The sequence below is a fragment of the Heptranchias perlo genome, chromosome 7 (assembly GCF_035084215.1).
Source record: "Heptranchias perlo isolate sHepPer1 chromosome 7, sHepPer1.hap1, whole genome shotgun sequence".
Lineage (NCBI taxonomy): Eukaryota > Metazoa > Chordata > Chondrichthyes > Hexanchiformes > Hexanchidae > Heptranchias > Heptranchias perlo.
Window position 1 is genome coordinate 39,329,663 of NC_090331.1, and position 144,179 is coordinate 39,473,841.

Genomic DNA, 144,179 nt, shown 5'->3' on the forward strand with positions numbered 1-144,179 from the left:
TAACCAATAACAACTAAGTACTTATCACAATGTTCAAATCAAATGTAGTGTAAGTTATTTTATCTATTGCCTCCCAAATGAATGCTGGCAGTTTCAATTGGCTTGGTGCTTGTATTTTGTTTCAGATATGTGACATTTAACCTACCACTCCTACTAAGTGATTTCTTGGTGAGAAGGGTAAGTATAGTGGCTGTCTACTGGGGTTCACTGACAGCTTGCTGATATTCTGGTGGCCTAAAACCTCTTAGAGCTGTGCATTGGGAGGTCATGCATGCCAGCCAGCATATTGTGGTTTACTTCATACGCAGTTTCCAATTCTAATTGAAATAAATAATAAATGATAACCACGTTATGACCAGAAATATAACTCAGTTTTTACATAACATTAACAATTTAGAGACGGCTCCAAAAACTGGGAAGAAAATTGTCCAACATAGAAGTGTAGCTACATTTAGCGCTGTCAATTGCAAAATAATTAAATTTGGGTGGAAAACATGACAACGTTTTCCAGCAGGCCTATTTGCACAAGCGGAGGGAAATTCAAGTTTATTATCGGTGTTCATATATCGTAGTGGGGCTAACTTCTGTGTTTAAAAGAGAAATTGTTACCACAGAACAATCTTAGATACTAATTTGTGAAAGAGTACAATCGTACTGTTCGTTTTCTTGGAATAGTGAAGGTGGAACTTTTACATTTTGTCCCTCACTTGAGTCGAGATGGCTGGGTCCGTGTGGAGGAGGCGGATAAGGGAGGAGCTGAATTTCCTTAAAAGGCTTTCCTCTTAGCATCCACAGAAAGCTTTGAGCATAGCTGTTTGGTGCCGTAGCTTCGATTTCACAACATTATAAACGAAAAACCTCAAAATATATTTTTTTTTCCGTGGAGGCACTCAACATGGGAGATGAAAGTCAAGAGATGCAGGAAAACTACGACGAGGTAAGGAGACCATTGCTGTTTTAAACACACTCCCAACATTTGCATCTGATAAAACGATACTACATTATACCTCTATATTTAATAGTGGTACTGCATTAAAATCCATGAAATAGAAGTTTACGGAGAAAAACTTATTCTATTGGCGCAGAATTGAACACTTTCACAACTGTTAATCACACTTCAGAGAAAAATAAATTTCAAGCAGTGAGTAAAATATAAAGCGTTAATTGTTATTCAACAGCAGAATTAAAATGCCACAATGTTCGCCTTGCTCTTTTTCTGGAAAGTCTGTAATTTTGGGTTGTTTGTGGTTGATTAAAAAGTGAATAAAGGGTGTATAGGAACGGAAATTAATGGATTTCACCTTTTTGTTATTGATGAATTTTGCGCACCGACTTTTTATAGATGGTCGACGTTGAAGATAAAAAAGCATTGGTTTTCAACGAGAACACAGCGGAAGGGGAGAAAAGCAATCTTTCATCAGCGAGCTTCAATGTAATAAACTCTATCATAGGCTCTGGAATCATTGGTAAACACACTTTCTATTTATTTTACTCCTACAATAATTAAAATCCATTCACCCAACCAGCCAACAGCGAGCCTAGAGTCAATCATCGGCGCTAGAGTTTCCGTTTGATGCTCAGCAACACAATGCCTCAGAAATTCCAAAATCAATAATTTAAAGCTTGTTTTTAAAAATCTAAATGCTATCAAGTGAAGGGTTGAAAACCTTTCAGTAGATTGATGCGAAGAGACAGAATGAGACGTCACGTGATTCTGTATGTAAGAGATCGAAAAAAGATTAACACCAAGCACCTATTGGCATAGAATGAAGAATATTCAGTAAGTCAGTAATTTAGCCATATCTTCCCAATATAAACAATGAAGGTCGACAGGAAAATAACATTTTATAGCATCTAACAGCACAGGAGGAGGCCATTTAGCCCATGGTGCGTTGCTGCTCTTTAAAAGAGCTATTCAATTAATTCCACTCCCCTGCTCTTTCTCCATCCCCCTGCAATTTTTCCTTTTCAAGTATATATCCAATTCCCTTTTGAAAATTACTATTGAATCTGCTTCCATCACTTTCAGACAGTGCATTCCAGATCATAACAACTCATTGCATAAAAATGTTTTCTCATCTCCCTCTTGATTCTTTTGCCAATTACCTTAAATCTGTGTCCTCAAATTATCAACTTTCCTGCCAGTTGAAACAATTTCTCCCTATCTACTCTATCAAAACTTCATAATTTTGAACACCTCTATTAAATCTCCCCTTAACATTCTCTGCTCTAAAGGGAACAATCCTAGCTTCTCTAGTCTCTGTATAACTGAAGTCACTCATCCCTGGCACCAATCTAGTAAATCTATTATGCACCCTCTCCAAAGCCTTCACATCCTTCCTATAGTGTGGTGACCAGAATTGGACACAATTCTCCAGCTGAGGACTAACCAGTGATTTATAAAGATTTAGCATAACTTATTTTGCTTTTGTACTTTTATGCCTATTTATAAAGCCCAGGACCCTGCATGCTTTTTTAACAGACTTATTAACTTGTCCTGCCACCTTCAAAGATTTGTGTATGTAAACCCCCTTTTCTCTTTTCCTGCACCCCCTTTCAAATTGTTCCATTTATTTGTGTTGCCTCTCTTCATCCTTCCAAAATGCATCACTTCACACTTCTCCGCATTAAATTTCATCTGCCATGTGTCCGCCCATTTCACCAGTCAGTCTACGTCCTCCTGAAATCTGCTACTATCTTCCACACTGTTTACTACATTTCCAAGTTTTGTGTCACCTGTAAACTTGGAAATTTTGCCTCCTATTCCCAAGACCAGGTCATTAATATGTCAAAAAGAGCAAATGTCCTAATACTGCCCCCTAGGGGACACCACTGTATATTTGCCTCCATTTTTGGTGGAAAACTAAATTTGAATTATCAGTTTGATAGTTGCTTTCAAGGTATAAAATCTAATTATTCTATTTTTATTGTCCAAATTATATGCTGTTGAGAATCCTTCATCAATTCATAAGATTTAAATCTCGTTTTTATTCACAATTCAGTTCTGAAAACCCTATAATTAGGCTCTAATATGCTATATAGGTTAATTTTTTTCACGTTCCTTGTCGGGAAGTGCCAGGCAGTAGATCCAGAACAAATATTGATACCAGGTGTATCTTTTAGACTTTCTGACAGCAAGATTTAAAAAAAAATTATTTTCAGGATATGGGTGTCACTGGCAAGGCTGGTATTTTACTGCCGATCCCTAGTTGCCCATAAGAAGGTGGTTGTGGACAAGGTTCCCTTTAATTTTTTTAGGCCAAGTGTGGATTGAGTTTGGGTTTGTGCACTGATATAAAGGCTGTGTGTGCCACCATAAAAAAAATCACAACTTTAAATAGAACATTTTTTATTCAGGGTAAATAACAAACAGAACAAATGCACAAAATAATGGATAATTATAACAATTTAATGTTATATTGGCTGATAAATTTATATAATTTATGCAATGGGTTTAAGTTGCATTAAAATTGAGCAGATCATAATTTTTAATAAAATATCTGTGGGAACGATTCCAATCAGCTTAATGACTCTGATTCACCCAGCAATAAATTATGTGCAATCAGAATTTTTAAATTGAGTCAGAAATACAAACAGCTGTCAAGTCAGTCAGTGTGAATTTGGGGATAGGGAACTGTTTAATTAAAGCTCTCCCCTCTCCCTGCCCATTGAATCCTCAGCACAGTTTTAAAAAATTATTGCATTCCAATTGTACATCTTGCAGGTCTCATTAGTTTTGGCTGCCTCTATGTATGGACCCCTCATCTCTGGTTGGGTGGAGGTGCCTGGTCTCTGGGTGGATAGGTCCGGTCTGTGATTGGCCACTGACAAAAGCAACGGTTTCAATTTTACTTCCTGGTCTGGTTTCCGCACAGTCAACCAGCTGCTCACTGACCTCAGTTCCTAGCGACATGATAAACAATGCGGCGGCTGGGGCCGGAGCTGCGGGATCAGACACTCAGACCTCTGGACACTCCCCATCACCAGAGGCAGAGCAGCCCGCCTGGGGCTGGAGCACTGGGGACCAGGGAGGCAGAGCTGGAGAAGGGCCTGGGGTCCGGGCACTAGTCAGTGTGAGAGAGGGGCTGAGAGCACTAGTATGCTGCGTGGATGGAATGTTTAAGAGCATGTCCCACAACAGACTGCTCTGTGGCCGCACAAACGTGCAGCTTAGAGGGAACAGTGGTTGTGGGCCGCCTTCTTGAACCTCTGCTGTCCATGTGGTGAAGGTGCTCCCACAATGCAGTTAGGTAGGGAGTTTCAGGATTTTGACCCAGCGATATTGAAGGAATGGCGATATAGGGCCAAGTCGGGAAGGTGTGTGACTTGGAGAGGAACTTGGAGGTGATGGTGTTCCCATGCACCTGCTGCCTTTGCCCTTCTAGGCGGGTTTGGGAAGTGCAGCCGAAGAAGCATGTCGGTGGTGGAGGGAGTGGATGTTTAAGCTGGTGGATGGGGTGCCAATCAAGCGGGCTGCTTTGCCCTGGATGGTGTCAAGCTTTTAGAGTGTTGCAGCTGCATTCATCCAGGCAAGTGAAGATGCATTTCATCACACTCCTGACTTGTGCCTTGTAGGTAGTAAAGAGGCTTTGCGGAGTAAGGATATGAGCCACTCGCCACCAAATACCCAGTCTCTGACCTGATCTGGTAGCCAAGAGATTTATGTGGCTGGTTCAGTTGAATTTCTGGTCAATGGTGACCCTTAGAATGTTAATGGTGGAGGATTCAGCAATGGTAATGCCATTGAATGTCGAGGGGAGGTTGTTAGGCTCTCTCTTGTTGGAGATGGTCATCACCTGGCAGTTGTGTAGCGCGAATGGTACTTGCCAGTTATCAGCTGAAACCTGTATGTTGGTCAGGTCTTGTTGCATTCGGGCATGGACTGCTTCATTAGATGAAGAATTTTGAATGTAAATCATCAGCGAGCACCCCACCTCTGACCTTATGATGGAGGGGAGATCATTGATGAAGCAGCTAATGACAGTTGGGCCTAGGATGCTGCCCAAGGAAATCCTGGAGCTGAGATGATTGGTCTCCAACAGCCACTACCATCTTCCTTTGTGCCAGGTATGACTCCAACTACAGGAGAGTTTTCCCCCAATCCTCACTGACTTAAGTTTTACTAGGGCTCCTTGGTGCCTCACTCGATGGAATACTGCCAAAGACAGTTACTCTCCTCTTACCTCTGGAATTCAGCTCTTGTGTCCATGTTTGGACCAAAGCCACAATGAGGTCTGGAGCTGAGTGGTCCTGGTGGAACCCAAACTGAGCATTGGTGACTTGGTTATTGGCGAGTAAGTACCACTTGATAGCACTGGTGACGACTACTTCCATCTTTGCTGATGACTGAGAGTAGGCTGATAGGGCGGTCAGTAGCTGGGTTGGATTTGTCCTGCTTTCGGTGGCCAGGACTTACCTGGGCAGCTTTCTACATTGTCTGGTAGATGCCAATGTTGTGGCTATCAAGAAAGATCATCCACTCGGCACTTCTGGCTGAAGATGGTTGAGAATGCTTCAGCCTTGTCTTTTGTATTAACATGTTGAGCTACATCATCATTGAGGATGGGGATGTTCATGGAGCCTCCTCCTCCTGTTAGTTGCTTAATTGTCCTCCACCATTCGCCACTGGATGCGGCAGGACTGCATAGCATTGATCTGATCTATTGGTTGTGGGATCACTTAGCTCTGTCTATAGCAAGCTGCTTCCTAGATTGTAAATTGTACCTACACAAACTTGAGCTCTTTCTTCAGACACCTTTTATTAAGTGAAAACAAAACTGCAAGATTTCAGGAAAATAGCACATTTGAAGTTGGGTATAGATAGTAAAGGGTATTTTCTGCTCTGTGATGCTAATGTTAACAAAAAGAAGACAGGAACAAACAGGTGATCAAGACTGGTAGAAAGTGATAACAGACATCAGTTGCAGATGGCTGCTAAGCTGGCTGCCTACGATACAGATTGATTTGTATAGACACAGCCATTAGGTATTGAGTTGTCAATACACGAAGCATTTGTACACAGTATATGGGTATGTTCATGTTTGATGCCAATCACATACAACATATGATTAATATGTACAGACCAGCTGATTTGTGTATCGCTACAATCTCTGGAGGCCCAATATCCTTAAACCTCCTTCCCCTCTTCATATATTAAAGTGATCTGTGAGGGTTCACCACACATTACACTCCTGTGTGAGCTTTGCCTTAAAACATAAGAGCAGTGTGGATTGACACCGGGTGATATGAGCTCCAATACATTCTCTTTGTTGTCATGGCATATGCAATGTAATTTGCAACAGCCTCCTTTTCTCACTTATACCCGTAATTTCCTTCATTCTTCTTAACATTGCCTTCGTATGAGTGCAGTGTTTTTTTTGCACCAAACTGCAAATATTTACACTTAACTTTATCTCCATCAGTATCTTTTGCAGTACCTTTTTGCTGGTACAGTTCTATTCTTAACTTCTTGAAATAAATGTAAGGAATCTTACAACACCAGGTTATAGTCCAACTGTTTTATTTGAAATAAATTTTATTTCAAATAAAACAGTTGGACTATAACCTGGTGTTGTAAGATTCCTTACATTTGTCAACCCCAGTCCATCACCGGCATCTCCACTTCTTGAAATAACAACAACTTGCATTTATATGGGGCCTTTAACATAATAAAACATCCCAAGGCACACTCAGCTGAACAGCGGAGGAGAGGTGTTGGAGGAGAATGGTTTGGTCAACCATGTCAAAGGCTGCAGACAGGTTAAAAAGGATGAGAAGGGATAGTGCACCATGGTCACAGTCACATAGGATGTCATTTATGACTTTGATTAGGGCCATTTCAGCACTGTGACAGGGGTGGAAACCTGATTGGAGAGATTCAAACATAGAGTTGCGGGAAAGATGGGCACAGATTTTGGAGGCGACAATATGTTCAAGGACTTTGGAGAGGAAAGGGAGGTTGAACATGAGGTAGTAATTTGCAAAGACTGAGGGGTCAAGTGGGTTTTTTGAGGAGGGGGTAATGATGACAGATTTGAAAGGGAACAGTACCTGAGGACAGGCAACCATTTACGATATCAGCTAGCATGGGTTCCTGGAAGGGTCGTTAAATGGTCAGCAAGTTAGTGGGAATAGGGTCAAGAGAGCAGGAGGTGGGTCTCATAGACAGGATGAGCTCTGAGAGGGCATAAGGAGCGAATGGAGAGAAACCTATAGAAAGATATGAGTTCAGGGCTAGGGCAAGGGGGGACCTTGGCTTGGTGTACAAGATGAGAGGAGGGATGCAACAGAGGCAATTGACCGAATGGTCTCAATCTTAGTGATCGAGGTCCATGAGCTCCTTGCACTTGTTAGAGGGGGCAGGGGAGAGGGGTTTTAGGAGATGGTTGGTAGTGGAGAAAAGAAGCTGGGTGATCTTTTTGCATTCCAGGATGGTCCTGATATAGTGAGCAGTTTTGGAAGAGAAGAGTAGGGCCTGGTAGTGTTTGACGTGGTCCAGCCAAGTGATGAATGGCTAAACCAGTTATTCACCATAAACTTTCAAATCTGCATCCTTTGGACTTAAGGGAGCAGAGATGGGGTCTGTACCAAGGAGGATGACCAGGGTGGGAGAGAGCATGGGTTTTATTGGGGACAAGGGCATCAAAGGTGGAGGTGTGGGTGCGATTGAGTAGAAGGGTAGCTCCAGAAGTATTTTGGTGAATGGAGGGCCAAAGAATAGACAGTTGGGAGTTTGAAAGTGTCATTGTAAGTAACATAGACATTGAAGAGAGAAGGAAGAAACGTGTCATCTCCCACACCCTAATTTTTTTTTGTCATGCGTTATATCTGCACCGTCTTGCCCCAATTCCTGAAAGTTCCACTTGTATTCGCTCCCTCCTCACCAACTCATTTTATAGGTGATTGTGCCTCTGCTTGGCAATACTTCTTCCATCCTTCCTTGAGTTGATCCAGACTCTGACTTATTTCAATTCACCTTGTTTACTTATAATGGTTGTGAGTAAAACAAAGTCCAACAGAACCTCAATAAGGGGGAAGAGTAGCGAACCTTCCTTTCTTGCAGTGTTGCAAATCTTTCACTGGAATAGGACTGAGAGCAGATTGTTTTTAGGCCTTCTTGGCTTGGGTGCGGAATGGAAAGAGCTGAAAATTGGGGGTGAAGAGATAAATATCTAATATTTTGGGTTCTGATGAAGGGCCATAAACCTGAACTGCAGAGAGATTGCAGCATTTTCTATTTTCATTTCAAATTTCTAGCATCTGCAGTATTTTACTTTGTGTTTAAATGTATAATAACTTCCTTCCAGTGCCCCCTTCCCAAAAAGGGTGTTCAATCTTGTATTCTGACTTGCAGCCATAAATTTCTGGCTTACTCGGAAGGCTTTCCAAGTCATAATTATAGTGGATTTTCTTAAATGCGTTTGTCAGTTGTAAGCAGTCCTTCCTGCCCACTTCAGCATTCTTTTGTAAAGCACAAATGCTCTCCCACTCTGCAATGCAGGCAATTTTGTTAAGTAGATTACATAAGCAAGTTATATTGGCCACTGAGCACAGTCCCAATTTGTAAGCCAAATGAAAATAGCTCTGCAGATGCAGGTTACCCCTTTTTAATTCAATGTTGCTTAAATTGAATTATCTGTGAATATGAATTGAAAGCATGCAAAAAAAACCTCCTGTGTTATATTGTAATTGTTTAGTCCAAACTACTGAATAATTCAATTTTTTTTTCTAGCAAAAAACTACTTTGAATTAACAAACTGTAAAAACAATATTCATCCTTCGTACCGATACTAGGGCCAACTTCACACAGGGGCATAGGCGGGGGGGGGGGGGGGGGGAGGGGGTGGTGTTCACGGTGTTCAAACATCTCCTGAAATTTCCTATTTTTTTTAATTGGACCACTGCTTTTGAAAGAATGTTCCTTAGATCACTTGATAGACAGAAACAATGAATGTTCTTCCAGATCTAGTCCATTCTGCAATTTGACCAGTGAAAACCAATTAGTTGGGCTTGCGCTTCTAAATTTTCGCCGGGATATTGCAATGAATAGAAGCAAAGTCATTCATACACTAGTGACACATAACCAGTGCTTGGACTTCATGCTTTTTTTTGTACAAGACTTTTTTCTTTTCATTTGCTTTATTTCAATTGTTAGATTAATGGGAGTAATAATGTTTCTACATGAACCTTATGTGAAATAAAAACCCTTTTAAAGTAATTTTGTTTGGTCTGGCAAGCTCATATCCAAACACCCCCTGAAAAAATGTTGGAAATATTGGAATCTAAGAACCTAAGCCAAAACGTTAACCATCTTTTTTCTTTACGGATGCAAATGGACCTGTTGTGCATTTCCTTTATAAATCAGTGTTAATTGTCCCTCATTAGTCCATACCTTTCTAGTTATTCAGTAATTATATCCTTCATTATGTTTTAACAGTTTTCCTGCTGACATAAGGCTAATTGGTCGATATTTGCCTGTATTAGTCCTTCCCTTTTTTTGATACTTGTTTCCAAACAACTTTGAAAAATTATGGTTATTTCATCAATAACGTCCCTCAGTATTTGGAGCGTATACTATCTGGTCCTGGTAAGTTTTCGACTTTAAGGCCCATTAACTATTTTAATACTAAAAATTGTGTGTTTGTATTATCTCTATTCTCTGCTATTTCTGCAAGTCCTTCCTTCAGCTGCATCTGTAAGTTCAGAGGTAAAATATTTGTTAAGCATCTGTGCATTCTTTTATTCTCTACTCTTAAGAAAGCTTGTTTTGTCCTTTAATACTTCCACCTCTTCGACTATCCTCTTGTTTTATGTGTCTTTGGTATTGCATGTTATATTGACTGCCAGACTTTTCTCATACACTCAGTCCCTTCAAAAATCCCTCTTTTACTCTTCTATGCTTTTGGTATTTCTTCCTTAATTTTTCCAGATGCCCCTTTCTTAGAAGCAATCCTTTTTACTGCTGGTCAGGATGTCTTTCCATCTGTACCTTACACATCTCATACTTGCTCTGCTATTTTTTTGTCACCCTTTCCTCCTGAATTGTCTGCAGTTTTAAAAACAAAAACATCAGATAAAATAAGATAGGAAAATGTAAGCACTTTGCACAACCATCAATACTTGGCAAGGTTGGGGGAGTGCCCTTTAACTCTTAAAGCACTTGTCACTGCATTTGTGACGACTGTATGGCTGCCTAGTTTAACCAGCACACTAAGGGTTCCTAAACTACCGATCATCTGGTTTTATGCATCTGAATTATGGATTTTACCACTCTAAAATAACCAGTGAAATATATTTGTTTTTGTTTTCTTTTTCCTGATTGTAAACCTACCCCTGTTATAATCACTGAGCCAGCTATCTGGTCCCCTTCTGTTATATCAAACCCACTTTCCACATTTCCACCATATTGATCAATACCTTCTCAACAACCAATTGCTTCTTGAGCCCATTGAAACTGTTTATTTAATTTGTTTCCCTTGCTAATGTATTTCATAACTCCTATACCCTGCTGCTATAATCGGGGCCACAATCTCCAATGCAAATCTCAAGTGGGTACTATTATTACACCTCTAGGTTATGCTATCACATAATTAGATATTGGGCAGAATAGGCACACTCCTGAACACAAGGTGGTCTGACCATTTAAGGGGTGACCAGCATCGCTGTACCCGAGAGAATATCTAAGGCAGACTCAAAACTTGTAACAGTTCCCCCCCCCCCCCCCCCGCTAGTCCCTGATGTTGCCAATAAGCAACCACAGCATGCAGAAGGGGCCAGGAATTGGGGCCAGAGGTAGGGGCTGGGATTGTGGCCAGGGATTGGGATCAGGGTCCGATCCAGGGATTGGGGTCTGGGCTAGGGATCTTGGAGTCGGGAATCGTGTGTTATTTGACTAAGGGCATCACAACCAAGCCCAATCCAGTCCTCTCTCAACATCCAGACAGACATCCTCGCTGCCTGAGTGGTAATTTGGCAGGGTGGATCGCACGCACTTAATAGAACCCACCTGATTTTCATTCCACTGAAATCAGGCATTGAAGATGAAAATTGCACCCCTTGAGCTTCCAGTATGGGGTGCTAGATAGCAATCAGGAGCCAATTTTACCCTTTCTAACCTGAGGGTACTGAGGCTGATAGCTGCGACAGTAATTGGGGCAGAGAGCCAACTCAGCACAGAGCGGGGGCGGTGGGGGAGTCAAAACCTGGAGCCTCCAAGGCAACATGGCTCAGCTGCTCACTGTATTAACCACTGGAAGCATTAGAAGAGCTTTACAATTGTTTTTAGCAAAGGATCAGTCTGGATTTGAGAAGTATATATTTTTTCACAAAATTAGGAAATACTTTGAACACAAAAGTACTCCCCATAGATTGTACAACATTATCATTATTATTGTCTGTGATATGTTACGGAAATAAAGTACTTGACTTTTAAGTACTGGATTGCATAATATCTTTTAATCGGATAACATGAATGTAAATTACTTGAGAAGTAATACAGGTTATGTGATGTTTAGTTCAATTTTTTTTTTTTAAGAGTTGTAGTGGGTGATCAGCAAGAGAAAATGGATTTTGGAGTAGAATTATTCACAGTGGAGATAAATTTTGGTCTGCACTTCATCTGCTGTTCGTAACGTATTAAAGTCCAAAGTGAGATTTTTAAAAAATATACAGACTAAAACAAGAGTACATTTTAAAAAAAAAAATCAAAAACACTATTCTTAGATGCGTCCATTTACTGCTGCAGAATGAATTCACAACATTTTTCATATGTTGTCAGGACTACCTTACTCAATGAAGCAAGCTGGTTTCCCTTTAGGAATGCTGCTCCTTTTTTTGGTCGCATATGTAACAGGTAATCCAATCCATGATTTTTTTTTAAACCATTGTATTATCAACTGTATTTTGAATATATTTTAAAAGTTACCAACAGTTCAAGTTTAATACGACAAATATTCTAAGTAGATGATAAAATGTTCCATTCTGTTCATAGATTATTCTATTATACTGTTGATTAAAGGAGGGAACCTGTCTGGAACAAGCACTTATCAATCTCTGGTGAACAAAGCTTTTGGTATTACAGGTTATGTGATTCTTTCATTCCTGCAGTTTCTGTATCCTTTCATTGGTAAGAATTTAATTTCTACATAGTTTAACCACTGAACGTCTTCCAAAGCCTGTAAAGTTAACAACTGTATATATTTCCTGAAACATTCAAGTACTGAAGATTAAATAAATTAGAGAAATGTACAATTTTATTATAACATCGTTTTCTCTAACAAAAAAAGCTATAAATCAAAGTGTCTTATTAGAACAAAGCAGATTAACAGGAGTTCAAATAGAGGTGTTAAAAATTGAGAGATTTCCATAAAGTAAATCAGGAAAAATTATTTTCATGGGGAAAGTAATGAGACAGTATAAATTTAAGATCATTAACAAAAGAACAGAAGGAGTGGTTAGGAGAATTTTTTTATGCAGAAGGTTGTTATGGCATGCTGTGCCAGGAGTAGTGATAGAAGTTTTTAAAAGGAAAGTGAATAAATATTTAAGAGGAAAACTCAGTGTATTGGGAAGATGCAGGGGTACAGGAACTAAAGGGATGATTTTTTTTCAGAGAAGCAGCAGAGGCATGATGGGCTGAATGGCCTCCTTCTGCACTGTAGAATTCTATTAGGCACAAAGAGGCCCATTTGATCTATTTGAATGCTCAGATGGATGCCTCCAACTCCCTCCAAGAGGTCTGTTTTAATAAAGAATACTGCAGAAATCAGGCCAATTTCTAGCTGGCCTTATCTTTGTCATTGTTTTAAATCTAGAAACCCTGACGACAGATCAATAATTCTGCTGATTCGTCCCCTCTTTCCCTACTCTTGGTACCTGAGTAAGCCATCCAGCCGGTTGAGACTATTTCACAAACAATTAGATCATGGCTGATCTGTACCTCAAATCACCTATTCACTTTGCTCCATATTCCTTGACATCATTATCTTAAAAAAAAAATCTATTGATCTCAGCCCTGAACATTTAAATTGACCCAGCATCCAAAGCCTTTTGGGGGAGACAGTTCCAGATTTCCACTACCCTTTGTGTGAAAGAGTGTTTCCTGATTTCAATCCTGAATGGCCTACCTCTAATTTTAAGATTATGCTCCCCTGTTCCAGATTCTATCACCAGAGGGTATAGTTCTTTTGTATCTACCCTATCAAATCTCTTTATCATTTTAAACATCTCAGTTAGATCACCTCTCAATCTTCTAAACTCAAGGGAATACGAACCAAGTTTATGCAACCTGCCCTCAATTTAAGCCTTTAAGCCCTGGTATCATTCTGATGAATCTGCACTGCACCTCCTCCAAGGCTAATATATCTTTCCTGAGGTTCAATACCCAAACTGAACATAGTACTCCAGATGAGATCTGACCAAGGCCCTCTACAATTGAAGCATCACTTCCTCAGTTTTGTATTCCAACCCCTTTGAGATAAAAGCCAACATTCTAGTAACCTTTTTGATTACTTTTTATACCTGTGCATTAGCTACATCATTAAATAAATCAATTTAAAACAGAAATAGACAGTTTCCTAGAAGTAAAGGGAATTAGGGGTTACGGGGAGCGGGCAGGAAATTGGACATGAATTTAGATTTGAGGTTAGGATCAGATCAGCCATGATCATATTGAATGGCGGAGCAGGCTCGAGGGGCTGCTTGGCCTACTCCTGCTCCTATTTCTTATGTTCTTATATTAATCTGTCTACATGGATACCTATCTCCCTTTGCTCCTCCACAGCTCCTAGTCTCTCACCGTTAAGAAAATATTCCAATTTATCTTTATCCAAAGTAGGTGACCTCACGCTTCCCCATATTGAACTTCATCTGCCATAGTTTTGCCCACACATTTAGTCCGTTCATGTCCCTTTGTAGTTTCCTGCTCCCAGCTACACAATTTACTGTGCTTTCCAACTAAGTATCATCTGCAAACATGAATATAAAACTCTGTTCCTTCATCCAAGTAATCAATATATATGTTGAGGCCCCAGTACAGATCCCTGGAGAATGGCAGGATGTGAGAAGTGGCAATCATAGAATATTCCCTTTTATCCCTACTCTCTGTCTTCTCCCTCCCAACCAATTAGCAAATCACAGCTCTTTAAAAGCAAGACATTATGATACAGCTCTGACTCTGGGGAAATCATTTCACCTGGTAGTAATGATTGTCACTCACTAAATCCCCCACAAAAATCATTTGGTGACCTTAGCATCCAGCACAAAATCCATTAGAAAATCAAAGCTTCTCCTGCAATATACATGTGATCATGGGTTTGGTGAAAATGTAGCAGTTTCATCATAAATAAGAATAGTTTTGTGAAATAACTTCATTACACTTGTGTAGCTCTTAAAAATATAGGAATGTACAGCACTGGAAAAGACCATGGCAGTCCATCTGGCCAGTCCCAATATCCTGGAAATATATCCCATACTACTTCTTGTACCCCTCTAGTAAAGTTTTTCACCCGATATTTATCCAACTCTGTTGAATCAGTCCCATTGACTCTTGTAACATTGGTTCGCAGGCTGATTTTTGGGAAAACTATAAATTTAATTTGGCATTACATCTGGTCTTAACCTAAGCTTTGACTTTGCATGTAGGTACAAAGTAGAAAAAATGTAATTAATTTTTATGATTAAGATAGTGCACAAAGTTTAGCAGAGATAGAAAAGGAAGTTTCCTTTGATTATTTAAGTTTCGAAATGTACTATCATTGATCTTGTTCTGTGCTGCAGTTAAATGAATATTAATTCATTTTATAAAATGCAAAATTTAATTTTCAGCCATGGTAAGCTACAACATAATCACAGGAGATACATTAACAAAAGTGTTCCAAAGAATTCCTGGAGGTAAGTGATTGTTTTAGGATTGCTTCATGCAGTATAGTAACACTGAGTATAAGGACCAGGTTCATTCTAAAGTGAAGTGTTAAGACATGAACTGAATCAAAATAAATTTGAACTCTTGCACTTAATGCCATTAACTCTTCCCAAATAAAAAAGCTTGTAACTGCTTTTTAATTAACAAAGCACACCATTGAATAATTTAAAATATATTGAGCGTTTCTCACCTTATTTTTCAGTTCTCATCATGTGTACCATTGCACTGTCAAGAGAATAGAGAAACAGGCAACCTACTTGTAGCCCTCTACCAATGTTGCTCAGTAACCAGCTATTGGGAGGTGCATGATAGCACACAGGGTGGCTCATTTCCAGTGGGGAAACACATAGCCTCTGCCCCTCCCTCACCATGACACAGGTTACTGAAGCAGTAATGCACTGTTCATTTTTTTATAAATATGTGATTATAAATGTAAACACAAAAATAATTTTCTGTTTTAAAATGTGTGGCTGTGGTTTGAAAACAATTGTATTCAGAATTTGTGTATGTATATATTATATATGTTTTGCCCTCAGTATATTTTCGAGTGCTTGAAACAAGTGTAAATAGTACTGACTACAATAGTTCAATTACAAAAGATGTGCCAAGTTGTTTGCCTTGTTTCTTCTTTAAACTATAAACAAGTTTAAATGCTGATGTTGCCATTGTGTGCAACACAAAATGTAATTCCAAAAATAAAGAGCGCTACATCTAAAGGTTGCTGCCATGCCTCTTCACGAGATAGCTAAGTTAATGAGGAAAATAAATGATTTCCTCCAAAGTTAACTGAAGTAATGATCCTTGACTCTTGCCTTGATATTGGGAAAGACAATGATCAACAGAACATTCTTCTATCAGAAAAAAGAAAATTTGAGAGGAGACATGATCCAGATTTTTAAAATGGATAATCTGGATACAAGCAAGTTATTTTACTTGGACTCTGATTGCAGAACTGGATGACTTGGGTATAAAATTAACCACACAAGCAAGGTTTCAGATTAGAAGGAATTCCCTGCCCCCCAGAGCACCAGTTGTGTGGAATAGGCTTCTAACTAAAGCAGTTATTGCTGTGGCAATTGCACATATGATTCTTCACAGTGACTCCCCAACCTTAGCTGTGCCATGGGGGAGAGGCCAGGAATTTCTCCACCACAAAAAGGGGTTGTGGATAACAATGATTTGTGCTGCCCTTACACGACACCTGGAAGAGTGACGTAAGTCATCCTTGAAGTAGGTCCCATTACTATCCTTTCATCCACAGTATGATCGTGCTAATTGGCATAGGGATAAACAGATCAGAAAGGTGACTGCGTGGCTGAAAGAGTGGTGTGGGAAGGAGGAGTTCCATTTTATGGAACACTGGCACATGGAAGGAGCTGTATCATTGGGACAGGCTCCACCTGAACCAGGGTGGGAACAGTGTCCTCACGGAAAGGATAAATAGGGCTGTCAATAGGACTTTAAACTAGTAAGATGGGGAGGGATCTGGGGAAAATAACAAGTCTGAAGAAAAGAGAAATAGGAAATGAGAGTAAAGGTCAGACTAAGTTAAAGAATAAGGATAACATAAACAGTTAGGAAACAAATACAGTTATAGAACAAAAGTGCAAAATGACTGTTAAAAACAAAGGAAGGGGAACAGTTACTAAAAACAAATTAAATTGTCTGTACATCAAGGTTCATAGCATCCAAAACAAAACGGGGGAACTGGAAGCAATAATCCATAGCGAGGAGGTAGATGTGGTAGTTACTCAAAAATGTAATAACTGAAACATGATTACATAAGAAACAGGATTAGCAGTAAAATATTGCAGGATATAATATATTTAGAAAGGATAGGGAAGGGGGTGGGGTAGCTGTACTAATTAGAGACAACATAATGGCAATAGTAAAAAGGGACATAAGTAACATTAAGATAGAAACAGAATCCATATAGATTGAGATATAGGATAAGAAAGGATCGATCACGTTAATTCTATAGACCACCTAATAGCAGAAGGGAAGTGGAGGAAGAAATATGTAGACAGATCTATGAAATGAGTAAAAAAAACATTGAATAACAATCATGGGAGATTTCAACTACCCCCAAATGGGAGAATGGTACTAACTGTATTGCTCTTATAAAGAGCCGGCATGGGCTTGATGGGCCGAATGGCCTCCTTCTGTGCTGTAATCATTCTATGATTCTAAATAAACTGGCAAGAAGAGGTAGGGAAAGGAAAAAAGGGAATGGAGTTTTTACTGTGTGTACATGATTCCTTTCTTACCAAGTAGGTGAGAAGCCCAACGAGAGAAGAATCACTGCTCGATCTAGTAATGGGAAATGAACCAGAACAAAAAGAGAAGTAAGCATAGGGAAACATCTAGGCAATATTGATCTTAACATAATAAGGTTTAAAATAATGATTGAGCAAGACAAAGATCAAAGTAATAAATTGGTTAAAAAGCTAATTTTGAGGGGATGAGAATGGAACTAGGGCAGGTATGCTGGAAGAAAATGTTGACAGACAAAGAAATAGAACAGCAATGGGTAATATTCAAAACAGTGATCAATAGAGTTCAGGAGAAATATATCCCATGAGAAAGCAAGAACAAACTAGTCAATAATGACACACCATGGATGAATAAAGAAATAAGGGCAAAATTGAAACTAAAGAAAAAGGCATACACTTAGTATATAGACAATAAAGGAGAGGATAACAAAAGGGAATACAAGGAGGTTAGGAAAGAAGTCAAAAAACAATTATGAAAGCAAAGAGGAACTACCAAATTAAATTATCAAGGAATATAAAAAGAAATAGTAAAGTATTCTACAGACACATAAATAACTAAAAATAAAATCAGAATAGGGATAAGGCCACTAAGGGATGCACAAGATAAACTCACAGGTAACAACAGCGAAATGGCAGAAATATTGAATAGTTACTTTGCATTCGTATTTACCAGAGAGACTAACAAGGTGGCAGGACATTAGAAGAAGAGGTTGAAAAAGATATTGGGCTCTATTTTAGCACCCGCTACCGGGTGCGTTCCTGGCGGGGAGGCTCTGAAAATCGGAGAATCCCGGCCCCGAACCCGCGCACTTCCGGGTTCCCCGCTGACGCGCCGGAGTGCGCGCGCAGCCCCCGCTGGTGGGAATCCCGCAGGCAATTAAAGCCAGCGGGATGCCACTTGACAGTATTTATTTTGGTATCTCAGGTCATTAACTGACCTGATTAAGGGATTATGTGGGATTTTAGAACAAAATGGGACTGTTTCCCACACTGGGGGAAACACTCCCAGGTCAAATGGACGTGTTGCAGCTGTCAGCTTGTGGCAGCTGCAAAGGTCCATTTGACAGGTGGGGGGGGGGGGGGGGGAGACCCTCACCCATTGCAAGAGGCCACTCTGTCACTTGGGACAAAGTTTCGCCTCCACCACCCTCCTCCTGACGGTCAAAGTCACCAACCTGCACACTTACCCCGGGGTCCAGAGACATGTACCTACCTTGCGGACCCCCTCAGATGTACATCTTGCGGATGGGGGCCGCCATAGCTGCAGTCATGACCTCCTCGGAGGGCGAACAGCATCACCAGCCTTGCCGTCCACCTCTGACACGTGGAGCTCCACAACAGAGTGCTGTGACACATCCACCTGTACAGCAGGAGGGAGGGCTACCGTAGAGAGAGATGCGTCGCAGAGGGCACTACCCTCGCCACAGGGTCCACAGACCGAGGCTCAGCCTCCTGGACCTCTCTGAGCAGCAGTGCACACGGAGGCTCAGAGTCACTCGACATGTAGCCATGGACATCTGCAGCCTCTTTCATGCCGGGCTGCTCCTGGCTGGCCCGAGCACCATCTTCTTACCTGTCGCTGTCAAAGTCACCACTGCCCTCAATAACTTCTCCTCCGCATCCTTCCAGGGTGCAACCGGGGACATTGCCGATGTCTCTCAGTCGTCTGCGCAGAAGAGCCCTGCAAATACACCTACACCCACTCTGCAGTGACACAATGGGTGGCATCAGTTGTGGGTCCTCATAGTGATCCTCAGGAGCGGGCATTATTGCACAAACCAGACAGGATTCGCGAAGACATGGCAGTAGTGGTGCCAATATATGTAATGTGAGTTGTTCTGAAATTCAATATAAGTAACACCCATGACAAGCCCTCAAACACCCTTGTGCATCCCCTTCATGCTCACGACACGTTTGCCTTACGCTGCCAACTGCACATATGTGATGCATGCCCTGTGGCTGCAGCACAGGTAGTGGCAGGTTGAGTGAGGCTGGCCGTGAAAGAGATGCACGAGAGGGTGAGTATGAGATAGAGCCAAGAGATTGTATGAGGATTGGGTTGAGTGGTAGTGGCGGGTGAGTACAGGCGAGGTGAGTAGGTGCAGGTAAGATGAGGATGAGGTTTGAGTGGGTATGAGGGGTGATGTGACAGAGTAGTGTTGGCAGTGCCGAAGGAGATGTGGGGTGGGGGCAGTGCTGTGGCAGACGGAGTGTAGGGGAAAGACTACGTGTACTCACTTTGGCTGACCTACTGAGGTCATTGGAGCGCCTCCTGCACTGTATGCAGGTGGGCGATATGTTGGTGGCGCTGGTGACCTCCTCTGCCACCTCGAGCCAGGCCTTCCTGGTGGCAGAGGCAGGCCGCTTCCTCCCGCCCGCCGGGAGGAAGATCTCTGTCCTCCCCCTCCTCCTCACCCCATATATTGATACCTGGAGTGAGGCATCATTAAACTGGGAGCAGCCTTCCCCCTGGGCTGCTCCATGCTGTAATTTTTTCTATTTGTTGCAGCATCTGTCAGTGGAGGACTGCCCCTTTAAATAGAGCTCCTCCAGCTGACAGATCTTACTGCGCATGCACAGCCCGCCAGACGCGCAGATCAGCAGTGGGGAACCCGGAGGAGCAGGTAAGTGGATCCAATTAGTGGATTGCCTGCTACGATCGCGCGGGAAACTCACTAATTTCACCGGGCGCGTTACCCACGCGCCCGATAGCCCCCCACCGAGAACCCGCCGCCCTGCTAACATCAGGCCCATTAAAGAAGTTAAGATAGAAAGAGGGGAGATAATTGATAAACTAATTAAACTTAGGGAGGATAAGACCCTTTTAATATTCACGGATGGATTGCATCCGTGAATATTAAAAGAAGTTAGGGAGGAGTAGCAGAGGCATTATTACATATATATGAAAATACACTAGAAAAGGGAAAAGTGCCAGAGGACTGGTGGACAACTAATGTGATTCCTATATTTAAAAAGGAAGACAGAACAAGTCCAGGGAACAATAGACCAATTAGCTTAATGTCGGTGGTAGGAAAGATAATGGAATTTTTACTCAAAGATGTAATAAAAAGATATTTAGAGAACGAAAATATAATAAAGAATAATCAGCGTGGATTTCAGAAGGGAATTCATGCTTGACTAAACTTACTGAATTCTTTGAAAAAGTAACAGAAAGAGTAGACAAGGGTAATGCATTATATGTAATATATTTGGATTTCCAAAAGGCCTTCGATAAGGTACCGCATAGTAGACTCATGGCTAAGGTCAGAGTCAAGGGACAGGTTGCAGAACGGATAGCAAGCTGGCTACAAAACAGAAGACAGAGAATAAGAGTTAGGGGCAGCTACTCAGACTGGCAAAAGGTGAGAAGTGGTGTTCCACAGGGATCGGTGCTGGAACCATTGTTGTTCATATTTTATATTAACGATTTGGATTCGGGAATCGGAAGTACAATCTCAAAATTTGAGGAAGAAACCAAATTGGAGGGTGTAGTTATTACAAAGGAAGAATGCATCAAAATGCAAGAGGACATTAATAAACTTGCAGAATGGGCATGTAATTGGCAAATGAATTTCAGTATAGATAAGTGTGAGGTGATGCATTTTGGTAGGAGGCCACATACTGCTTGGATAATAAGAGTCTAAACAGAATAGAGGAGCAAAGGGATCTAGGGGTACAGATACATAAATCACTAAAAGTAAACTAGCAAGAAATATAAAAATGGATTGTAAGAGCTTCTACAAGTATGTAAAAAGGAAGAGAGTAGTAAAAGTAAATGTTGGTCCCTTAGAGGCTGAGACAGGAGAAATTATAATGGGGAATCAGGAAATGGCAGATGCGTTAAACAAATATTTTGTATCTGTCTTCACAGTAGAAGTCACAAAAAGCATACCAAAAATAATGGGGAATCAAGGGGTAACTGAGAGTGAGGAAGTTAAAACAAGTAGAGAAAAAGTACTGGATAAACTAATGGGACTAAAAGCTGACAAATCCCCTGGACCTGATGGCCTACATCCAAGGGTTCTAAAAGAGATGGCTACAGAGATAGTGGATGCATTGGTTATGATCTTCCAAAATTCTCCAGATTCTGGAATGGTCCCAGTGGATTGGACGGTGGCAAATGTTACCCCGCTATTCAAGAAGGGAGGGAGAGAAAAAACAGGGAACTACAGGCCAGTTGGCCTGACATCGGTTGTCGGGAAAATGCTGGAATCCATTATTAAGGAAGCGGTAACAGGGCACTTAGAAAATCATAATATGATTAGGCAGAGTCAACATGGTTTTATGAAAGGGAAATCATGTTTGACAAATTTATTAGAGTTTTTTGAGGGTGTAACAAGCAGGCCAGATAATGGAGAACCAGTGGATGTAGTATATTTGGATTTTCAAAAGGCACTTGATAAGGTGCCACATAAAAGGTTGTTACACAAGGTAAGGGCTCATGGGGCTGGGGGTAATATATTAACATGGATAGAGGATTGCTTAAAAGACAGAAAACAGAGAGTAGAGATAAACGGGTCATTCTCAGGTTGGCAGGCTGTAACTAGTGAGGTGCTGCAAGGATTGGTGCTTGGTCCTCAGCTATTTACAATCTATATTAATGACTTAGATGAAAGGACCAAGTGTAATGTATCCAAGTTTGCTGACAATACAAAGCTAGGTGGGAAAGTAAGCTGTGAGGAGGACACAAAAAGTCTGCAAAGGGATATAGACAGGTTAAGTGAGTGGGCAGGAAGGTGGGAGATAGAGTATAATGTTGGTAAATGTGAGGTTTTTCACTTTGGTGGGAAGAATAGAAAAACAGAATATTTTTTAAATGGTGAGAAAGTATTAAATGTTGGTGTTCAGATAGACTTGGGTGTCCTCGTACAAGTAACACAAAAAGTTAGTATGCAGGTACAGCAAGCAATTAGGAAGGCAAATAGCATGTTGGCCTTAATTGCAAGGGGGTTGGAGTCCAAGTGCGAGGATGTCTTTTCACTTGTGGGGGAGTCTAAAACTAGAGGTCACAAATAAATCCATAGGGCATTCAGGAGAAACTTTTTTTATCCAAGGAGTGGTCAGAATGTGGAACACGCTACCACAAGGGGTAGTTGAGGCAAATAGTATAGATGCATTTCGGGGAAGCTAGATAATCACATGGAGGAGAAAGGAATAGAGGAGTATCCTGATAGGGTCAGATGAAGTAGGGAGAGAGGAGGCTCGTGTGGAGCATAAATGCTGGTATAGACCAGTTGGGCTGAATGGCCTGATATTGTGCTGTAGTTTTGATGTAACTTGATGATCAATGGCCAAGGGAGCCCTTAAAGAGACGAGGAAAACATATAAATAAATTATATATAAAAATAATCCTTTTGTTCTAGCAATGGATCAGTTGTGGGCAAGGTTAAGGGTGACTTCCCAAAGATCATGTTACTGCAGCCAGTCTCTGTTGAGCCAAGTAACTTTCAAAGATCTTCTCAAATTTATTGTTTATACATAAAGTGGGGTATGGTTCCACATGTGGCAAAAACCCTCCAGTACCTCATCAAAGTGGCTATTCTTTGTGTGTGAGCTCAGACAGTGAACGTTGGCAGGCATTTCTGCAGCTAAGCCTAATCCTGTTACGTGCACAATTTTCAGCAGGTGATTTTTTTCTTTCCCCTTCCTTTGCCCAGGGCATCCCTGTTGCTACAAGCAGCTGAGAACCGATAACTTTACACAGACTGGAAATTAAACCTGGGACTTTTTGGCTCAATGCTACACCTGTTGCTCCCGTTAGCCACCAGCCCATCAAGGAGCTAGATAGTTGTTTCTGATCAGGTTTGCTTGTTACAGGCTATACTAATGCAAACCAGTTAGGAGCAAATTTTTATGTGGTAAAGATCTGTTTATGCTCATTATTAAAATTACATACAAGGGCCCTGAAATTCAGTGGAGTCTCTATCAGCCTTTGTCAGAATCCTGAGAGAAATAGCATAAATAGCCATTGACTCGGTTCCCTGGGGGTTTTGACAGTGTCCCAGCAGAGTAACAGTGGGAAATCAGTAGAATTTCAGGGCCAAGTAGTTTTGACTAGTGACTGGTTCTAACAGTTTTCTTCCTTAACCAAAAGTGGTATGCCTGGTAATCTGAGCCAGATAACCAACTGCTAACACTGCATTTTCCATCACATAGGGGGCACCATTTCACCACCTTTTATACTTGCATGCTGACTTCATTGTAAACAGATTCCCACTAAAAATCCTAATTTTCCAGAAAATTGGTTTGCAGAATATTGTTAGAAATGAGGACTGGGAAAAATTGGGGAATTTTGCAACCTTGCGAGATTTCCTACATTGAACCTGGTGCTAGGAGCTCACCAAAGATGGGGTGAGAAATTGCAAGAGTGATCAGACCTTAAAGGGCTGCAGCCAACATTTAAAGGATATGACCACTTAAAGGTAAGTGGCTACATATGGAAACGAACATTGTTTCAGTTTCCAAAGGCTGCAAACATATTAAATTTATTTTTCAGCCTTAACAAAGGCTGTTTTGGGTAAGAATAATTTGCCAAAACAAGGGATGCCAAAGAAATGTTGAGGCACAAAACTTTGTCTGTGCACTAGTGGTGGAGCAGCACAGCATTTGAACCCATTATAAAAAGAGAAAATGCTGGAAATACTCAGCAAGTCAGGCAGCATCTGTGGAGAAAGAAACAGAATTGGGGATGGTTGGAAGGGAGAGTCTTGGTGAATTGTAAGGAGATTTGGAATGGGAAAGAGACAGTTGAGGTAGCTTTTGGGGAAGTGATGGTTTGTTTGGTCTGCTGAAACCCCCAAAGAAATATTTCAGTATTCTCAACAAATATACATTCCATTGAGAAATAAATACTCCGCGGAAAGAGTGATTCACCCGTGGCTAACTAAAGAAGTTAAGGAGAGTATTAGATTGAAAGAAGAGGCCTATAATGTTGTCAAGAAGAGTAATAAGCCTGTGGATTGGGAGTGTTTTAGAAACCAACAAAAGACGACCAAAAAATTGATAAAAAGGGAGAAAATAGAATATGAAAGTAAACTAGCAAGAAATATAAAAATGGATTGTAAGAGCTTCTACAAGTATGTAAAAAGGAAGAGAGTAGTAAAAGTAAACGTTGCTCCCTTAGAGGCTGAGATAGGAGAAATTATAATGGGGAATCAGGAAATGACAGATGCGTTAAACAAATATTTTGTATCTGTCTTCACAGTAGAAGTCACAAAAAGCATACCAAAAATAATGGGGAATCAAGGGGTAACTGAGAGTGAGGAACTTAAAACAATTAATTCCACTAGAGAAAAAGTACTGGATAAACTAATGGGACGAAAAGCTGACAAATCCCCTGGACCTGATGGCCTACATCCAAGGGTTCTAAAAGAGGTGGCTACAGAGATAGTGGATGCATTGGTTATGATCTTCCAAAATTTTCTAGATTCTGGAACGGTCCCAGTGGATTGGAAGGTGGCAAATGTTACCCCGCTATTCAAGAAGGGAGGGAGAGAAAAAACAGGGAACTACAGGCCAGTTGGCCTGACATCAGTCGTCTGGAAAATGCTGGAATCCATTATTAAGGAAGCGGTAACCGGGCACTTAGAAAATCATAAAATGATTAGGCAGAGTCAACGTGGTTTTATGAAATGGAAATCGTGTTTGACAAATTTATTTGAGTTTTTTGAGGATGTAACTAGCAGGCTAGATAAAGGAGAACCAGTGGATGTAATATATTTGGATTTTCAAAAGGCACTCGATAAGTGCCACATAAAAGGTTGTTACACAAGGTAAGGGCTCATAGGGCTGAGGGTAATATATTAGCATGGATAGAGGATTGCTTAAATACAGAAAACAGAGTAGAGATAAACGGGTCATTCTCAGGTTGGCAGGCTGTAACTAGTGGGGTGCCGCAAGGATTGGTGCTTGGGCCTCAGCTATTTACAATCTATATTAATGATTTAGATGAAAGGACCAAGTATAACGTATCCAAGTTTGCTGACAATACAAAGCTTGGTGGGAAAGGAAGCTGTGAGGAGGACACAAAAAGTCTGCAAAGGGATATAGACAGGTTAATTGAGTGGGCAGGAAGGTGGGAGATGGAGTATAATGTTGGTAAACGTGAGGTTATTCATTTTGGTGGGAAGAACAGAAAAACAGAATATTTTTTAAATGGTGAGAAAGTATTACATTATTGGTGTTCAGAGAGACTTGGGTATCCTCGTACAAGTAACACAAAAAGTTAGTATGCAGGTACAGCAAGCAATTAGGAAGGCAAATAGCATGTTGGCCTTAATTGCAAGGGGGTTGGAGTACAAGAGTAAGGATGTGTTACTTCAATTGTACAGGGCTTTGGTGAGACCTCACCTGGAATACTGTGTGCAGTTTTGGTCTCCTTATCTAAGGAAGGATATACTTGCCTTAGAAGCGGTGAAACAAAGGTTCACTAGATTAATTGCTGTGATGAGAGGGTTGTCCTATGAAGAGAGGTTGAGTAGAATGAGCCTATACTCTGGAGTTTAGAAGAATGAGAGGTGATCTCATTGAAATAAATAAGATTCTGAGAGGGCTTGACAGGGAAGATGCTGAGAGGCTGTTTCTCCTGGCTAGACAATCTAGAACTAGGGAGCATAATCGCAGAATACGGGGTTGGCCATTCAAGACCGAGATGAGGAGGAAGTTCTTCACTCAGAGGGTTGTGAATCTTTGGAATTCTGTACCCCAGAGGGCTGTGGATGCTGAGTCATTGAATATATTCAAGGCCGAGATGGATGGGGGAATCAAGGGATATGGGGATCAGGCGGAAAAGTAGAGTTGAGGTCGAAGGTCAGCCATGATCTGATTGAATGGCGGAGCAGGTTCGAGGGGCCGTATGGCCTACCCCTGCTGCTATTTCTTATGTTCTAATGTAAGTTGTTTATCCTGTGTCTTTTTTAATCTAAATTTTAAAAATCAACTGCCAGCAAAAAAAAACTGTTTAATACTAACTATAATGCACTATTTTTCACATTAAAAAATCAAAAATTTCCAGGAAAGTATGCCCTGGACACTCACTTGTTGGCATGGGGGCAGCATTTGGAAGAACTGTGTACAGCTCTAAATTTGCTAATTACAACCCTATGTTCAGTAAGACTGAGTTTGACTTCCTTAACTGCTAATAGGCATTTTTTTGTATTACATTTTTAAAAAAAATTCTTACAGTAATAAATTATCTGCAACTGGAAGAAATACATTCTAAAGAAAAATAATGAAATATTAGGTATCAATCTTGCCTCTGAATCAGAAGATCATGAGTTCATGCCCCACTGCAGAAACTTGAGCACAATCTAGACTGACACTTCAATTCAGATGTAAGGAATCTTACAACACCTGGTTATTGTCCAACAGTTTTATTTGAAAATCACAAGCTTTCGGAGGCTTTCTCCTTCGTCAGGTGAGTGTGGGATTCCTTGAAGGTTACCGCATATATAGTCAGAGAACAATGCCTGGTGATTACAGATAATCTTTTATCCTTCAACCAACATCGCTAAAATAAATTATCTGGTCATTTATCTCATTGCTCTTTGTGGGACCTTGCTGTGTGTAATTTGTCTGCCACGTTTCCCCACATTGCAACTGAAAGTACTTCATTGGCTATAAAATGCATTAGGGTGCCCACCAATCATGAAAGGTGCTATATAAATGCAACTTCTTTCTTTCTAATAGATCGTAGTTCTCAATAAAATTAACCAAATCTTCCTTCCTTTTTAGATTTCAAAAATTGTATGGCGGTATTCATTGTAGAATCCAAACTGCTGCAAAATGCACCAAGTAAAGTGACAAAAACGTTCCTGCATTTTTAGGGCCATTTTAGAGTAGTTTTTTTTTGGAGTGGGGTGGTCAACATTTTTGCAGCTGCTGATCAGCTTTTAATGGTTTTCTAAATTGATCTGTATGACAGCAGTCACTTTTTGATGGATTAACAGACAACAAATATTCAGCAATTTTAGGTTCCAAATTAAGGTTCCACGTAAACATTTTGTGACAAATAAATACTCTTTTTTTTAAAAATGCAGTAATTCTTTTAATTAAACTTTCAAAAATGTACCAAAGTATAACATAAATTTGAAATTTTAATAAAAATTGCTAAAAAACCTCTTCTTTCGGAGCTCCATCGCCCAAAGAGCTTTCCTTAGGCCCATTGTAGATGAGTGAAAGGAACACATTGAACAATCCTACCCAAAGCTACACTTAATTTAAATCTATTATTGGGCCAGAATTTGCAGTTAAAATAACGGTGAGGCTAATGGTGCTCGCCATTATTTATGCGCAAATGGTACAACAACTTCAGGCGAGGGGCAGATGCGCGGTTAAACGCTGATATCCAAAAGTTGCTATCCAAGTTGTGCCACTCCGCCATTAACTTCACAAAAATGGCATCTCGCTTTCTGCCTCACCATTGAAATGCATTAAATGGCGTGAAGTTGCTATATTTGCACAATAGATACGAACCAAACTCGCCACAGAAAGCTAAGTCTTCAAATCTAAGTATCCTTTAACAATGTTATAAGTTTTAATTACTGCCAATGAACCTCTCTGGGACTGTAAATTAACTATTACAAGTGTGGAGCCTCATTCCTTCAGGTTTTAAATGTTGTTGGAGATTTTAAAAATGTTAAAATTTAAATTGAAACTTTTTGTTTATTTTTCCTTTCTGTCTTTTTTTTTCTCTCTCACTTAATCCAATCTTTCTTTCCCTCTCTTTATTTCTCTTTGTGTATCTGATTTGATATTGAATTCACCCACTCTAATTTACACTTCCTTCTCAGTCCTTGTGCTGTTTATGTCACAATCATTCAATCTGATTGGTTAAGGAGATACACAGTTGCTTGCCTTGTTCACTCAGGTCCCAGATGCCCTGTTTCCCTCACTGCGATGTTATCAGCTTGCACTTTCAGCAACTTGCCACGCAAAAAAATTAAAAAACCTAAACGTGCAAGGGCAAGTTTAACTAACGGCAGACACGAATAGATGAACTGGTTCAGCAAATTATGGCCCATTATATTTAGGTGAAGCCATCATCCATTTTTAGTGAGAACACTTTAGGCTGGACTAACTGGTCGGCTAGAAGATTGCCCGTGATGTAAGGGAGTTCTGTACAACTTGCTTCCAATCGATTTCATATTCCGCTCTGGCATCGCTAGCCACGATGTTTGGAAATTTTTTTCTAAAGAGCCCCATCTTTGACCACTTTAACTTCAAGATCTATGTACATTGAAGTTACCAGGTTAGAAGAAAGGTGAAAACTTGTTGCTGTCCATGTGTTGAAAAATGGTATGTTAAAGTTGGGTTTCTCCATGATATTATTCCACACAATTCAGAACGCTAGGCAAATAGTGTGTGAATGAATGCAATTTTTAGTTTCTTACGATAGGAAACTGCCTTGTAAAATTAAATTCTAACATTTGCTGTATCATCTGTTTTTTTTTTCCAGTTGGTCCTGAAAGCATATTAGCAGAGAGGCATTTTGTGATTATGATAACAACTATTCTGCTTACACTTCCATTATCCCTGTATCGCAACATTGCTAACTTAGGAAAGGTGACTATTATTTTCATTTTTATTAACTGTTGAGTGTTAAAGTTCACTGATTTTTTAATGTAAATAATCTATTCAGTGCTATAATTTGTATCTTAACCAGAAAGATACTCTACAGCCTTAATTTTAACTCCAACGGCTGAGGGGAAATCGCCTGCCCTCCACAGTGTGAGGCCTGGGAGATCTTAACCCGAAAATCTCCCGCCTGAACCTGGTGGGAAGTGCTAACTGGGTGGGAGCGGGATTTTGGGCAACAGGAGGCCACTGCCGGGGACACAAAGAAATGGCCTCAGGTAGTCAGGTAAATGGTTAGGAGGGGGGTCGGGAGGGCCGCATGGTCAGGGGAGAGGGAGAGAAGCCCGGGATAGGGGAGGTCCAAGGTTTCCTTGTGAGGCCCAGCTACTCCTCCTGGCCCACAAGTAAACAAAAACAATAAAATTAAAAATAACGTGCCTTTCTAGGCCTATTCTGACCCCGGATCCACTTGCCGTCAAGTTGGCCCGGCGGGTTACCCATGATAGCTTCTCCACACAGGCCTCGGGTTAAATTGCAGTCAGACCCCAATGATGTCATCGGAGCCCAATCTGGATATTTATAGAAGGATCCTGCTGCCTTCCAGCGGGTGTCCGGAGCAGGTTAAAATTACAACCTGTGGGAAAGCAGCGAGATCAGTGGGGGTAAGTCACTGCAGCCATTTTAACTGTCCACCCGCCCGGTTTTCGCCAGGTGGGCAGGGTTAAAATCAGCCCTTAGGTATGATAGATGAAAAAGTACTCCAGGTATTTTGATAACTGTGATTACAGAAAGAAGAATCTGTGAAAACCCCCAGTAAAATATCTCTTGTACTTTCCCTATAGCTTAATAGATATATAGTGAATAGCCAAGCCAAAAAACAAGGAAGGTACCAGGTTTGAATGTGGTCTGTGCTGACTAAATTCATCTTGGTCGAAGTGCTGATAGGAGCGCTACAGTTACTTAAAAATCCCTGGGTTTGGAGGGGCAAAATTCACAAGAGTTTCTCCCCCTTGTCACTATTCAGGACCTCTGCTGAAAGTGCATAAATGAGAACAGAATTGGGCTCACTTGTGATGTCTCCCATGATCAAATAAGTGCCTCTTTATTTGTCATTATAAAGCTAACATCTGGAGCAATATTTTGATGCAGTATTCCTCTTGAATAACCTACATTTAATTTAATTCAGTCTCCTTTTATAAATGTGTAGTGGTAACAAAGTTGTTAAATGGAATCAAATTATTGAATGAAAACACGCAGCCCTGAAAAAGCTGTAATAGCAGTCTTTGCATCATTAACATGGGGTTAAAGAAAGAATTAATCTGAAATTTTATTTTAACGTTGCATAGATTGGAAAATGTTAAGATTGGTTCTCAAAAGTAAAACTTCTGTGAATTTTTTGCAACATGTATTAGCCATTCTATGAAAGCCAGGAAATCCATTTACATCAAAGAACAGTTCAATTCGTAGAATCCTAGAATCGTTATGACACAGAAGGAGGCCGTTCGGCCCATCGAGCCCATGCCGGCTCTTTGTAAGAGCAATCCAGTTAGTCTCATTCCCCCGCTCTTTCCCCGTAGCCCTGCAATTTTTTTTCCCTTCAACTATTTATCCAGTTCCATTTTGAAAGCCACAATTGAATCTGCTTCCACCACTCTTTCAGGCAGCTTTTCCTCATGTCGCCTTTGTTTTTTTTGCCAATCACCTCAAATCTGTATCCTCTGGTTCTCAACCCTTCTGCCAATGGGAACAGTTTCTCTTTATATACTTTATATAAACCCTTAATGATTTTGAACACTTCTATCAAATCTCCTCTCAACCTTCTCTGCTCTAAGGAGAACAACCCCGGCTTCTCCAGTCTATCCACATAACTGAAGTCCCTCATCCCTGGAACCATTCCAGTAAATCTTTTCTGCACCCTGACCAAGACCTTCACATCCTTTCTAAAGTGCGGTGCCCAGAATTGGACACAATACTCCAGTTGTGGCCAAACCAATGTTTTATAAAGGATCATCATAACTTCCTTGCTTCTGTACTCTATGCCTCTATTTATAAAGCCCAGGATCCCGTATGCTTTTTTATCAACCTATACTGGCACCTTCAAAGATTTGTGCACATATACCCCCAGGTGTCTCTGTTCCTGCACCCCCTTTAGAATTGTACCATTTAGTTTATTTTGCCTCTCCTCATTCTTCCTGCCAAAATGTATCACTTCGCACTTCTCTGCATTAAATTTCATCTGCTATGTGTCCACCCATTCCACCAGCCTGTCTATGTCCTCTTGAAGTCTATTACTATCCTTCTCACTGTTTACAACACTTCCAAGATTTGTGTCATCTGCAAATTTTGAACTTGTGCCCTGTACACCCAAGTCCAAGTCATTAATAAATATCAAAAAAAGCAGTGGTCCTAGTACCAACCCCTGGGGAACACCACTCCAGTCCAAAAAACAACCATTTACCACTACTCTCTGTTTCCTGTCACTTAGCCAATTTCGTATCTGTGCTGCCACTGACCCTTTTATTCCATGGGCTTCAATTTTGCTGACAAGCCTATTATGTGTCACTTTATCAAACGCCTCTTGAAAGTCCATATACACAACATCAGCCACATTGCCCTCATCAACCCTCTGTGTTACCTCATCACAAAACTCAATCAAGTTAGTTAAACACGATTTGCCTTTAACAAATCCGTGCTGGCTTTCTTTTATTAATCCACACTTGTCCAAGTGACTATTAATTTTGTCCTGGATTATCGTTTCTAAAACTTCCCCACCACCAAGGTTAAACTGATTGGCCTGTAGTTACCAGTTTTATCCTTACACCCTTTTTTGAACAAGGGTGTAACATTTTCAATTCTCCAATCCTCTGGCACCACTCCCGTACCTAAGGAGGATTGGATGATTACGGCCAGTACCTCTGTAATTTCCACCCTTACTTCACTCAGCAATCTAGGATGCATCCCATCCGGACCGAGTAACTTATCTACTTTAAGTACAGCCAGCCTTTCTAATACCTCCTCTTTATCAATATTTAGCCCATCCAGTACCTCAACTGCCTCCCCTTTCCCTTGGTAAAGATAGATGCAAAGTACTCATTTAGTACCTCTGCCTCCTTTTTGGTCCCTAATCGGCCCCAACCCTCCTCTTACTACCCATTTACTATTTATATGCCAAAAGAAGACTTTTGGATTCCCTTTTATGTTGGCCACCAATCTATTCCCATACTCTCTCTTTGCCCCTCTTATATCCATTTTCACTTCTTTTCTGCACATGCTGTATTCAGCCTGGTTCTCGCTTGTATTATCAACCTGACATCTGTCATACACCCCTTCATTTTACTCTCTATCTCTTTCGTCATCCAGGGTGCTCTGGCTTTGGTTGCCCTACTTTTCCCCCTTGTAGGAATGTACCTAGACTGCACCCAAACCATCTCCTCTTTAAAGGCCGCCCACTGTTCGATTACAGTTTTGCCTGCCAATCTTTGATTCCAGTTTATCCCGGCCAGATCTGTTCTCAACCAACTGAAATTGGCCCTCCTCTAATTAAGTATTTTTACTCTAGCTTGCTCCTTGTCCTTTTCCATAACTAATCTAAACCTTATGATACAATGATTACTGTTTCCTAAATGTTCCCCCACTGATACGTGCTTCACTTGACCCACCTCATTCCCCAGAATCAGATTCAGCAATGCCTCCTTCCTCGTTGGGCTGGAAACATACTGATCAAGAAAGTTCTCCTGAACATACTTCAGAAATTCCCCCCCCTCTTTGCCCTTTACATTATTACTATATTCGGATAGTTGAAGTCCCTCATTGTCACTACTCTATAGTTCTCGTACCTCTCTGTAATTTCCCTGCAAATTGGCTCCTCTATATCCTTCCCACTATTTAGAGGCCTTTGGAATACACCTAGTAATGTAATGGCATCTCTACTGTTTCTTAACTCCAACCAAATAGATTTTGTCCTTGATCCCTCAAGGACATCCTCTCTCTCCAGCACTGCAATATTCTCCTCAATCAATACTGCCACCCACCTTTTTTTCCTTCCCTATCTTTCCTGAACACCTTGTATCCAGGAATATTTAGTACCCAATCCTGCCCTTTTTTGAGCCAGGTCTCTGTTATTGCCACTACATTATATTCCAATGTGGCTATATGCGCCTGCAGTTCACCAACCTTATTTACCACGGTTTGTGCGTTTACACACAAGCATTCTAACCCTATGTTAGACCTTCTCGTATTCTCTCTTAGTCTGATCCCACCTAAAACTGTACTATTTCTTACTCCAGTGCTATCTTTCTCTCCCAAACCATTGTGCACCTTGTTTCACCTTTCTAATGCTACATCCTGGTGCCCACACCCCTGCCAAATTAGTTTAAACCCTCCCCCATAGCACTAGAGAACCTCTCCACAAGTACATTGGTCCCAGCTCGTTTGAGGTGCAACCCGTCCGTCCAGAACTGGTCCCAAAGCCCCAACAATCTGAAGCCCTCCCTCCTGCACCATGTCTGTAGCTGCGCATTAACCTGCCTTATCTTCCTATTTCTGTACTCACTAGCTCGTGGCACTGGGAGCAATCCATTTAGTTCCTGCGCAGAGCTCGGTTGATAAATATGCGATGAGACATAACAGTTAAGAGTACATGTTCTACAGGAGTACAGATTGCAGACTGCTTTTTAACTTTCTCCCTAGCTCCTGAAACTCTCGTCGTAGGACCTCATCCCTTTTCTTTCCTATGTCGTTGGTACCCTCATGGACCACGACTTCTGGCTGTTCCCCTGCCTCCCACAGAATATTCTGCACCATCTTCGTGGTGTCCTTTACCAGGCACCATGCGGGACTCACATCGACGGTCACAGATACGCCTGTCTGTCCCCCTGACTATCGAATCCCCTATGACTACTGCATTTTTACACTTCACTGTACCCCCCGTGCAGTTCTTTGCCCCATGGTGCCATGCTCAGGACTCCATTCCTTGGAGGTGTCATCACCCTCACTGATATTCAATGCTGAATACTGATTTGAGAGTGGTACACACCCAAAAGATTCCTGCACTTCCTACCCTTTCAGATGGCCACCCATTTGCTATCCTGGAACATATGATCCAGGAAACCTTCAGTCTCCCTCATGCTCTGCAGTGACGCCAGCTGCCCCTCAGAAACTCTCAGCTTGAGCTCGGGCAACTGGAGGCATTTCCTGCACACGTGGCCCTCCAGGACACGTGAAGCGTCCTGAAGCTCCCACATGGCGCAAGAATTGCAGGCAATGGGCCTCAGCTGCCCGTCCATTATATTCAGAAACCTTTTTTCGAATCTCCCTTTAGATACTTGATTATTATTAATTTACTTACTGTTTACTTGCCCCGATTAACCTATCCTTTTATTTCGGTTCTCTCAGAGCTCCTTCTCTCCGTTCACTGTCCTTTCCCCCTCTTCACCTAATTCCCACTCTCACCAAATTCTTAAGTTCCCACTCGGTTCACAATCCACTCCATTCACAATGCGATCTGTGCTTCAGCTCTGTGCTTCAGCAAATAACCTTCTATTTTATACATCTTTTGAGAACAGCGGTTACAACTGCTCAATCACCTTCCAGCTCACAGTAATTCTTATACGATTTCAGCATAGTCAATCATAAGTGCTCACAGATTAAATCATACGTCAGAGTTTCTTCTAGCGCAGAAATACAATTTAATTGTGGTGAGACAGAGACTACACGCTTTGGGTTTGTACCCTTCATCAGAACTAAAAATAAGCAGATACCTAGGATCAGAAAGCACTGGGGGGGGAAATAGAGGAAGTGTCAGTGGAATGATTTAACAGATCATCTCAGTCAAGTGCAAGACATAAGCAATAAGAATAAACAACATTAAAGAAACAAAAGATGTGTGAATAGCAAAGGAGGTGGGTGACCAAAGGAAAATGGGAGAGATGGAAATCCGGGGTTCAGTTTTGAGATAAAAATAGAAGATGCTGGCAAAGTACAGTGGGTCTACCAAGTCCAAAAAGAGAAAGAACAGGTCAACTTAGAGGAAGCAGCAACTCCTGCCCCCCACTCCCACCACCCTCCCCATACCAGCACTGTGCTTTTGAAAGGTCTCTTCCCACTCAAAATGCTAACCTGTTCCCTTCCCCATACATTCAACAGACCGAACCCCACATCATCAGCAACTCCTATTGTAAAGGAATGTAAGGAATCTTACGACACCAGGTTATAGTTGGACTACAACCTGGTGTTGTAAGATTCCTTACATTTGTCCACCCCAGTCCATCACCGGCATCTCCACATTATTGTAAAGGAAATAGAGGACGTACCTAAAGTCGCAAGTTAATGATCAGTTTAAGACGAGAGGGCTGCAGGGTGCCTCGGAGAAAGATGTGTGATATTAATCCCCACTTTCAGGCGGGAACGGGGTGGTAGCGGGCTCAAAACTTATTGCCCTGATCCCGCTGTTGTTCCACCCACCAGTGGGCCTGACTAGCTCGGATCTATGGAGGAGCAGCCAGATTTCCTCCAACCACCCCAATCGGCAAGCTGCTCTGAATGTGTCGGCAGTTCGTTGCCAAATGGTAATGAGGCCTGACCATCAAAATGGTTTGGGCCTCCGACTTCTTTCATCAGGCGGGTGATGGGCTCACTTCACCTGCCTCCCACCTGACGAAAGAGATCGCATCAAAATTGGCCCCATTGTTCCTGAAGCTTCATTAGAACAGTTTAAAAGACCGAGGACAGAGAGATCAGAGTTGGAATAAGAACATAAGAACATAAGAAATAGGAGCAGGAGTAGGCCAATCGGCCCCTCAAGCCTGTTCCGCCATTCAATAAGATCATGGCTGATCTGATCCTAACCTCAAATCTAAATTCATGTCCAATTTCCTGCCTGCTCCCCGTAACCCCTAATTCCCTTTACTTCCAGGAAACTGTCTATTTCTGTTTTAGATTTATTTAATGATGTAGCTTCCACAGCTTCCTGGGGCAGCAAATTCCACAGACTTACTACCCTCTGAGTGAAGAAGTTTCTCCTCATCTCAGTTTTGAAAGAGCAGCCCCTTATTCTAAGATTATGCCCCCTAGTTCTAGTTTCACCCATCCTTGGGAACATCCTTACCACATCCACCCGATCAAGCCCCTTCACAATCTTATATGTTTCAATAAGATCGCCTCTCATTCTTCTGAACTCCAATGAGTAGAGTCCCAATCTACTCATCCTCTCCTCATATGTCCTCCCCCTCATCCCCAGGATTAACCGAGTGAACCTTCTTTGTACTGCCTCGAGAGCAAGTATGTCTTTTCTTAAGTATGGACACCAAAACTGTATGCAGTATTCCAGGTGCGGTCTCACCAATACCTTATATAACTGCAGCAATACCTCCCTGTTTTTATATTCTATCCCCCTAGCAATAAAAGCCAACATCACTTGCTGCACCTGCATACTAACTTTTTGATTTTCTTGCACCAGGACCCCCAGATCCCTTTGTACTGCAGTACTTTCCAGTTTCTCGCCATTAAGATAATAACTTGCTCTCTGATTTTTCCTGCCAAAGTGCATAACCTCACATTTTCCAATATTGTATTGCATCTGCCAAATCTCCGCCCACTCACCCAGCCTATCTATATCCCCTTGTAGGTTTTTTATGTCCTCCTCACTCTCTACTTTCCCTCCCATCTTTGTATCATCTGCAAACTTTGATATGTTACACTCGGTCCCCTCCTCCAAATCGTTAATATAGATTGTAAAGAGTTGGGGACCCAGCACCGACCCCTGCGGAACACCACTGGCTACTGGTTGCCAGTCCGAGAATGAACCATTTATCCCAACTCTCTGCTTCCTGTTAGATAACCAATCCTCCACCCATGCCAGAATATTACCCCCAATCCAGTGATTCTTTATATTGAGCAATAATCTATTATGTGGCACCTTGTCGAATGCCTTCTGGAAGTCTAAATACACTACGTCCACTGGTTCCCCGTTATCCACCCTGTACGTTATGTCCTCAAAGAACTCAAGCAAATTTGTCAGACATGACTTCCCCTTCGTAAAGCCATGCTGACTTTGTCCTATTAAATTATGTTTATCCAAATGTTCCGCTACTGTCTCCTTAATAATAGACTCCAAAATTTTACCCACCACAGATGTTAGGCTAACTGGTCTACAATTTCCAGCCTTCTGCCAACTACCCTTTTTAAATAAGGGTGTTACATTAGCAGTTTTCCAATCTGCCGGGACCTTTGCCGAGTCCAGAGAATTTTGGAAAATTATTACCGAAGCATCCACAATCCCTACTGCCACTTCCCTCAAGACCCTCGGATGTAAGCCATCAGGTCCAGGGGATTTATCCACCTTGAGTCCCATTAATTTACTGAGTACCAATTCCTTAGTGATTTTAATTGTATTTAGCTCCTCCCCCCCCCCCCCAGAGCCCCCTGTTTGTCCAGTGTTGGGATATTCTTAATGTCCTCTACCGTAAAGACTGAAACAAAATATTTGTTCAGCATTTTTGCCATCTCCATGTTTCCCACCATTAATTTTCCGGTCTCATCCTCTAAGGGACCTACGTTTGCCTTAGCCACCCTTTTTCTTTTTATATAACAGTAGAAACTCTTGCTATCTCTTTTTATATTTTTTGCTAATTTATTTTCATAATCTATCTTCCCTTTCTTAATCAATCCTTTAGTTACTTTTTGCTGTCTTTTGAAGACTTCCCAATCTTCTATCCTCCCACTAAGTTTGGCGTCCTTATATGTCCTTGTTTTTAGTCGGATACTATCCTTAATTTCTTTACTTAGCCACGGATGGCTGTCATTTCTTTTACACCCTTTTTTCCTCAGTGCAATATATTTTTTTTGAAAGTTGTAAAATAACTCCTTAAATGAACACCACTGTTCATGTACCGTCTTACCCTTTAATCTATTTTCCAAGTCCACTTTAATCAATTCCGCTCTCATACTATCATAGTCTCCTTTATTCAAGCTCAGTACGTTTGTTTGAGAACCAACCTTCTCGCCCTCTAATTGGATATGGAATGTAACCATGTTATGGTCACTCATTCCAAGGGGATCCTTAACTGGGACATTATTAATTAATCCTGGCTCATTACACAGGACCAGGTCCAAGGTTGCCTGCCCCCTTTTAGGATCAGTTACATACTCCTCAAGAAATCCATCCCGAAAGGAACTCGATAAACTCTTCCTCAAGGCTGCCCTGCCCAATTTGATTTGTCCAGTTAATATTTTTTTTATTTTTTTATTTTTTTATTCGTTCACGGGATGTGGGCGTCGCTGGCAAGGCTGGCATTTATTGCCCATCCCTAATTGCCCTCGAGAAGGTGGTGGTGAGCCGCCTTCTTGAACCGCTGCAGTCCGTGTGGTGACGGTTCTCCCACTGTGCTGTTAGGAAGGGAGTTCCAGGATTTTGACCCAGCGACAATGAAGGAACGGCGATATATTTCCAAGTCGGGATGGTGTGTGACTTGGAGGGGAAAGTGCAGGTGGTGTTGTTCCCATGCGCCTGCTGCCCTTGTCCTTCTAGGTGGTAGAGGTCGCGGGTTTGGGAGGTGCTATCGAAGAAGCCTTGGCGAGTTGCTGCAGTGCATCCTGTGGATGGTGCACACTGCAGCCACAGTGCGCCGGTGGTGAAGGGAGTGAATGTTTAGGGTGGTGGATGGGGTGCCAATCAAGCGGGCTGCTTTATCTTGGATGGTGTCGAGCTTCTTGAGTATTGTTGGAGCTGCACTCATCCAGGCAAGTGGAGAGTATTCCATCACACTCCTGACTTGTGCCTTGTAGATGGTGGAAAGGCTTGGGGGAGTCAGGAGGTGAGTCACTCGCCGCAGAATACCCAGCCTCTGACCTGCTCTCGTAGCCACAGTATTTATATGGCTGGTCCAGTTAAGTTTCTGGTCAATGGTGACCCCCAGGATGTTGATGGTGGGGGATTCGGCGATGGTAATGCCGTTGAATGTCAAGGGGACGTGGTTAGACTCTCTCTTGTTGGAGATGGTCATTGACTGGCACTTATCTGGCGCGAATGTTACTTGCCACTTATGTGCCCAAGCCTGGATGTTGTCCAGGTCTTGCTGCATGCAGGCTCGGACTGCTTCATTATCTGAGGGGTTGCGAATGGAACTGAACACTGTGCAGTCATCAGCGAACATCCCCATTTCTTACCTTATGATGGAGGGAAGGTCATTGATGAAGCAGCTGAAGATGGTTGGGCCTAGGACACTGCCCTGAGGAACTCCTGCAGCAATGTCCTGGGGCTGAGATGATTGGCCTCCAACAACCACTACCATCTTCCTTTGTGCTAGGTATGACTCCAGCCACTGGAGAGTTTTCCCCCTGATTCCCATTGACTTCAATTTTACTAGGGCTCCTTGGTGCCACACTCGGTCAAATGCTGCCTTGATGTCAATGGCAGTCACTCTCACCTCACCTCTGGAATTCAGCTCTTTTGTCCATGTTTGGACCAAGGCTGTAATGAGGTCTGGAGCCGAGTGGTCCTGGCGGAACCCAAACTGAGCATCGGTGAGCAGGTTATTGGTGAGTAAGTGCCGCTTGATAGCACTGTCGACGACACCTTCCATCACTTTGCTGATGATTGAGAGTAGACTGATGGGGCGGTAATTGGCCGGATTGGATTTGTCCTGCTTTTTGTGGACAGGACACACCTGGGCAATTTTCCACATTGTCGGGTGGATGCCAGTGTTGTAGCTACACTGGAACAGCTTGGCTCGAGGCGCAGCTCGTTCTGGAGCACAAGTCTTCAGCACTACAGCTGGGATGTTGTCGGGGCCCATAGCCTTTGCTGTATCCAGTGCACTCAGCCGTTTCTTGATATCACGTGGAGTGAATCGAATTGGCCGAAGACTGGCTTCCGTGATGGTGGGGATATCGGGAGGAGGCTGAGATGGATTATCCACTCGGCACTTCTGGCTGAAGATGGTTGCAAACGCTTCAGCCTTGTCTTTTGCACTCACGTGCTGGACTCCGCCATCATTGAGAATGGGGATGTTTGCAGAGCCTCCTCCTCCCGTTAGTTGTTTAATTGTCCACCACCATTCACGACTGGATGTGGCAGGACTGCAGAGCTTTGATCTGATCTGTTGGTTGTGGAATCGCTTAGCTCTGTCTATAGCATGTTGCTTCCGCTGTTTAGCATGCATGTAGTCCTGAGTTGTAGCTTCACCAGGTTGGCACCTCATTTTTAGGTACGCCTGGTGCTGCTCCTGGCATGCTCTTCTACACTCCTCATTGAACCAGGTTTGATCCCCTGGCTTGTTGGTAATGGTAGAGTGAGGAATATGCCGGGCCATGAGGTTACAGATTGTGCTGGAATACAATTCTGCTGCTGCTGATGGCCCACAGCGCCTCATGGATGCCCAGTTTTGAGCTGCTAGATCTGTTCTGAATCTATCCCATTTAGCACGGTGGTAGTGCCACACAACACGTTGGATGGTGTCCTCAGTGCGAAGACGGGATTTCATCTCCACAAGGACTGTGCGGTGGTCACTCCTACCAATACTGTCATGGACAGATGCATTTGCGACAGGTAGATTGGTGAGGACGAGGTCAAGTAAGTTTTTCCCTCGTGTTGGTTCGCTCACCACCTGCCGCAGGCCCAGTCTAGCAGCTATGTCCTTCAGGACTCGGCCAGCTCGGTCAGTATTGGTGCTACCGAGCCACTCTTGGTGATGGACATTGAAGTCCCCCACCCAGAGTACATTTTGTGCCCTTGCTACCCTCAGTGCTTCCTCCAAGTGGTGCTCAACATGGAGGAGGACTGATTCATCAGCTGAGGGAGGACGGTAGGTGGTAATCAGCAGGAGGTTTCCTTGCCCATGTTTGACCTGATGCCATGAGATTTCATGGGGTCCAGAGTCAATGTTGAGGACTCCCAGGGCCACTCCCTCCTGACTGTATATCACTGTACTGCCACCTCTGGTGGGTCTGCCGGTGGGACAGGACATACCCAGGGATGGTGATGGAAGAGTCTGGGACGTTGGCTGAAAGATATGATTCTGTGAGTATGGCTGTGTCAGGCTGTTGCTTGACTAGTCTGTGGGACAGCTCTCCCAATTTTGGCACAAGTCCCCAGATGTTAGTGAGGAGGACCTTGCAGGGTCGACTGGGCTTGGTGTTTTGCCGTTGTCGTGTCCGGTGCCTAGTGGTCCGATGCCGGGTGGTCCGTCCGATTTTATTCTTATTATGACTTTTCGTAGCGAGATTTTACAACTGAGTGGCTTGCTAGGCCATTTCAGAGGGCAATTAAGAATCAACCACATTGCTGTGGGTCTGGAGTCACATGTAGGCCAGACCAGGTAAGGACGGCAGGCTTCCTTCCCTAAAGGACATTAGTGAACCAGATGGGTTTTTACGACAATCCGGTAGTTTCATGGCCATCATTACTGATACTAGTATTTTAATTCCAGATTTTATTTTTTAATTAATTGAATTTAATTAATTAATTGAATTTAAATTCACCAGCTGCCGTGGCGGGATTTGAACTCATGACTCTGGATTTCGTCCAGACCTCTGGATTACTAGCCCAGTAACGTAACCACTATGCTACCGTACCCCTGGTATCATAACTAATATGATAGTTAAAACCCCCATAATTATAGCTGTTCCCTTATTACATGCCCCGACTATTTCCTGATTAATACTTCTTCCAGCAGAGTTGCAACTATTAGGAGGCCTATATACTACGCCCACGAGTGGTTTTTTCCCCTTATTATTCCTTATCTCTACCCAAACTGTTTCATTATCCTGATTCTTTGTCCTAATATCATTTCTCTGTATTACAGTGATTCCTTCCTTTATTAACATAGCCACCCCACCTCCCCTTCCTTCCTGCCTGTCCTTCCTGATTGTTAAATACCCTGGCATATTTAATTCCCAGTCGTTGCCACCCTGCAGCCATGTTTCTGTAATGGCCACAAGATCATACCCATACGTAGTTATTTGTGCTGTTAACTCGTCCATTTTGTTACGAATGCTACGTGCATTCAGATTAAGAACTTTCAAATATGTTTTGTGACACTTAGTTCCTGCTTTTTCCTTTTTTAACACTTTACCTTTTACTCCATACCTTCTGTCCCTTCCTGACACGCTTTCCTCTGTCTCCCTGCTCAGGTTCCCAACCCCCTGCCACAGCTTTGAGAGAGGGAGTTAAATGGTGAGCCATAGGTTGCCCAGGATCGACTTTCTTCTCTCCAAAGAAGCCGATTGACCTGCTGTGTGTTACCAGCTTTTTCTGTTTTTGTTTTTGATTTTCAGCATCTTAATTCATTTTCCTTTTTATTTTCAGAGTCTGCAGAGTGACACAAATGCAATGTAACATTATTAGATTCAAGAAATCACCTATTAGTTGTTTATCTCTGGTTTAACACTGCATGCACTTGCAACTTCTACATTTCTCATGTCTCAAATCTCAGTTAAATATTGCACTTAATTCAAGGCGTCCAACGGTTTTCAAGTGAAACCAATTTAGCAATAATCTCAGGAAAATACCGTATAACTGAAGGCTTCATGAAGTTTGTGATTGTCCTATTTATTTTCAGTCATGGTTTACTTAGCCGTAATAAAGACATCCAGGATGGAATCACCTATATTTTTAAATGAGTTAAGACCTCCCTTAAAATAGGAATTTTACACAAATGCATTAACATGATTGTATGCTTATGGTGGAGTCACACCTGCGATCTCCCGGTATCCTGGCCAATATCATCCCTCAACCAATATCACAGAAACAGATTATCTGCTAATTTAACTCATTGCTGTTTGTGGAACCTTGCTGTGCATAAATTAGCTGCTGCATTTCTCTACGTTATAACTACACTTCAAAAAGTATTTCATTGGCTGTAAAACAATTTGGAACAGCCTGAGGCCAAGAAAGACAATATAAATATGCAAGTTCTTTCTTTTGGACAAGTCATGGGTCCGAAATTCGCCTCATTTTGTGATTAAGTCACTGAAAAATCCATGATGTACTCAAGTTAATCAATCTCCAGAAAGTTCAGCAGATGTGAAAAAAAAATAAGGCACAGAATCTTGGAGCGTTAGCTAATCTACAGCAAAATGCAAAAAAGGTGGGCCAAATATTCTACCTGTCTTATTGCATCTTCGTCTCTGCCAAACACTCTGCCATCTTTGCCACTTCTCCAGTACTGCCGTTTCTTTGATGTGGAGATGCCGGTGATGGACTGGGGTTGACAATTGTAAACAATTTTACAACACCAAGTTTTAGTCCAACAATTTTATTTTTAATCCCACAAGCTTTCGGAGGCTTCCTCCTTCCTCCTTCCACACCGTTCACCTGAGGAAGGAGGAAGCCTCCGAAAGCTTGTGGGATTAAAAATAAAATTGTTGGACTATAACTTGGTGTTGTAAAATTGTTTACAATTGCCGTTTCTTTTAGCAGAGATTCTTGTTGAGTTATTTTTAATTGGTCACTCCTGGCACTCTTCACACCACACTCACACACTACAGTCTGGCCCATTTTAACCCCTCAATGGAGATTTGAAATACTAGAGCTTTGAGTTAAATAGCCATTTGCTGTTGCTGAAGTTCTGATGTATTGTGGAGATTAGTGTAATAGTTTGGCATAAGATTTTGAACAAATGGAAACTCACTTCCTTTGTAATTTTCTTTTTTTCCAGGTGTCATTTTCCTCACTTGTTTTAACTATTGCCATCTTGGTAATAGTTGTAGTGAAAGCTGCAACACTTGGACCACACATGTAAGTGTTCTCACTTTAACATAGAGCAACATCAGTCTTAAATAAAAGCTATAATATTGCAATGGAAAAGTAGTTATTCAGGGCTTAAATGTGATTGAATTCAGTTGTGATATTGTTGATGGTTCTTATCCACTAGAGACAGAATTCCACATCATACTGATCTGAATCTGATGACATTACTGTTTATATGGGACTGATACAGATTTTGAGTTTGCACTCGACATTCTCAGGTTTAGCATCACCAGTCTCTCCTGTCAGTGGATGCCATGCCTCTTATGATCGGGAGTTTGCCATTTTACTGACCAATACTATTCCTACAGGGAAACAGGGACTGTAACAAAAAAAATTAAAACTCTTTGTTATTTGAACTGAATACTGTAATCTCCAATGCACAATGTGTCAAAAAGGCAGACTACTTAACACTCTGATGAGACAAAGCCAAATTTAAATCAACAGGTGGATTAATTTACAAACGGTAAAGGAAAAAGCAAAACAAAGTAGTGATTCACAGTGAATTATAACATATTTCATAATGACCTTTGTAACATTGCAGATAACAAAACAAATCACATTGTCCCTATGTAAGGAATCTTACAACACCAGGTTATAGTCCAACAGTTGGACTGTAACCTGGTGTTGTAAGATTTGTTACATTTGTCCACCCCAGTCCATCACCGGCATCTCCACATCACATTGTCCCTATTAGTGGACTAAGTGTAACTTTTCTGACCAGTAATTATCCTGAACCTGATTAGCACTACATTAAGGAGAGCACTGTCACTCATCAAGCCTCTCTCCTTTATCAAATCTTCCATACTCACCTAGATGGTGTGACTGCGTGTTCTTTGTTCCTTTTTTTCTTAGCTGGACAGGGAGCCAATTTCTTAACCTTGAAATTTCCTAGCTATCCATAGTTATGAAATGGCTAGTTGTGCTGTCAATAAATCGGTTACCACCATCCTCAGCGGTGGTCCTCTGCAATTACTCCCTGGTGTCCTTAAATTAATTGGCCATCTTAATGTAACAGGTGTGGATGCCTGAGGGATGTCAATGAATTTCTGTTGTTAGTTTGAAGTGCTAGGTGGGAGGCACCACTTGACCAACTGGTTTGTCAAGATCTAATTTACATCTCCTTGCACTAGGTTGCTCTGTGGATTTATTCGCTTGTGATTTAAATTTAACTTCAGAGTATGAATTTATACAGTGCCTTTCACATTCTCAAGATGTCACAAGATACTTCACAGACAATAAGTTACTTTTGATGTGCAGTCACTGTTGTCATGTATGTAAATGTGGCAGCTAATTTATGCACAGCAAGGCCCCACAAACAGCAATAAGGTGAATCACCAGTTAATCTGTTTTTGTGGTGTTGGGGTTAAAGGACAAATGTTGATCAGGACACTGGGAGAACTCTCCTGCTCTTTTCGAACAGGCAGTTATGGCCTCACTTTAGTGTCTCATTGAAAAGATGTCATCTCCATCAATGCAGCACTCCCTCAGTACTGTAGTGGAGTGTTAGCCTAGATAATGTGTTCAGATCATGGAGTGGGGCTTGAATCCACAGTCTTCTAATTCTGAGATGAGAGTGCTACAAATTGAGCCAAGCTGTAATAGTAAAATTTTAACATAAATTACACCAAAAATCTTTGTTACCAAATCAGTCAAAAATCCTAAAACATGACTGGCATCATTAGTTTTGATGAGTCATGGCTTTAACGAAGTGAGGATTTGCCAGCCTGATATTTAATCAATTTACTTTGATTCTATTTAAAACTGACATTCAAGGAGAAGAGTAAATCTATTTACTCAGTACATTTTAGTTCAAAACAGATGGAAACGCAAAACAACTCAGAACTTCCAGATGTCATGTGAACAGGGCTGTTACTTTCATGTGATATTATTTGCATAAATAGGTACAAGAAGATTTGGTACACCTAAACCAAAAGCTTTCAACTTCCAAAGTTTTGTCCTGAAAACATATTAAATTGTTTGTCCAACTTCCTTGTTGTACTTAATATATGAGCAAATATCGGTTACTAATGTTGAAAAAAATTTCCTGGCCTGTAAATCTATATCCTGCCTTCTATGGTCATTTGAGTGTTTTGTTGTCTCCATTTATTCAAAGAAAATTCAAAATCATCTGTGATAGTACAAGTAACATACATATTTGTGTGTGTGTGTGCCTTTCTGTCTATCTCCTGTAGTATTGCACACGGAGAGTTAAGAACAAGTGTAGTCAGTGTGGGGTTAGCGTATGGAGGATTATTGGACCAGGGCACACAGGCATAATTCAGTCCCTATTTTAAACTCATACACTGTGTCTTTGCTTTAATATTTCCATTACAAACTCCTGTGTACACTTTTCATAATGGAAATTGTCTGTGCTGTAATTATAGCCTCCTGCTGGGGTGGGGGTAGGAGGAAGGGAGGAGGACAGAGAGAACATATGGAGACAGGATTGTCTCTAGCATCAAGTTTTCACATTACTGTAAGAAATTAAAGGGAAAACTGTTCTACTAAAAATATAAAAAGGTTGTTTAAAAAAATTATAACCATATTATTTGAGAAACTAAAATCAAACAGATTCAAATTCTTCTCTAGTTCCATATTCTGATGAAATTCAATGACAGTTCTGAAATGACTACTATTTTACCAGGGGGGAAAAAATTGTTGCTACTTGGAAATAAAGTTACAATGGGTTGAAAAAAAATGTTGATATTTAAATGATATCAAATTCTAAATATAGCAGAAATAGCACTTAAAATGTTTTCTTGCTTTTTTCTCTGATTTGACAAGTAGCACTGAGTTATGTTTCAATAAAAAGTAACAAGTTTACTACTGATAGAAAATCTGCTGCCTCCCAATTCCATTTTCTTCCATTCGTCATTACAGCAAATTTAGCAATTATCAATCACTGCAAACGCTATTTTAGATTGCAAGAGCTCTATTTCATTATCAGAAAAGTCTAGCCCACTCTTGATGAGTAAAAGTAAGCTATGTTTACATTGGTGATGTTTGGAAAGCATTTTTTAGTTGGCAAGAGCAAAGAGCCAAAAGAACTCTCATCATGACTTAAATCATTGTGTAGTTCATTAAAGAAAAGGTTTTCCACATGCTTTTTCATGAAGACAGTGCCACTTTAAAGAGTAAAGGTTCTCAGGAATAAGTATACAAAATTATTCTGCCAAGTTGCGGGTCTATCAAACAGCACATGCAGTAGTAATGCAAACTGATAATTAGTGTAACTATGGATATGTTTTCCGCCGTTTGCGCCTATAAAGATTGCCATATAAAGGGGTGGAAAACTTGGTGGGAAAGTGCTAGCAGTGTCAGCTGGCAGCTTTTACGTGCTATTTGAGGTTTTTCCACTGTGAAAAAATAATTTATTAGCACAATATTAATGCTCACTGCTTAATAGTGCTAATTAAGGGCTATTTTGGATGCAATAAATTCTCCACTAGTTCCCATTATTTCATAAATTTAAATCCATAAATATCAAGCTCTCAGTGGTGAGCAGCACTTGAAGGAAGTGCAAGACAGAGAATCATCACTACAGTGTTGTAGCGTTATCTGTGACCCACTTTCTCTTCGACCATGGATCCCTGCTGAGAGCATAGAAAATAAGACCAAATAAAACTGTTGGACTATAACCTGGTGTTGTAAGATTCCTTACATGAGAGCATAGAGGATTATTGAATTTACCCTTGTATCTCCAGGATAAGTAAACATTCTAATGAACATTATAGCTGCAATATGTAATGTTCCTGTAATCACTGCAGGAGACAGAGAACAAAACAGAAGCTTCAGCGAGAGCTCAAGACCACCCAAAACAATTATTCCCTGGGAATGTGTACAGGATAAGGAGCACTTACCCATCCCCAATAAATCAGAAGTGCGTGCAAAACCTAAAATTATTCTGGAGATGCTAATTGAACTATGCTACCTCCTGAACAGTGAGTTGCAGATACAGAGTTCTGAGTACTGCCATTCCTGTGAATGATAATTCTCAGTTTCTTTGCCACAAGTAGCTCCCAGGTCCTAATAGAAAAATCCGAAGAGTGAGCTGCTATTTGGTCCACAGAGTCTCAAAGCCATGGACATCAGTACATGAATTCTGTAACAACCCAGCACCTGGAATCCCAAAAACTATGGGGTTTCTACCAACTTGCACAGTTCCTTAGGGGTCCCAAAATTGCTGTAGCTGGCTTAACATTGCCACATTACATTCAACAACAATAATTTACAGTGATATTGAATGCTGAATTCTCCTCCTGTTGGCTCACCAGCGAAATCCTTCGCAAAACTGCTACAATTTCTTCCCCGGGCTGTCATTTGCCATGCTGCGTAGGATACTATTTCTGATAGGTTTACCACTGTTACAAAGGAGGGGGAATTCAGTTCTGGTGCAGCCTTTACAATTGCAGAATCACTTTCTGAACATCAGGAAGAAGAATATCAGCAATATCTAAAACACAAGCAGCAGCAGCAGCCATAGTGGGGAGGCGGGCAGTGGTGGGCAGCATCTATAAGAACCCCCAGATTCTCAGATGCATCTCTGGAGGTGTTGCTGTCTAAAACAAGGGCCAGAAGAGGCATACTGCTAGACACTGATGGTAGGAAGCCCCATAAGATGGTGATAAAGGCTGTCTTCCACCTTCCTCCAATCAGTGAATCTGCACCACCCCAAGAACTGCCACACAAGAAGAGGCTCAGTGACTTCACAGGGGTGACCAAGGTAAGTCAAGGCACCATTGCCAGTATACATGCAGCCTTCACTCAGATCCTTATGTATCATACTCTTTCCATCTCAGCATCTGGGTGTCAGGGGAATTCACTTCTGCAAAGGGAAACCTTTGCAAACACGCAAGCAGCTTCCTTACTCAAAATGACTCTGGCAACTCATGTAGCCTGACACAATTGCGACTGCTATCCTTCAAGGACACTTAATTGAAGGCACAATGCACCCCCACAATTCATCATCATGGGATACGTGCACTCATATGGGGAAAATGTCCATATCACTTATATGCCCTTAATATTGTCTTCTCTCCTCTCCAAGGAAAAGATGGCCTACAGTCAGCGCCACAGAAATGTAATCGAGGGATGAGCAGCAGCACTGAAAACCTTGACAGCACATGAAGAGGAAGCACTGCAAATTATAAGCAGGCAGACACGAGAACATGTGGGAGAGGGCGAGATTGGAGGCACAGAGGAAACAGAAGATTAGTAGAAGCTGGGAAATGCTCCAAGGTAGTCTCAGCTTTATGTGCTTTCTCAAAGTATTGCAATGCCCTTATACTTAACCACTATTCTTGTATATGCAGCTAAACAAGCTCTTCTGCATTTCACATCATAGGGAGTGCCTTGCAGGAAGAGCCTGGCCACAATGATGATTGCCCAGGCACTACCAATGGGGAATTTGCTGCCAGATACAAAAACCTCAACTGCTGCTACTTCCTCATCAACTGCATCATGGCATCTTACTTGTGCAAGCACTAGCACAAAGACACCCACACAGGAGGAAGTAGCCAGTGAGTAAGAAGAGTTATCATCAGATGAGACATTAACCACTGGTGAGCATGAGGAGCTGGTGATGGTTTTCCATGTGAGTCAAATAGCTAGCTGACTATAGCTAAGCAAGGAGTGATGAAAGATTGTTCCTAGTGAAAAGCACATGGTATTTTATATGCAAAAATTGATAAACCACAAAATGGGTATTAACATTCCTGGCACCAAAATCAGAAAATATAGCCAAGAGTAACATACATCACAATTGCAGTAATTTTGACGTTCATGCCAATGTCAACACTTTCTTTCCCATTACATGAGATGAATCAGAAGGATCTTTCCACAGCATTTGACATAGTTTTGTTTTATTCGTTCATGGGATGTGGGTGTCGCTGGTGAGGCCAGCATTTATTGCCCATCCCTAATTGCTCTTGAGAAGGGGATGGTGAGCTGCCTTCTCGAACCGCTGCAATCTTGTGGTGAAGGTTCTCCCACAGTGCTGTTAGGAAGGGAGTTCCGGGATTTTGACCCAGCGACGATGAAGGAATGGCGATATATTTCCATGTTTGGATGGTGTGTGACTTGGAGGGGAATGTGCAGGTGGTGTTGTTCCCATTTGCCTGCTGCCCTTGTCCTTCCAGGTAGTAGAGGTCGCGGGTTTGGGAGGTGCTGTCGAAGAAGCCTTGGCGAGGCTTGATCACGCTGTCATCCATCATTGCCTCTCCTCCATTGTTCAGACCTATGGAACTACCCTTGTGATGGTACCTCCCCTACTTATCCAGAAGCAGCCAGGCATCCCCAGCAAAGGTGTCTCTTCCCTTCCTTACACCATCGCCTCAAGTCTCCCAAAGTTCTTGGTCCCCTTGTTTTCATTATCATTATGCTGGCCTTGAGTGATAGTTTGTGCAGGCATGGGTAAACTTCCCTATATTTGCTGACAACACCCTGCTATACCACTCCAGCACTTCTCTTCACCATCACTTCCAAGTTGGGTCATCCTGAGGTTATGCAAAGCTTTATATTCATGCAAGTTCTTTTTTCTTTCTTGCTTTCCTTCTTCCATAGTCATGGATGAGTCATAACTTCCTTCAGCTGAACATCAAGAAGATTGAACCTATTGTTTTCAGTGCCAATTTCTGCTCCCATGCCACTGACTCTATCCCTTTCCCTGGCCACTCACTCACGCTAAATCATAGAATCATAGAAAGGTTACAGCACGGAAGGAGGCCATTCAGCCCATCGAGTTCGTGCCGGCTCTATGCAAGAGCAGTCTAGCTAGTCTCACTCCCCCACCCTATCCCCATTGCCCTGCAATTATTTTTCCTTTTAAGTACCTATCCAGTTCCCTTTTGAAGGCCATGAATGAATCTGCCTCCACCACCCCCTCAGGCAGTGCATTCCAGATCCTAACAACTCGCTGTGTAAAAAAGTTTTTACTCATGTCACCTTTGGTTCTTCTGCCAATCACCTTAAATCTATGTTGTCTGGTTCTTGACCCTTCTGCCAACGGGAACAGTTTCTTTCTATCTACTCTGTCTAGACTCTTCATAATTTTGAATACCTGTATCAAATCTCCTCTCAACCTTCTCTGTTCTAAGGCAACAAACCTCAGCTTCTCCAGTCTATCCATGTAACTAAAGTCCCTCATGCCTGGAATCATTCTTGTAAATCTCTTCTGCACCCTCTCTAAGGCCTTCACATCTTTCCTAAAGTGCGATGCCCAGAACAATACTCCAGTTGCGGCCGAAACAGTACGACCATGCAAATCTTGGCACCCTATTCAACCCTGAACTGAGCTTCAAACCCACAACTTCTCCATCACCAAAATCGTTTATCTCCATTTCCCTGCAATATTGCCCGGCTCTAACCCCGCCACAGCCCCTCTGGAGCTAAAATCTTTATCCATGCTTCGGCCACCTCCAGACTTGATTATTTTAATAGTCTCCTCACTGGACTTTGTCCGTTCCATAAACTCTGATTTATGCAAATCGCAGCTACCATATCCGAACGTACTCAGTCCTGCTTACTCAATACTCCTGTCCTCATGGATCGATATTGGGTTCCTGTCCCTCAATACATTAAATTTAAAATCCTCATTCTCACTTGACTTCAAATCCCTTCATAGCCTTGCAACCTTTATGATCTCCTACAGATTTATTTTCCCTCCAGCACTCTCCGGTCTTCCAACTCTGGCCTCCTGTGCATCCAGCCCTCCTACTTTCATCCCACCACTGGGGGCAGAGTTTTCAGCCAAACAGGTTTTGTTCCCTGGAACTGCCTCCCAAACACCACGTTACTTTTCAGTACTGTTCTAATAACCTTCTCAAAACATTTTTTCATCCAAGCCTTCAGTCATTCCTCTTAAACGCTCTCTCCTTGCTCAGCAGTCCACTCTTATTACTGGTCTGTAAAGTGCTTTGGGACTTTTGTACATTAAAGGTGTTTTAAAAATGTAAGTAGTTCTTGCAAGTACGCTTACCATTGGTGCACATATTTCTGAAAGGCACTGTAACATTATCATGGATAGCAGGCTGTTAGTTGCCATTTATGGATAAACTATAGACATACAGCTGAGGCAGCAGAACAGAGGAAAGGGAGTGGCCCATAAAAAGGCGGGAGTCGGAGGTCCGAGTACAGCTGAGGCGGCAGAGCGGGGGAGAGCCAGAGCCGAAGCCCGGAGGGAGCGCGAGCGTCAGGGAGAGAGAGGAAAAATAACCAAAGTGACGTCAGCACAAGGGAATGAGCTGATTGGTGAGTAGCTGGTGAGTGTTTTTTTTAAGTCTTTAGTTTATTTCTCTTAAGTTTAGTTAATAATCTAATAAATAGAGGCATGGCAGGGCACATCTTGTGCCATGTGGAAACTCCAGGATGCTTCCCGTGTCCTGGACAACCTTAGGTGCAGGAAGTACTGTCAGCTGGAGGAGCTCGAGCTCCGGATTTTGTGGATAGCACGTTTCTGGAGGTGGTCACCCCACAGCTTAAGAGAGTGCAGGCAGAGAGGGACTGGGTGACTGCCAGACAGACAAGGAGGACCAGGCAGGTAGTGCAGGGGTTCCCTGAGGGCATCTCGCTCTCTAACCAGTACTGGTGAGGGAGAGGGTTCCCCTGGGGAGTGTAGCCAGAGCCAAGACCATAGCACCGTGGGTGGCTCGGCTGTACATGGGGGGAGGAAAAAGGTCAAGAGAGCGATAGTGATAGGGGATTCTATAGTTAGGGGAGCAAACAGGAATTTCTGCGGAAGCAGACCTGATTTCAGGATTGAATGTTGCCTCCCTGGAGATGTAACTGAGCGGCTGCAGAACATTCTGGAGGGGGAAGGTGTACAGCCAGAGATTGTGGTCCACATCAGTACCAGTGACAGGTAGAAAGAGGGATGAGGTCTTGCAGGCAGATTTTAAGGAGTTAGGAAAGAGATTAAGAAGCAGGACCTCAAAGGTAGTAATCTCCGGATTACTCCCAGTGCCACCCGCTAGCGAATATAGAAATAGGAGGATAGAGCAGATTAATGCGTGGCTGGAGAGATGGTGTGGGAGGGAGGGCTTTAGATTCCTGGAGCATTGAGACCAGTTCTGGGGAGGTAGGACCTGTAAAGGCTAGACAAGTTGCACCTCAACGGAGCTGAAACCAATGTCCTCTTGGGGAGGTTCGCTAGTGCTGTGGGGTGGGAGGGGGGGGGGGTTAAACTAATTTGGCAGGGGGTTGGGCACCAGGATGTAGCATTGGAAAGGATAAACAAGGTGCACAAAGGATTGGGTGAGAAAGATAGCACCTGAGCAAGAAATAGTACAGTAGTAGATGGGACCAGACTAAGAGAGAATACAAGAAGATATAAGTTGGGTTAACAGTACATGTGTGTAAATGCACGTAACGCGTTAAACAAGGTTGGAGAGCTGCAGGCGCAAATAGCCACATGGGAATACGACGTTGTGGCGATAACGGAGACCTGGCTCAAAAAAGGGCAGGATTGGGCAGTAAATATTCCTGGATACAAGGTGTTCAGGAAAGATAGGGAAGGGAAGAAAGGAGGTGGAGTGGCAGTATTGGATAAGGAGAATATTGCTGTGCTGGAGAGAGGATGTCCTGGAGGGGTCAAGGACAGAATCTATTTGGTTAGAGTTAAGAAACAAAAGAGGTGCCATTACACTACTGGGTGAATTCTACAGACCACCAACTGGTGGGAAGGAGATGGAGCAGCAAATTTGCAGGGAAATTACAGAGAGGTGCAAAAGCCGTAGAGTAGTGATAACGGGGGACTTCAACTATTCTAATATAGACCGGGATAATAATAATATAGGGGAAAAGAGGGGAAGGAATTTTTGAAGTGTGTTCAGGAGAACTTCCTTGACCAGTACTTTTTGGCCCAAGGAAGGAGGCATTGCTGGACTTGGTTCTGGGGAATGAGGTGGGCCAAGTGGAGCAGGTGTCAGTGGGGGAGCATTTAGGGAACAGTGATCATAGTATCATAGGGTTTAGAAAGCTAGAGCTTCCTGGATAACAAAAGAGATAGAGAGTAAGGTGAAGCAGAATAAAGGGGCATAGGACAGATGTCAGGTTGATAACACAAGTGAGAACCAGGCTGAATATAGAAAGTTCAGAGGGGAAGTGAAAAAGGAAATAAAAGGGGCAAAGAGAGAGTATGAGAATAGACTGGCGGCAGATATAAAAGGGAATCCAAAAATCTTCTCTCGGCATGTAAACAGTAAAGGGGTAGTAAGAGGAGGAGTGGGGCCGATCAGGGACCAAAAAGGAGATCTACTCATGGAGGCCGAGGTACTAAATGAGTACTTTGCATCTGTCTTTAGCAAGAAAGAAGATGCTGCCAGAGTCTCAGTAAAGGAAGATGTAGTTGAGATACTGATAGAGGAGGTATTAGAAAGGCTAACTGTACTTAAAGTAGATAAGTCACCCTGTCCGGATGGGATGCATCCTAGGTTGCTGAGGAAAGTAAGGGTGGAAATTGCGGAGGTACTGGCCATAATCTTCCAAACATCCTTAGATACGGGAGTGGTGCCAGAGGACTGGAGAATTGCAAATGTTACACCCTTGTTCAAAAGAGGGTGTAAGGATAAACCCAGCAACTACAGGCCAGTCAGTTTAACCTCGGTGGTGGGGAAACTTTTAGAAACGATAATCCAGGACAGAATTAGCAGTCACTTGGACAAGTGTGGATTGATTAGGGAAAGCCAGCACGGATTTGTTAAAGGCAAATCGTGTTTAACTAACCTGATGGAGTTTTTTGATGAGGTAATAGAGAGGGTCGATGAAGGCAATGCGGTTGATGTGGTGTTTATGGACTTTCAAAAGGCGTTTGATAAAGTGCCGCATAATAGCTTGTCATCAAGATTGAAGTCCATGGAATAAAGAGGGCAATAGCAGCATGGATACAACATTGGCTAAGTAACAGGAAGCAGAGAGTAGTGGTGAACGGTTGTTTTTCGGACTGGAGGGAGGTGTACCGTGGTGTTCCCCAGGGGTCGGTACTAGGACCACTGCTTTTCTTGATATATATTAATTACTAGGACTTGGGTGTAGAGGGCACAATTTCCAAATTTGCAGACAACACAAAACTTGGAAGTGTAGTGAACAGTGAGGAGGATAGTGATAGACTTCAAGTGGATATTGACAGGCTGGTGGAATGGGCGGACACATGGCAGATGAAATTTAAAGCAGAAAAATGCGAAGTGATACATTTCAGTAGGAAGAACGAGGAGAGATAATAAAAACTGGAGGGCACAATTCTAAAAGGGGTACAGGAACAGGGAGATCTGGAGGTATATGTGCACAAATCATTAAAAGTAACAGGGAAGGTTGAGAAAGCGGTTAAAAAAGCAAATGGGATCCTGGGCTTTATAAATAGAGGCATAGAGTACAAAAGCAAGGAAGTCATGATGAACCTTTATAAAACACTGGTTTGAGCACAACTGGAGTACTGTGTCCAGTTCTGGGCTCCGCATTTTAGGAAAGATGCGAAGGCCTTAGAGAGGGTGCAGAAGAGATTTACTGGAATGATTCCAGGAATGAGGGACTTTAGTTACGTGGATAGACTGGAGAAGCTGGGGTTGTTCTCCTTGGAATAGAGAACGTTGAGAGGAGATTTGATAGAGGTATTTAAATTCATAGAGGGAAACTGTTCCCATTGGTGGAAGGGTCAACAACCAGAGGACATTGATTCAAGGTGATTGGCAAAAGAACCAAAGACCATGAGGAAAACTTCTTTACGCAGCGAGTGGTTAGGATCTGGAATGCACTGTCCAGGGGTTATAGAATCATAGAATCATAGAAGTTACAACATGGAAACAGGCCCTTCGGCCCAACATGTCCATGTCGCCCAGTTTATACCACTAAGCTAGTCCCAATTGCCTGCACTTGGCCCATATCCCTCTATACCCATCTTACCCATGTAACTGTCCAAATGCTTTTTAAAAGACAAAATTGTACCCGCCTCTACTACTGCCTCTGGCAGCTCGTTCCAGACACTCACCACCCTTTGAGTGAAAAAATTGCCCCTCTGGACCCTTTTGTATCTCTCCCCTCTCACCTTAAATCTATGCCCCCTCATTATAGACTCCCCTACCTTTGGGAAAAGATTTTGACCATCTACCTTATCTATGCCCCTCATTATTTTATAGACTTCTATAAGATCACCCCTTAACCTCCTACTCTCCAGGGAAAAAAGTCCCAGTCTGTCTAACCTCTCCCTGTAAGTCAAACCATCAAGTCCCGGTAGCATCCTAGTAAATCTTTTCTGCACTCTTTCTAGTTTAATAATATCCTTTCTATAATAGGGTGACCAGAACTGTACACAGTATTCCAAGTGTGGCCTCACCAATGCCCTGTACAACTTCAACAAGACATCCCAACTCCTGCATTCAATGTTCTGACCAATGAAACCAAGCATGCCAAATGCCTTCTTCACCACCCTATCCACCTGTGACTCCACTTTCAAGGAGCTATGAACCTGTACTCCTAGATCTCTTTGTTCTATAACTCTCCCCAACGCCCTACCATTAACGGAGTAGGTCCTGGCCCGATTCGATCTATTCCTGGCCCGATTCGATCTACAATTGCAAAATCCGATCCCTCCTAAAATATCAGGTTAATCAGGTTTGTTAACAACCTGAAGTACCTGTTCAAGTACTTTTAAGTGGCACCCCGCCGGCTTTAATTGCCGGCGGGAGTCCCACATGCGGGGGCTGCGCGCGCATGTGAGCGCGTCACTGGGGAACCCGGAAATGGGGCAGGTTGGTGCTGGGCTCCGGACCCGCCCCGGGAATCCCGGATTTTCGCAGCCCCCCCACCACGAACGCACCCGATTGTGGGTGCGAAAATAGAGCCCCAAGTCTTCCTAGCCACCGGTCTTATGGAATTTTGGCAGATTTATCTTTATTTTGTTTTATTTACTCAATAGGAAATTGAAAAATAGCATGCACAAAATAAAATGTGAGCAAAATTATTAAATAGAAATGATAACCTTCGAGTGATTCTTATATAAGAAACAATAACATTTTGAATTTTGACTTTTTTCATATTTCAAAATTGTGGCATCAGAAGGAAAAGTTATATAAATTAATATAGGATTGATCTTTTAATAAATAGAACTTCCCGGAAACCCTCCCGTCTTTCTTTCCCAAAGTTGCATTAGTTGCATTTCAGCGCAACAAAATGACTGGACATGTGTTTATTTTTAGATAGAAATTACAACACGGAAACAGGCCATTCTGCCTAACCAGTCTATGTTGGTGTTTATCCTTCACATGGGCACGAGTCCAATCCCATATACACACCCTGTTCCCAGATCCCTTTAACCCCTTTTTTTCAACCACATATCTAACCTATTCTTAAATATTGACATGGGGCCCGATGTTACCAGGGCTGCGGGGGTTGGTGGAGACAGATTCAATCGTGGCTTTCAAAAGGGAACTGGTTAAGTACTTGAAAGGAAAAAATTTTCAGAGCTACGGGGATAGGGTGGGGGAGTGGGACTAGCTGGATTGCTCTTGCATAGAGCCGACATAGACTCAATGGGCCAAATGGCCTCCTTCAGTGCTGTAACCTTTCTATGATTCTACATTATCAGGGCTGCCAGAAATCAAATACTCCTCACTGGATCATGAACTGATTGTTATGTATTTTACATTGAAAGAAAACAGACAAAATGTACTTCCTTTGTTTTTATAATTTATCCAGACATGGCAGCCGGTTACCTGGTACATAAGTGGTAATATTGGGATTAAACCCAACTACAAAATAAAATAAATTAAAGTAGTGCTGCATTTCTAGGCCATTGGAAGAAAAAATAATTTAAAAGAGGTGGGAAAAAATACAATAATGCACATAGGCCCGGCAAAATTGAGGAAGCAAAACCTTCAGGGTGGAGGCATTAATTTAAGCCATGCAAAGATGACTAAGAATTTAAAATGTTATATGTCAGCAGCTCTATTGAGTGGGAGGATGGAAATGCTAATCTTTTCATGATAAAAGCTTTACAACTACAATAACTTTTCAGAAATGGATCAGTAGTCTTTTCAATCTTTGCAATTTCTGAATAGCATTAATTATGAAAGACATTTAGTAGTGAGTTCTGACATTTACACATTCAGCTTTGTTTGTTTTCTGTGTTTTTCTTTGTAGATGAAATCAGCTTAGATAAGTAGTGGATAAATGCTGTTACATAATAGATATTGTCTGGTTTATTTAAAAGTCATAAAACATTTAGGAAAACTGAAATTCATAAAATAAAACTACAGCAAAAACAAAACATTTATCATTGCACACAAGAAGCTTTATAAATATGTTTTTCCCCTTTTAATTTAAGTGAAATGCAATAAATTACTAATCTTTGCTTCTTGACATGCTTCATAACACCTCCCCATTAAAACCTCTGGAATTAATGTGTGGAAAAGAGAGCTTCAGAATGGTGATCTTGTAACTATGGCAACTGTATCTAGCCAACAGTTTTGTGTGGAGTGCTACATAGAATACAGGTTTGAAGGTTCAGTTGTAGTTCAGGCAACATCTCTTCATAAGAAATTAAATTTTAGTGTAGGTTTAAAGATAAAATGGAACTCCTTTTGAAGGTTTAAATGTGACCAGATCAGTGGTAAAGCTGAGTATGTCTGGAAGAATTATTTGTCAATATTTAACATTGGTATTAGTGATAGGTAATGCTGTGCCCACGTCACTGGAGTCACAGGTACCATGATGTGAATTTTTATTAAAAGGCACAGCAGTTCTATGGTTTCTTCCAATTGGCTGAGTTCACGTCAACCACATGCTCCTAACTTAGTAGAACTCCACACATTTGATGTTCTCCAGAACCTGTTCTTTCTTTCAATCACACATGCAACACAGTTAGACATTATTTCAGTGGGATGAGGATGTGGATTTATTTGGCGCTCATTGTATTTTGTGAGGTGAGTAAAAAAGTTGATTATTTGTTTAGGTTTCCACCTCTTCTGAAAGCCTACTCTTTCGAGCACTTCATTGCCCCATTTTCTTCCACTTCCTCCCCTCGCCCGTCCTTGCAGTCTCCCCAAATGGCAGGCAAACACTATAGGAAATGGCAAGAAAGTCTTGTAGAGGCAAACGAGAGAGAGAGAGGCGGGGAAAGGGTAAAAATAGAAGAGTAAGAAAGGGCTGTAAAAAGTTAAAAGAAAGTAAGGAAATAAGTAATCGAGTATGGAGAGAGATACTGAAGTGAAGGAGGAGGGATAGATAAAGGTGGCTCAGTTAGCACAGAACATGTGCATGAATACTCATGACTTTTACCGTAATTTCTTTTGACATTTTTTATTATTTGAGTAATTTAACCCAAAATTGACAGAGGAAATTATGGGTTTAGTTACTGCAAACAAAATAAAGTGTTACCCTTTACAAAACAATGAAATTAGAAAATTTAAAGTTTGCCTCACCAAGCAGCGTTATTCTTGATTTATGCTTTGTAGATTTTTTTTCTTTATAATTTATAGCTAGTTCTGAACTGAAATATTGAACAAGTTCTGTTCTGATTTACTCTCACATCAGAGGGTGACAAGGCCAGATTTTATATGGGCTGGCAATGTGCATCGATGCTGATGGCATGCACCTTTTTCAGTACCATGTGCTAAATATCTATTGTGGTTGACATTGCAAAGTAGAAATAAGCCCTGACAAATAAATATTCAGCAGCTAAATGAAATATATTCTGTTGAATTTTTATTTTGTTGGGATTAAAGTAGCTATTTCCCAATCAGTCAGGGGCCCTCTAAAATTTTGTTCTCTGCCCCTTACTTTAATGTCAAAATTGGCACAGAACCAACATTATTCCATTAAGAAGTTATATTATTTATGATGCCGAAGTACAATAAAGGAAATTTGAATGTCACTGCAATCCCTTTTCATCATAGTTCTGAAACCTGGCACTAATGCAGCAGCTACATTAAGATACCACTAAATAAAATTAGCATTGCAGTTTGCAATCAATTTAGATAACTACACCATGTCATTCAGTATGGGATCACACCTGTGAGTAGCTGCAGTGCAGCCTGCCCAATACAGTTAGACATAAGGATAAATTTTGCAAGGTTCCATGTTTGCTGAAGAGCCTTCCTGCCTAGGGACATGCATTGTAAAATCGGGTGTGGAGGGTCAGCACCTGACGTGGAGTGTTCTGTGTCTTGCAGTGAAGCAATTTGCCCATTTTTTGAGGCACATCGCCAACCTATTATGACTCTCATGCTAGATTTCATTTTTCTCTCACCGGATTTGCCCTTGTAGCACAGTTCATTCATATGAAACAAGGGTATGAGCTTTAGGCTAGCCTGGCCTGTAGCAATAGGCTTAAAACATTTTTACTGTGTTTTGTAAAGGGGTTAAACAACATCATTTCCTGTAAAGTTTTTTTTAAAACTTACTAATTAGTTTCAAATGCATCTTTCTTTGTGCGTTCATTCCTGTTGCTATTCATACCGTATTTTATGCATTGCAAGACGGAAAGTTACCATTCTTTTACCTACAGCTGTCTTGCTTGCAGCTGAAATTTGCTTGTAGTAAACAAAGTTCTCAGTGCTCCAAGATTTGGAGGCAAAAGTTGAATTCATGAGAGATCAAGAAAGACAGGTGTGATTATAATCCGAGTTTTAAGTACACACCCGTCCTTAGCCCAGAACTTGCATTTACAGATCAAGACAGACCAACCTGGGTATCTGAGAAGACTTATCAGTTACTTCACAAGAGAAGCTGTCCCAGAGTTATGCCATGTGCTCCAGGCCAACCTGCAGAACAACTTTGACAACAGGAGCAGCTAATCTCAGCTGTGAAGGTCACCATTGCATTAAACTTCTATGCAACCTTGAAAGTCAGTGAAGGGGGTCATATGCCCGACAACATTTGCTGTTACATAGAATTACTTAGAATGTGCAGCCCTCTTCATCTAACCTAATCAGCATAACCTTCTATTCCCTTCTCCTTCATGTGTTTATCCAGCTTTCCTTAAATGCATCTAAACTATTCGCCTAACTACTCCTTGTAGTAAAATAAAAACACAAAATGCTGGAAATACTCAGCAAGTCAGGCAGCATCTGTGGAGAAAGAAACAGAGTTAACATTCCAGGTCAAAGACCTTTCGTCAGAACTGGAAGATGTTAAAAGAGTTAAAGTTTTTAAGCAAGTACAGAACCAGGGAAAGGGGGTGTGGGGAGGGAGGGGAGGGGAGGGGAGGGGAGGAAAGAACAAAATGGAAGGTCTGTGATAGGCTAGAGGGCCAAAGAGATTAAATGACAAAAGGGATGATGGTGCAAGGCAAGGAAGGTGGTAATGGGACAGGTTAAGAAACAAAAGATTGGTCAGGAGTAGTTGTAAATGGCAGCGGCAGAACTATTACCAGCACTAGCTGACCAAAAAAATGGGCGCAGTGGTTATGATCTGAAGTTACTGAAATCAGTGTTGAGTCCGAAAGATTGTAAAGTGCCTAATCGAGTGATGAGGTGCTGTTCCTCGAGCTTATGTTGAGCTTCATTGGAACAGTGTAAGAGGCTGAGGTCAGAGTGGGAGTGGGACAGGGAATTAAAATGGCAAGCGACGGGCAGGTCAGGATCATGCTTGCGGACAGATCGGAGGTGTTCAGCAAAGCGATCACCCATGTCCACGTTTGGTCTCCCCAATGTAGAGGAGACCGCATTGTGTGCAGCAAATACAGTATACTAAATTGAAAGAAGTTTCACCTGGAAGGAGTGTTTGGGGCCCTGGAAGGTGGGAAGGGAGGAGGAGAAGGGGCAGGTGTTACATCTCCTGTGCTCGCACGGGAAGGTGCCATGAGGAGGAGAGCAGGGGGTAATGGAAGAATGGACCAGGGTGTCACGGAGGGAGCGGTCCCTTCAGAATGCTGAAAGGGGAGGGGAGGGAAAGATGTGTTTGGTGGTGGGATCGTACTAGAGGTGGCGGAAATGACGGAGGATGATACGTTGAATGTGGAGACTGGTGGGGTGGAAGGTTGTGAAGATAAGGGGGACACTATCATGGTTTTGGGAGGTAAGGGAAAGGATGAGGGCAGAAGTGTGGGAAATAGGACGGACACAGTCGAGGGCCCTGTCAACTACAGTGGAGGGGAATCCTCCGTTGAGGAAAAAGAAAGACACATCGGAAGCACTAGTGTGGAAGGTGGCATCGTCAGAACGGATGCGACGGAGACGGAGAAACTGGCAGAAGGGAATAGAGTCCTTACAGGAAGCGGGGTGGGAGGAAGTATAATCAAGGCAGCTGTGGGTGTCGGTAGGCTTATAATAGATATTGGTTAACAGCCTATCCCCAGAAAAGGAGATAGAGAAATCAAGCAAGGGAAGGGAAGAGTCAGAGATGGACCATGTGAAGGCGACGGATGGTGGAAATTGGAAGCAAACTTGATGACATTTTCCAGTTTGGGGCGAGAGCAGGAAACGGCACCAATACAGTCATCAATGTACTGGATAAAGAGGTGAGGGAGGGGATCTGAGCAGGACTGGAACAAGAAACGTTCCAAGTATCCCACAAAAAGGCAGGCATAGCTAGGACCATACGGATTCCCATAGCGACACCTTTTATTTGCAGGAAGTGAGTGGAGTCAAAGGAGTTGTTCAACGTAAGAACAAGTTCAGGCAGGCGGAGGTGGGTGCTGATGGATGGGGACTGGTTAGGCCTCTGTTCAAGGAAGAAGCGGAGGGCCCGTAGGCCGTCCTGGTGGGAGATAGAGGTGTAGAGGGACTGGACGTCCATGGTGAAAAGGAGATGGTTAGCGCCGGGGAACTGGAAACTGTTAAAGTGGCAGAGGGCGTCAGAAGAGTCGCGGATGTAGGTCGGAAGAGACTGAACAAGGGGAGAAAAAATATAGTTGAGATAGGAGAAGTTCCATGGGGCAAGAACAGGCTGAAATGATGGGTCTCCCAGGGCAGTCCTGTTTATGGATCTTGGGAAGGAGGTAGAAGCGGGCTGTGCAGAGTTGGGGGACTATGAGGTTGGAGGCCGTTTGGGGGGGGGATGAACTCCAGAGGAGATGAGGTCAATGACGGTCTGGGAAATTATGGCTTGATGTTCGATGGTGGGGTCATGGTCCAGGGAGAGGTAGGAGGAGGTGTCGGAGAGTTGGCGTTCAGTCTCCGCAAGGTAGAGGTCTGTTCACCACACAACAGCACCGCCCTTGTCAGCGGGTTTAATGACAATGTCAGGATTGGACCTGTGAGTTCAGAGGGAGGTAGGTTAGAGTGAGTGAGGGGAGTAGAGAAATTGAGATGGCCAATGTCACGCTGGCAGTTTGCAATGAGAAGATCAAGAGAGGGTAAGAGGCCAGAGAGAGGGGTCCAGGTGGAACGAGAATTCTGAAGACGGGAGAAAGGGTCCGCTATGTGGGGGGAAAGCTCCTGGCCAAAGAAGTGGGCAGAGAGGCGAAGGCGACGGAAGAAGAGCTCGAAATTCATTGAGGCGGGGGTGTAAGGGGATGAAGCTAAGGCCTTTGCTGAGGACTGATCATTCAGGGTCAGAGAGGGAAAGGTCAGAGAGGATAGTGAAAACACGACAAAGGGTGAGATTGGAGGGAGAAATGGGGTCAGAGGAAAGTTTAGGGGAAGAAGGATCAGGAGGGGTGTTGGAATATAAGAGTTGTTGAAGCTTACGGTCCTTGACACCTAAAAGGAAGAAAAAAAGTTTTTTGTTAAAGCGCCAGATGAGGCGAAGGATGAAATGGAACTGCGGACCAGGACAACTCTGAAATACCCCTTGTAGTAGCGAGTTCTACATTCTAACCATCTAAAGATGCTCCTCCTGAATTCCCTATTGGATTTATTGGTGACTATCTTACATTTATGGCCCCTAGTTTTGGAGACCCTCACAAGTGGAAACATTTTCTTTACGTCTACCCTATCAAACCCTTTCATAATCTTAAAGACCTCTATCAGGTCACTCCTCAGTTATCTTTTTTCTAGAGTGATTTGTATAGTGCGTTTAAAACAGAAAAACATCCCAGCTACCAGTCTTCCATCTGTAGAAGAATCAAAGTGGCAAGCATTATCTTTGCAAGGGTCAGCACTGTGGAAAGGTGCCATTAGCTGGACAGGACAGTGAATGTTTACAGGGTGGCAGGGTTCACAAAAGTGCAGGGCATTAGGGATGGCATCTATGTGTCCATTTAGGCTCCATGTAACAATTGCGTAGCCCATGTTAACAAAAGGGTTTCCATTCCATTATATTAATGTGCAGATGAAAGATAAAAGCAGGGATGTTATGCTGGAACTGTATAAAACACTAGTTAGGTCACAGCTTGAGTACTGTGCACAGTTCTGGTCACCACATTACAGGAAGAATGTAACTGTACTAGAGAGGGTGCAAAGGAGATTTACGAGGATGTTGCCAGGACTGAAGAATTTTAGCTATGATGACAGATTGGATAGGCTGGGGTTATTTTCCTTGGAACAGAGGAGACTGAGGGGTGATTTGATTGAGGTGTACAAAATTATGAGGATGGAATGGATGGGGAGGACCTATTTACGTTAGCGAAGGGGTCAATAACCAGGGGGCATAGAATTAAAGTAATTGGTAGAAGGATTAGAGCAGAATTTAGGAAAGATTTTTTCACCCAGAGGGTGGTGGGGGTCTGGAACTCACTGCTTGAGAGGGTGGTAGAGGCAGAAACCCTCAACTCATTTAAAAAATACCTGCATGTGCACCTGAAGAGCCGTGACCTGCAGGGCTACTGACCAAATGTGAGAAAGTGGGATTAGGCTAGATGGTTCGTTTCTCAGCTGGCGTGGACACGATGGGCCGAATGGCCTCCTTCTGTGCCGTAAATTTTCTGTTGATTCTATGATTCTATGGTGTTGGGCTAGAGAAACATCACCATACAATTCAACGCCTGATATCCTGGAAGCATTCATGATGCCTTTATTTTGCGCTAGTTGTCCACCATGCCTGAATTATTTAAAGGTACAAGGAACTGGATGGATAGCTTCTAGGGGACCAGGGCTGCCTTCTCTAGCCCTGGATGATCATCCCCTCCCTCTCTGAGAAACCCCCAAACAACAGCTAAGTTGAAATACAACAAAGCATATGCCTCAACTAAAACTAGTGTTGGGCACACCTTTGGGATGCTCATGTAAAGATTCCATTGCTTGGACCAATTGGGGACTCCTGCTGTACACCCCAGTAACAGTCTCTCTAGATTAGTCACCATCTGCTGCATGTTGCACAGCTATGTAAGGATCAGTAAGCGTGCATCAGGATAAAGGGGAGGCCCAGGCGGACCCATATTCAGGGGAGGCAAAGGAAGATGTAGCTATCTGGTTTGGGTGAGAATAAGGTTGAAACCCTGTAGGTAGGCATGAAAGAGTCAGCTATAGACCACACAGTTAGGAGGAGGCACTGAACCAAGAATGTTATGGTCAAATAAGGGAAAGGTGCACAGGAACACATGCAGTTGTTATCAATGACCTCAGCTTTACCAAGGCTAGATTGGGAAATCTATGAAGGGTGCAATAGGAGTGAAAACATAATCCTGGACACAATATTGGATTTTTAAATGGAATAATTGGTCATGGAACCCACAATTGGATTTCATATTAATTAACAACCAGGAGATGGTAGTACAGTCCCGAATCAGAGAACACTTGGATAACAGTGACCACCATACGGTGGAGTTTAAAGTTAAGCCTATAATGAAAAAGAACATAAGAACAGAAGAAATAGGAGCAGGAGTAGGCTATACGGCCCCTCGAGCCTGCTCCGCCATTCAATCAGATCATGGCTGATCTTCGACCTCAACTCCACTTTCCCGCCCAATCCCCACATCCCTTGATTCCCCGAGAGTCCAAAAATCTATCTGTCTCAGCCTTGAACATACTCAACGACTCAGCATCCACAGCCCTCTGGGATTGAGAATTCCAAAGATTCACAACAAAAGAGAATGTTTCAATTATACTCACTCAAATTTAGGAAGGCAGATTTGAGCGAAGGAAACTGGACCAGCCAACACTGTTAAGGGGAAAAGCATGTAAGAAGAATGGTACACGTTTAGACATGCGAGGGTAAATATTCGGATGTGGTGGGGTGAGACTTCAAGCAAGGACCCTGTCCCAAATTCTGGGCACCCATCTCATGGGCTGGGTGATGGGGACATTCTCCCATCGGTGGGAGAAGGGGGCAAGTGGGTTGGTCTGGTCAGAGTGGCCGTGGTAAAAATTCTACTTCTTTGCTGCTCACTGTTGTATTGCTGTTGGGATGCGGCATTGTGGGTGCACTTTCCATTTGACAAGCTTACACAGAGTAAAACTGGTGAGACCTCCAGGGGAGCCCGACAGCCCACCAATGCTGCCTCTAAATGCGATGTCATTAAGAGGGGAGTAAGAAGTGTCCCTGGTTGGAATTTCTCAAAGTGGCCAGAGAGGGGCAGGAAAAAGGTTCTATCCCAAATTACTCCCTCACTCATCCAGATTACATGAATTCTAGGCCAAAATTGGGCTAGAGTTTCTAGACTACTGTACACATAGATGCCATAGTGCCACAGCCCAGAAGGAGGACATTCGGGCCATGCATCATTGCTGGCTCATTGCTAGAGCAATCAAAAACTAATCCCACTGCCCAATGCTCTCCCCAGAGCCCTCCCCAGAGCCCTGTATTTTCCTCTGTATCAAATATTTATTCAATTTTCCTTTCAAATATTCAATTCTTTCTGCCTCAAGTACTGGAGAAACTGGAGTACTAAAAGCTGACAAATCCTTTGGACCTGATGGCCTACATCTTGGGTTTTAAAAGAGGTGGCTGCAGAGATAATGGATGCATTGGTTTTGATCTTCCAGAATTCCCTAGATTCTAGAACAGTCCCCATGGATTGGAAGGTAGCAAATGCAACACCGCTATTCAAGAAAGGAAGGAGAGAGAAAACAGGGAACTATAGGCCAGTTAGCCTGACTTCAGTCATAGGGAAAAAGCTATAATCTATTATTAAGGACGTAGTAACAGGCCACTTAGAAAATCATAATATGATTAGGCAGAGTCAACAGTCAACACGGTTTTCTGAAAGGGAAATCGTGTTTGACAAATCTATTAGTGTTTTTTGAGGGTGCAACTAGCAGGGTAGATAAGAGGGAACCAGTGGATAGGGTATATTGGGATTTTCAAAAGGCATTTGATAAGGTGCCACACAAGAGGTTGTTGCACAAGATTAGGGCTCATGGGATTGGGGGTAATATATTAGCATGGATTGACGATTGGTTAACGGACAGAGAGTAGGAATAAAAGGATCATTTTCGGGTTGGCAGGTAGTAACTAGTGGGGTGCTGCAAAGATCAGTGCTTGGGCCTCAGCTGTTTACAATATATATCAATGACTTAGATGAGGGGACCGAGTGTAATGTATCCAAGTTTGCTGATGATTCAAAGCCAGGTGGGAAAGTAAGCTGTAAGGAGGACACAAAGAGGCTACAAAGGGATATAGACAGGTTAAGTGAGTGGGGGAGAAGGTGGCAGATGGAGTATAATGTGGGGAAATATGAAATTATCCACTTTGGTAGGAAGAATAGAAAAGCAGAATATTTTTTAAAAGGTGAGAGACTAAGAAATGTTGGTAGTCAGAGGGATTTGGGTGTCCTTGTACATGAATCACAGAAAGTTAACATGCAGGTACAGCAAGCAATTAGGAAGGCAAATAGTATGTTAGCATTTATTTCCAGTGGGTTGGAGTATAAAAGTAAGAAGATCTTGCTGCAATTATATAGGGCCCTTGTGAGAACACACCTGGAGTACGGTGTCATTTTTGGTCTCTTTATCTAAGGAAGGATATCATTGCCTTAGAGGGGGTGCAAAAAAGGTTCACTAGATTAATTCCTGGGATGAGTGGGTTGCCCTATAAGTAGAAATTGAGTAGAATGGGCCTATACTCTCTGGCGTTTAGAAGAATTAGAGGTGATCTCATTGAAACATATAAAATTCTTAGAGGGCTTGACGGAGTAGATGCTCAGAGGCTGTTTTCCCTGGCTAGAGAGTCTAGAACTAGGGGCCGTAGTCTCAAGATAAGGGGTCGGCCATTTAGGACCGAGATGAGGAACAATTTCTTCACTCAGAGGATTGTGAATCTTTGGAATTCTCTACCCCAGAGGGCTGAGGATGCTCAGTCGTTGAGTATATTCAAGACTGAGATCGATGGATATTTGGACACTAGGGAATCAATGGATATGGGGATAGAGTGAGAAAGTGGAGCTGAGGTAGAAGATCAGCCATGTTCTTATCGAATGGCGGAGCAGGCTCGAGGGGCTGTATAGCCAATCCTGTTCCTATTTCTTATATTCTTATGTGCAACCACTTGTGGTGGAGCATTCCATTATCCAATGATCCTTTGCATAAATAAATTTCTTCTAACCTCTCTCTTCACTTTCAGTGACAATCTGCAGACAATTGATGGCTGCTTGTTATTGACTCCCCAGCCAGAGGAAATAGTCATTCCCCATTCACTCTATTAAAACCCTAATAATTTTAAGAATCTATATTAAATCTCCTCTTAGTTTTCTCTGCTCCAGTGGAAATAGTCCCAGTATCTCAAGTCTCTTCTTATAACTATAGTTTCCCATCCCTGGTATCATCCTGATGAATTTATGTGTGTGTACTCCCTTTGCTTGTTTTTCATCTCAAAATGTATTACCTTATAATTACCCACATTAAATTGCATCTTCCATCTGTTTGCCCATTCCGCTAACCTGTCTTGATTTCCTGACGTAATTTACAGTTCTCCTCACTGTTTGCCAAACCTCTTACTTTTTTATCATCAGTAAATGTAGAGATTGTGTTCCCTATACCCAAGCCCAAATCATCTATATATACCAAGAAATAAAGGGGGCCCACCACTGACCCCTGGCATACACTACTTCAAACCCTTCTCCAATACAAGCAACAGCCATTTAACCTAACTTTGTTTCCTGAACCAGCTTTCTATCTGTGCTGCCACTTTTCCCCTTACACCATGTGCTCGAATTTTTCTAACGAGTCTCTTGTGAATCACTCTCTGAAAATCCATGAAAGCTACATCTACAGCATTCCCTTTGTCTATCCAATTGGTCACTTCTTTAAAAAACTGTATTAAATTTGTCAAACATGACTTGCCTTTAACAAATCCATGCTGGTTATTGTTCATTTACTCATATATTTCAAAATGCTGATTAATTTTACGTTTTACAATTTCAAGATTTTCCAAGGAAGCACACCCATGGAACCCAGCAAGGGTTTTGTTTCAATGGGGGTGATTTTAGGAGGTAAATGCGGCTGCGTTGGGGGCAGGGGGCTCCGAAAATCGCGCAAATCCCGTTTGGGTTTGGAAGCCGGCTCCAAATGAACCCAAATGGGATTTGTGCAATTAAAGCTGGCGGGATGACAGTTAAAGAGCCAAATGTAGGTACTTAAGGCACTTTACCTGTGACAGATGAAGGGATGAGAAAGATTTTTAACTTACCTGGGCGGCTTGCCCACCGCTTCTATTTCACGCCAGATCAAGGAACAAGAAACAAAATAAATTAAATAAAAAAAACAGGCAATGAAGTGAAAACACTAAATGCACCTACCTTTGAAACCTGCCCCCTCTTCACCCTCCCAATGTTCCCCCGATCTCACCCTCCCGATCTTCCCCTCTCCTCCCCCCCGATCTTCCTCTCTCCTCCCCTCCGATCTTCCAGTCCAGCGCCGGATCTTCCATTCTCCCCCGCCCCCCCCGGTCTTCCTTTCCAGCGCCAGATGGACATCTCGCTCTCTCTCTTTCCCGCCCCCCCCCCCCCCCCTACCTCGCGTTGCACCTCCTGATGGCAGCCAGCCTGTCAATCAGGCTGGCTGCCGGGTGCGAAACCCGGAGAGGACGTTAACCACTATCAATCAACGTGCGATCGCATCGGAAACAGTAAGTTTGGTTCATGCAGGTTTGCCATGTGCCCAATCGCCCCCCCTGCCCCCACTAATATCGGGGCCAGTGTCTTCCCATTCTGAATACGACAGCTTGTCTCGCTATGGTGTTCTATTACACAATCTGCCAGCTTGCAAAATAAACTGACAAAACTGACCTAGAAGCTTGCTTAAGTAGTCATTTGGTCTCATTGCATTATTGCTTTCAGAGAAGATGTCTGCAGTGCTATACGATAGCACAAACTGCCACTGATGTGATTCATAACCAGTTGCTTCTGTGCTTCTCCATGCATGCCATTGCTGGAGTCATCTTACGTTGTCCACTAATCTGTCTGTGAATTGCATACTATTGAGTTCTCTAAACATGGGCAAATAGTATGTTACTGCTTTCTACAAATATTGTAAGACTATTTATGCACAGCTAGATTTTCACTGAAATTAGTAAAGAAAGACTTTAGACCATTGTTGTTTGACTTTGATATTTATCTTCCAGTCCAGCCACAGAAGGAGCCTGGGTTTTTGCGCAGCCAAATGCAATACAAGCAGTGGGAGTTATGGCGTTTGGTAAGTCCTAAATATCTGCCACAGATCAATATTTATTCTGTTGTTCATTTATCTACAGTGTAACAACTATACTTTTTCTCAACTTATCATTAATTATTGACTAATGTAAAATAAATAATTGTTGAAGAAATTACTTGAAGAATAAACTGTCCTAGCTTTCTAAAATAATAGGCAATCTATATATAATATTAATTACGTAGGATTTGAAAAAAATGGTGTTCTATGTAGTTTTTGTGAATTTTGTGTTTCTCAGAGATAGTGCTAGGAAATAGAACATTTTCAATTTCAAACACCCAGAGTTAGATTTTCATGGGACCATCAGAAACATGGAGGGTAGGGATTTACATCATCCTACATGATACCAACAGCATTTTCTTCGTGGGGGAATCTAATTTAATATGCTGGACATGTGCTCCACCACCGAGAGGGAGGGTAATGCTGTTTCACTGTTGTTGCGAAAGAGCTGCTGCAGGGCCGAGAAACACAGAAAAATGTTTGAGAAAGAGAAGGTGAAAGCATAAGAAGAGGAGTCAAATGGAAGAAGGAGGAGACGCATGAGGGCTTCCACTGTGACCAAAGCCTCAAGATTCTGAGAAGCTTCTATGAGGGTAATGTTCACAGAGATAAAGGCATGAACAGCCAGACCCCCGAGCACTTAAGACAGGAATCCCCAAAAAAGGGTGGTGCAGGTAATAAGGAGGGAGGTGTCTCAGGCAGTCAATGCCACATCAACTACACCACAAATAGCATTATAGCTAGAAACATTTTAATTACCTCACAATTTTGGCCAAGGTAAGTGAATGCATAGGTGTCGATGTAGATCCTAAAATCTGGAAGTATAACTCATCTCGAAACAAAAAGTGAAGAGATTGTTGCGTAGCCTGTATCTGAAAGCATTATCAGATTGGAATGTCTGCAGCTGATTTTTTTTTTGGAATTAACCAGTAGCCTATTTAAATCATTATTTTCTTTGCATAGTTGGAGGAAAAATTACCATCAGGACTATAAGTAAGTATAGGAGGCACACTAAGGAGGCCATGGAGAGGTTGGGTTTGGAGTCATATGTAGGCCAGATGTGGTAGAGATGGTAGGTTCCCTTTCCTAAAGGACATTAATGAACTAGTTGAGCTTTTATCACAATCCAGAAGCTTTCATTGATTTTTTTTTGTATGCTAGCCCACTAATTACCAGATTTATCAAATTCAGTTTTCACAACTTGTCATGGTTTTAAACTTTCAACTTCTGGGTTGCTAGGTTACAATACTATCTTTAGTAAGGAAGTCAGGGAGAAATTTCAGAGTTAGGTTTGATAAAGGCAGTTGTTGTTGACATGCCTGAGGACATTAAATAACAATGGAAGTTTCCATGACAGTACAAATTGTACTTGGTCTGTTGGAAAGAGCAGGCTTGATGAGCCAAGCAGACTTCCTTTTTGTATATTTTATTATATTCTTAAAAATCATCAACATTGAACAGAATGCTTTCTGTTGGAAATTTTCAGTGAATTCAACATTTTTAATTTTCCTGATTTCTGTATGCATAGAAATACTTAGTGCTATTTGTTCTCAGAAAAAACGTATTTTATATTATTTTCATATTATATTCAATTGCTTCATATTAAGTGATTTAAAGCTTTCTTCCACCAAGTTATACAGTTGCCATTGATTTATATAAATCCGTGGCCACGTTCATCAGATGTTAATATAATTGACGTTCCTCTAACCTTGCTGCCTCCATCATATTGCTGATTTCTTAATGGAAGGAATAAAATATTCTAGTATTTCACTAAGCTACTAAGTGGCATGTTCAATGGACATTAGATGAGTAAGCAAATAATTAATGGCAATTTTGACTCAAAGCAAAGAAAAACGTTCTTGCCTTACTAGGTTTTTCAGTCATTCATAGTCAATTGACAAAGCATTTAGCCCAAAGAAAAAAATATTTTTTTTACAGTATTGCCTCTGGAAAGGAACATTCTTTTAGCATCTTCCTCCTTCTGTGCTGTAATATTCTATAATTCTATGATTTCCCAACCCAAAAAAAAGCAAAAGTAAATGTCTATTACAAGAGCCGACAAAATCTCATTCATTTGCTCGACCATAATAAGAAACAGCATAATTATTTAACATCTTATTCTGTACTTTCAGCTTTTATTTGTCATCATAATAGTTTTTTAATTTATGGATCGCTGGAAGAGCCTACAATAAACAACTGGTCTCGTATCACTCATGTGTCGGTGTTATTTGCCCTGTTAATCAGCGTGGTCTTTGCTGCATGTGGATATGGAACTTTCACAGGCTATACACAAGGTAAGGAAGCTAATTAGCTTAACTAAAAGTACAAGGGGTAGAATTTTCACAGGGATTTCCCGATCTTTTGCCGTAACTTTAGTGGATGATTGGCAGAAACCCTCCGGAGAAAAGGCGTAAATTGCCACTTACACCATTTCTCTTGGGTTTCCAACAATCTTCCTCTAAAGTTGCGGTGGGAGATTGGGGGAATTGCTGCGGAATTTACTGGCTCAAAAATTGAAAATGATCTTTATAAAAAAAAAATTCATTTATGAGTTTGGTGTAAATAATGGCCCGTGGTCCAGCTGTCTGAATCAAAGGTTTTTTCAACCACCTGTATACCTTTTAAGAGGGGGAAAAACACTGACAGTCTGACAATTTTTTTTAAAACAGAGAAAACAAAAGAAGTGAATTCAAATGGATGATCTATGTGGTGCAAGGACATATGCTCCTAATTAATTAATCACGGGCACAAAACCAACTCTGCTGAAAATGCTGTAATAAAAGATGGTAGATAGAAGATCTGGAGTAGCTATGGAGACAAGACTGAAGAAATAAAGAAGAGGGGAAAGGGGAATATGATTTGTAAGATAAATTTTCACAAAAAGGATTAACAAGAGAGAGGGATAATAGGAAGAAGGGATTGAGAAGGAAGAGAGATCTAAGAACTTTGGCAACCATTGTTGGTCCTTGCATTATTTATTTATTCATATGTTAGAGGTTTGTGCATCCATGACTAGTTAACTCTTAGAATGCCAGCAGCCACAGAGAAATTATTTTCATTCTGGGTCAAACAGTTCTGTAAGTCTTCACTTCACTTGCAGTGACTGAAATAAACCTGTTGCAGCCATAGCTAAAATATAAGGGCAAATTTTCCTCAACTTTTCCCCTGGGGAACATCTTGGTGAAGCTGCAATTAAAGTATTAGGGCAAATTTTCCTCAACTTTGCCTAGTCCCCAAACTCAAAGGTGAGGAAAAAGGGATAGAAAACCATGGCACTGGGTCTCTACCCTCTTTACATAGTTCAAGGAGTTTCAGGGTTCCTCTGAAGGGTGAGGCAGGACTTGCACCTGCAATAGATGGAGGCCTAGCGTTGCTCCAGTAGTGAGATGGGAAGGGGCAATCTGGCCCTCCTTCCTCAATTTAATCTACACACTTCCATGGGGCATCCATTTCCAGGGGTGCCACAAAAAGTTGGTGATGGGCCTTGCACCTGGAATCCCCTCAGACCCTCTGGTCTAAAGGGATCAGGCAGAAAGTAAAAGATGGCTGACAAAATAAATGTCCACTCTTTTTTCAGGATCCCAGCAAATTTATGGCTCCGGAGCCTCTGGCTGCTGTGCTGTTCCCCAACAGCAAACATAAGGCCCCAAGGTCAGCGGCCAGAACTGCAGTTACAGACCTCTCAGGACTGTGAAATGTGAAGTATTACATTTTGAGAAAAAATAGTACAGTGAAAGAAAGTGTACCCTAAATGATTTGATTCGTAACAGAGTGGAGAAACGGAGACATCTAGGACAGCAGATGCATAGATTAGATTTTTAAAGATGGGAGTACAGATACAAAAGGCCATAAAAAAGGCAAATGGGATTCTGAATTTTATATATAGGAGCATTGAATACAGAAGCAAGGAGGTGATGTTGAATTTGTATAAGAAAATTGCTTTGGCCACAATTAGACGATTGCATGCAGCTCCAAGCATCCCATTATAGGAAGGATATAATGAAAGGTTTTGAGAGGATAGATAGTTGCTTTCAGTAGTTGGTGACGGTAATAAGGTCAGGATTATCACTGTTAGAACGAAGAGGGATGTTCGAAGAAATTAAAGATTTATCAGAACTTGGTTTGTTGTCCACAAGTGACCTTTGAGGCAAGGATTATAATATTTAAAATAGAATTGAATAAATTTTGAAAGGAAGAATATGAAAGGGGATGGATAAGCAGTTGAAGAGCTAGTATCAGCAAAGGCATAATGGGCTGAATGACCTCCTTCTGCACTCTAATTTCTATGTTAACTCCCATCCATTCGCTCTTTTTGGTGCTTTTTATATATAAAAATAAGAATGAAGTCTGGCCTGTTTTCACTCTATGCCAATTCAGTGATGACATCACTGGCTAGGACATTCCAATCATTTGATGATGGATGACACTCTCATTGAAAGATTACATTTGTCACATAGCTTCTGTCACAATTTAAAAATTCATTGTCTTACTAAAAAATAAAATGCTTCTCTATATTATAGCAAAGTAATTTTATAATGTGTGTGCTGTAAGTCAACAGTGAAGTGCTTGACTCCATCGGAAATTATAAAGAGGGTTTTAATGCAAAATTTTGCATAATTATATTTATTTTTGTGAAAGCAAATGATTTCTTGAAATAAAATGAGTTACTTCAGAATGAAAGCATATATTTCATGAGGGACAATTTTGATGCTTTTAATCATTTTAATGAAATGGAAATAAACCTAGAATTTTAAAAATGTTTTTCCACTAGGAGATATATTTGAAAATTACTGCAGAAATGATAATTGGGCTACCACTGGAAGGTTTCTGTTTGGAATAACCATTGTTTTGACATTTCCAATTGAATGCTTTGTGACACGTGAGGTAAGTTAATTATTGAGTAAATATAATTGGAAAAGTACATTGGGAATGTTTATTGATTTTACTGTGGGTTTTGGTGTTGATAAAAGTTTCCAAGTTAACTCCATAATATATAGTGCTTTGTTTTCTTTTACCTCACAGTAATAAGAAAAAGATTTTGAATTTATACATCATAGACAGAGTAGGAAATAGGGGAAATCGCACCAAATCCTGTTCATCCATCACTCATGTGTTCGCTGACCTACATTGGCTCCCGGTCCGGCAACGCTTCGATTTTAAAATTCTCATCCTTGTTTTCAAATCCCCCATGGCCTCGTCCCACCCTATCTCTGTAACCTCCTCCAGCTCTACAACCCTCCGAGATCTCTGCGCTCCTCCAATTCTGGCCTCTTGCACATCCCCGATTTTAATCGCTCCACCATTGGCGGTTGTGCTTTCAGCTGCCTAGGCCCTTTCCTAAACCCCTCTACCTCTCTTTCCTCCTTTAAGACGCTCCTTAAAAGCTTTGACCAAGTTTTTGGTCACCAGTCCTAATATCTCCTTATGTGGCTCGATGTCAATTGTTGTTTGATAATGCTCCTGTGAAGTGCCTTGGACTTTTTACGACATTAAAGGTGCATAGTTTCAAGAAAAGGGGTCGGCCATTTAGGACCGAGATGAGGAAAAAAATAGGGCTATTGATGCTCAGTCGTTGAGTATATTCAAGACTGAGATCGATGGATTTTTTGCACACTGAGGGAATTAAGAGATATGAGGATAGGGTGGGAAAATGGAGGTGAGGTCGAAGATCAGCCATGATCTTATTGAATGGCGGAGCAGGCTCAAGGGGCCGTATGGCTTACCCCTGCTCCTATTTCTTATGTTCTTAAATAAATGAAAGTTATTGTTGTTGAATCACACTCTGATGGGGTTTATGAAAAAAATCAAAACTGCCTGAATAAGTTACATTGTGCAATTCATTTCACTGCATTCATTCTTCCGTTTCTGATACATATAAGGTTCTTTATACATCAGATCAAACTCAAAAATAAGTGCATAGTACATAAGTGATGAGTCAGACAAAGACAGCACTTTGTTTAGGATGTCATAATAGAGAAAGTCTAAATCCACTCTGGAGTGTACAGTTTTCAACAGACTTTTGTTCGCTTAATTCAATTCCTGCTAAATAAGTGTTTGAAATAAACTAATTCGCTGGATTGTCCATCATAAAAGCTCAACAAATACAACAAAAAATTCCATTAAGTCTTGAATACTTACAGTACATAGGCTAGTGAATGCATAACTGTGGGCTTCCAGGCCATATTATGAATTCTGCTGCAGTTTAGATGACATCGACTGCTTGAGCTTGCTTCTTGATAATGTCTGGACCCTCAGTGTACTGCAGCTTTGTAACAACAACAACTTGTATTTATATAGTGCCTTTAATGTCGTAAAATGTCCCAAGGAGCTTCACAGGAGCGATTGTCAAACAAAATCACATAAGGAGATTTCAGGACAGGTGACCAAAAGCTTGGTCAAAGGGGTAGGTTTTAAGGAACATCTTAAAGGAGGAGAGAGAGGTAGAGAGCCTTTGGGAGGGAATTCCTAGGCAGCTGAAGGCACGGCCACTAATGGTGGAACGATTATAATCGGAAATGCGCAAGAGGCAAGAATTGGAGGAGCGCAGAGATCTCGGAGGGTTGTAGGGCTGGAGGAGGTTACAGAGATAGGGAGGGACGAGGCCGTGGAGGGATTTGAAAACAAGGATGAGAATTTTAAAATAAAGGCATTCCTGGACCGGGAGCCAGTGTAGGTCAGCGAGTATAGGGGTGATGGGTGAACGGGACTTGGTGCAAGTTCGGATACGGGCAGCAGAGTTTTGGATGAGCTCAAGTTTATGGAGGGTGGAAGATAGGAGGCCTGCCAAGAGAGGATTGGAACAGTCATATCTAGAGGTAACAAAGATATGGATGAGGGTTTCATACTCATATGGTTGTTTTTTTAACACATTATTAACATGTACTTTCTTCAATATACATTCATGCCTTCTTGTAGTCTACAGCTTAGATTTTCTGCTGCGACTCCACTGATGTAGCAGTGTAATTTGGGTGGGTGGTGAGGGAAGTGGAGGCATAGGTGGATGCAGGGATGCACTCTACCAGCTCTAAGCCTTTTTTTGGGTTCTTCCTGATTTCCACCAGCAGTTGCCACAGGTGCTCAAAGCACTTACCTAAAGTTTAGCAACAGCATGCAAATAAGGTGGTTGCGGTGGTTTCACGTCATAATTTTTGCCCTTTCACAGCTTCTACCATTTGGTGTTGGGGATGCAAACTATTTGTTTATGGGGGACTAGAAGGAAACTGAAATTCAATTCATACTTCACTTGTTTTTTCTTACTGCCAGCAGAGCGAGGCAGTCTGTCCTGACTGGAATTTTAACCCAGAACTTTACATAGCATTTATAGTTTACTGTGCAAACTAGACTTCCATAAACATAATCGTGTAATCAGTCAGCGCATATATAATGGGGATACAGATGTTCAGTGCCTTCTTGATCAAGGATTTGTGCATGGTATTCTTCTGACCTACAGTTTGTACATTAGATAATATGTATCCATATTGTAATGTAAACATTTAAGCATATGCTTTTTAACTGTGTACAATATGAAACTTTATGATTGCATATGGTAAATCAAGAACCATTAGCATACGTTAAGGTTCATTATAATCTGGAGTGGAACTCAAACCTCGTTAATCATTTGAGTAAGAAAAATTGTTTTGGTGGCATCTGAAATAGTAACAATTAAGTTTGACTGTATATTTTGGCTGTCAAAGAATCAGGTGAACTTCAGTTTTTAATATTTTCTTATTAGTTTTGATACATCATGATGTATATGTCTGGACCTTTAAAATAAAAATAACATTATTACCAAAAGGAGAATAAAAGTGCTTTTAATCTTTCAGTAATGGGTCACAGAAATGTCTTTCATCTGCAGGTTATTGGAAACTTATTTTTCGCTGGGACCCTGTCAACTATTTTTCATATTGTTGTGACAGTCTGCATTGTTGCTGCAGCCATGGCCATTTCATTAGCCTTTGATTGCCTTGGAATAGTTTTGGAATTAAATGTAAGTAATAGTATCCTAAGATAAGAGATCCTTTGCTTCTTTTTGTTATTCATTCTCGGGATGTGGACATCAGTGTCAAAACTGGGATTTATTGCCCATCCCTAGTTGCCCTGAGAAGGCCTTGTTCTTGAACCACTTCAGTCCATGTGACGAAGGTGCTCCCTCAATACCGTTAGGTAGGGAGTTAGTGGTTTGATACAACTGAGTGGCTTGCCAGGCAACATCAGAGGGCAGTTAAGAATCAACCACACTGATGTGGGACTGGAATCTCGTATAGGACAGACCAGGAAAGGACGACAGGTTTCCTTTGCTAATCAGTTGGGTCTTTATCTTTATGACAATCTGACAACTTCATGGTCACTTTTACCGATACCAGCTTTTTATTTAAATTGAATTCAAATTCTCACACTACCATGATGGGACTTGAACTCATGTTCTTTGGATCATTACTGGATTACTAGTCCAGTAACATAGCTACTACACTTCCGTACCCATGCATTTGTCTATAAAATGGTTTCTAATATAATTGCCACTGGACTGGTCTTTGCCCATTTCTAACTCTGAACTGAACCTTTGCTTTCCTCTTAGCTTTTGAACTGGACTTTGCTCCATTGCTGCCTCCTGCCCGGAGGTTTCCTTCTGAAGACAGATCCTCAGATATTGGACTGGTTATCTTTTCTCACATCAGCGTATGCCCTAAGCATCTCTGCCGCTAGTCTATGTAATCTAAGATCACATTCTGTGTCCATTCATGTACACCTCAGCCTTAAGCCTTCTACTCCCATTTTTTCTTTTTGGTCATTTCTAGCCTTTGCCCCGCTCCTCTTAATCTCATTCAACTATTTCCTTTCTCCAACACCTAAATCCCTCCTCTCACCTAATACTACTACTCAGCCTACCTCTTCTCCAGCTGCCATTCCAGGTTGAAGTCTAGCCTTCCTCTCTGCCTCTTCTAATATTCTTCCATTCACCCATCATGGCAACTGTCACTGGCTCTCCAAGAGCAGCAGCCCATCCTTCTCTTTCAGTGATCATCGCCATTCAATTGTCATGGCACTTCAGCCACGTGGACTTGCTCAGTTGCTTCCTCACCTATGTGTTAAACACCCTCATTGCTGTCATACTTAGTATAGAGGAGCTCCAAAATCATAAAGGGTGAGTCATCAAATCAATTCCTGTCATAACAACCAGTTTAGTCACTTCATCCGTGTCCATCTTTCCTGCAACTCCCATGTTTGAATCCCTCCAATCAGGTTTCCGCCCTTCCCACAGCACTGAAATGGCCCGTATTAAAGTCACAAATGACATCCAATGTGACTATGACCGTGGTAAACTATCCCTCCTCATCCTTCTCGACCTGTCTGAAACCTTTGACACAGTTGACCACACCATCCTCCTCCAATGCATCTCCTCCATCGTCCAGCTGGGTGGGACAGCCCTCGCCTGGCTCCATTCCTATCTATCCAGCTGTAGCCCGAGAATCTCCTGCAATGGCTTCCCTTCCTGCTCCCGCACCATTGCCTCTGGAGTCCCCCAAGGATCTATCCTTGGGCCCCTCTTATTTCTCAACTATGTGCTGTCCCTCGGCGACATCATCCGAAAACACATCAGGTTCCACATGTACACAGACGACACCCAACTCTACCTCACCACCACCTCTCTCGACCCCTCCACTGCCTCTGATTTGTCATGCTGCTTGTCCGACATCCAATACTGCATGAACAGAAATTTTCTTCAATTAAATATTAGGAAGAACGAAGCCATTGTCTTCTGTCCCCACCACAAGCTCCATTCCCGAGCCACCGATTCCATCCCTCTCCCTGGCTGCTGTCTGAGATTGAACTAGACAGTTCAAAACCTTGACATCCTATTTGAGCGTGTGGATCGGTGTCAAATTTGTTTGAAAACGCTCGTGTGAATCACCTTGGGATGATTTACTACGTTAAAGGCGCTATATAAATGCAAGTTGTTGTTGTTGTAGTGGAACCACATGTAGCCATCAATAGCTCTATCGTCATTAACATTCACCCCAAGACCACAGTGGGGAAATGAGTGTATTAATACTGAATACTGAACAAGGTGTACGGTTGGGGCAGGGAGTAATTAAGTGTATTAATCATTGGAGAAGGCGAAAAGCAAAACATAGAAACATAGAAAATAGAAGCAAGAGTAGGCCCTTCAGCCCTGCTCCGCCATTCATAATGATCATGGCTGATCGGCCAACTCAGTACCCTGTTCCCGCTTTTTCCCCATATCCTTTGATCCCTTTAGCATTAAGAAATAGATCTATCTCCTTCTTGAATACTTGGCCTCCACTTCCTTCTGTGGTAGAGAATTCCACAGGTTCACCACCCTCTGAGTGAAGAAATTTCTCCTCATCTCGGTTCTAAATGGCATACCCCGTATCCTGAGACTGTGACCCCTCGTTTTGGACTCCTCAGCCATCGGGAACATCCTCCCTGCATCTAGTCTGTCTAGTCCTGTTAGAATTTTATTTGTTTCGATGAGATCACCTCTCATTCTTCTAAACTCTAGTGAATATAGGCCTAGTCGACCCAATCTCTTCTCATACGTCAGTCCTGCCATCCCAGGAATCAGTCTGATAAACCTTCGTTGCACTCCCTCCATGGCAAGGACATCCTTCCTCAGATAAGGAGACCAAAACTGCACACAATACCCCAGATGTGGTCTCACCAAGGCCCTGTATAACTGCAGTAAGACATCCCTGCTCCTGTACTCAAATCCTCTTGCAAAGAAGGCCAACATACCATTTGCCTTCCTAACTGCTTGCTGCACCTGAATGCTTGCTTTCAGCGACTGGTGTACAAGGACACCCAGGTCTCATTGCACCTCCCCTTTTCCCAATCTATCACCATTCTGATAATAATCTACCTTTCTGTTTTTACAACCAAAGTGGATAACCTCACATTTATCCACGTTATATTGCATCTGCCATTTTCTTGCCCATTCACCCAACTTGTCTGAATCACATTGGTATCCTCTTTGCATCCTCCTCACATCTCACATTCCACCCCAGCTTTGTGTCGTCTGCAAACTTGGAAATGTTACATTTAGTTCCCTCATCCAAATCATTGATAAAAATTGTGAATAGCTGGGGCCCAAGCACTGATCCCTGCAGTACCCCACTAGTCACTGCCTGCCACCCGGAAAAAGACCCATTTATTCCTACTCTCTGTTTCCTGTCTGCCAACCAATTCTCAGTCCATGCCAGTATATTCCCCCCAATCCCATGTGCTTTAATTTTGCACACTAACCTCTTGTGTGGGACCTTATCAAAGCCTTCTGAAAATCCAAATACACCACATCCACTAGTTCTCCCCTATCTATTCTATTAGTTACATCCTCAAAAAACTCCAGTAGATTTGTTAAGCATGATTTCCCTTTCATAAACCCATGCTGACTTTGTCCAATCCTGTTAATGCCCTCCAAGTATTCTGTTATCATATCTTTTGTAATAGACTCTAGCAGTTTCCCCACTACTGATGTTAGGCTAACTGGTCTGTAATTCCCTGTTTTTTCTCTCCCTCCTTTTTTAAATAGTGGGGTTACATTTGCTACCCTCCAATCTGTAGGAACTGTTCCAGAGTCTTTAGAATTTTGGAAGATGATCACCAATGCATCCACTATTTCCAGGGCCATTTCCTTTAGTGCTCTGGGATGTAGATTATCAGGCCTTGGGGATTTGTCAGCCTTTAGCCCCATTAATTTCCCTCGCATATTTTTTTACTAATACTGGTTTCCTTCAGTTCCCCCCTCTCACTAGACCCTTGGTTCCCTAACATTTCTGGCAGTATTATTGCTAATTTGGCTTGACCAATCTATATGTAGATTAAAGTCACCCATGATTATAGTTGCACCCTTCTTGCATGTGTCTCTAATTTCCTGTTTAATGCCCTCCCCTACATCTCCACTACTGTTTGGGGGCCTATAGACAACCCCCACCAACGTTTTCTGCCCCTTGGTGTTTCTTAGCTCCACCCACACAGATTCCACATCGTGATTTTCCAAGCCAATATCCTTCCTCACTATTGCATTGATTTCCTCCTTTACTAACAACACTACCCCACCTCCTTTCCCTTTTTGCCTGTCCTTCCTAAATATTGAATACCCCTGGATGTTCAGTTTCCATCCTTGGTCACCCTGCAGTCATGTCTCCGTAATCGCAACTATATCATAACCGTTAATATCGATTTGCGCTGTTAATTCATCTAGCTTATTGCGAATGCTTCGCGCATTAAGACACAATGTCTTTAGACTTGTCTTTTTAAGATTGCTAGTCATCTTAGTTTTATTTTGCACTATGGCCCCATTTGTTTATCGCCCTTGTTTTCTCTGCCTTCCACTATTGCTTCTTCCCTTTCTGGCTTTTGTTTCTATCCTTGTTTCCCGCTCCTCTGTCTCCCTGCTCAGGTTCCCATCCCCCTGCCATTCTGGTTTAAACCTTCCCCAACAGCACTAGCAAACACCCCCTCGAGGACATTGGTCCCGGTCCCCCTTGTACAGGTCCCACCTTCCCCAGAACCGGTCCCAATGTCCCAGGAATTTAAATCCCTCCCTCCTACACCATCCCTGCAGCCATACATTCATCTGGTCTATTCTTCTGTTCCTATACTCACTAGCACATGGCACTGGTAGTAATCCTGAGATCACTACCTTTGAGGTCCTGCTTTTTAATTTATCTCCTAACTCCTTAAATTCACCTTGCAGGACCTCATCCCTTTCTTTACCTATGTCGTTGGTACCAATATGGACCACGACTACTGGCTGTTCACCCTCCCCCTCCAGAATGCCCTGCAGCCGCTCCATGACATCCTTGACCCTAGCACCAGGGAGGCAACATACCATCCTGGAGTCACGTTTGCGGCCGCAGAAACACCTATCTTTTCCCCTTACAATTGAATCCCCTATCATTATAGCTCTGCCACTCTTATTCCTCCCCTTCTGTGCAGCAGAGCCACCCGTGGTGCCACGAACTTTGCTCTTGCTGCTTTCCCCGATAAGCCATCTCCCCCAACAGTATCCAAAGCGGTATATCTGTTTGAGAGGGAGATGGCCTCAGGGGACTCCTACTCTACCTGCCTAGTCCTTTTACTCTGCCTGGCGGTCACCCATTTCCTTTCTGCCTGCGTAATCTTTACCTGCGGTGTGACCACCTCACTGAACGTGCTATCCACGATAATCTCAGCATCGCGGATGCTCCACAGTGAATCCACCCGCAGCTCCAGCTCCGAAATGCGGTTAGCCAGTAGCTGCAGCTGGACACGCTTCCTCAACACATGGTCGCCAGGGACACCTGTAGTGTCCATGACTTCCCACATAGTGCAGGAGGAGCATATCACGGGTGCGAGCTCTGCTGCCATAATGTGCCTTAGATTTACACTGCATTCACCTCTCGGACACTCTTCCGCTCTCTAGACTCTCCTTTTACAATGTGCTCACCTCTTGGACTCTCCTTTTACACTGTGCTCACCTCTCGGACTCTCCTTTTACACTGCGCTCACCTCTCGGACTCTCCTCCCGTTCTCGGACTCTCCTTTTACACTGCGCTCACCTCTCGGACTCTCCTCCCGCTCTCGGACTCTCCTCCTGCTCTTGGACTCTCCTTTTACACCACGCTCACCTCTCGGACTCTCCTCCCGCTCTTGGACTCCACTATCACCACAAACAATTAACATGGAGTATCCAAGATTGTAATGGGGAGATATTTGCAATTTATTGTTAAAATAGAGACAAAGATTCTGCTGTCATGAAAGGGAGAATCCATGTTATGGAATTATCCCCCAGATTCTCTCCCATTTCTAGTACTATCTAGATTGAATTTGCGAATCCAGTATCATTAGCTTCTGTGGAGCAGTCATATGTTCATATAACAGTTCACTATATGTCAGAAGCAGTTCAGTTGAAGAATAACACTTGTTGTCCAGATTGAAGAAGGGATAGGGACAATTAGGCCACATTTTTAATAGCTCTAATGTCACCTAAAACATCAATACAAATATTTTACACTATTGGTTACAATGGGGAAAGGTATATGGTTATATACATATCTACAAGCCTAGAAGGGGAGCACTTTGAACAGAAAGTAACCCTCCCAGACTTTCCTTCTCCTTTGAATGATGACACCAGTTCATAAAAGAATTTCACTGCACTTGGTTCTTTTGGCTACAATTTGTTCTCAATTTCAAAACTAGACCTTTGTCAGTAGTCTGTCAATAATGTATCCCATGCCCACGTCTCTTGGTTTCTCCCACTCTCCCAGAAGAAAATATACGGAGGCAAGGGGGTAAAAATTCACCTTGGGCGGTTTTGAATCAGAAGCCCATTTTACACACCCCATTGACTTCAATGGAAAAGAAATTCGGACAGAGTGCAAAATAGGCTCCCGATTCACGACCGCCCGCTTTGCACTACCACCCGAGGATGAATTTAAACCCCCAGGAATATTGTGTGACAGAAAAAAGGGAGAAATAATGAAAAAGGAATGTAGATAACAATTAAAAATCACACTTTTTCACTGTGATGTTACAAGAGCTTTATATTTTGACTATGAAAGAAATGTGGAATGAGACAACTCAGTAAAAAGTCCTTCAGTGTCATCATTTTATTTTATTTCCACAGGGGGTGATTGGTGCTACTCCATTGGTTTTCATCATTCCAGCGGCATGCTATCTAAAACTCTCTGAAAAGTCATGGTATCATTGGGACAGCCTTCAATCTTGTATGATCCTTATCACTGGTATATTGGTGATGATTGTTGGGTTTGTGATGACGGTCATGTTTCCTCAAGAGTGCAGCCATGGAAAGGAGATGCTTTATTGCATGCCTTCAAATTCATCTATTTACAATATTACAGTCTTTTTCAATGGGACTGTTAGTTAATCTCCAGTGTTCAGTATAAACACATTGTAAAATATGAGAATGTGCAGTGATTTTGTTTGATGACATGCTGATTTCTGTTGCCTTATAACAAATTCGCTGTTACTTTTTCAAGTAACTATAAAATTATGTCCTATAATTCATGCCAAGTAGGCTATTTATTTATCGTTGAATGCTTTGATTTATTGTCAATATATAAAAGAAGAAAATGCTGGCTTCCTCTTTTATAAGTGAAACAAATTGAACCTGTAGAATTTTGATTAATCTGCAAGTGCTTGATCATACCAACAAATGATATTGCTTTGGATGCATCGATAAATCATTTTAACCAATGTACTTCACTATTAATTAACAAGACCAGCGGCTCGGTGGATTTACATAATGAGTAACTGAGCGATACATACCAGGAAGGTTCAACGTTTGATCCCTGGTCTGCATTCAGCTATCTGATCTCAGCTAGGGCAGCAGGAGAGGCATTACAATTAAATTCAGTACTTTAACAGTAGGGAGGGGACAATCAACCATTCCTGCTTGCTACCCAACTACCCCTGTCTTGCCGGTTATACAGTGTTGTCTGATCTTTTATCATTAAGCACATAAAATATTAATACATTATTATAAGAACCTCCCTGTATGTTCATTTTTGTTAAAAATCCACAGAATAGTTTGTGAGACTGTTTATCCCATGAAAGAGAAAAAATTGATTACACAATGATCAATATTCTGTTGCTTCATATTACTATACTTTAAATGTTTAGAAACAGAATTCAAGAATGATAAGATACCTTTCCAAATTTGGAGTGCTGCATTATGTAACTCTATTACATTTAATATATTTGTTTCACATCAGTTCCAGGCTATGATATAAAGGTAGGGATAGTTATATTGGCTGCTCACAATGGGGTCAGGTACGAGGGAAGGTCCTTTCTGAACACATTGGGGTAAATTTTCATCTGGGCCTGTCGTCTGGCTTAGACTCGGTACTGTGCAAACCGAAAGGCCCGAGGATCAATGGAAATTAGCCCTCGGACCTCATCAGCATACTCAACACGAGCTGATCCAAGTGCTCTGGCAGCTCGTGAAAAGAGATCAACGTCGAGCCACCTGCCTCGCTGACAGTGGCCCTCAGGTAAGTCCTGGGATAGAGCGATTGGAGTAGGCTCCCAGTGGGTGGGTGATCGCGACTCCTGTGGAGTCAGAGGAGCATTCCTACTCCTCCTGGCTCTGCAGGAAAGTTTTTTTTTAAAACAAACAAAAATTTACTTGTCTTTCGTCAGCTGCCGCGGGGGCCACTGAAGAATCCCAAGCGTGGCAGCCATCTAATTTCTGGATGGCATCCTTCAGACTTTAAGCCTCTAAATTACATATATAAGGGGCCTGACACCTGTTTTAGGAGTCCGCTCGGAATGTCTAAATGAAAAGGCCTCACAAATTTAGCAGTGGGACCAACGCCTGGCTGCCCCACTGCTCAATTGGTATGCTTTTCTCTTATTTTCTGCCCGAACAACAGGCGCAACGCGTACCAATTTCTATCCCATTGGCTGCCTTCTTGCTACATTGCAAATAACATCAGCTAGGTGGGGTGTGCTTATGAGGATTGTTCATCTAAATCATAATTTTAATGACTATTGGGAAATAGTGAAAAAAAATCCCTTTTATGCTAAATTTTTGTTTTGCGTAAAGCCAAACAGTAAGCATTTTAATAAGCACAGAAATGTATTGTAATGTGGCAGACCAAATTGATATCATATTACGCTTTTAATTTTGTGAATAACCTTTCATGTAGAGAGGTCAATGCAGTTTTATGAAAGGTAGTTTATGCCAAAATATTATTTAGAATTCCTCAAAAAAGTTGGTAATAGGATTGATATTTTATACATTGACTCTCAGAATGCATGCTGATAGAGTGCGCCATGGACTTGTGGTTTAAGTGAAAGCTTTCAAGATAAATACAGCACATCTGAGTGAAGAGATCAATGTCATCTCAATGGGGCTCACAGGAGGGAAGAATCTAACATGTCACTGGTGCTGGCATGTATGTGTAGGGCTTGGAAAATGGCCTTAGGACATAGGAAAACGGCCACGTCAGTTGGGAATGATGTATGTTGGTAAGTCTGGGGCAGGGGAGGCCTGAACTTTCCTTGTAGGGCCCAAAGGAACACTGTTGCTACTCCTGGCCCCACAGCCTCTTCTGGAGCTGATCTTCCTGTCCCAGGTTGGCCTAGCAGGAAGGCTACAGTGGCTTCCCCGCTCAAGCCTGCATTAAAATGATGTCATTGGGACCCGACATGCATATGTAAAGAACAACCCCACAGGCTTTGGGCGGGTGTCCTAGCCGCTTGCTCAGGACAGCAGGTTAAAATCATAGATGGCAGACTCTGACAGCTCCTGGGTGAGTAAATAACTCAGGGCATTTTAGCTATCTACCCACCTGGTTTCCACTGGGCAGATGGGGTTGAAATCACCCTCAAAGCCTTGGATAAATTACAATTTCTTCCAGTTCAATGTTAAGAAGTCCAAAGCAATCATTTAATCCCCTGCTTGATGACTGCTGAAATGGATGTACTGATGCATGGGTTGATGCGAGGAGGGTACTGCTTAGCACTCTCCCCACAAGACATCAGTGCACCATTGTTGGCAGAAGTTAGTGGCCAGGCTGAATACTATATACGATACCTGCAGGACTTGGGGACAGATGTGAGAAGGCAGCTTACTTTCAGGAACCTATCAAGATAAAACTACCCAACAGTATTGTATAGCAAGTTTCATGTTTCAAGATTTTTTGGCTATTTTTCCAGAGAAAGGATTTGGAAGAAAAAAAGTTACTTTTAATGCTTTTTTCATTAATATATATTCACAAAAGTTTAAGACAAAGATAGTTAATATGCTAAGTAAAAATTGTTTTTCCTAGAGGCTAAACAATAACCAAATTGTTAGCCTATCTAAATAATCAAAGAACACCTCACACTCATTGTGTTGGAAGATCCTTCGATCACTGCCTATGAACAGATGGAAGATAAAAGAGAGGGAGAGATTGGCTTTCTGAAAGGCAGGATCGCTGCGAGGGCAGTGAGGCATTAAAGAGAGAGCTGCAAAAGCTTTACACAGGCTCCGAATGTCAGAAAGTCGAGGAACAGATAGAAGTCATGTTGTATAAGTCAAGTAGGACATCCTACTAATGTGTGGAAGGGTGGCATGTTCTTTATTTTGTGTCATTGTGTGAAAATAGATTGTACTGATTGAACTAAGTGAATTTGATCATAGCTGTTGCTCTATGTGTTCACAGACTGAAATAAAGAAGCTTAACAATTTGTATCAAGCCTCACATCATCAAGTGTTTGCTCAATCCACTAATGTGAAGGCAGCTGCAGTATGTGGGACCACTGAGATAGGCAGTCTTGGTGTTTGGGAGCACTGGAATAGGGTTGAGGGCATTATAAGAGTGGGAGAGGTGTGACAGTATTGGGAAAGCTTGAGGTTTTGAAGCAGTGGGGGAAAGGTCCCAAGCTGTGCAAGCATGGGTGGAGGATGTTGGCTGTGGCACCTCTGCCCTGTACTCCCACATCACAACAAACCTCTGATCTTCCCACAACACACAGTGTCCCCTCCCTCGAGTGAACCATATTACATTGCCCTCCCCTGTAAAATCTACATGGCACCTACCTTTCTGAAACCTGGAACTGTTAATACCAGACTTTACTATAGGTAATACCTATATATGACCAAGATGTGATTAAAATTATAGATAAACGGGAGTGAGAATTCAACCCAAAGTCTGTGTTTGAACATAAGCAGCTGCAAGAAAATTGCACCTGATAATTATCTAAGAGCAGCAGCAACAATCTGTAGTATTAAAGGTTGGAATATGTTGGATGCATAACAGCTGCTTTTTTGGCAGAATACCAGTAATCATGACGTGTTTCAAATGAGTATTATTAACAGCTTAGTATTTCTACATTATGCACAAGATGTCTAACTCTCAGGATGTTTTTCCCTTCAAATATTTATCCAATTCCCTTCTGAAAGTTACTATTGAATCTGCTTCCACCACCCTTTCAGGCAGTGCTTTCCAGATCATTACAACTCGCTACGTAAAAAAAATGTTTCCTCATGTTACCTTGGCTCTTTTGCCAGTCGCCTTAAATCTGTGTCCTCTGATTACTCTTCTGCCACTGAAAACAGTTTCTTCTTATTTACTCTCTCAAAACTGTGCATGATTTTGACCACCACTATCAAATCTCCCCTTAACCTTCTCTGTTCTAAGGAGAACAACCCCAGCTTCTCCAGTCTATCCACATAACTGAAGTCCCTCATCCCTGGTACCATTCTAGTAAATCTCTTCTGTACCCTCACCAAGGTCTTGACATCTTTCCTAAAGTGTGGTGCCCAGAATTGAACACAATACTCCAGCTGGCCTAACCAGCGTTTAATAAAGGTTTCGCATAGCGTCATTGCTTTCGTACTCTATGCCACTATTAATAAACCCCAGGATCCCATAATCTGTTTTAACAGCCTTCTCAACTTGTCCCGCCACCTTCAAAGATTTGTGTGTGTGCACACCCAGGTGTCTCTGTTTCTGCACCCACTTTAAAGTTGTACCATTTGGTTTATATTGCCTCTCCTCACTCTTCCTAACAAAATGTATCACTTCACACTTCTCTGCATTAAATTACATCTGCCATGTGTCTGCCCATTTCACCAATCTGTCTGTCACTATCGTCCACATTGTTTACTATATTTCCGAATTTCATGTCATCTGCAAACTTTGAAATTATACCCTCTATACCAAAGTCCAGGTTATTAATATATATCAAAAGATCAGTGGTCCTAATATTGAACCCAGGGAAACACCACTGCCTACTTCTCTTCAGTCTGAAAAATAACCGTTCATCACTAGTCTCTGCTTTCTGTCCCTTTCTGAACCAGATTTAGTTAACAGCTTATCTGTGCACGAACATCTACCCAATAGCTATCCTAACATGATCGAGTTCAATGTAGTGTTCGAAAGGGAAAAAAGTGAATCAGCTGCTAAGATTCTAGACTTGGGTAAGGCCGACTTCAATAGGATGAAACAGAGACTGTCCACAGTAAACTGGGCAAATCTGTTTATGGGTAAAACGACTGATGATCAGTGGGAAATGTTTAAAGAAACATTTAACGTGATACAGAATCAGTTTATACCCCTGAGGGGCAAGAACTCTACTTGCCAAAAAAAACAGCCATGGACAACTAAAGAGGTAAGGGACAGTATAAGACATAAGGGCATACAAAAAAGCAAAAAATGGCACAGATCCTGGCGAATGGGAAAGATACAAAGATCAACAAAGGGTCACAAAACAGATAGTAAGAGCTACAAAAAGAGAGTATGAAAAGAAACTCGCAAGGGATATCAAAACCAATACGAAGAACTTTTATAGTTATATTAGGAAAAAGAGGGTGGTCAGGAGCAGTGTTGACCCTTTAAAAACTGAAAGTGGGGATTTTCTCATTGACAATGGGGAAATGGCGGACATGTTGAACAATTACTTTGCGTCAGTATTTACAGTAGAAAAAGAGGATAGCATGTCGGAAATCCCAAGAAAACTAATATTGAATCGGGGACAGGAACTCAATAAAATTAACATAAGTAAAGCAACAGTAATGAAGAAAATAATAGCACTAAAGTGTGACAAATCCTCAGGACCAGATGGTTTCCATCCCAGGGTTTTAAAGGAAGTAGGTGAGCACATTGCAGATGCCCTAATTATAATCTTTCAAAGTTCTCTAGATTCAGGAACTGTCCCTTTAGATTGGAAAATTGCACATGTCACTCTGCTTTTTAAGAAAGGAGAGAGAGGGAAACCAGGGACTTATAGACCAGTTAGCCTAACATCTGTTGTGGGGAAAATGCTGGAGTCTATAATTAAGGATAGGGTGACTGAACACCTCGAGAATTTTCAGTTAATCAGAGAGCCAGCATGGATTTGTGAAAGGTAGGTCGTGCCTGACAAACCTGATTGAATGTTTTGAAGAGGTGACTAAAGTAGTGGACAGGGGAACGTCAATGGATGTTATTTATATGGACTTCCAGAAGGCATTTGATAAGGTCCCACATAAGAGACTGTTAGCTAAGATAGAAGCCTATGGAATTGAGGGAAAAGTACGGACTTGGTTAGGAAGTTGGCTGAGCGAAAGGCAACAGAGAGTAGGGATAATGGGTAGGTACTCACATTGGCAGGATGTGACTAGTGGAGTCCCGCGGGGATCTGTCTTGGGGCCTCAATTATTCACAATATTTATTAACGACTTAGATGAAGGCATAGAAAGTCTCATATCTAAGTTTGCCAATGACACAAAGATTGGTGGCATTGAAAGCAGTGTAGATGAAAACATAAAATTATAAAGCGATATTGATAGATTAGGTGAATGGGCAAAACTGTGGCAAACGGAATTCAATGTAGACAAATGTGAGGTCATCCACTTTGGATCAAAAAAGGACAGAACAGGGTACTTTCTAAATGGTAAAAAGTTAAAAACAGTGGATGTCCAAAGGGACTTGGGGTTCAGGTACATCGATCATTGAAGTGTCATGAACAGGTGCAGAAAATAATCAACAGGGCTAATGGAATGCTGGCCTTTATATCTAGAGGACCAGAGTACAAGGGGGCAGAAGTTATGCTGCATCTATATAAAACCCTGGTTAGACCGCACCTGGAGTACTGTGAGCAGTTCTGGGCACCGCACCTTCGGAAGGACATATTGGCCTTGGAGGGAGTGCAGCGTAGGTTTATTAGAATGATACCCGGACTCATATATGGATACAAGAGAGCCCCAATTGTTACACACTACCTGAATACAATTAACACTAATTGATATAAATCACATGGATACAATTAACAGACGCTGCCACTGTCCCTTTAATCCCATGGGCTTTAACTTTGCTTTATTTTATCAAATGCCTTTTGAAAGGCGACATACACATCAACCGCATTACCCTCATGAACCCTCTCTGTTACAGTGTCAGCTGTGCCTCAGTTGGTAGCACTTTCACCTCTGAGTCAGAAGTTTGTGGGTTCAAGTCCCAAGCAGAGATTTGAGCACGTAATCCAGGCTGACACTCCAGTGCAGTATTGAGGGAGTGCTGCACTGTTGGTGGTGCCATCTTTCGGAAGAGACATTAAACTGAGGCCTGGTCTGCCCTCTCAGGTGAATGTAAAAGATCCCATGGCACTATTCGAAAAAGAAGAGGGGAGTTCTCCCTGGTGTCCTGGCCAATATTTATTCCTCATCCAACATCATGAAAACAAATTATCTGGTCATTATCACATTGCTGTGTGTGGGATGTTGGTGTGCGCAAATTGGCTGCCATATTTCCTACATTACAACTTCAAAAGTAGTTTATTGGTTATAAAGTGCTTTGGGACGTCCTGAGGTCGTGAAAGGTGCTATATAAATGCAAGTTTTTCTTTCATCAAAGAACTCAATCAAGTTAGTCAAACCTGATTTTCCTTTAACAAATCCGTGCTGACTTTCATTTATTAGCCCACACTTTTCCAAGTGCCAATTAATTTTGTCCCGGATTATTTTCTCTAAATGTTTCCCCACCACCGATGTTCGGCTGACTAGCCTGTAATTGCCGGGTTTATCACTCTGCCCTTTTTTGAACAGGGGTGGAACATTTGCAATCCTCCAGTTCTCTGGCACCACCCCCATATCTAAGGAGGATTGGAAGATTGTAGCCAGAGCCTCTGCGATTTCCACCCTTACTTCCCTCAGCAACCTAGGATGCATCCCATCTGGACTGGGTGACTTTTCTACTTTGAGTACTGCCAACCTTTTAAGTAGCTCCTCTTTATCTATTTTTATCCTATCCAATATTGCTACTACCTCCTCCTTTACTGCTACAATGGCAGCATCTCTTCTCTAGTGAAGACCGATGCAAAGTATTCATTTAGTACCTCAGCCATGCCCTCTGCCTCCACAAGAAGATCTCCTTTTTGTCCCTAATTGGTCCCACCCTTCCTTTGTCTACCCTTTTACTATTTATATGTTTATAAAAGTCTTTTGGGTTCCCTTTTATGATAGCTGCTAATCTAGTCTCATAATCTCTCTTTGCCCCTTTTATTTCCTTTTTTAGATTTCCTCTGTACTCTCTGTATTCAGCCTGCTGTATTATGAACCTTACATTTGTCATAAGCCTCCTTTTTCTGTTTTACTTTAATCTCTATATCTTTAGTCATCCGGGAAGCTCTAGCGTTGGAAGCTCTTCCTTCCCTCTTGTGGGAATGTGCCTACTCTGTACCCGAACCATCTTCTCCTTGAAGGCCTCCCATTGTTCAATTACTGTTTTGCCTACCAATTTTTGTTTCCAATTCACGTGGGCAAGATCCCTTTATAACTCAATGAAATTAGCCCTCCTCCAGTTAAGTATTTTCACATTTGATTGTTACTTGTCCTTTTCCATAACTATTCTAAACCTAATGATATTACGATGACTGTGCCCCAAATGCTCCCCACTAAAATATACTCCATGTTCTCTCCTTTGTCACATATCAGAGAAGCTCTTTATCGCCAATCATAAATATATATTTATGACATTAGGGGATAGAGTTTCTGCTAGATTGCGCTGGTTTTATCAGCACAAGCTAGCAGAAACAGCGCAAAAGATCCCGGAATTTCGATTTATGTTGGGCGTAAATTACATTCAGCACAATGTGAGTTTCTGTGATCTTCTGCGCTCAAGTTGGCATTGCCCACAAAACTGGCCATGCCCCCGATCAAAATAATAAGGATGGCGAGTTGCCGCCAATTGCGCTCATTCAAGGAGGGTCTTCAAATTAAATTAGTTTTCTTAGGCGCACAGGCACTAGTAGGCATGTTTTAAATGTTTTTACATATTAAAAAATATTAAATTTACTAAGAAATTGACTGGTGTACACCAATGAAAGGAGTAAACGGTTCAGAATAGTTTTGTAAAATTCATTTTCAGTGATTTAAAATTAGGTTACTCACAGGTGGAGGACTAGACACTCGTATTAAAAATGCTTATTTTTTGTGATAAACCCATTTTCAGCTGCATTAATAAAACTGCACCAGGTTACCACTCGTAAATATATCATGAATATTTTTTGTTGCAAAGAAAAAAAATAAGCAATTAAGCTCTTTTAAGCTGCTGGATTGCACTAGTTCATGGAAGATTTTACGTTTGTGATTTTGCAAATGCATTTTAGCAGAAACTTGAACTGTAACCCAACCGGCACAATTTTCGGGTGCAATTTGCACCCAATGCGGAAACTCTACCCCTAGGTATTCACTGAAGAAATGTAAAAAGAAGTTTTAACCAGAATTTGCACCTGCATTATTATTATTTTGCTGCCAATAACCCTTTGAGCGAACTAAAATAATCACTTAAAAGTAAAGATTTTAAATTGAACTCATTATATACTGGTATCCAGAAGTCCTCGTGATGCCCAAAGCATAACCTTACAAAAATACTTAGCTTCGGTTCGGAAATCAGCAAAAATCTTCAAGAGTAACCAGAAGGAAGTAGGATTTTTATTACCACAAATAAATACTATTTAGAATCAGTGCAGGATGTGAAATGGGCAAGATCAGATCGGCTGCCCGTTGTACACCTCGCCTGATTTTCTGTTCAATTGACTTCAATGGAAAGAAAAATAGGGCGGGATGTATAATGGACAGCCAATCTGTTCTCGCCCATTTTACGCCCCGTTGAAGTTGACAGTTCCGCCCATTATGCCCTACCATAATGCAATGATGACAATCAACTCTTGGGGGTCGATTTTCGGATGGCCGAGCGGGTGTGATCGTGGCGCGGGGGGCTGCTAAAATTCGGATTCCCGGGGCGGGTCAGGAGCCCGGCTCCAACCCGCCCACTTCTGGGTTCCCCAATGACGCGCTTAGATAGTTCAGGTTGTTTGCAGATCTGATTGGATATAATTTAGGAGGGGTGGGATATTCATATCAACTGAGCGTGTTTCCCATAATGGGGGAAACACTCCCAGTTCAAATTGACCTGTTGCAGCCACCAGCCTGTGGGAGCTGCAAAGGTCCATTTGACAGGTGGGGTGGGGAGACCCTCACTCATTGCAGGAGGCCACTCTGTCACTTTGGACAAAGTTTGGCCTCCACCACCCTCCTCCTAACAATAAAATTCACAAACTTGCATATTTATCCCGGTGTCCAGACACATTTACCTACCTTACGGACCCCCTCAAACGTACATCTTGCGGATGGGGGCCGTCATAGCTGCAGTCATGACCTTATTGGAGGACGAACAGCATCACCAGCCTCGCCGGCCATGCCGTCCACCTCTGATACGTGGAGCTTCACAAAACAGTGCTGTGACACATCCACCTGCACAGCAGGAGGGAGGGCAACCACAGAGAGAGATGCGTCGCAGAAGGCACGACCCTCGCCATCGGGTCTACAGACAGAGGCTCAGCTTCCTGGACCTCTCTGAGCAGCAGTGCACACGGAAGCTCAGAGTCACTCGACATGTAGTCGTGGACATCTGCAGCCTCCTTGATGCCGAGCTGCTCCCGGCTGGCCCAAGCACCATCTTCTTACCTATTGCTGTCAAAGTCACCACTGCCCTCAACAACTTCTCCTCCGGATCCTTCCAGGGTGCCACCGTGGACATCGCCAGCATCTCTCAGTCGTCTGCACAAAAGAGCCCTGCAAATACACCTACACCCACTCTGCAGTGACACAATGGGTGGCATCAGGTGTGGGTCTTCGTGGTGATTCTCAGGAAAGGGAATTATTGCACAAACCAGACGATTTGCAAAGACGTGGCAGTAGTGGTGATAACAAATTTTAATGTGCTTGGCAAAACAAACAAAACTAAATGAAAAACATGACATTCTGTCATACACCCTTGTGCATCCCCTTTGTGCTCACAAAACCTTAGCCTTACATTTACAGGAACCCTTACGTGGTGCTACCCTTGTGGCTTCAGCAGAGGTAGTGGCTGGTTGCTCTTGTCCATGCCCTGACCGATGAGATGCTTTGCGCGTACGCCCTCTGGGTTTCGGTGCCCGTGAGGGCCCCTCCAAAGACTGCTCCACCTGCACCTGTGCAGGGGCAGACTCGGCCACCTGGAGAGGAGGCAGCATTGCGGGGACTGGTTGAGAGGGGGGCAACGGGTGAGACGTGGGAGCGTTTTGAGTGGCGTCCCCACTTCCATGTCCCCTTTCACCATCATCCCTCTCCTGGGCCAGGCCCACGTCACTCCTTCCACCCTGCTGGACGACAGTTTGGAGGACTTGTGTGAAGCCTTGGAAGGCCAGTTGTAATGTATCTGTCAGTCTGCTTAAGGTGGCAGAATGTTGCTCACTCTGAATCCGAATGGCCGTTCTCAGGGCCTGAATGGACTCATTGTTGAGCCGTGCTTGAAGCTCAATGGAGGCTAGCCTTTCCTCCATCGCAGACATTCCCGCACCTACCCGCGACACTATCTGAGAGATGCCTTCACGTCCCTGTGACAGTATTCCACTCATGCAGGAGTTGGACTCCTCCAACCTCTGCGCGATTGTGGAGAGTGCGCGTGGCAACTGTTCCAGTACCTCGGCAATGTGCTGCTGGCCCTTGATGAGTCTCCTTTTCATGGCTGGCCCCAGGGTTCAGCATCTGGATCCAGCTGAGCAGAGCCTGGAGAAGAGTGCTCCCACCGACGCGGACTCTCCACGGCTGCCCCTGCCACCAGGGTCTGCTCATGCTCACATGTGCGTGGTGACTCACCGTGTGCAAGCCCAACTAACTGAGGACGGGGACCCACCAAGGTGTGTGTATCTGCGCTGGTGGATGGCTGGCTCAGATGTGACGATGCACCCTCAGAGGCCGGCAGGTCCTCTGAGGAATCGCCCTCCGCAGTCACGGCGGTCGCAGATGGCCCTGCAAGAGAACAGAAAGCAATACTAAGCATGTGGACAGATGTTGAGGTGCTGCAGATGCCAAGTGATGTTAAGATCATTCGCTATCATGAGTGCTGAGTGTTAGATTTCTGTCACCGGCCACTTGTGCACTCCCAGTCTTGGCGTCCGCCATGGACAGGCACTCCAGCGTGCGGCTCATTTCCATTGCCTGCTGCTCTGCGTCCGTTAGGACCACCTGGTGTGGCGGGCCCCCTCCGGTCCTTGCCCTCTCCCGGGCATTCTGGCATCTCTTCTCCTATCAAGGCAAAACCCAGAGAGGCGTGATTGAATGATGCTTGCATAGTGACCTGCTGCATGCATTGGTGTGGGTGGGGGTGACCATGAGGGAGATGCATGGGAGGGTGCGTTTGAGACATAGCCATGAGATTGTATGAGGATTGGATTGCGTGGTAGTGTTCGAATGGGAACTGGGGCGGTGAGTAAGTACAGGCAAGGTGAGGATGATGGTTGAGTGGATGTGAGGAGTGATGCGAGAGCGTTGTGGTGGCAGTGCAGAAGGAGTTGTGTGGTGGTGGAGGTGATGTGGAAGACGGAGTGTGGGAGAATGCGTAAGTATACTCACTTTGGCTGACCTGGTTAGGTCATTAAAGCGCTTCCTGCACTGGACCCAGGTTCGGCCGACATTGCTGCTGCTGCTGACCTCCCCTGCCACTTCGAGCCAGGCCTTCATGGTGGCAGAGGGAGGCCACCTCCTCCCATCTGATGGGAAAAACGTTTCCCTCCTACTCCTCACCCCATCAAACAGCACCTGGAGTGAGGAGTCAGAAAACCTTGGAGCAGCCTTGCCTCTGGCCTGCTCCATTCTATTATTTTGGTTCTTTGCTGCAGGAGGAGCATTGGAGGACTGCCCCTTTAAATAGGGATCCTCCTGCTGACAGCCTGTGATGTGGGTGCACAGTGGGCCCGCTGCGCAGGTCTACAACCCATGCGCCCAGTCAACCCTCCACTGCCAACCTGCCTCCCTCCTAATATCGGGCCCCTGATTTCTAAGTGGTTAAGAATTTTATATCAATACTGTAAACTCAAATAGTTTAACTAAAAAAATTGATTTTGGAATAAAAAGAGTGTTGCGTGGAGCAGTTCCGACAAATAGGCTTTTAAGTTACTTCACGGACTCCCAGGACGCCTGTGACTTCTGCGGCCTGGGTGAGTCCGTGTTTCATGTATACAAGGAGTGTGAGAGGTTGCAGCTCCTCTTCCACGATCTGAAGGTGCTGCACCTCAACTTCTGGCTGCACTTCAATCCCACGCTCCTGATCTTTGGCCACCCGGTGCAGAGGGGGGCGGGCAAGTCAGAGGGCCTCCTCGTGCATCTGCTCCTGGGCCTGGCCAAGGTGGCAATTCACAACTCCAGGTTGGATGCAGCTCGTAGGGATGGTCGCTTTGGTTGCCTGCCTCTCCTCTGTGTCCGGGTGGCCCTGGAGAAGGTGGGCACTGCAGGGACTGGAGTGCATAGTTGACATCAGCAACATCATTCTGATTTAATTTGATAAATTTCCTTTCTCTTTGGTATGATTTGAGTGTTTATTGTATGTGCCCCTCTTAAAAAAAAGGGGGCACTTTTGTTAGATTTCTATTGTTTTGGGTTGATGATACTGGGGAACGGGTTTATTAAAAAAGAGGCAATAAAAACAGAAAATGCTGGAAATACACATCAGATCAGTGAACATCTCTGAAGAGAAAAAAAGGGTCATTATGTTTCAGGTGTGCACCCTTCACCGATCCAGTGAAAGGTACACACCCAAAACATCATTACCTGTCTTTTCCCTTTATAGATGCACACTATATATTTCCACCATTTTCTGTTTTAATTTCAGTTTTCCAGAAATTGCAGTTTTTCCTTTTTATTGACTTTGCAAGTCTAATAGTATATTCTGATTTGCAAATAACTCATTTGAACATTATGATAAAATATATATTGCAATAAGTTGAGTTTTCTCTTATACACTATGCTGCCATACTTAAGTATTCCATTACAGTTTGGCTTTGTATTTCTCTTTTTTTGTGCCTTTTAGCTATTGAACAACTGGGATCAGAGCCAAACTACTGAGTAAGTGCTTGCGCAAGTCTCTCTACCACCTCTCCCACACACTCTCACTCCACTCTTCTCCAAATTAAACTTGAAAAGACCTAGTATACAATATTACAAATTTATATTATCACCTCAGTTAATTCTCAACAATTTCTTCTCCCCCCACTATCCCCCACCCAAAAAAGAAAGTTCTGGCCACAGATAAGAGTAGAAAACTTATCTTGTCTTTGTTTTTAATTCATATTTACTAATGGAGTTACCTGACATACTGATACACAGACAGACTGATAACACAGTGGCAAGTCTTTTCAGACTTCAAAGCTATGTTAGTTCTAAACAGTTAAATATCAAATACTTAGAAAGATGAGGAGATTTGTGAAGTACTGTTGGTCATTTTGAAGGAGCCGATGAACATAAGAGAGATTATAACACACTGGAAAGAGGAAAATGTTGTTTCCATATTAGAAAAAGGTTATCAAAGCCATATCTGGTAACTACTGAACAGTTAACCTGAGGTCAATAATCAGAAAATTAATTAAATCAATAATCAGAAACAAATTGGAAGAGCACCTGTAGGAGAATAATCTATTCACAGTCAATGCTGTTTTAGAAGGGATCGATCTCAACTATTTTTGATGTTGTTACTTCCCAAAAACAGGATGTCAAATAGTTGCACAAGAAACTATTCTTACCGTAGCCTTTCATTACTAGCCTTTCATCACATCAAGTCCAGACAAAAAGATGAATGTGCCTTCTCTCCAAAAATAACAGCAAATTCCTTGTTTAAATAATTTATAGTTGGTGATTTGTACGATATTGGTATCATTTGTACATTAAAACTGTTCTATTTTGTAGAGACTTCAATTTTCAAAATGCATCCATCTAGAAATATACATGCTTACACCCTTTGAATTAATTTTCTATAATTTTCCACAGAATTACACCTTAAACTTTAAATTACAGTATAACATTATCAAACGCCATATTTAGCACCGCAACATTGCTGTGAACCATTTCCTATTCTTCTGTTTCATTCAGTGGTGAAGCTGTTCAGAAATATTCATAGTAATGTTCTTAAAGTCCCTGGCCAGATCAATGCATGTAGCATCACTACATATAATGAATGAAAGTGATGTGTACACACCCTTAGTACAGGCTCCAGATGTTGGCATTGTAACAATATGTCTATGATGATACACAGGACAACTTTTCATGTTGTAGTTATATCATTCCTGCCAGTGTAGTTAATGTCACTGCAACTCAAAATATCATGTGATCTTGATGGGAACAAAACTGGAGAGGATAAAAAATGTTAGGTCATGTAAAGGGGCAAAGGAAGTGATGCTGCATCAAACAAAACAAATTTTAGCCCAAAATAAAACTTGAAAGTATAAATCAACGTATGAAACCAAAAAGTGAAACAAATTCATTTTTTTTTCTTCAAATGCAAGTTAGTTCCTTAAGTACAGCAGTTTCCAAATCTAAATTGATACTTCCAAATTCACCCAGTTTAAATCTATTTCATTTTGCTCTATGTCATCTTTGGATTCCAGGTAACTACAATGATAGATAAAACTGTATTTGTAATCGTTTTACATGTGGATAGCATCACAGACACCAATAATGATTTCTGGTCAACTCACCAGATATGCACTTGAGGGTTGTGGAAAGCATTTCCAATTTAGCTGGTAAAATCTTGGCTTGTATGATACTGAAAAATTACACGTATTCTCTATTAAATTGTTTTTCAGATTTTCTAAGTATTCTGTTCTTTTTAGCTTTCACATTGGACATTTAGACTGGCAAACAACTTTGGTTTTCAAAATATAGACACCATATTTGATCTGTAGCCCCAGTTTCAAATATTTTGCCAGTTGGAATAATTTAAGAAGCTCTATAATTTTCCCTTAGGCAAATTTAATCTCCTAACATTGACACAGCCCAGCCAAGATAGGCAAGTTTGTCCTTGGAAGACCAGAGCATAAATTCAAATAATAATTAGATTTGATTTCTGATACCCTTGCTGAGTGTTCAACATTAGAGCAGTATAGCTGTCAGGTTTCCCTTGCTCTTCTGAGGTTTGGATTGAGGTATATTGTCATTGCAAAGTAGATAGAGTTGCATATGGGTCCAACTTATACTGAAGTGTTCTCAATTCTGTGGCTGCATGAAAACGAGAGGAATGTTCTGTTTCTTCAGCACTGCCATCCATTGCCTTAATAAGTACAGAGAAAGTAAAAATGAAAAACCACTGTGCCTTCATAAAGGACAGTCACAACAAGTCATTCTTTGTTGCCAAGCCAATGATGTTTTAAAGTCTCCTTTAATTTCTTAGCTGCCTATTTAAACATTTACAACAGTAAAGAAGAATAAGGATTGAATGCATCTTCCAAACTAGTAACCAAGCAAATTGAGGGAATTTGAAGACCATCACACAAATGCCATTTTCCAACTACCAGCAATATTCCTCTGCAGCAATGATTAAAGAATGTATCTGAGACCTCGATACATGCTCCACAGCTAATAATGAAACTCATCTCCCAGGAAGAGAAACAATTCTAGTGGATAAGAACTTTGAGAACCATCTATGTATTCATCACCACGCCTGAGTGTCTTATGCCTCTGATAAAGTAGTATCTGTGAGACTTTTGTCTTACAGCCATTGACATCAGTCAAGTGTGTGAGTAGAACTGTAATGCCACAATAAGAATATTTAAGCCTAAATTCAAATTGTGCACCTTTATGACTCTGTGAAGTAGAGGATTTTTTGAGACCCAAATCCAGAACTGCTTCTTTCTACTGTTTTCTTTTGACAAACAGAGCTGCTGAACTTTTTCTGAGATTTTCCTTTACTGCTAGTAACAGACCAAAAGAGTCCTTAATTACAGACCACTTAAAATTCTATATCGTTCCCTGCACACAAAACACATGTTCAAGCCTCAGCTGAAACACTGACAGTTACCACAGTGTCATAGACAGGCTCAATAGTTGTTTCCTTTCCATCAGACAGACAGCAGTCCGATCGTTTTTTGAAGCAACTCACGTGGGCCAGTCAAAATACCACAAAACAGGAAATGGTAGACAAATGCAACAAATAGATAATAGTCAGCTCCCCCCATATTGCAACAGCTGTGTAATTTGTTGCAACAAATTGCAACTGGCTGAAGAACAGTCAATTGGGAAACAGTGGACAAGGCAATAATCCTTGCACTATGGCAACAAGACTGATGGGATGGAGCACCACTGGACTTTATAGTATTACAAGCTTACATTGAGTTACATCGAAACTACAGCACAGAAACAGACCATTCAGCCCAACTGGTTTATGCCAGCGTTTATGCTCCACACGAGCCTCCTCCCTCCCTACTTCATCTAACCCTATATCAGCATACCCATAGAACCATAGAAAAGATACAGCACAGAAGGGGGACATTAGGCCCATCATGTCCGCGCCGGCTTGAAGAACAACCAGGTGCCCAATCTAATCCCACCTTCCAGCACCCGGTCCATAGCCCTGCAGCTTACAGCACTTTAGGTGCAGGTCCAGGTACTTTTTAAAAGAGTTGAGGGTTCTTGCCTCTACCATCAATTCAGGCAGCGAATTCCACACACCCTCTGGGTAAAAAGGTTTTTCCTCATGTCCCCTCTAAACCTTCCGCCAATCTGCTTAAATTTATGTCCTCTAGTTCTTGAACTCTCCGCTAGGGGAAACAGGTACTTCCTGTCTACTCTATCTAGGCCCCTCATAATTTTGTACACCTGAATCAAGTCTCCCCTCAGCCTCCTCTGCTCCAAAAAAAACAACACCAGCCTATCCAATCTCTACCCGTAGCTGCAATTTTCAAGCTCTGGCAACATTCTTGTAAATCTTCTCTGCACTATCTCCAAAGCAATTACCTCCTTCCTGTAATGTGGTGACCAGAACTGCGCACAATACTCCGGCTATGGCCTTACCAACGTTTTATACAGTTCCATCATTACATCCCTGCTTTTGTATTCTATATCTCAGCTAATAACGGAGAGCATTCCGTATGCCTTCTTCACAACCTTATCTATCTGTACTGCCACCTTCAGGGACCTGTGCATATGCACTCCAAGGTCTCTCACTTCCTCTACCCCTCTCAATATATTCCTGTTTACTGCGTATTCCCTTTTACTGTTTGCCCTCCCTAAGTGCATTACCTCACACTTCTCCGGGTTGAACTCCATTTGCCACTTTTCCACCCACTCCACTAACCCATTGATATCTTCTTGGAGTCCACAGCTATCCTCTTCACTATCAACTACATGGCCAATTTTTGTGTCGTCTGCAAATTTGCCAATCATGCCCCCTACATTCAAGTCCAAATCATTAATATATACCACAAATAGCAAGGGACCCAACACTGAGCCTTGTGGCACACCACCTACCCTTCTATTCCTTCTCCTTCATGTGCTTATTTACCTTCCCCTTAAATATATCTATGCTATTTGCCTCAACTACTCCTTGTGGTAGCGCGTTCCACATTCTTACCACCCTTTGGGTAAAGAAGTTTCTCCTGAATTCCCTATTGGATTTATTAGGGACTATTTTATATTTATGACCTCCAGTCTACCCTATCAAACCCTTTCATTATCTTAATGACCTCTATCAAGTCACCCCTCAGCCTTCTCTTTCCTAGAGAAAAGAGCCCTGGCCCCTTCAGCCTTACTTGATAAGTATATCCTCTCACTTCTGGTATCATCCATGTGAATTTTTTTTGCACCCTCTCTAATACCTCTCTATCCTTTCTATAGTATGGAGACCAGAACTGTGCACAGTACTCCAAGTGTGGTCAAAGTAGGGTTCTATACAAGTTTAACATGATTTCTTTGCTTTTCAATTCTATCCCTCTAGAAATGAACCCCAGTGCTTGATTTGCATTTTTTATGGCCTTATTAACCTGTGTTGCTACTTTTAGTGATTTCTGTATCTGTACCCCTAGATCCCTTTGCTCCTCTATCCCATTTAGACTCTTATTATTGAAGCAGCATGTGGCCTTGCTTTCTTATGTAATACCACTGCCTTTTCTGATTACTGGCCTCGACTCGTATGATGTGGCTTGGATCAGGAAGAGACAGCATGATGCAAATAAAACTATGCAAAATTGAAGGTAAGGATTTAAGAAGTTCACTAGCATCACTCTGGAATTTATGACAGGGTTTTTGGTTCAGCATTTATCATTTCAATCTACCTTTTAAGAGATTGCAACAAGTAATAAATAAGTTGTTTAACCTTGAGAAGAACTTTCCTATCAAGCTAAATAATATTGTTTACTTTTGCAAACAAAGGTAGAGCCAGAAGTAAAACAATCACAGATGCTTTGGAAATGTGACATGAACCTTGGGATAGCCTCAACTCTGAAACAGTGCTCATGCTTTCTTGCTGTCTCCGTCTGGCACTGTAAATATCCTGCAACCAGTAAAGCTTCAAATTAAAATGAAGAATGAAAGAAAGTGAGGGAGAATCAGAGTTAACGTTTTAGGTTGATGACCTTTCATCAGAACTGGAAGATGTTTGAGATGAATGACGTTTAAGCAAGTTAAGAGCCAGGGAAAAGGGGCAGGAAAAGAACAAAAGGGAGAGGTCTGTGACATGGTGGAGGGCAGCAGTGATTAAGTGACAAAAGTAATGATGGTGCAAGGCAAAAGGATGTGATAATGAGACAAGAATAGAAACAAAAGATGGGTCCATCTTGTAAATGGTTACAGCAGAATAGCAGAGGGGGAGGGAAGCTTGGAAAACCTGGCAAAGAGAATATGGCTCCCGTGGCCCAGGAATGTGGTAGATGAAAGGCAGGTAAAACCCAGGGGTGCGGACTACCCAACCGGCCGTATACCAATAGGCGATCCCCATCCCAAGCACCAGACCACACCTTCTCCACTCCCAGTGGCTCTGGTGCAGCCATCCTCCATTACCAACACCCGTTGTCTGAGAGAAAATGGGAGCGGTGGTTAAGGTCTAAAGTTATTAAATGCAGTGTTACGGCCGGAAGGCTGTAAAGTACCTAGTATAAAGATGATGTGCTGTTCCTTCAGCTTGTTTTGAGCTTCATTGGAACAGTGTTGGAGGTCAAGGACAGGGAGGTCAGAGTAGGAGTGGGAGTTCCTTACTTTTTCAACAGCTGCAGCAAACCACGGACAATTAAGTTAAAACAAACTAAAAACAATTGAACAGTTAGTAGTAAATGGAGGAAAGTTTAAACTTTTTAAACAACAATTCTTACAATAGGATAATTTACACTTTCTACATGGCTCTCTTTCTCATAGCTGTATAATCTTAACATGGTCTGTATTTCAGCTCTCTCTCTTCAAGAACATACCAGTTCCACAATGTCTACAAATTTGTAATTGAGCTGTTAATGAAATAAAACCAGGGTTCTAATCTGCAACCTGACGTGTAACTGACCTTACCATTCATTTAAACAATACACTGCGATTGTACCATTTAGCCTTAAAAAGGCATATACAATTCCCACCTCTTATAGCAGGCGCATTGGTGCTAAAGTGATTTGCTCGTTATACACATTGGGTGGTTTAAAAGGAAACTTTAAAAAAAATTTCACAGAATTTAAGGATACACACAGTTCAATGTAAATATCACTATTCAAAACCAGTACAATTCAAACCAAAACACTACAGGTCGTACACAAAGCGATCTCATTACAATTAAAACACAGTATTTTTATGACTCATGGTGTACGAAACAAGGTGGGGTGGCCTTTCCCCATAGAGCCTTTGCATAGGTTGCACCTCGCCTCAGTGCGTCCCGCAGCACGTACTCCAGTCGGCAACACTTGATCGTTGAAAACTCCTTCAGCTGGAAGACCAGCAGGTTTCGGACAGACCAAAGGGTCTCCTTCACCAAGTTGATGGTCTTCCAGCTGCAGTTGACGTCTGTCTCGGTGTGCGTCCCGGGGAACAGCCTGTACAGCACAGCGTCCTGTGTTACCGAACAGTTTGGGATGAACCGGGACAGATACCAACGCATCTCTCTCCACACCTCCGCGCAAAGGAGCAGCCCTCAACAGGTGGACAACCGTCTCCTCCCCGCCACAGCCTCGAGGGCAGCTCGTGGTGTCGCTGAGGTTCCGTGCGTGTTGGAAGGTCTGCACTGGGAGGGCCTTTCCCACCACCATCCGAGCTACATCCTGGTGCCTGTTTGTCAGTTCTGGCGACGACACGTTCTGCTAAATGGCATCGACTGTCTGGTTGGGGAAGAAACCGATCGAGTCCATCCTCTCCGTTCCTTGCAGGACTCTCAGAACATTTTGTGTCGACCACTGACTGACGGCTTTGTGGTCGAAGAGGTTCCTCCACAGGAACTTCTCCACCTGGGACAGGTGGGGGGGGTGGGAGGAAGACGGTCCAGCTGGACAGGATGTCCTGTGCCTGCTTGGCCAGCATGGCCAGACCCAGCCTTCTCAATGTGTTGGCTAGGTAGAAACTCAGCATGTAGTGACATCTCATGTTTGCATTTAGGGCTCTACACATATCCTGAGGCAGCCACACAAAGATGGCCATCAGGGTGTTGGGGATGCTGTTCCCCCCTTTGTCTGGGGACTTGTACATGGTGGTCCAGTGGATGCGTACTACCTTGAACCTCCAGACAAAGTGGAAGATAGCTCGGGTGATCTGATCAGAGAGCTCTCTTGCTCCCACCCGGTTGATTAGGACTCCGCTACAGATGTCCGCGTAGAGCAGACATGTACATGTGGGATATAAGACCATAAGAGATAGGAGCAGGAGTAGGCCATTTGGCCCTTCGAGCCTGCTCCGCCATTTAATGAGATCGTGGCTGATCTGATTTTTACCTCAACTCCACTTTCCCGCCTTTTCCCCATATCCTTTGACTCCCTTGCTGATCAAAAATTTGTCTAACTCAGCCTTGAATGTATTCAATGACTCAGCCTCCACAGCTTTTTGGGGTAAAGAATTCCAAAGATTCACGACCCTCTGGGAGAAGAAATTCCTCCTCATTTCCATCATTCTGTCAAAGGCCTTCTCCTCCTGGCTGATGAGGCAGGTATTCATCCCCGTCCTGCACATAGGCGATCGTATCCCTGAGCAGTGCAAGGCTATCAGAGGTCTTCCTGCCGGGTACATTACAGGTCTGATCCAGATGGATCACCCGCTCCAAAACAGGTTTGAGCCTGTTGACGATGGCCTTAGACAGAATCTTGTAGTCGACATTTAGCGAGGAAATGGGTCGCCAATTTTTGACTTCTTCCCTCTCCCCCTTCCGATTGTAGATGAGGATGATGATGCCTTTCCTCATGAACTTCGACATGCTGCCTGCCAAAAGCATACCCCCATAAACTTCCAGTAGGTCTGGGCCTATCCAGTCCCACGGAGCTGAGTACAATTTGACCAGTAAGCTGTCGCTTCAGGGAGTTCTACTCTTCTCAGTGGCCGATCCATGCTCTCCCGTTCGCTGTCCTCTAAAACTTCCGTGATAGAGGATAGGAAGGACTGGGAGGCCGTGCTGTCTGTGCGCTTCACGATATACAGACAGGCATAAAAGGATTTGCTGATCCTCAGTATGTCGACCTGCAAAGATGTCACCGAGCCATCTTCCTCCTTCAAGCTGCTGATCACAGAGGTCTCTCTGTGCAGCTTCTGAAAGAAGAAGCGCGAGCATTTCTCGCCCAGCTCCACAGAGCGGACTCTGGACCGGAAGATGATCTTTGAGGCCTCGGATGCAAAGTGCGAGGCTTGCTGGCCCTTCACCTCTCGGAGTTCGTCCCCAACATCGACCCCCATCAACTGCAGCTGGAGCAGATCCTGCATGCTTTTCTGGAGTTGTGACAATTTCCTCTGTCTCTCGCCCTCTGAACACCTTTGAGGATGAAGGACCTCTTGATGTTGGCCTTGATTGCTTCCCACCAGTGCACCGTGGAGTTGAAGAGGGGTTTCACGGTTCTCCAACCTGAGTAATCCACCTTTAGTTCCTCGATGTTCTCTGGGGTCAACAGTCTCACGTTCAGCTTCCATATCCCCCTGCCTGCCCTCTGGTCCTCCTGTAATTGACAGTCGGCCAGTAGCGCGCAGTGGTCAGAGAAGAACACCGGCTGGACGTCGGTGGATCTGATTGTGAGTGTTGGGGACAAAAAAAGGAAGTCTATCCTGGAACAGACGGACCCATCTGGCCTGGGCCAGGTGTATTTCTGTGGCGCTCCGTCTGCAGGGTTGCTGAAAACGTCGCGAAGCTTTGCGTCTTTCACTGCCTCTATCAGGAGTTTGGATGTGATGTCCAGTATACCGCCGTCCCTGCTGGATTGTCCAGCCGCATCGATAATGCAGCTGAAATCTCCAATGAGAACGATCCGTCTGGAGGCCTCCAGCAGCATTGGGAGATGCTGGAAAATCTCCATCCGCTCACTTCAGAGGGTTGGGGCGTACACATTGATCAGTAGGAGTGGGGCATTCTTGTACAGAACGTCTGCTACGAGCAGGCAGCCCCCCACCACCTCCTTAACCTCGGTGATGGCGAATTGACCTCCTTGCAGCAGAACTCCCAAGCCCAAGGAACGACTATCGTTGCTTCCTGACCAGTAATTCTGTGGCCACCAAGTAGCGAGCGATGCCTGAGCCTAAAGAGTGAGTAATTGAGTATAGGATACACCTGTACTTTGCAGTGGGAGCAACCTCATGCTGTCTGGCAGCTGAGATCCCATCCACTGCAAGTTTGAGAGATACTTTTTATTCATTGATAAATACATATATTGATTCCAATTTACTCATACAAAGATCCTGTTTGAAGATTTTGACTACCAAGTTCAAAACAAATATTTGAAATCGGACTGAAGAAGTGTAATATGTAATTGCACTTTAACAAGGTGCAAACTACTCACTGAAGCATGTGCCTGCCTGAAATAGCTAACATGCTGTGAACGGTAGCTTTGTAATTGGCAACAATGGTAATGGCAAATGGTTTGCACTATTTGCCCAATTTAAATGATTGCCCAATTTAAACGTTGTGGTTTAAGAGGTGGGGACTGTAACTGATTCTATTTTATATGGTTTTTGTTCCTTTGCTTAGAAAACAGTGCATCCAAAGCTTTGGACCCCCTCAGTGCTAAAAATCAAAATTAATGAACAGAAATATCTGTGGGGCCTATTGGATCTCTGTACGTAAATTCCCAATATGTATGCCATACAATTGATTTTAATTTATTTATGTTCCGTACTGAAAAATACACACTAACTTTATTGAAACATATAAGATTGTGAAGGGACTTGATCGGGTGGATGCGGTAAGGATGTTCCCAAGGATGGGTGAAACTAGAACGAGGGGGCATAATCTTAGAATAAGGGGCTGCTTTTTCAAAACTGAGATGAGGAGAAACTTCTTCACTCAGAGGGTAGTAGGTCTGTGGAATTTGCTGCCCCGGGAAGCTGTATCATTAAATAAATTTAAAACAGAAATAGACAGTTTCCTAGAAGTAAAGGGAATTAGGGGTTACGGGGAGCGGGCAGGAAATTGGACATGAATTTAGATTTGAGGTTAGGATCAGATCAGCCATGATCTTATTGAATGGCGGAGCAGGCTCGAGGGGCCGATTGGCCTACTCCTGCTCCTATTTCTTATGTTCTTATTGCAGCATTCTGTTTTGCTGATGTAAACAGGGAGACAAATCAGTGAGAATTGCAAACAAATTTCAAGAAGTTGCAGATTTTAAACCAAAAGAGTATTTTTCTGATCGCATTCGGGAATTATCCCTCCAGCAGTTTCCATTAGAAATGTGAACATAAGAATTTATAATGGGAATGTAAAACATAAAAACAGATTTGTGACTTAAAATGGAGGCTGAATTACACCTGTATGCCCTGGTTTCATTATTCTACATCCTTTAACCCTGCTCCACCTGAAGACTGCACTTGGTCTTTACTCCCTGTATGACTAGTAATATATTAAATTTGCTACGTCTGTCACACACTCGTTATTTTGGCATCACCATTCTGTGACAGTCACATCTACAGTTGCATACTTCTGCCACTATGCGGAGATTAAGCTCTGGAAGCAACATATCCCCATACCAATAGGATCACTACAGCACGGTGAGGCGGTGGGAGAGGCAGGATTTTTTTCAGGGGCTGTTTGGATATGAGCTTGCCGGACAAAACAAAACTACTTCAAAACTTCTGTATTTCAAATAGGAATTTCACAATAAGGTTTATATAGAAACATTATTACTTCCATTAATCTAACAATTCAAATAAAACAAATAAAAAGCAAAACAGTCTTGTTCATCACACGGGTTATCTGTCAACGATTTATCAATAACTTTTGTCACTGCAATATCCCGGTGAACATTTAGAAGCGCAAGCCCAACTAATCGGTTTTCACTGGTCGAATTGCAGAACTGACTGGCTCTGGAAGAACATGTGTTGTTTATATGAAGTGATCTATGGCACATTCTTTCGAAAGAAGGAGTGGCCGGATAAAAAAAAATGCAGAGACATTTCAGGGGGTTTTTGAATACGCTGAACATCCCTCCCCCTGTCTATACCACTGCTGTAAGGAAAATTTGCTTGCCCCAACTTTCCCGCATTCTCACCTTGCCTTAAACAACAGCATTGGTTGTTAACGTGATCATTTTCATCTGTAACTTATAGAAAGCATTTTTCAATTGGCCTGGAAAAAGTACAAAAGCACTATATCAACTCTATGAATAACGTAGACTTTGGTTGCCTGTGGAATTCGACTATTGAAGTCAAGCGCTACCACTAATTGGCGGGGGAAGAGGTGATCAATAGATGGCCCATGTTCGTAAAAAAGTAGTTACCTAATAAAATCACAAGCTTTGTGATTTTCAAATAAAACAGTTGGACTATAACCTGGTGGTGTAAGATTCCTTACATTTGTCAACCCCAGTCCATCACCGGCATCTCCACATCATAATTTTAAGAGCGCCACAGTCAGCAGTGGAATTCTGTCCCGTTTTGTAGCGGGGTGATCAAAAGTACGGCTAGTTCCTCTCCCGGTTGCTGGAGAAGGGTTAAAATGCTGCTGGTGGCAAAGCCAATTCTACATAAACGTCGCGAATAAGTTCTGAGTCGAAATGTTAGCCATTTTAAAACCTTATGATAAATTGTAAATCAAAAATGCAAAGCATACATTTCGACAGACTTGGCGAGCTGAGGGAACTTTAAAAAGTAAGAGCTCATCACGTGTTTCGTACTTCGCCGCTTGTAACATCATTTTTGTTTTGACCGCCAATGTATTAAAAATCCACTGGCAGGATCCGACTCTGCTTTAATTGCAGGTGATGTGGAGATGCCGGTGATGGACTGGGGTGGACAAATGTAAGGAATCTTACAACACCAGGTTATAGTCCAACAAATTTATTTTAAAATAAATTTGTTGGACTATAACCTGGTGTTGTAAGATTCCTTACATTAATTGCAGGTGGAAGTGGGGCAGCTTAAATACTGTCAGCAAATCACAATCGCGACCTAGTGGTAGGAATTGAAAACCGCAGCTCCAGCCTGCACAATCCTGGCAGAAACTTAAACCAGGAAAACGAAACGAATTATGTATAGATATATGCAAATAACCTTTCCCAATGAGTCGGTGTTGGCGCTTTGACTTTGTATCGTGTGCACGGGCAGACTCTGTGTAAACTAGTGCTGAGGAACAAAGCGGGGTGGATGGGTGTGGAAAGCTGAAGCCGTGTCCGGGATCGACCCGAAAGTTCGGAAAGTTTGATTAGCAGTGGGCAAGTTTTCGCACATGTCATGACTTGAAAATGTTTGTGTTTGCGAAAGCAGAACGCGAGCGATCGGCGCCGCGCTGAACAGACATTTGCCCAGTGTTCTCGAGACTGCGGAAGAGGCACGGCACCCGCACCCGGGCCCGGAGCGGAGAGGCAGCAAGAGCAGAGAACGGCCCCAAAAGCACCAACAACACACTTCACCAAACGTAGGTACGTTGAGGGGGGAAATTAAATAGTTCGCATTTTGAAATACAGCTTTCTGTTATGTCCCTTCACCTCCAGCATTACTACGAACAAATGTGTGCAATTCTATATGCCGCAAATATGTGAATTAATTTATGATTTAATTGCTCGAATCTTTTAAATTCATAATTCTGTCGTTCCTTTGTGTATATCCGTTACAGTTGAACAAGGAGGGGGAGAAAAAAAGGCTTTCTGCTGACAAGAACTTTCCAGACTGCAATAGAACTGCTGTAAAACTTAACCGTGTGCTTGAAGCGATGGAAGTACAAGTATCAGATTCTGGTACCGCACCTTTGCCTCCTTCACGGTGAGTACTACACCTAATTTGGTCTTGAACAGAGCAGTTGCTTCACAAAGTCTAGTTTTCAGTAAATGTTTCTCCTTAAATTAGAAATGTTGTCCTTCATATCAAAATAATACTGCTTTTCTGTTTACATCTTTTTTCATGGAGACACATGAAAACATGGGGAAAAAATCCACCTGGCCCCTTAATTCCTTCCACAGACCAGGGACATGCACGTTGCAAGGGAGATTACATAATCATAAAGGGCAATAAAAAGTTTTTCTATCGGTACATTAATAGTCGAAGTAGCAAAGTAGGTACAGCACAGGAGGAGGCCATTTGGCCCATTGTGCCTGAGCTGGCTCTTTGAAAGAGCTATCCAATTAGTCCCTTTCCCCTGCTCTTTCCCCATGGCCCTGTAAATTTCTTCCCTTCAAGTACTTATCTAATTCCCTTTTGAAAGATACTATTGACTCTGCTTCCACCACCCTTTCAGGCGCTGCATTCCAGATCATTACAACTTGCTGCGTAAAAAAAAATTGTTTCCTCTTGTCGCCTCTGGCTCTTTTGCCGATCATCTTAAATCTGTGCCCTTTGGTTACTTATCCTTCTGCCACTGGAAATCGTTTCTCTTTATTTACTCTCTCAAAACCATTGATGATTTTGAACACCTCTATCAAATCTCCCCTCACCCTTCTCTGTTTTAAGGAGAACAACCCCAGCTTCGTCAGTCTCTCCACATAACTGAAGTAGGGCCGATAAGGGATAGAGGCCAATCTGCAGAGAGAGAGTGAATGGCAAAAAAGTACTGAATGTGTGATTAGTCTTGGTTTTCACAGATGAGGTGGATTATAGGAAGATTAGGAAGGAAAACCCCTCCCTCCCCCCCCCCCCCAGAGGTGGATTTAGATTATAATTGAAGAAAATGTTACAAAATAAATGACTCAAATCTAAGGTTACATTACAACAGTGACTACACTTCAAAAGTACTTAATTGGCTGTGAAGTGCTTTAGGGTGTCCTGAGGTCGTGAAACGCATTATATAAATGCAAATCTTTATTTTAACAACAACAACAAATGGTATTTAAATAGAGCCTTTTAATGTAGTAAAACGTCCCAAGCCACTTCACAGGAGTGTTATCAAACAAAATTTGACACTGAACCACATGAGGTTTTAGGACAGCTAACCAAAAGCTTGTTCAAAGAGGTAAGTTTTAAGGAGTGTCTTAAAGGAGGTAGAGAGGTGTAGAGGTTTAGGGAGAGAATTCCAGAGCTTAGGGCGTATGCAACTGATGGCACAGCCGGCAATGATGGAGTGATTAAAATCAGGGATGCGCAGGAGGCAAGAATTGGAGGAGTGTAGAGATCTCGGAGGGTTGTAGGGCTGGAGGAGGTTACAGAGATACAGAGGGGTGAGGCCATGGAGGGCTTTGAAAACAAGGATGAGAATTTTAAAATCGAGGCGTTCCTGGACCTGAAGCCAGTGTAGGTCAACGAGCACAGGGGTGATGGGAGAACGGGACTCGGTGTGAGTTAGGATACGGGTAGCAGAGTTTTGGATGAACTCAAGTTAATGAATGGTGGAAGATGGGAGGCCAACCAGGAGAGCATTGGAATAATTGAGTCTAGAGGTAACAAAGGTATGGGTGAGGGTTTCAGCAGCAGATGAACTGAGGTAGGGGCGGAGATGGGCAATGTTAGGGAGGTGGATATAGGCGGTCTTGGTGATGGAGCAGATGTGTGGTCAGAAGCTCATCTCGTCAAATAGGATGCCAAGGTAGTGAAAGGTCTGGCTCAGTCTCAGACAGTGGCCAGGGAGAGGGATGGCATCAGTAGCTAGGGAATGGAGCTTGCAGCAGGGACCAAAGACAACGGCATCGGTGTTTCCAATATTTAGTTGGAGGAAATTTTTGCTCTTCCAGTACTGGATGCCGGACAAGTAGTGTAACAAATAAGAGACTGTGGAGGGATCGAGAGAGGTGGTGGTGAGGTAGAGCTGGGTGTCATCAGTGTACGTGTGGAACCTGACATCGATGATGTTGTCGATGATCAGCATGTAGATGAGAAATAGGAGGAGGCCAAGGATTGACCTTTGGGGGGGTTCCAGAGGTAAAGGTGCGGGAACGGGAAGAGAAGCCATTGCAGGTGATTCTCTGGCTATGACTGTATAGATAAGAGTGAAACCAGGCGAGCGCAGTCCCACCCACCCAGCTGGATGGCGGAGGAGAGGTGTTGGAGATGGATGGCGTGGTCAACCATGTCAAAGGCTGCAGACAGTTTGAGAAGAATGAGGAGGGATAGTTTACTATGGTCACAGTTACATAGGATGTCATTTGTGACTTTGATAAGGGCTGTTTCAATACTGTGGCAGGGGCAAAAACCTGATTGGAGGAATTCAAACATGGAGTTGCTGGAAAGATGGGCATGGATTTGGGAGGCGACAGCACGTTCAAGGACTTTGGAGAGGAAAGGGAGGATGGAGATGGGGCGGTAGCTTGCAAGGACAGAGGGGTCAAGGGTGGGTTTTTTGAGGAGGAGGTTGATGGCAGATTTGAAGGGGAATGGGATAGTACCTGAGGAGAGGGAACTGTTAACAATATCAGCTAACATGGGGGCCAGGAAGGGAAGTTGGGTGGTCAGCAGTTTGCTGGGAATAGGGTCGAGGGAGCAGGAGGTGGGTTTCATGGTCAACAAGAGCTCAGAGGGCATGAGGGGCGAAAGGAGAGAAACTAGAGAAAGATGCGAGTTCAGGGCTAGGGCAGGGTGAAACCTAACGGGAAGTTTGGCTTGGTGGGTCGGAGAACGGAGGGAGGAAGCTGAACGGACGGTCTCAGTCTTTGTGACAAAGAAGTCCACGAGCTCCTCGCACTTTTCGTTTTAGGTGAGGGTGGAGGGGGCAGGGGAGAGTGGTTTAAGAAGACTGTAGTGATGAAGAGAAGCCGGTGGTTATCTTTGAATTCCAGGATGTTCCTGGAATAGTGAGCAGTTTTGGCAGAGGAGGGCAGGACCCGATAATGCGTTATGTGGTCCAGCCAAATGTGGCGATGAAAGGCTAAACCAGTTGTCTGCCATAAATGTTCAAGTCTACATCCCTTGGATTTAAGGGAGCAGAGATGTGGGACAAACAAGGGGGAATGACCAGGGTGAGAGAGAGTAATGGTTTTAATGGGGACAAGGGCATTGAATGTGAAGTTAGGCAAATCACAGGGTCCTGATGGTTTATAACTGAAAATTTTAAGGGAATGTCGGGAACAAATAGCAAAAGCTCTTACTATGATTTTCCAAAATTATGCGAAAAGCAAAATTGTTTCTGATGACTGGAGGGTGGTAAATGTGACTCTCTTCTTCAAAAAAGGAGACCGAGGTAGTCCAGGAAATTATAGGCCGATTAGTTTTACTTCAGATGTTGGAAACAAGGAACTCTAGTAGTTTACCATTACCACCCACATCCCACTATTCCATTTCAACCCCACTTTCTCCTGGGTCCACACCTGGAAATAAACTCTTTTCCCCCACACCCCCAAGTCACTTAACAGTGCACTTTCAAACTCCCAACTGCCAAGCCTTTAACCTTCCATTCGCAACAATCGTTCTGCAGCTGTCGATCTGTTCAACCACTCCCATACCTCCACCTTTAATGCCCTTGTCCCCCGCAAAACATACTCTCTTCCATCTGTTTGTTCCCCTGGTAGGGTTCCCATTTGCTTAGAGGGGTGCAAACTCGATCGTATCTGGAGTGAAACTGGTTTAGCCATCCATCACCGGATCACTGGACCACATCAAGTGTTATCGGACCTCACTCTCTGCCAAAACTGTCTACTCCTCCAGGAACATCCTAGAGATTAAATATAACACCCTGCTTCTTTCTCTGCTACCAACTGTCTCCTTAAACCCCCTTCCACTACCCTTAACACCCTTGCCTCCAACAACAAATGCAAGGACCTCATGGGTTTTTTTTGTCACTATGATTGAGACCATCCATTCAGCTGCCTCTGCTGCTTTCCCCCCTTCCTTTTGCCCATTAAGTCAAACCTCCCCCAGGCTCCCCCTGCCCTAGACCTAGCCCTGATCTTTAGTTTCCTATCTCCCTTCATGCTCTCTTTTGAGCTCATCTTGTCCATCCCGGCTATAGTGCTGAAGACTTGTGTCCCAGAACTAGCCGGGCCTCTAGCCAAGCTGTTCCAGTACAGCTACAACACTGGCATGTACCCGACAATGTGGAAAATTGCCCAGGTATGTCCGTCCACAAAAAGCAGGACAAATCCAATCTGGCCAATTAGCACCCCATCAGTCCATTCTCAATCATCAGCAAAGTGATGGAAGGTGTCGTTGACAGTGCTATCAAGTGGCCCTTACCAATAACCTGCTCACCGATGCTCAGTTTGGGTTCCACCAGGACCACTTGGCTCCAGACCTCATTACAGCCTTGGTCCAAACATGGACAAAAGAGCTGACTTCCAGAGGCGAGGTGAGAGTGACTGCTGTTGACATCAAGACAGCATTTGACTGAGTGTGGCAACAAGAAGCCCTAGTAAAATTGAAGTCAATGGGAATAAGGGGGAAAACTCTCCAGTGGCTGGAGTCATATCTAGCACAAAGAAAGATGATAGTGGTTGTTGGAGGCCAATCATCTCAGCCCCAGGACATTGCTACAGGAATTGCTCAGGGCAGTGTCCTCGGCCCAACCATCTTCAGCTGCTTCATCAATGACCTTCCCTCCATCATAAGGTCAGAAATGGGGATGTTCGCTGATGATTGCACAGTGTTCAGTTCCATTCGCAACCCGTCTGTGCCCGCATGCAGCAAGACATGGACAACATCCAGGCTTAGGCTGATAGTGGCAAGTAACATTTGTGCCAGACAAGTGCCAGGCAATGATCATCTCCAACAAGAGAGAGTCTAACCACTTCCCCTTGACATTCATTGGCATTACCATTGCCGAATCCCCCACCATCAACATCCTGGGAGTCATCATTGACCAGAAACTTAACTGGACCAGCCACACACATACTGGGGCTACAAGAACAGGTCAGAGGCTGGGTATTCTGCGGCGAGTGACTTACCTCCTGACTCCCCAAAGCCTTTCCACCATCTACAAGGTACAAGTCAGGAGTGTGATGGAATTCTCTCCACTTGCCCGAATGAATGAAGCTCCAACAACACTCAAGAAGCTTGACACCATCCATGACAAAGCAGCCCATTTGATTGGCACCCCATCCCCCACCCAAAACATTCACTCCCTTCATCACCGGCGCACCGTGGTTACAGTGTGTACCATCTACAGGATGCACTGCAGCAACTCGCCAAGGTGTCTTCGATAGCGCCTCCCAAACCCGCGACCTCTACCACCTAGGGGGACAAGGGCAGTAGTCTCCTTAAACCCCTTTCCACTGCCCTTACCACTGCCCTTAAACCCCTTTCCACTGCCCTTACTGGGAATAACACCACCTGCACGTTCCCCTCCAAGTCACACACCATCCCGACTTGGAAATATATCGCCATTCCTTCATCGTCGCTGGGTCAAATCCTGGAACTCCCTACCCAACAGCACTGTGGGAGAACCTTCACCAAATGGACTGCAGTGGTTCAAGAAGGCGGCTCATCACCACCTTCTCAAGGGCAATTAGGGATGGGCAATAAATGCTGGCCTTGCCAGCAACGCCCACATCCCATGAACAAATTTTTTTTAACAAATACACCGCCTGCTCCTTTGACCCTATTTCTACCAAACTACTGAGACCCAATTTCACTTCTAGGCCTGTGTGCTAGCTGACATTGTAAATGGTTCCCTCTCCTCAGGTACTGATCCCCTCCCTTTCAAAACCACTGTCATCACCACTCTCCTCAAAAATAAACACCATCAACTGCTCTGTCATTACAAACTACTGCCCATCTCCAAAATTGTTGAATGTGTTGTTGCCTCCCAAATCTTTCTTTCTATCTTTCCCGCAACTCTATGTATAAATCTCTTTAGTCTCTGCCACGACACAGAAACGGCCCCAGTTAAAGTCACAAACGACATCCTGTGATTGTGACCATGGTGACTTTTCCCTCCTTGTCTTCCTTGACCTCTGCTGACTTTGATACGGCAGACCACACCAACCTCTTCCAACACCTCTTTTTGTTGTCAAGCTTAGTGGGACTGCCTTTGCTTGGTTCCCTCCTATCTATCCAATCGCAGCCAATGCATCTCCAGCAATAGATTCTCTTCCTGCCCCCGCACTGTTACATCTGAAGTCTCCCAAGGATCTATTCTTGGCCCTCTTCTCTTCCTTATCTACATGTTGCCCCTTGGCGACAGCATCCAAAGTCACTTTCACATGTACACTGACAACACCCAGTGTTACTTATCCAGCACCTTTCCTGACCCCTTCACTGCATCTATGCTCTCAGTCTGCCAGTTTGACATACAGTCTTGGATGAGGCACAATATCTTCTAGTTAAACATTGGGAAGACCGAAGCCATTGTCTTCAGCACTGCAACAAATTCCATACCCTCTCCAGCCACTGTCTCAGGCTGAACCAAACTGTTGGCATCCATTTCAACCCTGAGCTGAGCATCCAACCCCATATCCTCTCCATCACGAAGACCGGCAACTTCCATCTCTGAAACATTGCCTGCCTCAGCCCATCTGCTGCTGAAGTTCTCATCTATGCCTTTTTCACCTCCAGAATATTCCAATCTTAGCTGGCCTCCCATCCTCCACACTCTGTAAATTTCAGCTCATCCAAAATTCTGCTGCTCGTACCAGGTCCCGCTCATCCACTACTCTTGTTCTTGCTGACCTGCATTGGCTTCTGGACCCTCACACCTCCAATCTAAAATTCTCATCCTCTTGTTAAATACCCTACGTGGCCCTGCCCCTCCCTATTTCTGGAAATTCCTCTATCTGAACAACCCTCCCAGAACTCTCCGTTTCTCTGACTCTAACCTCTTATGCATTCTCCCCTGCCCCCCTTCAGCCCAGCATTGGCAGTTGAGCCTTTAGCCATCTCGTCCACGCTCTGAAATTCCCTCCCTAAACTCCTCCACCTCTCTCTTCAAGTCCTCCTTGAAACGCACCTCTTTTACCAAGCTATTGATCGCCCCTCCTAATATCTACACCTTTGCCTCTGTGAAATGCCTTGAGATGTTTTTCTAATTTAAAAGTGCTCTCTAAATGTAAGTTGTTGTTGTTGTAGAGTTGATAATACAGGACGAAATTACTAAGCACTGGAGAAACATTGGTTAATCAAGGCCAGCAAGCGTAGCTATCTAATGGGAAGGTTCTGCTTGACCAGTCTCGTAGAAGAAATAACAGGATAGATAAAAGGAAATTATAGAATGGTTACAGCACAGAAGGAGGCCATTCGGACCATCGAGCCCGTGCCGGCTCTTTGTAAGAGCAATCCCGTTAGTCCCATTCCCCTGCTGTTTCCCCGTAGCTCTGCAAATTTTTTCCCTTCAAGTATTTATCCAATTCCTTTTTAAAAGCCACAATTGAATCTGCTTCCACCACCCTTTCAGGCAGCGCATTCCAGATCATAACTACTCGCTGCGTAAAAATATTTTTCCTCATGTCACCTTTGGTTCTTTTGCCAGTCACCGTAAATCTGTGTCCTTTGGTTCTCGGCCCTTCCGCCAATGGGAACAGTTTCTCTTTATTTACTTTTGTCTAAACCCTTCATGATTTTGAACACTTCTATCAAATCTCCTCTTAACCTTTTCTGCTCTAAGAAGCAAATGCAGTGGATGTGGTTCATGAATTTTTAAAAAGCATCTGATAAGGTATCACATACGAGATTTATGGTAAAGCTATTGGCAGACGGAATCATGTGGAATGTGGCCACATGAAGGCAGAAAGAAAAGGGAGGTTTCTTGGATTGGAAAGTTTTGGTGAGTGTTATCCCACAGCGATTTGTGGTAAGCTTGCTCTTCTCAACTATATACATTAATGATCCGGATGTAGGAATTGATGGAACAATATTGAAATTTTCTGGTGATACCAAATTGGAGAGGGGGTATGTTAAATTGTGAAAGGTTCTGTGAAAGACTGCAGGAAGACATAGCTGGTCCAGCTCGTTGGACGGATAGGCGGCAGATGCAGTTCAATATGGAGAAATGTGAAGTAATACTTCTTGGAAGTCGGAATAGAAAAAGGAAATATACCTTTTAATGGTAAGATGTTAAATGGAGTGGCGCAGCAAACCTTGCTATGCAGATGCGTAGGTCATTAAAGGTGGCAGCACAAATAGATAAAGCCATAAAAAAGGCAAATGGAATAATTGATTTTGTATTAGAAGCATAGAGTACAAGATCAGGGTGGTAATGTTGAACTTGTCGAAGACCTTGGCTAGGTTGTAGTAATGTGTACAGTTTTGGACACTCCATTATAGAAGCTTGAGGATAATCCAATTGAACTCCAAGATAATGATGAGTTACGTTGGAGAAAAGAGGGATAGATTATTTATGTTGGTTATTGAGAGGACTCAAATTTAAAATGATCATAAAGAATTAAAGGGAAGGTTAGAAAAATTTATTTACACAGAGGGTGGTTAAAATGTAGAATGCTCTTCCTACAAACTGTTGTTGAAGCAGTCTTTAAATACTTTAAAAAGGAATTAGTTACTTGAAAACAAATATTAAAGGTTGGGAGAGTAAGCAGGAAGCCTGTGGAGAAAAACACTGGCACAGACCTGATGGGCTGAATGCCTATTTGTGTATCAGCTATGGCATTCTATAAAGTTTCCATTCTTATCCTTCAGTACATTAAATTGACAGGGAATTGAAAGTAGACAAATTAGAAAACATACAAGACTCATACATAATGTGAAAGGCAAGTGTCCTTGGCAGCATTTCAGTGATGGTGGGTCATAACTGACTAGACAGTACACCTTCTTTGGTTATTAGTTAAGAGCAATGTAAGCCCAATATGATGAAAAAAATACATTATTTTTTGTTTATTTGATTCTTTTCAACAGTGATGAATATAGAACATGTTTGTAATTAGCTTTTCATTTTATATTTGTAGCTGCACATAGATTTTACAAGAAGTGGCAGAGTACTCAAATATTTACTTGCGTAACAGTGAAAGAAAATTTATTTTCAGTGCATCACTGAAGCAAGAATGCAAATTCAAAAAAAAAGTAGAACTATAATTGTGTTTAGAAATGAATATTGTTGAAATAAGGTTTTGTTTGTTTTTTTGTATCTTCACACTCTTCCCTTGGAGAATAGCATGAAGTAGCGGAAGGATTCACAGGCTGATTAACAGTCTGACAGGCCGCAACGGGAACACTCCATCTGTGGCCGTAATCACCTTCATACCGGTCAATAGGGTGATTAGTCCTATATGGCGGGAGGGTGTCATGGGCCCCCACAACCCATACTACGATTTGGGAGGAGGGGTGGGGTGTACCTACAGCCATCGGACACAAATATCTCGCTAGATATCAACCCAGAATTCAGAACTCACTGGGACCGTCTGGAGCGGGGTTCAGACCCTGCACCTTCTGACTGGAGAGGGGGTGGGGGAGGGAGGGAGAGGAAGGAATGCTACCACCAAGCCAAAGGCTCGTTCATAAGGTTCTGTTAAGGAAAGACATAAAGGGTGATACAAATGTTAATTCTGATCGATTCATTTTTAAATTAAGCTCATGTACTGACAATTGCTCTGTTTTCCCAGAGCAATTTTGGATAATTTGATCACAAACATCAAAGATTATTTTCACTGATGAATGGATTGATGAAGTGCTGACAGAGTTTGCAAAGCAGCACAGAAGATGCCACAGTTTTTACAGTATAATGTGTGTCTCCAGCTTGTGAACAAAACATTTGTGAAGTATTCTTAGCGGCTGGTATATTAATTATTATTCTATGTTAAATGTTCAACTCTAGTCTATTGTATAAATTTTTTTGAGTGTAGTTTGATTGCTGTTTAACCAATCCAAATCACATTCCACCAAAAAAAAAGATCTGAAATAATGCAGCTGTGACACTTCTGGGACTGATTAAATCTTAGTCCCAATCTCGTGCAACAGCTACCAACAACAGATCAACTATTTCTACTGGAAGATTTTTCAGGCATTTTTTTGAATCCCGATTGGCAGATTACCTGTTTCTGCTAGCAGGTTTTTGGAAGTAAATGCTTTTCATTAATAGTGTTCACATCCATTCATTCTGGCTGTGCTAGGAGCAGAGTGGAAGAATGGTTGCTATTGTGGTTTTGCAGACGCATGTAACAAAACACTATTTCTGGACTCATTGTGAGCAATGCCACAGGGAGATCTTTTAGTTTGTTAATAATTTTTATGTTCGTCTCTAAAAGCTGACTTCAGAGGATTATAGTGAATATGAGAAAATAGGAGGCTGGAGCCTTGGAGCTTTGTTTGCTTCCTGGTGCAAGATCAAACTAAAGCTACTTTTGAGGTTCCTGCCTGGGGATATGTGACAATACTGAGACTCCACTGACAGTAGTACAAGAAGACAAAGCTACTGAATTTATCTTGCTGGCAATCTCAAAGTTTGCCTTTCAAATCCAAAAGTACTCCACTATTTCTTCAGAAATTTTATGGACTTTGCTTGATGAGATGTTTATTTTTGTATTTGCATTTCATATACATACTCTCCAGCAGCTGTTTTTATATTTTCTATTTAATTTGTGGATAAGTAAGTGAGTTTCTATGGCTTTGAAAATCTTTTAGTTTATTATTCTGCCAGATCAAAGAGAAACGTATCATAGCGCCAATCAATACTTAATGCAATACGCAGGTTACTGCAGGGTGGATAATTATTAATCCTTTGGGAGATGTGAAAATCTGCAAAGGCAGGTTTCTAAAAGGGTACAGCTTCCAGTTGGTCGGGGGCACGGCCTACATATGGGAATTGCTGTTGAATCCCTCGAAATTGTAACAATTAGTGGTAGCTTGATGGAATAATATTACTTGCAGATCAGAGACAGTGGTAAGTTTAAATTAAACCAGCAGAAGCAAAAAGGCAATGCTTGGAGCACATGCTAGTAAATGAGTCAGAGCTGCCTAGCAAATGTCCACAAGAGTCAGAACAACTCTCCAATTTGACAAATGTTTTCAATGAGAAAGGGCTCCAAACAGGAGAAGAAAGACAAGCTGTGACAACAAGTTGGACGTTAAGGAAAAGAAGCAGCAGCCAAAAGGCAGAAGCAGCAATAACCCGATCGTAAAGTAGCAGAACTATACTTTGTACTAACTTCTATGGTGGATTTTCTATTTATTTGAAAATCTGGTTTACTGGTCTTCTGGGGTAAATATTCTGAATTATATCAGAACATTAGTTATTCTAATTTGAACAGTGTTTGCATATCCATCTGAAAAATTTAAATATTCAGTTTGCATCTGGATCAGGTGTCAACTTGGTCAAGGCAAGGGAGGTATGACCCTCATCCAGAAACTATCTGTGCTTTAATCTCAGGAAAGAGTCTGAATTATGCTTCCTGTCCCTTAACCAATGAGGGTGTTTACAGCTGCAGTTTTGCTTCACACTGACAATGTAGCTATAGTATAAATACAGCCTGACTCTAGAGTCAGATCTAATATCCAATCTGATACCCAAATAAAGTGGGTGAGACTGTTTGGAGCTCCATTTTACTTTGGAGTCATTTCAGGTTTTCACACCCGAATTATAATCCAAGTAAGTGTATGCAGTGTGATGCACCACAAGAAAGGCAGAGTCACTCACCTGGAGAAGATGGCATATACATAGGATCATGGGAATTGCGGATTAAAAAATAATGTGGTCAGTGCAGTTCGCCTTATGGCATCCTGGTAGTTGCATGATACAGCAATAATGGAATTGACATCAGAGTAGAAGATACATCTGCTGCAAAGGAAGTTTAAAAATATATTTTCTCTTTTTCCCTTCAGGCTCCCAACTTTGAGCCACAGATTCTTCTATGGCTGTGTTCAGTGCCACTTCTGTAATTAGCAACAGGAGGTTTGCTTCTCCAGGCCACAACTACTCATGGGAAATTTTCTCTGAGAAGGAGCACTCTGCAATGCTCCATCCAATGGCTCTCAATAACTGACAATTGCCTGGAGAGGCCATAGAAGTTGAAATATTAGCCAAGACTGGGATTTGAACTTGCGACCCTTTGTTTTTGAATCCAGCTCTCTTCCATAATAGCTGCTGGGATACGGAAGTGAAAATTCATTTTGTTCCACAGCCATACAGGCTATGGATGCCAGATAATCAGCCAGCTGACAATGTGCTGGATACAGGCAGCTTACTGCATCACTCAAGGGTCACACAATGGAATTAGTTTACCTTTTGTCAGTTGTTGATTGCAAAATGTCATTTTTTTCAATTGGTGGAACACTGCAAAATAAGTATTACTGTTAGTGAATTAAAATTTTTCGTAAGAGTTTTATATATAAAAGGTGACTGAATCATAGGATCACATCTTAAATAGGATGAATAGTTACTGGCAATGATGATGAATCCTTCAAGAACACTGGCAGTGTTTTAAGCCAAAATCAGTATGAAATCTGTTTCACAACATTTAGAATATGAAATCTACAAAAATCATTTGTGCACATAAGAAAATATACATTTTGAAAGGTCTAAAGAAAACTTGTGGTGAAACAGTTACCTGATTGGTATAGGCCAATATTGTGCTGATAATTCAGTTTTGTTGCATTATGGGCTTAGTTGCTACACCAAGTTAGTTGCCTGATGATATTGATACTCTGTAATTGAATAAAGATAGAAGCAATAAAATTGATAGAAAACAGAAATTAACAAAAGGATGTTGAAGTAAATCATAACTTTTTTGTAATTTTTTAAAAAGACTAGCTCCTAATGGTGAATCTTATTCTATTAAAGACAAAATTACTCTAAATTGAACTATTCAGATACATCTAAATTTTCTACTTTACATAAGTGTGGACTTTAGATGACACATGCTGCAGATCTGGATACTGAAGCTTCAGGGGTTTGAGCAGCTTAAAATACTTAAAGCTACATGACCAAGTAGTGAAGGAATCCAAAAAATACTGTTCCAAATAAATCCTTGATATCTACTCCCTTGTCTGTTTCTCACTCTGTGCTACCTTGATGGTATATTTTAATTCCAGTATAGACAATATATGTAATTTACTTTAAAAAAAATTTCAATAATGTATTTCATTGACCAAGAACAACAGAAAAATATTTATCAATCAGCCGCAATGGCATATAGCCTGTTCATATAGTGCAGTGTGTTTGAATGATAAGTTAGTTTGTGACTCTGGCTGTTTGAAATGCACTTGAACTTTATTACACTATGCTACTAACACATTACATATTTTGATTTGGTTCCTATTCATTGCATTGTTGTAATAAGTATAGCCTAGAAATTACTTTTGGCATTATTAATAGATGACCGTGTAACTCATTGAATAACATTCCTCTGTCTGCTTACTTTAAATGGGGGCTAACACCACTGCCAAAATATCAGAGGAATAAAAAATAGCAGACGAAGGAATATCATCCGAATACTGTGTGCTGATATTGCCAACAATAATTTATGGACCCATGCCACTTAATTTTTGAAAAATAAGTTTTGTTTTGATACCTCTTTTTCAAAACAAAAGTTGGAAAGTCTTTTAAAAAAAATTGTGGTTTAATAACCTACCTTATCTATGTAGATTTTTTGGAATATTTTTGTTTGGCTGGTTAGCATTGACAAAGTCATTGAGAGGAACTGACTCAGTCCAGTTATAATGTGAAGGAGCTGAATTAGCTATACAAAACCCTGGTTAGACTACACCTGGAGTACTGTGAGCAGTTCTGGGCACCGCACCTTCGGAAGGACATATTGGCCTTGGAGGGAGTGCAGCGTAGGTTTACAAGAATGATACCCGGACTTCAAGGGTTAAGTTACGAGGAGAGATTACACAAATTGGGGTTGTATTCTCTGGAGTTTCGAAGGTTAAGGGGTGATCTGATCGAAGTTTATAAGATATTAAGGGGAACAGATAGGGTGGATAGAGAGAAACTATTTCCGTTGGTTGGGGATTTTAGGAGTAGGGGGCACAGTCTAAAAATTAGAGCCAGATCTTTCAGGAGCGAGATTAGAAAACATTTCTACACACAGGGTTGTCGAAGTTTGGAACTCTCTTCCGCAAACGGCAATTGATACTAGCTCAATTGCTAAATTTAAATGTGAGATAGATAGCTTTTTGGCAACCAAAAGGTATTAAGGGATATGGGCCAAAGGCAGGTATATGGAGTTAGATCACAGATCAGCCATGATCTTATCAAATGGCGGAGCAGGCACGAGGGGCTGAATGGCCTACTCATGTTCCTATGTTCTCACTGACACCATTAATTTCCATTGTTTAAGCAAAAATTAAGAAATCAAAATGTAAATCAGAATTCCTTTTTAAATGTGTGATATTTAAAGGACTGTACACTTCAGGGTAAGTTCTTACAGTAACATTATCCTTGAATACTTGTCTCAAAAAAACAACCTAACGTGGTAATCGAAAACATATTTAGATGTTGAGTCAAAAGCAAAATACTGCGGATGCTGGAAATCTGAAATAAAAACAGAAAATGCTGGAAATACTCAGCGAGTGAGGCAACATCTGTGGAGAAAGAAACAGTTAATGTTTCAGGTCGAAGACCTTTCGTCAGAACTGGAAGATGTTAGAGTTAAAGTTTTTAAGCAAGTACAGAGCCAGGGAAAGTAGGGAGGGAAGGGAAGGGAAGATCTGTGATAGGGTAGAGGGCAAGAGTGATTAAATGAGAAAAGTGATCATCTCCACCATCATCCCTGTTGTCATTTAAACACTCGTGTGGGGTGGGAGGTGGTGCGGTGGGTGGTGGGAAGAGCTGTGTGGGAGTTGAGGCTTGTCCAAGACCTGGCATATTTTAGTATCCAGCCTCGGCAAGGGCTCCTAGTTTCACTGTAATTCCAAGGACCTACCCATCTCATGGTCAGTTAAATAGACCTACAGAGCTGTCCTTTTCAAACAAAACTCAATGATGAGGCACTTGTGAGAAATTGTGAGGTGTATTGTTTTTGAGAGGTGCATCGATGATGGTTTTTCACTCTTAAGTTCATTACTAACTGAATTATTTCACTTTTGCCTGAGTAAACATTTTGCGTAGAATTTGCTTGTGTGTTAAAATTGTTAACATTACTTTAATACTAGTGACATAGTTACATCATCAGGCTAGTCACAATTTGATGAAGTGATCAATCAAAATAAGCATACAGGCAGGTTTTATTTAACTTGCAACATAAATAATATAAATTAATGATAAACTACCACAAAGTATTTTTGGCACGGGATCATGAACTGAAGTTCTGTAGTATGGAACAGTATAATCCATCATGATCAGTATCATTCTCACGCGTTTTGTACCCCTCTTCATCTACCTAAAAACAACTTTGAATTATGAGGTGGAGATGCCGGTGATGGACTGGGGTGGACAAATGTAAGGAATCTTACAACACCAGGTTATAGTCCAACAAATTTATTTTAAAATCACAAGCTTTCGGAGATTATCTCCTTCGTCAGATGAATGAATGAAAAGGTTCTCAAATCGCATATCTTATACGATGTTGGGACAGCATCACACCAATCAAAAGGTGTCGTTGTTATTCAAACAGGCCAGTCACGGAGAACAGCACGTCCCAGTACACTCGATATACATTGTGTCTTTTACACAGGCAGGAAGAAAGAAACTCAAAATGGCAGAGAGAGAGAGAGAGAGAGAATTTTAAAAAACATATAAATTTTTTCCCCCTTTTTGCTGGTGGGGTTACGTGTAGCGTGACATGAACCCAAGATCCCGGTTGAGGCCGTCCTCATGGGTGCGGAACTTGGCTATCAACTTCTGCTCGACGATTTTGCGTTGTCGTGTGTCTCGAAGGCCGCCTTGGAGAACGCTTACCCGAAGATCGGTGGCTGAATGTCCTTGACTGCTAAAGTGTTCCCCGACTGGGAGGGAACCCTCCTGTTTGGCGATTGTTGCGCGGTGTCCGTTCATCCGTTGTCGCAGCGTCTGCATGGTCTCGCCAATGTACCATGCTCCGGGGCATCCTTTCCTGCAACGTATGAGGTAAACAACGTTGGCCGAGTCACAGGAGTATGAACCATGTACCTGGTGGGTGGTGTCCTCTCGTGTGATGGTGGTATCCGTGTCGATGATCTGGCAAGTCTTGCAGAGGTTGCCGTGGCAGGGTTGTGTGGTGTCGTGGACGCTGTTCTCCTGAAAACTGGGTAACTTGCTGCGAACGATGGTCTGTTTGAGGTTGGGTGGCTGTTTAAAGGCGAGCAGTGGAGGCGTGGGGATGGCCTTAGCGAGGTGTTCGTCGTCATCGATGACATGTTGAAGGCTGCGGAGAACATGGTGTAGTTTCTCCGCTCCAGGGAAGTACTGGACGACGAAGGGTACTCTGTTGGTTGCGTCCCGTGTTTGTCTTCTGAGGAGGTCTATGCGATTCTTCGCTGTGGCCCGTCGGAACTGTCGATCGACAAGTCGAGCGTCATATCCCGTTCTTACGAGGGCGTCTTTCAGCGTCTGTAGGTGTCCATCGCGTTCCTCCTCGTCTGAGCAGATCCTGTGTATTCGTAGGGCCTGTCCATAGGGGATGGCCTCTTTGACGTGGTTGGGGTGGAAGCTGGAAAAGTGGAGCATCGTGAGGTTGTCCGTGGGCTTGCGGTAGAGTGAGGTGCTGAGGTGCCCGTCTTTGATGGAGATTTGTGTGTCCAAGAAAGAAACCGATTCTGAGGAGTAGTCCATGGTGAGTTTGATGGTGGGATGGAACTTGTTGATGTTATCGTGTAGTCTCTTCAGTGATTCTTTGCCGTGGGTCCATAGGAAGAAAATGTCGTCGATGTATCTGGTGTATAGCGTTGGTTGGAGGTCCTGTGCAGTGAAGAAGTCGTGCTCGAACTTGTGCATGAAAATGTTGGCGTATTGGGGTGCGAATTTGGTCCCCATGGCTGTTCCGTGTGTTTGGGTAAAGAACTGGTTATTGAAGGTGAAGACATTGTGATCCAGGATGAAGCGGATGAGTTGTAGGATGGCGTCTGGAGATTGGCTGTTGTTGGTGTTGAGTACTGAGGCTGTTGCAGCGATGCCGTCATCGTGGGGGATACTGGTGTATAGTGCCGAGACGTCCATCGTGGTGAGAAGTGTTCCTGGTTCAACTGGTCCGTGGGTGCTGAGTTTTTGTAGGAAGTCTGTAGTGTCGCGACAGAAGCTGGGGGTTCCCTGTACGATGGGTTTCAGGATGCCCTCGACGTATCCAGAGAGGTTCTCACACAGGGTTCCGTTGCCTGATACGATAGGACGTCCGGGTGTGTTGGCTTTGTGTATCTTTGGGAGGCAGTAGAAGTCTCCCACGCGGGGAGTACGTGGGATGAGAGTGCGTAGGATGCTTTGAAGGTCTGGATCGAAGGTCTTGATCAGCTTGATCATGAAGATTGCGCATATCGACACAGACATCAAGTTTTTACAGAGCTGCAAGAAAGCAGACAAGATCCCGAAAGGACTCCAGATCAAGAACCCACTCAAGTCCACATACAACTCGGATTACGCTGAGAGACTCTGCCGCCGTACCTCTCGCACACTCTGCAACCATCTCATACACCAACTCTACAGCAGACGCCACAACCTCGAAACCAAGATAGAGTCCATACTCTCAACCTGTACTCAGGACACAGCAGACCAGCTACGATATACCGCCAAACAGACGAGGCAACGGAACTACACTGCCTACATGAAAACCAAGAGCAGGAAGCTTGAGAAACTCGGCATCACCACCAGCATCAACCAAGCCTCCCCCGGCACCACGGTTACAACCACAGGGAAGTCTATCATCAATTTGTCCGACCACACCCTTCAACCAGACGAAATCGAGGTTCTCAGCCGAGGGCTCAATTTCTGCCCCACCACCAAAATGGACCGCATCGGTCTCGCGGCGGACACAGAGGAATTCATCAGGAGAATGAGGCTCCGGGAATTTTACCACAAACCCCAAGATTTCAGCAGCGAACCCAATGAGACAATCAATGATCCAGAACAGCAGACAGAGGGATCCACGGTACAGCAACCGAAGAGGAAAGAGTCAAACTGGACTCCTCCGGAGGGTCGCTACCCTCAGCTTGACATGTATGCCCAAGCTGTCAGGAAATGCGTCAATGCCAGATTCATCAGGCGCACTCAGAAGACAGTCCAGAATGTCACCCGAGCACAACGCAACGCCATCAACGCTCTCAAGACCAACCGAAACATCGTCATCAAACCAGCGGACAAAGGAGGAGCCATTGTCATACAGAACAGAACGGACTATTGCAAAGAAGCATACCGACAACTGGACAACCAGGAACACTACAGACGGTTACCCGCAGATCCGACCAAAGAACACACCCACCAGCTCAACAAACTGATCAAGACCTTCAATCCAGACCTTCAAAGCATCCTACGCACTCTCATCCCACGTACTCCCCGCGTGGGAGACTTCTACTGCCTCCCAAAGATACACAAAGCCAACACACCCGGACGTCCTATCGTATCAGGCAACGGAACCCTGTGTGAGAACCTCTCTGGATACGTCGAGGGCATCCTGAAACCCATCGTACAGGGAACCCCCAGCTTCTGTCGCGACACTACAGACTTCCTACAAAAACTCAGCACCCACGGACCAGTTGAACCAGGAACACTTCTCACCACGATGGACGTCTCGGCACTATACACCAGTATCCCCCACGATGACGGCATCGCTGCAACAGCCTCAGTACTCAACACCAACAACAGCCAATCTCCAGACGCCATCCTACAACTCATCCGCTTCATCCTGGATCACAATGTCTTCACCTTCAATAACCAGTTCTTTACCCAAACACACGGAACAGCCATGGGGACCAAATTCGCACCCCAATACGCCAACATTTTCATGCACAAGTTCGAGCACGACTTCTTCACTGCACAGGACCTCCAACCAACGCTATACACCAGATACATCGACGACATTTTCTTCCTATGGACCCACGGCAAAGAATCACTGAAGAGACTACACGATAACATCAACAAGTTCCATCCCACCATCAAACTCACCATGGACTACTCCTCAGAATCGGTTTCTTTCTTGGACACACAAATCTCCATCAAAGACGGGCACCTCAGCACCTCACTCTACCGCAAGCCCACGGACAACCTCACGATGCTCCACTTTTCCAGCTTCCACCCCAACCACGTCAAAGAGGCCATCCCCTATGGACAGGCCCTACGAATACACAGGATCTGCTCAGACGAGGAGGAACGCGATGGACACCTACAGACGCTGAAAGACGCCCTCGTAAGAACGGGATATGACGCTCGACTTGTCGATCGACAGTTCCGACGGGCCACAGCGAAGAATCGCATAGACCTCCTCAGAAGACAAACACGGGACGCAACCAACAGAGTACCCTTCGTCGTCCAGTACTTCCCTGGAGCGGAGAAACTACACCATGTTCTCCGCAGCCTTCAACATGTCATCGATGACGACGAACACCTCGCTAAGGCCATCCCCACGCCTCCACTGCTCGCCTTTAAACAGCCACCCAACCTCAAACAGACCATCGTTCGCAGCAAGTTACCCAGTTTTCAGGAGAACAGCGTCCACGACACCACACAACCCTGCCACGGCAACCTCTGCAAGACTTGCCAGATCATCGACACGGATACCACCATCACACGAGAGGACACCACCCACCAGGTACATGGTTCATACTCCTGTGACTCGGCCAACGTTGTTTACCTCATACGTTGCAGGAAAGGATGCCCCGGAGCATGGTACATTGGCGAGACCATGCAGACGCTGCGACAACGGATGAACGGACACCGCGCAACAATCGCCAAACAGGAGGGTTCCCTCCCAGTCGGGGAACACTTTAGCAGTCAAGGACATTCAGCCACCGATCTTCGGGTAAGCGTTCTCCAAGGCGGCCTTCGAGACACACGACAACGCAAAATCGTCGAGCAGAAGTTGATAGCCAAGTTCCGCACCCATGAGGACGGCCTCAACCGGGATCTTGGGTTCATGTCACGCTACACGTAACCCCACCAGCAAAAAGGGGGAAAAAATTTATATGTTTTTAAAAATTCTCTCTCTCTCTGCCATTTTGAGTTTCTTTCTGCCTGCCTGTGTAAAAGACACAATGTATATCGAGTGTACTGGGACGTGCTGTTCTCCGTGACTGGCCTGTTTGAATAACAACGACACCTTTTGATTGGTGTGATGCTGTCCCAACATCGTATAAGATATGCGATTTGAGAACCTTTTCATTCATTCATCTGACGAAGGAGATAATCTCCGAAAGCTTGTGATTTTAAAATAAATTTGTTGGACTATAACCTGGTGTTGTAAGATTCCTTACATTTGAATTATGAGGAGCAGGTTGTATACATGTTGTTTGTTTTCTATGATCTTTCCACCTTCCATAAAGAATATAGCATTTGTGAACATGTTTTCTGTGTGTTCTCAACAAAATATTTAATACAGAAATGTAATTTAAATATTGTTTGCTCTCACTGTCTGTTTCATGGTCTTTGTGGAATATAGGGAACAATGTAGTAAATACTTTAGTGCAGTGAGCATAACTCACTTCCTTTCTCCACAAATTAGTTATAAATTTAATCAATAAAATTGTTTGTCGGAGTTTTAAAAATGGTTTAAGATGAACTATTATCTGCTTGCTTAAAGTTGGAAATTTTTGTGAAGGCATTGTTATGTCTTTCTCCCAACATGTTCACAGTACTAAGACAGTTACCATGAGTAGACTGAGCCTCCTATAAACTGAAGCCCACATTGGGTTGTGTGCCACGGACTAACAATTACTCCTTAACTATGGTAAAATAAACCAGACATCATGTGGGATGCCCACCACACTCTTACTCCGAAAGGTGGCAAAAAGCACATTTAGGTCATTACATTCAGGCTAAAATTAAAAGTCAGACTTACTTGCAACTAAGATAACTACATAGAAGTAGAAAGACATGGCAAGAAACTGGTTTAAACAGAATGCTTTATTTACAAAATACATAAGCATTTCAAAAGAAAAATAGACAGTCTTTTTATTAATTGGATAGCCAGGTGGTGAAGGATAGAATACTAGAGCCTAGTTTTCAGTTGCTTCCAAGCCTTTATTCACAGAGCTCCACATTTACACCCACACCACACCCGAGATCAGTTCTCTTATAAATGGATACAAGAGATTGCCCAATTGATGCGCACCACCTGAATACAATCAACACTAATTGATTTAAATCACATGGATACAATTAATAAGTCTGAAACCAAGTAGGTTCTGACTGAGTTTTCTGATTGACATTACAAGGCAGATTGACTTGGATATGGGTGATGTTTTTAAATATACGCCTGCTTATTTTGATAAAGCAGACACATTTGATGATTAAACACAATCTCCTCAGGGGTCAGACAAATAAGATATGAACTAAATAGATCTGATTTGAATAGTGGTCTCTCCCATCTGATTATTCATTTGCCATTGTTAGGTGATAGCAAATGAAATTGCATCTTGTCCAATTCTTGTAGGCATGTCAATACTTTTAAACAATGTGCAACCTGACTCCTCTTGGAACAAAGCTGTCTTTTGGAGATAATAGCCTGGTGATTTGGAGGTCTGGGGGTGCTTTGCACATTTTGAAATGAGCAGCATTGGTGAGGAGATGGCCACAAGGCACGCAGCATTGAGGAAGGGTAGGGCTGGAAAATGGATTTGGGCCAACAGGCTGCATAATATGGAGAAAGGAAGAGTTGAGGCTAGGATTCAGAGTCTTCAAGTTGTGATCAGGCCTGAATGAGGACAGGAAGTTGAGTGTTTTCAATCTCCTTTCACATGTTGATTTTCAAATTAGCAGAATTCGGTGAAACTATGAGAGAACTCAGACATCCTGAGTTTATTTTTTTTTTAAATTGGAGTCTCTGTATGAAATCTACAATACAGAATTATGTATTTAATCAAAATGTGTATGTGGTGAAATTTAATTCGAACTATACAATATGGCTGCAGGCAAGAATATGTCTCCAGACATTAATTGTACAATTCAGATTCATACACATTTGTCAACAGATATATTTTACTGGAAAGTTTGAATGCTTCTTCGTTTTTAGCATTGCTCATATTTTTCCATCATGTGACTGAACCTACTGCCTTGGGTAAGCTTTATGGTTTTTTTTACAGCGGTTGGCATGGGATTCCCTACTAAGTTAGCATTTAAGCCCGTGTAATTTTTGGAGCCTTGGCTCTACAATGCAAGTTACAATTATTTGCTTAGAAGTTTCTATCTGAGACTCATTTTTCCTTGGTCAATAATATGCACCAAAACCAACATCTAGTTCCTACCACAAAGCTTGTGTGAGCAGCAAGTGTAAATAAAAAGACTCACAGAAGCTAAAGTATTTTCTTGCTGATATTTTGCAGATGTCCTCAAGTTAAAAGCCTCAGTTTCATCTAGTATGTCCTCTCTACAACTCTTGTGTAAGTATGTTATGCAGCACAAGAGAAGGTATTTTATGTGGCGATACAGCTTTGAGTTTGGTATGGAATTAAACTGTCAAGATAGTTGAAATGAATGCATAACTAGAGACATAGCAGTGAATTTAGAACTGTGCACACTCCTTTCAAATACTAAGCCCATTGTTTCGTGCAATTCCAGAGGGCTCTCAGGGTATGCTCCCCTGATAAATGTTGAATTTTTTTCATGAAATATGGTGCCCTCTGTTTAATTTTGCAACTTTTTACTTAACGATCGATAGATTTTTAATCTACTAAAAGAGGAAATATAAGTAACGTTTGGATTTATTCATATTCAAGAAACAAAACAGACTATCAGAAGCTTCCTGCAAAGTCACTTTCTCCCCTTCTTAAAAGTATTCCCAATCCCTTCATCGCAACCCCATATATTTCACTGAGGAATCCTTCCTGATTTCACATAAGCACTGTTCCTCCGAGCTCAGAGGCACTCTCCTCATCTAACTGCAACCCCCTAAGGATCCATCTTCACGGTCCCACTCTCCTCCCCCACACAAAGATATTCTTCACAATCCCACATTCTCCTTCCAGTTTAAAGAGAGACACTCTTCCTCACTGATACTCTGCTCGCTCCCAGTTCTTGCTCCAGTTCCTACTCAATATGTTGCTCCATTTAAGATTGGACTGATCTGGCAAAAACTCAGGAATTCTCATTTACAACGAATGTCAGTATACCGCTCCTGAAATGAAGCAACAGTGTCAAGTCTGAGCTGCAACTGGGACTGGAAGTGGGAAGAACATCAGAGAGCAGAGTGGCCGTGATCTGGCCAGATCTCTGTGCAGTAGAGCTACCATCGGTATGAGTGTGCGCTGTAGATGCATATTTGTCATCCCAAGGTGGAAAATAGTGTACATATTTACGTACAGTGCACATGCCAGCACGATATATCTCACACAATAGTGCATGAGCAGTAAAGGTTAAATTCTATCCTTATGATAATGTCATGTCACACATAACTCACTGTTGTATTCTGCTTATTTAATAGTTCTGGTCAGTTTTAGAGAATTTTATAGTTGGAAGATTCAGGCTGAAAAGAACAAGTTGTTGAAGAGGGTAGTGAAGCCAACTGTTGGCTGCCAAGGGGTAAGACCACAGAGAAGTATGTGACATGTCTATTGTGGTCTGGATGCAATAATGAAGGAAAGAATTTCTGACATCTGTGTGGTGGAGAACCTTGAACTTTGAACAGTGAAATGTGTGGCTTGAGTGAGACAAGATACTGCAAAAGGTTTGTTGATGCGTGTAAAGCTACTTTTAAGTTGTTTTGGGTTTGAAGCAAATTTTTGTTTTATTAGTTGCGTTAATTTGTCATTATTTTGTGAATGTGGTCTGTGGAATGATGTGATCAGTGTGAAACCTATGTATGCAAGCAGCATGTTCCATTGCCCTTGTAAAGGGGTATTAATAATTAATGACCTAGCTTTTTGAAAAGTGGTGTTAACATGATCTTATTCTATTACATAGACCATTGTCATTGTATGATCTTTGTTTGTGATCACTCAATTTAAAAAATGGTTCCAACTATGCAATAGATTTAGAGCAGGTGCATTTTGTTTCTTGCTCATTGATTATCGTTTAATCAAAGTTTTAAAGCAGATTATTATAAAATATTAAAAGAGAATGTAATTTGATGTTAATTACCTTTTTCATTGTCTGACTTTTTATGCTAGAACAAATACTAATCTAACTTTTTTTAGGTGGATTCAAAGAGTATTACACCAAAATTAGAAAATATTTAGTGTTTATGTGCTTACATTTTTTTCTGATTCAAAATATGGCAGAAATTCTGCTATAAATAACTGACACCTGAAGTTATTGGAAGCTTTAAATTTACAGTCCTGCAGGCTTACATTTGTAGAAATAGTGACAGTAGTAATCTTAAGCTGATCATAAATGCTGTGCGGTTTAGACTGAAATGTGCAATTCATAGGACATGATCCAGAGTTAAACATAACCTATAGTTTACATTGTGTAAAAGCTCAGTATTGAATTGGTAACTGAATAAAAATGAAACATACTTGATTATATTGTAAGCAAATGCTAAAATGGGTTAGTTCTATTTAACTTTTCTTTATTGGCAGTTGTATTTTGAAAGCATACATTTGATGTCTGGTATCTTAATAAAATTGTATTATTCTCTGAGTTCACCATTTGAGTGTTGGGTACAAAATCACCATTTATATTCTTGGGTGGAGGATTGACACTGGGCCTAACAAGTTGAGATCTTCAATTATAAAATAAACATAGCATATATTAAACAGTACTTAGTTTGTACTGCAATGTGAATAACAATATCTTGACTTTTAAATTATGGAAATCTTAACTATTGCTGCTTTTAACTTCTGTTCAAAAAAGAAAATGTTCCCAAAAAAAAAAATAAACTTGAGCTTTTGCTTATCTTACACTGTGACCCAAGGCAAAAGAAGATAAATGTTTAAGTACAAAAATGTCTCAAAAGTTACTGGGCAAATTTAATACATTTATTATATGCTCGTTTGATCAATCAACTTTCATTCAGACAGAGCCTTTGCTAATTTTTATCTATTCCAGATTACTAACTTCTTACCCAGGACAGAATTGGGATTGATTTGACCAGAGCTTCTGATTTTTCCTGTTAATCAACTTTTTTAGCACAAGCCATGCTATAATTTTGGAGATTTTCAAATTTTTCCAGTACATTCCATTTCAGCTAGAGAACTGACTTTTCTGTTACCTGGACATGTATGGACATGCATAATATTGTAAGTTGCATTGTTCTCCCCGGGATGATGTTTTCAACTATTTATTTTCAAAGGTGAATATTTGTCCATGTAAGATTAAGAAAATTAAGTGAGGCTCCTATTTTATCAAATGGAAATTCAGTACAGAACTCCATTTACAGAAAGTATGACAATGTTTATAAAGGTGCTTTAGTGAGAAATTGTGTGTTTTCAATGTTTCAGTATTAAAAATAAATTAATTTCTAGCAGTTAGAACATGTTACATTAAACATTCTTCTTGAAACCTGAAATATACATCTATATGTGTATAATTAATATTGTAGAAATAATGACAGTAATAATCTTAAGCTGATCATAAATACTGCACTGTTTAGACTGAAATGTGCAATTCATAGGACATGATCCAGAGTTAAACATAACCTATAATATACATTGTGTAAAAGTGAGGAACATTTTTATGGAGCTACAGATGTGCAAAATTGAAAGTAGTTTCTGTAAAACAGTAGACTCTGATTTAAATGGAAGTATTAAAAGCAGAAAGAAAAAAATAGGAAGAGTAATTTAGAAGGACTTGCAGTTATATTTTGCCTTATCATGTCTCTTAGAAATGTCTCAAAGCACTTCACTAGTAATGAACTATTGTAAAGCATAGTGATGGTTACATAGACAGATGCCACAGTCATTTTATAGATAAGATGATCCCAAAAATAGCAGTGGGATGAATAAGCAGTTAATCAGTTTTTAGTCATTTTGGTTGAGTGAGGAAAATTGATTAGGACATAGAGAACTTCCTGCTCTTGAAATAGTGCCATGGGATCTTTGATGTGCAACTGAATCCCAGCAATAGACAGTCACCTTCCGTTAAGGACAAAAAAAATAGAAAGAGCAATGGGCTAATAGACGTAACAAAACAAAAGAGAAAACTAGACCTAAAGATTTTCCTTCTGCCTCTGGGAAGCACCTAGCCTCTTTTTATATATCCTGTAGTCTGCTGAGATTGGAAATTTTGCCAGGAGTAGCCATTGAGGTGAACAATTAATTTAAGTACCAAATGATTGTTGTTTTGAATTGGTTATTTTTCTATCTCTTGTTCCATTGCACTATTTGTCACTCCATTGTGCTTTCTGTCTTGCTCCCCACATAGTCTTTGTCTCCATTTCTATCCTCATTCTGTTTTTGTCCACTCTGTTTGTTTTTTATTTTTCTCTTATCTTTTTCTCCTTTCTCTTTCATTCCTCCCCGCCCCGATCCTTCTATCCCACTACATGTGCTTTCATTGCTTCCTCATTAATTTGAGAAATTGGTGGCTGTCGATAGTGCCATTAACAAGTAACCATCATTAATTTGGCAACCAAGCCAACAGAAAATGAGCTTTTAGAGAAACGAAAAACTTTTGACTATTGAAGAATCTGGTCGTCGTTAAATCAGTGTTTGACTGTATGAAGGCAATAGTGTCTGATGGCTTGATACACAGACAAAAATGAAGTATTTTTGTCAAAGATTTAGCTTGGTACTCACTTTAATTCTATTACAATACAAAAGTTAAAACACAGCTTGTAAAAATCATTTTGTAGCTTAACATAATATGACAATTCGTTGGTTTGGTATCTGGGTAATTCGTTTGAGGGAGGAGCTAAATCACCAGTTATTTATTTGCATATGCCTTTTAAATGAAGGAGCCCTGACATGAAAGCTTTAAAGAGAGCTTGTCTGACTACTACCTCCTGAATTAAATAAGGTAAAACATTTAACTTATGTACTTGGTGTGCAAAGGATTAAAGAATCATCATATAACAAAAATGCAGTCATAGTTCTAGCACTAGAGTCACAAACTATTCATTATTTTCTACTATACAAGGAGTTAGTATAATGTATCAGCTACTGTAAGTGTGTTTTTTAGCTATTTACTTATTTTATTATTGTTTAATAATAGTGTTTGGCAGTTAAAGCATGAAATAAAGTCTAATGTAGCATTATCACACTACTTTCAAGATAAGGAGGTTCCTGTGGAGGCGCAGGATAGAACCGGTAGCTGAAGTAATCTTAAAAAAGGGTTCTTTGTTAGTTATCTTGGGTGCACTATAATATACTACTTATATATTAGGGCAAGTGGAAGGGCTCTCGAGTATGTAGGGAGTCGGCACGCTCGCCTGCAAGAGTGATATGAAACACAGAAGCTAAAGTAGAAAGGTAAAAGAACCCAAAAATATATTTAGTCCCTTCCCAGCATCCTAGCATGTAATTAATATGCCATTCAGGCTGATTTGTAAATTTATTTACAAAGTGTTAGTTTTATTATTTCCATTCACTTTTAGTTGTAAAGTGGAAAGCACATTTTAAAAAAAAAACAAGAAAGGCATGTGTTGACCAGATCATGTTGCTAGGAAACTAATTTTACTTGACTATTTGTCACAGATTAAATGGTGTCAGAACTGTGAACTCTGTGATTTCAGAGGAACTTGCACAGTCAGACATTGGGAAATAATAATGGGGGGGGAAAAGTGATTTTATTCCCATTCAAGGATGAGAAGTAAAACATTATTTCCCCTCATTTTTTTGCCTGGTTTTTAAAATCTGGAATTTGTACCATAGTCTACTCTTGAGTCAAATTATCTGATAACTAACATTTTATCAGCACTAAATTCCCACTTTGCTGTGTTTGTTATGTTGCTTAACTTAAATTACTCAATAATTCATTTTTTTAAAATAAAAAAATAACTTGAGTTATCAGGAGTAGATTGTATTGGAAATTTACTAATTTCACTCTTAAAATCACATGTCCCAGTGTCATTGTAGAATAGTTTTAAGTTCCACATTGAAGAAACGTGAAAATTCAATTCATTTTTGTATCCAAATAGAAACATCCAGACAGGGATTGAAACTCACAGTAGTCACAGGCCACTGAAATATTTCTTGGGTTGCTGAACTTCAAACTCATTTTTACCATGTGTAGTTATTACTGTGATAATTAATGTGCTTCTAGCACCAAATTACTGAATATTATTTTATGCAGCTGACTTTTCATTTGTTTGGATGCCAGTTTGATGATTCCTGATGTATAGTAAAGCAGTAATTGTTATGTGGTTATCATGCAGTGATCAGAAAGAGATTATTCTGTCCTTGTGATGAAACCCAGATCTCTGTGACATTGTGTTTAAATACTGATGTAGTTTGAAGACTTAGTACCATGTATTGAATATATTGTCATGTGACTTTGGTTCCAAATGTATTTGTTGTGCTACTAGTTTGAATTCCTGTGTATCAAGACTTGTCAGGAATGTTTCATATTTATATAAATTTCCATATGATTAATGAAAAATAATGCAGTTCTCATTTTACACTGTAAATAAACCTATATTCATATCAAGTGCAGTACAAAAAGGTGAAATTTTTTTTGCATGGGTGAGTTATGAAAGCTCACATTTGAGTGTAGTAAATGCACTTCACAATTTCCATTGTGTATTCTGTTTATACAGCTGGAGTGGGAATAATTTTGTTCCAAGTAATATAACAAAAACATTAACAAGGATTATTACCAGCACACTAGACATTCCATAAGGACAATGTTAACATTGAATTGTGCTTGACAGATAATTCCAGCAGTTGCATACCTGTGTCACAAATAAAGTGAAAGAGGATTGAAGCAGTAGACCTTTAAAAGTAAATGAGGTTGGAAGCCATTTATTCAAACACCTTACATACTGACCAGTAAATGAAATTGGTCAATCTCCAAGCACATCCTTGCTGAATTAATTTCATGTAGTGCAGGACAATATTTGAATTAATGTGTCATCAATTGTTCACTTATCCAAACAGGGATGTTTCTAAACATTTTGGATAAACAGCTCCCTGTTAATCTGTAAAGGGAAAATATGTGCTCAGAGTAGCAAATTATCAGTATGTAATCAATGTAGTGTATTCCTTTTATGTGACATTTTAGATTGCTACTGCAAAAATTCCAGCAGTAATTGTATTAATAATTGATTGTTTATGGATAATGATTTCGCTGAAATCAGATACACAACAAAACTTCTTTGTTTTCTTCATATATCAGCATTATGTTAAGTGTTGTGACTGTATTAATCAGAAGGACATTTGACCTTTGTAAATGTGCTCTTATACTGGTCCTTGTTTGTGTTTGATTCTGGAAAACTGGTGTCTCTGAGCTAGCTCCTGGCATTTACACAACTACATTTTGGTTCCCTTATCCTGGTGGCAGAATTGTACAACCATGAGAAAATGGTTCTAATTATCTCACCCCCAGGAGAAGGGATCCGACTTACAGAATCTGATGTAAACAAGCAGCTATGTAAAAGTAGCTTAAAAGAAGTTTTCATCTGGAACTCGCGTGACCTGTTCTGCAAAAACACCCCCTCAGATGGCTACCTCCCCTCTTTTTCTTAGATGATGCTCTGACAGATGAGAAAAGTAAGTAATGCAAAAGCAATTGTGATACAGGTTTCTTTTTTGTTTTGTGAAGTTTGCTTTGTATTTTTTTTGGAAGACCTTCAGTTGCTCCGTACCAGCTCACTGATGCAACTTCTGTTCGAGCTTGCAATAAAACTTTTCCTGTCATTACAGTCACAACCAGTGTGTATAAAATTTTCCACTAACTGACAGCCTAATGGGATGAAAGTGTTAGCATTTTCAAGAGATCAAAGAAGCTAAGACTTCAGCGATTCAATATTACATAGGCAAATGCGACTGAATCACAGTAACTATAAAAATCACAAGACTGATATAGTGAAGAAAAACTTTGATTCTCTTCAACCTTAGGCTGTTCGGCCTTTCATGGTGATAGATCCAACCAGAAGAACAAATCCATGGAAAACTCAGCATTGCATTGAGGTTTGATTTGGCTTCAGTTCAGTGAACTCACAAATAATTTCAGTGTGTGTCACGGGAATAATGATGCCAGTGAGCTCGACAGAGTCTTGCTTGTCAATACTGTGCACAGCTCCTTACGAATTGGCAACCATATCCTGGATTCTCATGATTTTCTCATGACCTACAAGTCTGAGCAACACTTCCATCTGAGATGCAATCCTAGTGTTCATGGCCAAGGACTTTAGAGGCTGTTTTAGCTTTTTAGTTTCAATATAATTTGACATTTTCCTTTTTCAATGTTAGTCCTGTGTCATACAACAATGAACACATTTTATCAATATTCATGATGTAGGTTAATTTCCAGTAAATCAGGATGGATATTTTTCTATCTTTCCTAGTTGGTGAGGGAAATTAGGACATATAGGTGAGATTTTCAACTTTTCCCAAAATGGTTGTGAAGTCAGCAGTGCGCCCGTTGTGTCCGCCTGATAGATTCAGTGGGAGGCCTGAACTTCTCAATGAGCACCAGCGGGCAGTTTGCTGAACCGGGATGGAAGCAAAAATCAAGATCCATGAGCGAGCTGAACCAGAAGTTGGCAGTAAATGGGGCACGGGGGCGGGGGGAGGAAGGGGAGTGCTACTTGGCAACGGGCTGCAGTATTTTTGTGAAGCATTCCTTTTCCTCCTGACCCGACTAAAAATTTTCTCCAATAATGGTGCAGTCTGCTCACCATCTGGTACAAATGGGCAGAGCGTGTGTGGTGCACACTACATCCATTTGCACTTGATAATTCCAAACATGGGCAGGAGTGCTGGACACCCATTTACAGGCTTGCCTAAAAATCGCATCAGTTGAGCTTTGGGCCTCCAAGGGGCTGCCACTGTTTCCCTGTTATTTTGAATTGCTGAACGCCTTGTAAATCGGGAGGCAGTTGAAAATCATCCCTACTATCTCAACAAGGAACTTTATGCTAGTAATTGCTCCTCTAATTGAAGGGAGTCAATAGAAGTTTGAATCGTGGCAATCCGAGTGCGGGCCTGTTTTGTATGGTGACGGTTCTTATCTTGAGATTTAAGGCATGTACAATAATTGGAAGCCAGGGTCCACTTTGTAGTCAAAGATGGTAGGCTTACCTGATGGCCCTGGGTCTGGATGGTGAGCAGAGGGCTAGGACTTTCTGGTGTTTGGTGGCATGAGGATAATGGGCAGTTGATGGACTGGTGCTGCCTGTAGGGTGAGTGTGGTCCAGGACTGACAGATTGATGGTGGCTGGGGGCACTAAATGGTGTTAATGGTAAAGGAATGATCACTGAGATTCTGGGATATCAGAACAGTGCAGACCACTTTGTAATAACTGACAAGACAAAGATTAGAACAGATATGAACAGGTAGTTCATTGTTTTGAAATCCCCATTATATGTTCATTGTGTGGAGCAAAATACGTTTATAATAAAATTTGTCCAGAAAAGTTTGGTGACATGAGTATAAAGAAATGTATGATGAATCTAGAATAGTGTTATCTATTGTTTTGAGTTTGCTTAGTGTTTCGGGGAAGCCAATAAAACGTAAAATATTTTTCCAGTTTCATAGATTAAGGAAATGTTTTTTTTAATCTGATATTACTGTTTCTTTTATTAGACCATAGATATTTGATTATAATTTGCAGAAGGTTTTGGTAGGGTGTTTTGTAGTAAGGTTAAATAGATTGATAAAAATAATAAACTTCTGTTTATATGGGCCGGGCTGACAATGGTGACTGTCATTACCTATTGTGTGTTTGAGGGGTGGTTGCATAATCCTGCCCTCTCGGCAGGAAAGTCACACTTGCGGCAAACAAAAGTGGGAGACAGAGCTACAATATTATAGCCCTGACTCTTTGAACTGCACTTCCTGTGGGTGTGGCTCCCCGTTGGCAGCATGGGATCACTGAATCACCCTTATAATTTCACATTTAGCAAAAATGTTGTGTACAAACAACAGGATTTTTTATTCCTTTACTCC

The 144,179-nt window shown here is 42.2% G+C and overlaps 2 protein-coding genes across 4 annotated transcripts in view; both read left to right on the plus strand.

Annotated features, from left to right (window-relative positions):
* The first annotated feature begins 815 nt into the window (after positions 1-815).
* slc38a11 (solute carrier family 38 member 11) lies at positions 816-88,144 on the plus strand. Of its 3 annotated transcripts, XM_067986781.1 has the most exons (12): positions 816-937; positions 1,343-1,466; positions 11,777-11,851; positions 11,990-12,124; positions 14,824-14,889; positions 28,649-28,755; positions 43,422-43,501; positions 69,878-69,948; positions 72,096-72,257; positions 74,735-74,847; positions 77,819-77,950; positions 84,590-88,144. In XM_067986781.1, exons 1-12 carry the CDS (start codon positions 896-898, stop codon positions 84,848-84,850), a joined length of 1,368 nt encoding a protein of 455 aa, XP_067842882.1. In that variant the 5' UTR covers positions 816-895; the 3' UTR covers positions 84,851-88,144. The 3 variants fall into 3 exon arrangements, with proteins under 3 accessions (XP_067842882.1, XP_067842884.1, XP_067842883.1); XM_067986783.1 differs by lacking the exons at positions 816-937; positions 1,343-1,466; positions 11,777-11,851; positions 11,990-12,124; positions 14,824-14,889 and adding an exon at positions 15,944-16,150; XM_067986782.1 differs by lacking the exons at positions 816-937; positions 1,343-1,466; positions 11,777-11,851; positions 11,990-12,124; positions 14,824-14,889 and adding an exon at positions 15,944-16,134.
* A 23,200-nt stretch (positions 88,145-111,344) lies between these two features.
* cobll1b (cordon-bleu WH2 repeat protein-like 1b) overlaps positions 111,345-144,179 on the plus strand; it is a 196,383-nt gene continuing 163,548 nt past the window's right edge. Inside the window, exons 1-2 of the mRNA XM_067988169.1 lie at positions 111,345-111,762; positions 111,957-112,102. Coding sequence (XP_067844270.1) covers positions 112,053-112,102 — 50 coding nt within the window. The 5' untranslated portion in view covers positions 111,345-111,762; positions 111,957-112,052. The remainder of the gene's footprint in view (positions 111,763-111,956; positions 112,103-144,179) is intronic.

What these genes read in the sequence shown, in the direction of transcription:
- slc38a11 (XM_067986781.1), top strand. Translation starts at nt 896, where the DNA reads ATGGGAGATGAAAGTCAAGAGATGCAGGAAAACTACGACGAG. An exon ending in TTTGGTCGCATATGTAACAG is followed by an intron (nt 11,852 to 11,989) that starts GTAATCCAATCC and finishes TTCTGTTCATAG; the next exon opens with ATTATTCTATTATACTGTTG. An exon ending in GTTTCTGTATCCTTTCATTG is followed by an intron (nt 12,125 to 14,823) that starts GTAAGAATTTAA and finishes TTTAATTTTCAG; the next exon opens with CCATGGTAAGCTACAACATA.